The following is a 144,179-nucleotide window of genomic DNA, read 5'->3' on the forward strand; positions in this document are numbered from 1 at the left end:
AACTCTTACTGACTCCAGGTCCAATGCTCTCTCCATGTGTTGTTTCTTCAACCAGGTCTGAACACAAACAAAAATACTGAAGTAGATTTAGGACTCTTAGTAGACAGAGCACCAGCATTGGAGTTAGGAGGATAGGAGTTCAAATCCAGCCTTAGACATTTCCTAGCTGTGTGATCTAGGGTAAGTCACTTAACCCCAATTGCCCCACATCCAGGGCCATCTCCAGGCATCCTGCTCCATATCTGGCCACTGGACCTAGATGGCTCTGGAGGAAAAAGTGAGGCTGGGGATTTAGCACAGCTCCCCCTCACTCAAATCCAGTTCATATGCTTGTCATGGCATCACCTCCCTGAGGTCATGGTCTTCTTTAAGAAAGAAGGACAGGGGTGGCTAGGTGGCATAGTGGATAAAGCACCAACTTTGGAGTCAGGAGTACATGGGTTCAAATCCGGTCTCAAACACTTAATAATTACCTAGCTGTGTGGCCCTTGGGCAAGCCACTTAACCCCATTTGCCTTGCAAAAACATAAAAAAGAAGAAAGAAAGAAAGAAAGAAAGAAAGAAAGAAAGAAAGAAAGAAAGAAAGAAAGAAAGAAAGAAAGAAAGAAAGAAAGAAAGAAGGAAGGAAGGAAAGAAAGAAGGAAGGAAGGAAAGAAAGAAAGAAGGAAGGAAAGAAAGAAAGAAGGAAGGAAAGAAAGAAAGAAGGAAGGAAAGAAAGAAAGAAGGAAGGAAAGAAAGAAAGAAGGAAGGAAAGAAAGAAAGAAGGAAGGAAAGAAAGAAAGAAGGAAGGAAAGAAAGAAAGAAGGAAGGAAAGAAAGAAAGAAGGAAGGAAAGAAAGAAAGAAGGAAGGAAAGAAAGAAAGAAGGAAGGAAAGAAAGAAAGAAGGAAGGAAAGAAAGAAAGAAGGAAGGAAAGAAAGAAAGAAGGAAGGAAAGAAAGAAAGAAGGAAGGAAAGAAAGAAAGAAGGAAGGAAAGAAAGAAAGAAGGAAGGAAAGAAAGAAAGAAGGAAGGAAAGAAAGAAAGAAGGAAGGAAAGAAAGAAAGAAGGAAGGAAAGAAAGAAAGAAGGAAGGAAAGAAAGAAAGAAGGAAGGAAAGAAAGAAAGAAGGAAGGAAAGAAAGAAAGAAGGAAGGAAAGAAAGAAAGAAGGAAAGAAAGAAAGAAGGAAGGAAAGAAAGAAAGAAAGAAAGAAAGGACACACATCAGCATTTCCAGGAAAGGAAGGAAGGTTTGACTATATTTCCAATTTGCATTAATAGAGTATTTGCCAGTCATGGATCCCAGATCTCCAAGGTAGTTTCCTCACAACAATCTGGAGAGGTGGATTGTACAAGTATGATGATTCTACCTTAAGGTTCTATCTGTTGGATAGATAGAATTGCCTGGAATCACATGCTAAAATCAGAACTGAGTTCCAAATTGGAACTAGGTGGCTCAGTGGATGGAGTGTCAGGCCTCCAGTCAGGAAGTTCAAATGAGTTCAAATTCAGATTCAGATACTTACTTGACTGTGTGACCCTGAGAAAGTCACTTAGCCCTATTCACCTCAGTTTTCTCATCTGTAAAATGAACTAGATGAGGAGACAACAGATTACCTGGGTATTTCTGCTAAGAAAATCCCAAACAGTTTCATGACAAATCAGACACAACTGAAAACAACCAAATAACAAAAATGTAGACTAGACACCAAGGATATGTATGACACTGACCTTTCTCTTAAAGAACTTACTTTTTCATTTGATTCTTACCAAAGCAGTGGTTAAGGTGTAGAAACTGAACTTGTTTTAAGCAATGTGGTTTTCCTGACAATTTATTTGCAGAAAATTCCAAACTAGAATTCAGTTCTCCCAATACTCTCCTAATGCATTTCCCAATATATTACAATTACCTATCCTATAACGCACAACACATCCCTCTCTGCTGTAGAGTTCCTTTAGTTCTGGGGAATGACTCTACTTAGAGTCTCTTAAACAACTGGTATTTTCTTCATCTTTCCCAGGGAAGAAAGGAGTCAGGAATATTGGTTACAACCTCTGGAGGGCTGTCTAATGATCTGTCTTCCTAGGGAATAGCCCAATGTGCCTTATCCTAGAAAAATTCTAGTCTGAGGAGATTCTTTTGCTTCCCCAAACTCCACCTGAAGTTTCAAATTAATTTTATTTTACCTATTTAGTTATTTAATTTTATTTAATGTCTATTTTTGATTTTCTGTTCTAAACAACTGGGCAGTATAGCCATAGTCTTTGTCTCTAACTCACTAGGATGAATGACCTGTTTTCATGTATGGTTTCTGAGCTGAATATTTTTATTCCTGGACCTTGAGATGTATCTTTTAGATGTAAAGGTAAGGGGGGAGAACAGGAGGAGGAGGAGGAGGAGAGAGAGAGAGAGAGAGAGAGAGAGAGAGAGAGAGAGAGAGAGAGAGAGAGAGAGAGAGAGAGAGAAGAGGGAGAATTTTTTGTTGAAGTAATCACTTCCTTTGTGTTATGTGGCCTTGACTTTGAACCTCACCCAGACTGTGACCATATCTTTTAATGCTCAGAGCAAGTCCTTCTTGGAAATTCAGAGATGGTTCCACATGAAAACTTCCCTACCTTAAATAAAGAGAATTATTTTCCCTGATCCAGCCTGATGAAAGAAGGAAGCATTCAGAAATGTCGATTGTCTCCCAGTTCTGTTACTTTGCTAAACCAATCAATCCATATAAAAAGAACAGATTAAATTGACTGACCCTCATATATTTAATGATTGCTGCTATTTGACCAAGGCACATTTCTCAGGAAGCAGCCTGTCACAGGCTATCAATATTCTTTTAATCCCGTGTTAGTTATTGGTATGCTTTGTTTCTCTCCAAGATGGCCCACCTCAAGTGATCTCTCAGCTCACACAGAAAGAAAATGAGATGCTAAATGACTCCCCTCAACTATCAGATGATAGACTGTAATTCCTGTCCTATGGATTTTTCAACTGGTTCAGCTTCCTTATTCTTCCACTAAAAAGTAATACCCAAATCTGGTTTCCTAACACCTGAGGGTGTTTGAAGTTATCTTAAGATTGATCATGAAATTAAGGAGAAGATCCTCAAAGCCACATTCATTTGACTCTGCTTTAATGTACTCAATGATAATAATATTAATTACAAATATATAGGAGTTTAGAATTGAAAGGGACCTTAGTCAACATCTATTCTAACACTCAATTTGCAGATGGGAAAAACTGAGGTCTAGAGGAAAGAAATGAGTTGTCTAAGTTTGCTCAGTAATGAATGGCAGAGCAAGGACTAAAAGGACCATACCATCTGACCAAGACAAGTTAGAAGTTCAAAAGAGGATGCTCAGGACAATGAAGAGCTTTGGAATTAGACTATGTAAAAAGTAGTCAAAGAAACTGGGATTTTGACACTTAGCAGGGAATCAGTTGACTGTCTCCTGGTATTTGAAGGCCTGCCACATGGAAAAGGAATTTACCTTCCTCTTTTTTGGCCCCAAAAGGAAGAACCTGAAACATTGAGTTGCAGCTGCAGAGGGGCAGATTTTAGTTCCATGTAAGTGATACTTCCTCACAATTAGAACTATCCAAAAGTGGAATGGGATGTCTTGGGAAATGGTGGGCCCTCCTTCACTTAAAGTCATCAAGGAAAATTTGGATGGTCACTTTTTGTGTTGTAGAAGAAATTTTCAAATGAAATGTGGGCTGAATTAGATAGATTAGAGGAATATAGGTCCATCATACTATATACATAAAGCTGGAAAGGGACTTTATCTAGTCAAATCCTTTCTATTAAAGTCTAATCAGATCCTATAATTTTACAAATGAAGAAACTGAGGCCTAGGAAGGTTAAGTGATTTACCCAAGATCACCTAGATAGTAAGTGGCAATATTAGGATTTGAACTCAGGTCTTCATATTCCAAATACAGTATTTTTTTTTCATTAAATCTTGGCTTCTGAGGTCCCTTCCAATGTTGAAATTTTCAATTCTGGGACTCCAAACTCAGGGCTCTTTCTACTTGGTCTCAATGTCTCTCATATTATACTATTCATGTATGTAATAGCAAGTTAAAAATACCATGCAACATACTACTCTGGAAAAAATATAATGTACAGTGGAACTCTGAATGTGGCAAAGAAGTGGTCTGTTGATTGAACAATATAGCAAGGCATTATCGTATACACCTCAGGTTCCTGCTACAGATCCTTAAGTTCAGGAGTTCTGGACTGAAAAGGGCCAGGCCAATTTGGTATTAGCATTGAATTTTAAACTAATATGGTAAGACCTCAATGTATTGGGGTGGCCAAAGGACTGGCCCTGTTAAAAAATGGAGTAGAGTAATGCCTCTTTGCCAATCATTAGTAAGATCTGGTCAAAGAGAGGCCACTGCTTTTCCAGCCTGAGTGATATAGGGAGACCCAGGCTTTGAAAAAAATCAGTAAATGTACTTTTTATACTCATTCAAAGGAATAGTTCAGCATTGGTCATTCAGGTTAATTAGATGACCTGGATAATTAAAGACTAAGGAAAAGATTCTGTTTCCACCCCTCTTGTGAAATCTTTCTAAATGTCAGAACCCATTTTCTGGTTCTAGTGTAAACTGACTGTGGGGATGCATAATTTAATCCACCATGATCAAAACATATTTTCTGGGCTGTTTCAGGCTCTTTTATGAAATGATTTACATGGGATAAAGTACAGGCAAAATATGCAAGAGATTTATTAACTTCTAGTGATGCCTTGGTTATTACTTTTTATTTTTGGAGGCAAATCAGGGTTAAGTGACTTGTCTAAGTTCACATATCTACTAAGTGTCTGAGGCTAGATTTGAACTCAGTTCCTCCTGATTCCAAGACCAGTGCTCTGTCCACTGTAGCACTTAGTTGACCTAGTTGTTGTTTTTTACCAATAATCTCATGCTATTAACTTGATGTCACTGAATATTTGACATGTTCTAAAAAATACAGAGTGTGAACAAGTGATTTTAGGCAGATAAGAGTTCTTGCTAACTGAGATCTTACTGGATGACCACTGGGCAAATCTCCTCCCCTCTTCAGACCTTGATTTCATGGCTTCATGGGATTTTGAGTTGGAGGGGACTTTAGAGATTGTCTTGTCTAACCCTCTCATTTCAAAATGGAGAAACTGAGGTCCCAAGCCAGGAATATCTTTCCAAAGTCACCCAGGTAATAAGTGGAACTTCTGGAATTTGAACTCATGTCCTCTGTCTCCACCAGAATGCATGATGTTGTGGTTCAGGAGTACAATGAAGGGGACCCGACAAGATAATTGCCAAGGGATCCTTCTTCTGGCTCTATATCCTGAACTTTGATAGCTCTTGGAGCATCTTTTAAGTCATTTATCAGACAGTCTTGTGTTGTAACATTTGGACATTTGTTTTATTTCTTCCTTCTAAACTGTGGCCTCCCTGAAAGCAAGGACTATGAGTTATTCATTTTTTACATCCCCTTTCCACACTTCAACTTATTAGCACAAGCACAAGCACATAGTTAATCCTTCATATGTTTTTGTTCATGAAGAATCAGATTTCCTTCCTGGAAAGGACCTGAGATGAATGAATATGCCTCTTTCTACTACTAAGAGGAGGCAGATGAGATGGTGATTGGTGGTGGTGGTGGTGGTAGTAAGGAGGAGCTGGTTGAGGAGAAGACTGGACACACACACACACACACACATACACACACACACACACACATATATATATAAAATAGTATTGTATTGAAATCTGTAAGAGATTGGGAATCTGTTTTCCAAGGCAATATGACCCACTGATTGTATGAACTTGAGGTAGAGCCAGGGGCTTATCACAGTGTAGGGTACAAGAGTCATTAATTAATTAATGCTGATTGATTAATGACCATCTTCTAGCTCCATCTCAGAAACAACTTATTCCCTTTTTCTGGTGGTGGTGGTGTGGATTAATAATTGTTTTGAAAAAGACTACATCTGGCTACCCAACAGGCATTCCAGTAGGGTCCTAAGAACTTTTCTACCAAACTGTGATACTGGTTTTTCTAAAAAGCAAAATTTCCTAAAGAATAGTGATTATCTTTCACTTGTACCCCCTTTCAGTCCCTAGCATTATGCTGCATATATAATGGATTGGTCTACAAGCTATGTCTTGAATTGTACATCTTAAGGCTTGTGTCATAGCTCCCCCCCAGACTGGAATACATTCTCTTTTTGGCCTTGTCAGATTTCAAAATCCTCTTCCTTGTGGGTTTAGCTCCAATGTCTCTGAAGCTTTCCCTAATCCCACCAGTCAAAAATGTTCTTTTCCTCTTCAAATATTTTAAGAACATTTTATCTAGATCTCTATTTTTGTCCCATCATACCCACCTTATATATTATTCTTTTTTGTGTACAAATCACATCAGTTTTTCCTCCTTCCCCAAAAGAAAAATAATATCCTGGAGGACAAAGACTATACCTTAAAATTTTTTTTGTATTCCAGTGTATATAGTAGGCACCTAAACTTTCATTAAGTTTCTTAGCAAATATTTGCCAGATGTAATTGATTATACGTACCATTCATTTTTTAAATATTTTTCCCAATTTCATGTGAACACACTTAACATTCACTTCTTTTTTTAGAGTTTTGCAAGGCAAATGGGGTTAAGTGGCTTGCCCAAGGTCACACTGCTAGATAATTATTAAGTGTCTGAGACTGGATTTGAACCCAGGTACTCCTGACTCCAAGGCCTGTGCTTTATCCACTATGCCACCTAGCTGCCCCTTAACATTCACTTTAAAAAAAAAATTGAATTCCAATTTTTATCCCTTCCTATCACATAGCACCTCTTGCTGAGATGGTAAAAAATTTGATAAAGGCTATACATGTGCAACTACAAAACATATTTCCCTATAAGTCATGTTGTGAAAGAATACATAGACCAAAAGGAAAAAAAATGAAAAAGATGAAAAATAGTAAACTTCAATCTGTATTCAGACTCCATTAGTTCTTTCTCTGGAAGTGGATAGCATTTTTCATCATGAGTCCTTTGGAATTGTCTTGGATGATTGTATTGCTAAGAATAAGTCATTCACAGTTGATAATCATATAATTAAAAGTGCTGTTACTGTATACAATGTTCTCCTGGTTCTTCTCACTTTGCAGCAGTTCATGTAAGTCTTTCCAGTCATTCCGCTCATCATTTCTTTTAGCACAGTAATATTCCACTACAATCATATATTGTAACTTATTCAGCTATTCCTCAATTGATGGGCATCCCATTCATTTCGAATTCTTTGCCACCACAAGAAGAGCTGCAATAAATGGTTTTGTACAAATAGATTCTTTCTCCTTTTTTGTGATCTCTTTGATACCACCATTTATTAAAGAGCAATTCCAATAGCTCAATTTTCATAATGCTCTCTATTTTCTCTGTTTTTCTCTATCTCTGTCTGCCTCCGTACTTTTCTCTCTCTCTCTCTACCTTTCTTTTTTTTTTCCTCCCTCCCTCTCTTTTCTAAATGTGCAAATCTCATTTCCCCAACTAGACTATATGATCCTTGAGATTAGGGACCATGTCTTCCCTGTAGCACCAAATACAGAGCTGACCATATAATAAAACTTTGCTTGTTCAATAGATGAATTCCAGTCATGAGGAAGCAAATCCTTAAGCATGGACCTCATGTTGCCCTTGGCTGTTTTACTGAGGACTTTGCTTGTTACCTGGCTGAGAAATGACTTAGCAGGAAGATGAGTTTGTGACAGGCCCTGAAATTACCCCCTCTAACCAATGGGGCCTGACGTGGTTAGGGGATCCATTCATTGTGGAGCTGGCTTTCTGGGGTTTGGCTCCCCCAAAGGGGCCTTGTAGGCCAGACTTATTTTTAACTCAGTTCAGGCTCCTGGTTTGTAAACACATAGCATCAGAGTCTCAGTCACTGAAAAGGTGGAGCCAATTTAAGATTTTACTATTTTTATTGCTTTATTTCTCCCTGGCCTTCCATACATCACTTCTGTCTCTCCCCCGCTCCAGTGCATTCCTGTTCTGAGCACTTGATCTATGGTCTATAAGTAGACGTAATGAAATGCCAAGTTGCTTTAAAAAGAAAAACCACACACAACCAAAGATTTGGCCCACGTATCATCCAATAACAAACAATAATACTCTACTCGCCCTCTGCTGTGGCACAGAGACATAAAATTTCTTAAGTCTCCCTAGGGACTGAGCCTTAGAGATGGCTGATTCATAGCTTTGCCAATCAATTTTCTACCAACCCTGATTTATTTATTTTCTTTTTCCTTATATTTAACCACAAATAATGTTCAAAGAGTAACATTAATGGCACGAGTTAATAGCTACTCTTCCCTCCTTTGACAAGGATAGTCTGAACCAAGGGAAGAAAGGAGGAATGCACAGGTGAGGCTTGTTTACTTGGGCCTGGGAATAGCCCATTTACATACACTCTTTCTCAGCACATCTAGGAAGAAAAGAAGTAGTAATACAGGGGCCACCCTCAGTGAAAAGGTAAAGAAAGTCAATTTTTCTTTTAATAGTTCTTTTTTTCTATGTTACCTAACATGGAAACTCATTTTGGTGGAGGATGAGTCACCTACCCTGCCTGGGGTCTTAGTTTCTCCATATATATAAAAAAAAGTAGTTTTGATAATCCTTTCTAACATGAGTCTGAATCTTTAAAAATCTGTGATGTCCTCATTGGATACCACTTCTTCCATGAAGTCTTCCAGATCTTTTCCAACTCCTTCCAACAGAGGGCTCTTTTTCCCCCCTCTACCATGGTCTTTTATACCTCATTTACTTATATTTATGTCATAATCCTCTTTCTCTGTTAGATTATAAGATCCTCAAGGACATGTCATTTTTCATCTTGTATGATCTTGGATATGCCATATTTTCCCCTGGGTAAGTCAATAATCTTATCTGTAAAATAAGGGGGGCTGGATAGTGTGATACAAGGGAAATACCCTGGCCTTGGAGTCAAAGGACCAGAATTCAAATCTCACCTCTGAAAGTTTGAAACCTTGGTCAAATCATTTCATTTCCCTGGGTCTCAGGTTCCTTTATATAATAAGAAATCTTATTACTTCCATCTCCACATCTTTCACAAGCATGCCCTTCTCTCCACTCACATAACCACCATACTAGTTCAAGCCCTCACCACCTCTTGCTTGAATTATTTAATAGTCTCCTAACTAGTCTCCCTACTTCTAGTATCTCTCCATTTCAAATCATCACCCACATTTCCAACAGAGTAATTTCACTGAATTGTAGATCTGACCATGTCACTGTTCCCATTCATTGTTACTGTATAGTCATTTTATAATCATGTCTAACTCTAGAATCAAATATCAGTCCTTTGTTTCACATTTAAAGTTCTTCACGCTGGCTCCATACTACTTTTCAACATTCAGCATTCAACATTCTTACAACACTCAACATTTCTATGCACTTCCATGCAAACATATTGACTTTCCTGTTATTCCTCACAGAAGATCCCACCTTCCATTTCAGTCTTTCCCTTGGCTGGCCACCATGCTGTCTTGTCCTCCTTCCCTATCTCTATCTCTTAAAATCCTTAATTTCTTTAAGTTCCATCCATCTGTTTGAGACTTTTCCTGGTCCCCCTGCCCATGCCCCAGTTTCTAGTACTTTCTTCAAAATGACTGTATCTGACATATCTATATCAATATAAAGATCTATCAGAAGCCATCTATTCCTAGAGGTAAACCTGGGGAAATCATCTGGGAGGAGTAGCAATAAGACCAGATTGATGGACACATACATGTGCACATATGTGTGTATATGTATGTGTTTGTCTAGTCCTCTTAGAAGATATATTTCTTGTGGGCAGAGATTGTTTCAGTTAAACATTTGTTTCCCCAGATTGATTGGGGAGGAGGACTAAGGATTGGGAGGCAGGAGATAGGTCAGGTGGCCTCTTGAGGTCACTTTTGGCTCTACATCTGTGATTTTTATAGTTCTCTGATTTCTATAAAAATGACTTCCAAGATTCTTTCCTGTTCTAAACTTATGTGATACCCAGAGCTGAACAGAGTTTCTTATTCACAATAGGCATTTAATAAATGTCTGTTGAATCAAACAGTGTTTGTTGACTGGGAGAAGGCTACAGGGCTCCTACTATATAACATGTGTGCTTTAATAGCAGCCTTGTGGGAACAATGGTCCAGTCTTTTTTTGTAATCTCTATTTCACTAGCATTAATGGTTGAAATGTTTGAAAGTCAAATAGTAAGAAATGATGGTGTTGGGCCAAATGAATCAAGGGTTTGTCTGTCAATGTAGTATATATTGACCTTTTGACATTTCTTAGGTCACTATCTATAGCAGGAATTTTTAACCTGGAATCCATGAGCTTGCATGGGAAAAAGAAAATGACATCTTTATTTTTCATTAACCTTTAACTAAAATTTAGGCTTTTCTTTCATTATGATTTTAAAAAAAAATGGACCCTTCTCTCCCTAAAATGGGATCCCTAGACTTCACTAGATTGCCAAAGGGATGTGACACCTAAAAGGTCATGAACCCATGCTCTATAGGTCCATGTAGGAATTATCACATGTGGAAAGGACATCTCTTGTATTACTTTTGAAGATCTCCCCTTCTCTAATTCATGCTTACCCTAGATCAGATGTTCCTTTTTCCCTGATCTAGATCAATATATTGAACAAACTGATGTAGACATAAAGGAGAAAGAATGTAGATGATGCTGTATGAAGGCAATGTGCCCCAGTGTCATTTTCCTTGGGACCTTCTGTCACACCAGGACTGCAGAGAACAACTAGGCTGTGGTGTTTAGACTGATTGTCTTTACTTGTATCTATGCCTGTAGGTAGCTGGAGGTATTTAAGGTCCGAAATATTTAATTTCTTATGTATAATAGCAAGAATCAGTGAAGTGAATGGTTCGTGAGTTCCTGGTATTTTTTTTTCTTCTTTGTGTGTCTTCCAGATGGTTCATATATAAACTCTTCTTGAGTATGTGGGTCAGATCTATGTGACTGCAGAACCCAGAAGAAGGGAAGAAATCATGAAGATCTGTTCCAGATTTGACCTAAAGATGCCCATTGCCTTTACCCCTCCCCAGTTCCCAGAGTGACTGGTATCAAGATCACAACAACTTAAATTTAGAGTTGGAAGGGATTTCAGAGGTCATTTAGTGCATTTTTCCAGATGAGGAAATTGAGGACCAGAGAAAAGAAGAAGTTTGCCTAAGTTCACAGTGATAGTAAGTGCATGGATTTGGATTTGGATCCAGGTTCTCTGACTCCAAAGGGCAACTGGGTGGTGTGGTGGGTGGAGTACTGGGTCTGGAGTTAGGAAGACATCTTCCTGAGTTCAAATATGGTCTCAGTACTTACTAAATGTGTGACCCTGGATAAGTCAATTAACCCTATTTTCCTTAGTTTCTTTATCTGTAAGAGGTGTTAAAGAAGGAAATGGCAATCAAATAAACAAAATGGAACTTCAGCATCTTTGCCAAGAAAACCCTAAGTGGGCTCACAGAGTTGACATGACTGAAACAACAACAGCAACCTCTGATATAGTATTCTGTCAGAAAACCAATACCATTATGAAATAGAATGCTGGTACCTTTTATTCATACTTCAGTAACAAGATGAAAAAAGGAAATTTTTTTGGATGAGTTTTGTTACAAAGTGAGTCCTGATTTTAGTCACTGATCTGAGGTGGGAAAGGAAAAAAATCTTATGAAATAGTTTTATATTCATAGACCATTAGGCCTGGAAGAGATCTTAAAAGTCATTTGTCTAGATCTTCCTCTATGAGGTCACTTTCGATTTAAAAAAAACCCCAAAAAGTGCTCTGCTAGTTGTCAACTTTGAAAGTACCAACTACTAGATTATAACTGGGAAATATAAACTCAAGCCAGAATCACATCTGAAACTTTGTGCCTTTGATGAAATTCATCTAGGAGACACACTTAATTCTGTTCCTTTCAGGGAGTACTTTTCCAAAACTTAAAAAAAAAAAATGTGCTTTAAATTCTTTTCCTCCTTCCCATGCAAATAATGATGGTCATATAATCACCAAACAATGCAAATCCTAAACTCCAGACTGAACAAGTGAATTCCATCTCCTTCTAGGTGAAGATGCCAACCCCAGTGAGAAGCATGGGGAAATATATGAGTTTTTCACACAGTGATTTACCTTGCTGATCAAATGCATTCTGTGGATGGCATAGCATTACCATTGTGTGCCAGATAAGCAGACCTCTATTCCTGCCTCCTACCCCCCAGCAGGGGGAGAGAAAAAAAGCTTAATCATTAATAACACTAACTTGCATTTCTAGTGCCTTGAAAATGAGAATTTTGCCCTTTTTTCCCTGGGAGTAAATTGGGTCAGAGTGTTCCCAGAATTTACATTTCAATTAAAAAAACAATAATAACACATTGTGCTAATAGTGAATGATTCCTACTCAGGGAAAGATGATACCGCCGGCTACTTTGTTAATGAAAAGCCCCCTTCATTCAAACAGGCCACACATCAGTGGTAACAAATCTCCTGTCTTGTTCTGTTGTCTTCGGCTGGTTGAAATGTGTAGGATGGGGGGTGAGCCCATGCACTGTAAACACTCGACAGGGCGTTGTGAGAAAAGTTTCCCAAAGTCCCTGGCCTGTGTTTGAGTCCTGTTTCCTTGATCAGTCCTGCTTTGCTGAATTAAGGCGTTTGACCTTTTGCAAGTTGTGTTTTTTCCCCCTTCCCTTCAGGAACTTGCTGTTGCAATCAGAGACTTGCCCAAAGGTACAGTGCCCCCCCACACACACACAAACACTTGTAGATGAATTTAACATAAAATCCCCAATAGCTACCAACTGAGTAGTTAACAGACACTTCTGATCCAGGCTTTCCTTACAATCTGTTGAAATTATATTAGCTTTTTATTGAAAGTATGTGTGTGAAGGGGGGGATGATTATTTGCATATCAAGGGAGCTGGTACTATGAAGTTAACTATGATTTGTATTGAGTTGTATTTTTCCTTCTATTTCTGAAGGTTACTCCAAAAAGTTCCCTGGGTTGCTTTATTTCACTGAATATGTAATATGTAGAGACAATTACTGAGATCATTCAAAGAGGGAGAAAAATCAAAAAGTAGGGTATAGGGAGCATCAAGAATCTGGGAAGGCTTGGAGGTCCCAAGCTAACAACAAAGAAAAACTTCACTGTAGGAGCTCAGTTTTCCTATTTCTTAATTTTTCCTTTTGACTAACACTGAAAAGTTTTACCCACATTTCCATATTGTTCAAGAACAGAAACAGCAAAAACTCTACCCAGTTTTCAGCCATCAAACTTTATATGTAATTTTTAAAGTACAGATCAAATAGCACTATTCTAGAAGAGGCAAATGCAAAAACAGATGTGCCAACAACTCTAGGACACCATTTGGAAGACTAGGCTATCACAGTTTCAGATTAGGCTAAGGAAAGTTGCTGGAATCCTAATACACAATGGCTAAAGGTCCCTGTTTCTATTCAGATTGGACAGAATGAAGCTCTATTATGTGTTGCCTCAGAAAGGCCTGGGGCACATTAATTGAGTGCAGTGAATGTCAGGGATTGCCTTCCATTGTTTATTATTGGAAATCTTTTTGTCGCAGGAGTATTTTTTAATGAAAAGGAAGATCGGATAGTTTGACCAATTCAATAGTAAATCTACTCCCTGCACCATAACTACCACCTGTTGCAAAATTTGTAAAAAGAAGACCCCTGGTTATTTTGTCCCATTGGACCAATAATGTCAAGAACAATTTAAAAAAAAATTAAAGTGAAATAAGACAAATTCCTTTACGATAAAAGATGGGTAAGCTGATATTCTGTCCAGTGGAACTTGTACTAACAGATCATTCTAAACAACTACAAAAAATGTCCTTGAACATAAAATGCTTTCTGAATTATTCAATTCAACAAACACTGACTACGCATCTCCTCTGTGTCAAGGCACTATATCTGGCCATCAGGAATTGAAAGACAAGAAGAAACCACCCTTATTCTTGGGGAGCTTCCATTCTACTGGAAAGATGGGTTAGATTAGGGAGAGAGAGATACCATGTCTATACAAATAAGTAATTTCAGAGGGAGAGGTTTCTTCCTGGAGGTATCATTTACCTGAGCTGAACCTTGAAGAGTTTGAGCTTTTAAGGGACAGAGGTAAGCACTGAGGACTCGGGTATGGGGGGGTGGGGCAGGGAGTAGGTAACAGATCATCCAAAGGTATTGATTCCTGAAATGAAAGAACATGGTTGAGGAACAATAGGCAGGTGAGGTGGCAACATAGACTAAGGGAAGGTAGTATAGTTGGAAAAGATAGGCTGGAACCAAGTTCCAGAGTTTTAAATAGTTTTAAACTAGAGGCAATAAAAACCTGTTACTCAAACTGCTTGAGTCAACTGGTGACATGGTCAGACCTGTGACTTTGAAAGGCTATTTTTGGCAGTGGTGTCCCTAGCCCTTTTCCAGATGTGGACAAGGACATAGTAGATTCTAGAAATTGGTACCAGGATTCATTGCTTTACATACTTGCCACTTCTTCAGGCAAAAACACATTTGTTTCCAGGGTCATTTGACTCTGTCAGTACACTCTTCTAGTTGGTTGGGCAGTCCTGTAGTGTCTTGTAATTTATTGTATTTTAACTCCTAAAGCATTTCCCTCCTTCCCTCACCTCACCATCTCCCACATAATTTAATTATTTTTAAAACTTTTACATATGATAACAGTTACTATTTACCCCATTATGAAAAAATTGAGGTCTGGAGAACAGATCAAGCTGGTCCTCAAGATATGAAATAGAAAGACCAGGCTTAGGGCCATAGTCTAGACCATCAAGCTCTTTTCTTTCCTGCTACTCTACTACAAAAGTGGGCTTCATTCTAGATAGAAACAGTATCAGAGATTCCTCATTATAACAACTTTTTTCCCTTCTATTCCCCTATGTGGGAGAGTTGCCCCAAAAGTAGAAATCCGACAAGGGGCTTAATCAGTTATATTTGGAAAATCCTACCATTGCTATTAAGGTGAATTGATTCATTTTCAAATATAATGAAGAGAGATAATTCTTGCAGTAGCATGAGATTATGGCCAATGATTTCCTGAGGGTTATTTGCTTATTTAAGTGTACAGAGTAATGGACAGTGGAGGTGTCTGAAAATTGCCTGGCTATGTTCCCTTTTTTGCTTACCTGTCCCTCCTGGGTGTCATTACTCTCCTACACCTACTGCTTGGGCAATTTTGGTGATCCATCTCTGTTAAATTAAATCAATCAGCTCTTCAGCTGGATAATGGGACTGGTAGAAGACTGAAGACTTTCTGATTCTCAGTTGAAGTAAAAGGAGTCATGTCTTGAGACCACGGCTTGGAAGGGAGGATATTTGGTTTTATGCTATGTCCAGAAACTTGAGTTCTAGTCTTGGTTCTGTCAAAAACTACTTCTGTGACCTTGAATAGGTGACTTCCACTCTTGGGACCTCAGTTTTCTTATGTATGAGATAAAGGGAGTGGATTATATGATTTCTAAAGTCTCTTTCAGTTCTAAATCCTATAATCTAATCATCTAGTTCATTGTCCTCTAAATTTACTAAATGAAGAAACCAAGCCCCTAAGAAATTATATATATATTACCTAAGATCACACTGGTAATAAGTAACAGCCTGAATTAAAATCGAGGTATCCTGACTCAAAGACAAGTACTCTATCATTCTAAATAAGAAATTTTAGATCCCACTCTTTTCAAATAATACCCTTCTGTCTCTTTGTCCCCCTCTCCACTACTATCACCACCCCATTCTCAAGGTATCTATATAGTCTCTCTGGATAATTACTGAAGCAGGGGATGAAAGAGCAAGTAGAAGAAAAGCAGATGACTTTTAAAAGTTCAAACTAAAATTTTCTCTACTTTTCCATTTCTTCCTTTTGATAACAAGGCTGAAATTCCAAGGCAAAAGCTGAATTATGCAAAAAAAATACATATACTTATCTTTATGTAAATGCCTATCTGTTTATTTGCCACATTCCCTTAGTTGCCTAAAAGCTTCTTACAGATAGGAACTCATTTATGTGTTGTCTGTATACTCTTAGTGCCTCATAGCACATTATTTGGTATAATAACATTAGTTAGCATCTAAATTGTTGTTTATCCTTCTTTCTTGAAGAGGACTATGACATCAGGGATACCATGATATGCAAATGAATTGGATCTAAGTAGGGGTAATTGTGCAAAGTCACCAGTCTTAATCTCTCCTTCATCTGGGTCCAGTGACCAGAAATAGATCAGGACAACTGAAGATAGCCCTGGATGTAGTAGGAGACCTTGACCATTTTTAGACAAGGTCCCTTCAGGAATTAAGGCAAGGAAAGAAAGAAATAAAGCGAAGAATGGCCTCTTTAACCTAGTCTAAATGGGGGGAAAATCAATTTGGTCAAGAAAGACCCTTGGGGTTTCTGGTCAAAATAGAAACACTTGCTGTTTACATTTACTGAACCAATTAGGACTTAAACAATAATTTACATTGCAATTTAAAGTTGGCAAAACACTTCATAAATATTATTGATTCTAATAACAATACTGGAAGGCAGGTGTTATTAATTTTCCCTAGTGTACAAAAGAAGAACTGAGACTGAGAGGGTTTAAGTGACTTGTCCAGGGTCATACATTAGTAAATATCTAAGGTTGCATTTGAATTCAGGTCTTTCTGATTCTAGGTCCAGATCTCTATTAGATGTACCACATACACAACTGGAACTTAATAAATTCTTATTGGATTTTATTGAAGTATGACATTAAAATGATGATGAATAAAATAGAGTAAAAGAACCTAGACATTAACCACTTTCCCCCCAAACAACATATTATATTCAATAATGAAATCTCAAAGTTTTGAACTAACAACAATGGGGAGGAGAAATAAGTCTGAATTATTGACTAATTTAAAGCCTTCTGAAAGAAATGTCATTTTTTGGTCAAAGGATATGCAAAGGCAATTTACAGATGAGGAGATCAAAGCAATCCATAGTCATATGAAAAATTGCTTTAAATCATTACTGATTAAAGAAATACAAATTAAAGCTTCTCTGAGGTACCACCTTACACCTCTCAGACTGGTCAATATGACCAGAAAGAATAATGATCATTGTTGGAAGGGTTGTGGGAAATCTGGGACACTATTACACTGTTGGTGGAGCTGTGAACTCATCCAACCTTTCCTGGAGAGAAATTTGGAACTATGCCCAAAGGGCAGCAAAAAATGTGCATACCTTTTGATTCAGCAATACTATTACTGGGTTTATACCCTGAAGAGATGATGAAAAAAGGGTAAAAATATCACTTGTACAAAAATATTCATAGCAGCCCTGTTTATGGTGGCAAAGAATTGGAAATCAAGTAAATGTCCTGCAATTGGGGAATGACTAGCAAACTGTGGTATATGTATGTCATGAAACACTACTGTTCAATTAGAAACCAGAGGGATGGGAATTCATGGAAGACTGGAGGGATTTGCATGAACTGATGCTGAGTGAGATGAGCAGAACCAGAAAAACACTGTACACTCTTACAGCAATGTAGGTAGGGGTGATGATCAACCTTGATGGACTTGCTCATTCTATCAGTGCAACAATCAGGGACAATTTGGGGCTGTCTGCAATGGAGAATACCATCTGTATCCAGAGAAAGAACTGCAGCATTTGAACAAAAAACATGTCATTTTTATCACTTTGAAATACATCTATGAATTCATAGGATCATAGAACTGGAGTTGGAAGGGACCTTCCAAGCCCCTCATTTTGTAAAAAAGAAATAAGAGAACTGAGGTCCAGAGAGTAAAAAAAAAAAAAAAAAAAAGCAGTTTTTTCAAGCGCATAGTAGGCTTTCAAACACATAAGGCCATTTCTAAGATAGAATTTTGAGCTGGAAGTCCAAATTTCTCATTTTATAGAGGAGGAATTTGGAACCCAAGGAGAGCAACTGACTTTTCTGGGATCACGGCAGGAGTAATTATCAGGGTTATGATCCGAAATCAAATCATTGAATCCAAATTCATTTCTTGTGGTGCCAAATCTTAGGTCAACAATTTGTTATACTTGATAACCTTTGAGAGAACCACTTCATTACAAAAATAGGGTAAGTAACAGATGTTGACAATGAATTATGACTGTGAGTCATCTAGAAATGTTCATATGATGTTTGCTGTGTTTTGGTTTAAAAATTAGAGCACTATATAATGCATTTAAGAAGGTTTTCTATCTAAAATGGTTAAAATGCTTTGATGTTTAAAGGGAAAAGTAACATTTATCTGGAACATTCAGTTATGTATAATATAACTCATTTCTCAATGACAGATAAAACATATTCCTGAGTTCAACTATGGTCTCAGACACTTATTAGTTGTGTGACCCTGGACAAGTCATTTAATACTATTTGCTTCAGTTTCTTCATCTGTTAAATGATCCAGAGAAGGAAATGGCAAACACCCCTAATCTTTGACAAGATCACAAATAGCATCACAAAGAGACAGCTACAACTGAAATCACTGAACAATATCTGAATGTAAGATGTGATGTGCTAAGAACTAGGGATATAAAAATAGGTTTTATTATCCCTGCTTCCAAGGATATTACCTTTCAAACAGGAGAAGACAACACATAAAAATGGAAGTAAAAAAAGGAAGAGAGGGAAACAATATGGCATGGACATGACAAATGGTATGGAGGCCTGTTTCCAAGCAAAATAAAATGAATGCTTACCCCTTAGAGCCAGATATTCCACAATTTGAATACAAGGTTCTGAGGTGGGAAAGTGGTGATACCAGTCAGAATGGAGATAAAATCATATGGAGATGGCTGGGAAGTAGTTACCAAGTAAATTAAATAGGACTTTAGTTTTTTTCTAAATTTTATTTTATTTAAAGCAATGAGGTTAAGTGATTTGCTCAAGGTCACACAGCTAGGCAATTACTAAGTATCTGAGGCTGGGTTTGACTCCAGGGTAAGTGCTCTATCCACTGTACAACCTAGCTGCCCCTGAAATAGGACTTTAAAGGAGACAAAGTCAATAATTTAATTGACATAGGGAACTCCAAGATGTAGAAACTCTCTACTATTGCAAAAATGGCACCTTCTCTGTAGCTTCTAGATTTAGGGAGTTGCCTATGACATTGAGAAATTGTGACTAAGCAATATGTGTCAGAGGAGGAATATTTCTGTAATAGTAATTTTCAAAAATTCTGAAAAGTAAATAAAGGTACATTCAGAGTTTGAAAACACTGATATTTGAACTAGGCCATATACTTTCTTCCATCCCATCACTTCCTAATTTGTTTAGAATTATTAATTTGTTGATGAAAGGGGCCTCATTGGTGTTCTATTCAAGTCCTCATTTTACGGAGGAAGGAACTGAAACCCAGATGGGGAAAATGATTTGCTCAGGGTGAAATAAATAGTAAGATCATGATATTAACCCAAACAGTTAACCCATTTAGCTCTCTTTCCATAACAAAGGAAGACATTTAAAAGTTATTATTATTATTGTTATTATTATCATTATCATTTTTTTTTGCAAGGCAATGGTTAAATGGCTTGCCCAAGGTCACATGGCTAGGTAATTATTAAGTGTTTGAGGCTGGATTAAAACCTAGGTCCTCCTGACTCTAGGACTGGTGCTCTATCCACTGTGCCATCTAGCTGCCCCCTGACATGTAAAAATAATTGATTTATTTTGTTCTTCATTTATTTTTATTTATTTTTATTTTTGCAAGGCAATGGGATTAAGTGGCTTGGCCAAGGCCACACAGCTAGGTAATTATTAAGTGTCTGAGGCCAGATTTGAACTCAAGTACTCCTGACTCCAGGGCCATCCTAGTTGCCCCTTGTTCTTCATTTTTGAATAAAATCATCTACCATTCTCCACTCATAGGGCCTTTATTTGTGGCAAAAATAAGATAAATGGCGGGGGTAGTTAAGGGGGGGAAAAAAAGCAGTCCAGTCCAAGCAATGATGAACTTTCATCTTGTAAACTGACAAAGATTAAAGGAGATGGGAAAAGTCCATGTCAAAGAGATTGGGAAATTGTAGTTCTGATGCACTTTTGGTAGAGTGAATTGGCCTGAACATTCTGGAAAACTACTTGCTCTTATGCTACATATGTGATTAAAGCATCAATGCAGTTTGATTCAGAGATTCTACACTTAGGCATATACCCCAAGTAGGTCAGTGGTAAAAAATACATCAAAACACTTTAAGTCACACTTTTTAGTAGCAAAGAATTGGCAAATGATTTTCTCTTCCATTAGATTGTGAACTTTTAGAGGGTAGAAACTGTCTTTTGCCTCTTTTTGTATCCTCAGTGCTTAGCACAGTGTCATACTTTAGGTGCTCAATGGATGTTGGCTGATTGAAGGGTTTTTTGGTTAAACAAATTATAGTATGTGAATTTAATGAAATATTATTATACTATAAGAAATGATGAATAGGATGCGTTTGAAGATTCTTGGGAAGACATATGTAACTGATACAAAATAAAGACCAGGAAAACAATCACATGACTATAATAAAATTACATAATGGTAATGAAAGGAACAAAAACAAAGCAAAGAAACTGAATAGTGTGAATTTATATTTATCATACTTGTCCCCTATGAAAATACCTGAGAATACACCTTTCTCAATTTCCAATGGTGATAGAAGACGGAACACTATCTGACTTAGTTGATTCATCAGTTTTGCTAAACCAGTTTTTCTCCCTTATTTTAAACTCTTATTATAAGGAATGACCTTCAGGGAGGTACAGGATAGGGGATAAATCAAGAAATTAGGTGATTTATAAACAGGAATATCAACAATTTAAAAAAAAAATCTGTTCAGCAAAATCAAAACACATTAACAGAATCTGACAGCATAGAGGACTCTTTGTAAGCCTTTTATTACTGGAGGATCATAGTCCTAGAGATAGAAGGGCACTTTGAATTCATCTTGTCCAATTCTTCCTATGACAGATGACTAAACTGAGATTTCACATGGTACATGGTGAAGTGTGGTTTTGAACTCAGGTCCTGTAATCTCAAAGTTAGGACTTTTTCTACTGTACTAAGTGCTGTGTTCATCATCTAAAGAAAGCAAAATCTCATTTCTCCAGTTGACATTCTCTCCAACCAGTATCTCTGAACATTTTCAGGACAATAATGCCTGCTGACAACATAGAACAACAAACATTTATTATAACAGATGTCCGTGATGATAACGCTGAGACAATGCTCTATCCTGAAGGACTGTGAACCTCCGTTTGAGGCTGTACTAGGAAGTATGTTTATTGTACCCTGTCTGACAATTGACAATCCACATGTGGCTTGGGTTGGAACTTTATTAAATAGAATTTTAACCATGTATGCTTGAGAACAGTAAATTCCTGCTCCCTTGATTGGGGGGTCAGAGAGTCTGAAAGAATGAATTTTGCCCTATTTCTTTTGTTTCTTTTGAAAGAAATTGATTATAAGCAAAAAAAACTAGGGAAGAAAACTCAACAGTGAATTCAATATCTTCTCTAACTTATTTATAAATATTTATACATTTTGTAAAATCTAAAATCATAGTTTTGGGGAATTTTGTTGTTGTTTTATAGATTGTGAGCTAGAAGGGTTCTTAGAGAGATAAGGAAAGGGGTCCTGCTCAAGGTCACATAACTAGTGAATGACAGACAGGAAGAAAATTATCTTTTTCCAGTCCCATATTCTATCTTGGAACACAGACCTAATCTGAGACTCCAAAGGAACAGACCCAGAAAATTAAAAAAAAAAACAAATTCAGAGCTAACATTTCTGGATGCTAATAATGGCTATAGTTCTACTATGCTTAGACCTTGATAATGTGCAGAGTTTTTCTTGCATAACAGAGGATAGAACTTGATTTGGTTTCTGATTGTTTCTAAGGGGAGGGTAAAGAGAGGGGTCAGAGAAGAAAAATGAAGAAATTACAGTATATATTTTCAGTAATACTCTGAGATATTTGCTTTCTAATAATGTCTCAGCAAATATTCTCAATCTGGAGAATTGGAGTAGCTCCCAAGCCAAATGGAAATGGAAACAAAAAGGAAAAAAAAGGTACATGAAGAGAAAGTAGATTTCAGAGATAAATGGATGAAGGATAATTTCTGGCAAAGAATAATATTGCTGACTTGTGTGTCTGTGAAGCTGTGATTTGTTGGAAAGAATGCTAGACTTAGATTTAGGAGATCTAGATTCAAATATCAGTTTTGAGACTAAGTTGGTAACCTTAGGGAACTCACTTCATTTCCCAGCTCCTCAGTTTTTTCATCTGTAAAATGAGGATAAAAGACACAGTGTCATTTGACAAAGTAATTTGTCAGTTTTAAAGCACTATATAAATGTAAGCTATTGATATGTTATACAAGTGTTATTCTGCATGTACACATAATTATGTTACTCTTTCAGGACAACAGAATAATCATAAACAGGTCTACAGGATATAGAATTAATCTTTATATTCTCTTTGGTGTTTGTATAGAAGGAAGGCAGAATGTGAAATATACACAAATTAGAATTTACTGGTAGGGAGTAATGGGAACAAGAGGGATAAAGACAAAAGTCATTTAAGAAAATTTGACAAAGATGAGAACTCATAACCGATAATACCAGGGAAGGCTTCACAGAAGAGGTGATATCTTAACCAATCCTTGAGAAAGATACATATTCTGAAAGGGAGAGATGAGGAAAGAGTATATTCTAGGCACAGGTAAATTTATGTGCAAGAAGCTGCATGACAAGTTCAAGAAGCAGCAAATAATCCACTTTAGTTGAAAGTTGGAAAGCAGGGTAGGTGAAGAGGACCAAGGTGAAATAAACTTGGAAGAGAGGTTGAATCTAGCTCTAAAGGCCCTACAGTTTATTTCTCCAATTAGCAATAGGGAGCAGCTAAAGGTTTTTTGACAGGGTGGTAGTGGTGGGGAACTCCTTATACATTTTTATTCCTCAACTGAATTTTCAGCTTCTTGAATAATCTTCTATTTCTTCTCTATTTCCTAAAGATCTCTGGTGCACCATGGCTTATGAAAGGTGCTTTTTGAGATAGGCACTTTTCAAGTCTTTGTTATCTTAACTTTGCAGACAAATGGAATACCAGCATAATTCTCTATCCCTGAACATAAACCTGGTCTAAACTCCAGAGGAACAGGTCAAGAAAATTCAAAAGCAAATTCAGAGTTAACATTTCTGAATGCTAATAATGACCCATATTTTGCCCAGGTGTAGGTAAAGATGGCAGTAGCTAGAAATAGAGATTTCCCCCTAAGTTTTAGAACCACTGTCCCTTTAACTCTGCTCTCTCTCCCATTATTATTGCTAGTTCATTATATATCAAACACTTTGACTCTTGAGAAAGTAAAAAATATGTCCAATGCTCATCTTTTGTTCTGTATTGTCTATTAGTCCTAAATCTCCAAGAGAAAAAGTAGTATTCCTTACACACACACAGACACACAGACACACACACAGACACACACACAGACACACACACAGACACACACACACACACACACACACACACACACACACACACACATATTTTGTTTCTCCCAACATTGTTGAACCAACATTTGTTGAGGCAGAATCATCTTTCTGGTTCAAATCTGGCTTCAGATTTGCTAGCAATTGAACTTGGGTAAGTCACTTAACCCTATTTGCCTCAGTTTCCTCAAATTTTAAATAATTGGAGAAGGAAATGGTAAGTCATTCCTGTATCTTTGCCAAGTAAACCCCAATGAGTAACAAAGAGTCAGACATGACTGAAAAAAAAAACAAATGAACACCAATAATATAGCATTTATTGCTTAACAACTAGTTTGTTTCAGAGAAAACAAAATAGATGTCTCCTCCTGCTTCTCTTTCCCTCCCTTCTCTTCTCCTTTCTTTCTCCTTTAGGGCTTCTAATCTTAACCAGGAAGTCCAAGGGCCATTTACAAGCTTAATCCCAAGGCCAATTAGGCTGAAAGTTACAGCCAGCTCTATTTGCAACTTTGGTTTGTATTGTCAAACAGTGCAGAAACCTGACTACCTTTAGCCCTACTACAACTCACAATTTCCAAGCTTCAGGGATCCACCAGCCTCAACCTTCCTGATAGTACAGATCATAGACATGTATCACCATGTCCATTCTTTTACAGAAAACATTTTTGAGTTATGAGCCAAAGAAGAGTAAGAAATATGATCAAATAGAAAAGCTTTTATAATTCATGTTGTCTAAGCCTGATGTTGTATATTCAAGGTTTAGAGCTTAAGGGAACCTAGGAGATCTTTGGATCATAGAGAGAGTCATCAATTTTGAGCTGAAAGGGATTTTAGAAATGATTTGGTCCAATTGCCTCATTTTACTAATGAAAAAACTGAAATCCAGAAATATTAAATGACTTGCCCAAGGTCACTCCATGGTAAAGAATCAAGAGACTCAGCCTGGGTCCTCAGACTCTACATAGAATAGTCAGAGTCTGATTGTGCCATGTGTCTCATCTTGATATCTGTACAATGATTTGTACTATTGTACATAGTATCTGTCCCTGATACTTTACTATCTGTGAATTTGAACATATCCTCTTATCCTCCTGGAACCTTTAGTTTCTTCATTTATAAAGTGAGGAAATTGTACAGATGGTCTCTGAAGTCTCTTTCAGCTCTGAGTCCATGATCTTGTACTTCCAAATTCAATGTCCATTCAATTATACTAGACTGTCTCTTAGGCAGTTCCATCTAGATAGTGCTATAAATACCGAGGATAAGGAATTAGGTCTCAGTTTATCTGAGAAATTCCATGACTGACTATACATAAGCTTGGCTAGATGATGAAATCATATATTTAAAGATAGAAGGGATCTCCAGTTTGCTGATAGAACTCCCTTTCCCCACTTTACTGATGAGAAAACAAAGGGTTTGATAGGTTAAGGGACCAGAAAGATAGTAGCAATGGATAGAGTAGTGGGTCTGGAATTAATGAGAAATAAATTCAAACTCAGGCTTAGACCCTTACTAGTTCTATGACCTTGGACAAGTTATTTTACCTTTATCTTCCTGAACTGTGAAATATAGCTATAATAGCACTGTGATCATAGGATTGTGAGGATCAAATGAAAGTATATTTATAAAGCACTTAGCACTGAGTAGGTGCCTAAAAATATTCATTCCCTCCTTCTTCGTGGAGCTCAGGTTTACATAGGTAATCTGTTTCAGAGATGAGATTTGAACCCAGAATTTGTGATTCTAGAGCCAGAACTTTATTTCCTCCTCATCTTTATCAGTTCCCATATTATGTCTTTCCTTCAGCATGCATTTGTCTTCCTTAAAAAAAAAAAAGCTTCCCTTGACTTGAGATGAAGAAAGGAGGGAGGAAGCACTGCTCATTGAATCCCCATGGTTTGGTTGAATGAGTGAGTTTTCCTGCTGTGAGTTATTGGGTTTGTTTGTAGACCTACCACCTAAGTAGGCTAAGAATAGCTCCAGTTGGGCAAACAAATGCCTGATGGTCCAATAGTAGGAGATCTATTTCTCTGAGATTTATGAGGAAACAGAGAGAAGGGACTCAGAGCTTACTGATGTCCCCAGTGTCCATAAATCCTTGTGGTGGCCCCAGCTTGTGTGAACCGAAACCAAACAGGCGAGTTTGTACACCATGGAAATGGACCTGTCGTCTTCTTTTATTTATTTACTTGAGTTTTTTTTTTAAGTAATAAAAACCTTTCTCTGAAAATATTGGTCCCTTGTCGTGTGTGTAATTCAGCCTGGCTCCAGGTCTCAGACGCTAGCCATGCAGGGGACAAGAGTAGAACTGGAGAAGCAGGAGTTGCCTGGTTGGGGTAGGAGAGGAGAGGGAGGAGAAGAGGAAGTATGACTCAAGGGACTTACCACAGCCTAAACATATGAGGGTGCTGTTATTCAAAGAAGGGATTTGGGCTTTGATTTAGATTGTGTTATAGAAAAGGCATCTCTTTTTTTGACACAAAATGAGTTGTCCAGGAGTCCTGAAGATCTTCAATGCAAACCAGAACCCAGAGTGTGGAACAGGACAGAAGTCAATCAACAAGTAATTATGGAACTGGGGATTTGAGCATGAACTTAAAGGAAAGGTTATCTTTTGATGGGACATGGGGGATGGGGTAGGAGAAGGCATTCCCATCAGGAAAAATGGTTGTAGTCAAGACAGGGATGTTTGTTGTGAATTGACCTCAGAAGCCCCTTAAAGCTAAGAGGACCTGAAGACAGAAAGAAATACAATGGATCCCAATGGAGTCTCACAACCATTTTGTTCCATATCAATGAGACTAAGCTTCTTTCTTCCTGTATTTCTAACTGACTTCCCATACCACAGACACTCTCCCCACTTGACCCTCTGACTCCATCACTTGGTCATCTTCATTTCTTTCAAGTCCAGCAAAAGCCACCAACTCACCTTAACCCCTCCAAACTCCCCAAAATTCCCTGACAGACATTTCTGTTGTCTTAGGTACAACAGAATTGTAATCACCTGTATTTAAAACTAATGGATTTAAAATAACCTACAGGCTTCCACTTTAATGAGAGTTAGATTAATGAAAAAGGACCTTTTGCCTCAGATTGCATGACAACATTTTCAAATTACATTCCTGGAACAGAGAATTCACTGATTCAGAGTAATTGGATGCTGACTTGGGTTAATACGCACAATGTCCTTAAATGAAAATGTTCTATTGTAAGTGGAACTGTATGATACCTGAGGTATTCTCAATAGATTTGCCTGGACTCCGAGTTAATTATACCGCTTGCTATTTTTTGAATGAATTCAAGCATGAATTCTACACAGTAGAGATTGGGATAATTATATTCAATTCTGCTTGGTGCCCTGCTGAAAGAATTGACCTTTTAGATAAAACTAGTCTCTTGAGCAGGAAACCTGAAGAAAGTCTGCACAAAGCAAGCAGATGTAGGGGCATAGAAATCCTTAAGTAAGAGGAAAGAAATGAGGGTGGGGGCACAGGAGGAGGGAGAGAAGAGAACAGTTAAGTTTAAGCAATGGTGGCACAGTCAAAAAATTTTTTTTTTGATTGTGGAAAAAGTATTTCTGTTATGGTCCTCATTTTGGGCCCTCAAGACATAGAGATATAATTTAAAACCATTGATTTGACCAAATCTGTTTTCTCATCAGAAACAGTTCAGGGAAGCAGTACCATGAATAGATACAAAGCAGGTCTGGTTTAAGGGCCTGTTTAGGGACACCTGGTTTCAAGTCCCAAACTGAAATATACTGGCTTTGTCGCCCTTGGCAAGTCATGTAGCTACTCCTTAGCGCCCCTAGGCAACCATCAGGACAGTTATTGAATATGTGTTGGACAACTGTTGAAGAGCATTGTTTGAGGGAGTTTCCTCACCTGAAGTTCCCAGTGAAATCACAGATCCTTAACATTTTCTCTCCCTATCCCCCCCTCCCCCCCCAAAACCAAGTAAATACCATCCTAAAGAATTAGGAAACAAAATCATAACCATGACTACTCTCACACCAAAGACCCAGCTGTCAACTTCTTATTGAAATATTATACTATCTATACAAGCATTATATCTACACAGATGTCTTGCCTCACCAAAGATGGGCCAATGAGGAAGAGTTCACCAAAAGAAAATTAGGAGGAGAGAGGGGAGGAGGACAACAACAACAACGACAACCCTGAGGAACAGAGGATGTCTCCACTGATTCTTTTAAAAGAAAAGTCCTTTGAAGCATGAAGAGTTTCTTAGTTAAACCAATCACTTGTTAGCTGACCTGCCTTCATCTAATCAAAAGTGCTGGACATATAGGGACATCAGATATTCTTAGAGGAATGTTTCCATCCTCCAATTCACTTTTAAAAACATATAGAGAAAAATTTTAGAAGCTATCAAATGGCTTTTTAAAAAATAAGGGTAAGAACAAGCATTTTAACAATATTTTCATCTAACAAAAGCACTGGGCATTTGGAATGGCCAATTTTAAGTGTTTAACTGAAATTATTATTTCTTCTTGTTTCAATGTGTCCACATTGGCCTGACTCTCAAGTTTAAAGACAGTTGTAGAATTAAGATACCAAAATTATCTTTCATCACATTCATGTTGCTCTAAACTTAATGGATCTCAGAATCAGCCAGAAAGAGCTCAGCAGCTGTTTAGTCTAACCCATAGACAAAAAGGAATCTACTCTACAATGTTGATAAAAAGTGGTAACCTGGTATCCCTCTTGAAGACCTCTAGACTCACTACTTCCCAAAGAAATCTATTTTCCTTACTCATGACAACTCTACTAAAATACTGAGGTCAAACAAAACACCGATCATATTCTTAGAAGTTCTGGCCTGTGGTGGGGGTTTGAGGGGAATGAGTGCCAAATAATTGAACAGGCATTTTAATGGAATTGACTTGAATTTGGCATCTCAGTGACCCTTTTCTTTAGGTGTAGGAAATTGTAAGTTAACCAAGCACAATAGGTCTATTTTTCCTGAAGTCCGATGAAGAACACCAACAAAGCAATTTGGGAGTGAAGATTTCATTTTTCAGCCTTAGCCTGTGTCAATCTCCCCAGCCCATCCCCAACCCTTGTGATCACAGCAACACTTCTAAACTCCTCTGGGGACCTAAGCAAAGAGAAAGCTAGAGGTGAGGGCTTAATATGTTGTATCTCACAGAAAGCCTAAACCAGGCCACAATACATATCAGTTTATGAGGTTGTCATTCTCTTAATAGATGGGAGAAGTGATTCCCATAATCCTTTGGGGAATGGAAGGGGGGAAAATCTAGCGATTAATTCCATTTCACAGTTAATATAATTAGTCGGATTTATGTTCAGGGCCAACATTTGTGACTCAACTTTTTCAAAAGGTTCCAGTCCCTTAAATTTGTACATTATCTGCCACTGATATATCATTTATCTAGAGAATACAGTTGTCATTCACTTCATTTTAATTAGCTTATCGGATGCTAAATTATCTGCTAACATAAAATGTGGTTTTATACTGCAGATTACAAAAGGTTTTTCAGAAATTTAATACACCACTTTTAATTGGTGAAAAGTACCCTAAAGGATTCATAATTTTTTTTACTACCCTTGTATGCAGGCTTACCAGAGAGCTGCCGAGGATGGTTAGTCACAAATAGGATTTGGGTCAGTGAAATAGGCTATGATTTATTTGGTCTCAGCCAGATCTAGGAGGTATAGAGTAGTAAATAGAGCCATCAAAGGATTGTGTGTGAGTAGCGAGGCCAGTGAGTTGAAAATTGAATATCTTCTGGTTTTCATATCCCAGTTAGTCATTTTGATAGGCTAACTATGTATTTATTGCATATGGTTCAGAGTTTGCAGTGGGGACTAAGAATAGCCTGTATTCCGCTTTGTTTTTCAACCCATTAAATCCATCATCTTCTGGGTATATGGCCCTACCACACCTTCCTGCATACATTCTTGGCCTTATTTATGTCTGTGTTCAGCTGTACAGCTGTTGGGGCATTTGTTCAGCAATAGTAAATGGCTTCTTTTGATCCTTAGACTATGGAAGTGCAATTCACCGAGAGGTTATGTTCATAATAAATTGGCTGAATTATTGGGAACAACTTCAAGGATTTCTGCAGGCAGTGGGGCTCACGCGGTGTTTGGCTCAGCTGTTTTAACATTCTACAGGCAAAAGTTCATAAAAAAAATGCCAAATGCATAAAAAGTCAAGAGCCTTAAAAAGTAGAAGGGTAGGGGTAAAGAGGAGTTGTGATTAGTAAAATGAAGACTGCTAGCTCTCATTTTTCTATCCCTCTTCTTTCTTAGTTAGAGTCACAGAAAATGACTAGAGGAGAAGGAATTTGTATTTTTTGACCACCTGGAGACTCACGGAATGAATTTCATGCAACTGTAGTAGGATTTATTGTGTCTGGAGTGAGTGACTGCTTAAGCATTTTTGATCTGAACATGGATATTGACATGTTTCTCCTAACCCCAAACCTCTCCCCCAAACAACCGAGTGCCTGAAATTGCATCATTAGTATTTCCTTTGTATTAAGGGATTTATGTCCCTGTTAAAAGAACCATTGTTTTCTAAAGAATTTAGCCTGTGTATAGAGTGGTATGAGACATGAACATGACTACCTGTACCACCATCCCTTCTATCACCTAACTTTATTTTCTCTCTCTGATGACATTCTAACTTTTACCCATACCAGAATATCAGTGTACTCATATAGTTACAATTTAATCTCAGAATCCTAAGGGTAATGCTGATGTGGGGAAAGATATGCAGCCCTCATTGATGTGTTCCCCATGAAAACATATTAGCCAAGATGACCATTAACTCTTAATCATGAAACATTTACAAAGCAAGAATAGTCTATAACATAATAGTCCACACATACCTTGTCACAGTCTACCACCAATGAACAATCTTCAAATGCACATTAACCAATGTCCTTGGGGAAAGGTGAGATGCAAACTTATTTTAAAAAAAATAACAACTAGGGGCGGCTAGGTGGTGCAGTGGATAAAGCATGGGCCCTGGAATCAGGAGTACCTGGGTTCAAATCCAGTCTCAGACACTTAGTAATTACCTAGCTGTGTGGCCTTGGGCAAGTCACTTAACCCCATTTGCCTTGCAAAAACCTAAAAAAAAATAACAACTAAATGGGAAGAATATGAGTAGTGAAACCCATGTGCTCAGGGAAGCTTTGATGTCTTTGGTGTTATTGTGGAATAGTTTGTATCCAAAGTCAACTATTGGCTGTGGTATTCAGCCATTTGCCTTGTCTGGACTCTAATGCAGTATGACACCCTATTGGACTTTAGCTTTTTTAAAGCAGTATATAACAGTCTCATTTCCTTATTTTTCTGCCATTGTCTCTGCAATAATCTTGTTTCTTCAGTTGCTGAAATCCCTTGCCTCAAAGCAGGGTCTTGTGGGAAGTGATCCATCTCTCCCTTAGGATTAGAAATGAAGAACAATAATCCCATCAACCCTGCTATAGATAGGTAATAAATAATTGTCCCTCATTTCCCCAAAAGTTTTAATCTGGGTTTTCCAGATATTGACCTCAAAGACATCATGAAATTAGAGTGTTCAAAGCAGGTCTGAATCTCCTGGATAGCCCAGCAAGGAATAATAGAATAGGATCTGGTTCTATTTTGTTGTTTTGGGGGATCATGATTAAGAGGTCTGGCTGAGGCATTCATATTATGCTTCTACAGATGAAATTCTTGGATAGGTCCAAGACAGACCAGAATGCAAGCAGTCACCAGGAATGTTTTCATTAATCAGGGAAAAAAGTTGGAACTTTGAAGAAGATCAGATACTGTCATAGTTCCAACCATAAATGACACCAACTAGAAATCCTGTGGCATTATTCCCATGACCCACCAGGCAGCTTCCTGGAAAGTCTTTGGGTTCTGGGTGGGTGGGTAGGGGTTATACTGACAATCAGCCCATCCAGAGAAAGGATATAATGAAAAGCCTAACCCATACCAATGATTAGTCGATCCAGAGACAGGTTTGGATGTACCTTTTTGTCACAAATGTCACCAGATACCACGTACAGGCCCTTTGCCCACATTTTAATAGGTCAAGGTGCCTTACTGATATGAAAGAGGAAACCATAAGAATACTAAGAGAAATCCTATTTCCTATTAAAATCAGACCATAGGGTTCTGGAAAAGGCAAGAAAAAAGGATATCTTTGCACCACATAACACTGACTATAATAAACACAATGTACAAGTCATGCCACCATTAATTTGGTTGGCATGGCTGTCTTTGAAATCAGCAGACAACTATTATTATCATTACTATTAAAAATTATTTTTAAAATTAGGTTCCAGGAGCCAAGACACTTCAGTCAACTTTGCTTTCAGTCAGAATTTTTTTTTTGGATCCTTTCTTTTACGTTCTCTCAGTCCTTTATTCTGAGTTCCATTTTCTCTCAAAATTTTCTACTTTTCTACTTCAATTACTATTCTATGACGGGTTATTCTCTTAGAGGTTCTCTCTGAAGAACCAGTATTTCTGCCCCCTTTTCACAAATCAAATTGTCTAAATTGGCAAAAGCTAGATGATAACTTTTTTTAAAAATTTAATATATTATTGTTTTTCAATTATATACAATAGTAGTTTCTACCCATAATTTTCTGTAAGATTTTGAATTCTACAATCTTCCTACCACCATCCCTTTTCTCTCCAATTCCCCCACAGAATGCAGTCTGGTAATCTTTACATTGTTTGCATGCTATACATTGATTGAAATTGAATGTATTGGAAGAGAAATCATATCCTTAAGGAGAAAATAAAATATTAGAGATAGTAAAATTACATAAGACACTTTTTATAAAAAAAATTGAAAGTAAAAGACTTTGGTCTTTGTTTAAACTCCACAGTTCTGTCTCTGGGTACAGATGGTATTCGATGTTGCAGGTGCTCTAAAATTGTCCTTGATTATTGCTTTGATGAAATGAGCAAGTTCAATTAGATTGATCAACACCCCCTCATTGTTCTTCTGGTTCTGCTCATCTTCCTCATCATCAATTCATGCAAATCTTTTCAGGATTCTCTGAATTCCCATCCCTCTTGGTTGCTAATAGAACAATAATATTCCATAACATAAATATACCACAATTTGTTCAGCCATTCCCCAATTCTTGGCTACCACAAACAGGGCTGCTATGAATATTTTTGTACAAGTACTGTTTTTACCTTTTTTCATGATCTCTTCAGGGTATAGACTCAGTAGTGGTATTGCTGGATCAAAGGGTATGCATATTTTTTGCCTTTTGTGAATAATTCAAGATTGCCCTCCAGAAAGGTTGAATGAATTTGCAGCTCCACCAACAATGCATTAGTGTCCCAGATTTCCCACATCCCTTCCAACATTGAACATTGGTCTTTCTGGTCATATTGGCCAATCTGATAGGTTTCAGTTGGTACCTCAGAGCTGCTTTAATTTGCATTTCTCTAATCAGTAATGATTTAGAGCAATTTTTCATATGACTGGATAGCTTTGATTTCCTCAGAAGATGATAACTCTTAAGCAATTACAAACTATTAACACCTAAGCAATAGTTTATGGGATTAACTTTCAGAGAGCAGAGATCCTGATGGGAGAATCTTTTTATGAAATAGTATCCCTTGAACCAAACACAGCACTTGGAACAGCACTGATTTGATTTTATTTTTTATTGATACTTTATTTTATTTTTTCAATTACATGTTATGAAAGTTTTTCAAAATTCATCCACATGCATATGCATGTTTTTAAGTTACATAATTTCTTTCCACCCTTCCTTCCACACCTCCTGGTGAATATTATACAAACACATTTTTATTTAGTATGTTTACAGATTAGTTATTTTCTGTATGAGGAATTAGAATTAAGGGAAAAGAAAGAAAACCATGAGATAAGATAGAAAAACATGAGAGAAAAATTTAAAAAGTGAATGTGGTGTTCATTCATATTCTGTAAATTTTTTGTTTTGTTTTGTTTAATTTTGTTTTTCTTTCTCTAGATGTCACTAGCATTGTCCATAGCAGATCTTCTGGGGGTGTCCTAGCTCTCTGAACTGCTGAGAGTAGCTGCATTCATCAAGATTGATGAACTCATAATGTTGGACAACACTGATTTTAAATAAATGTTTATGAGTTGATTGTTAACATTAATATGATTATAAATATGAATTACAATGATCAACATCATTAATTATACATACTTTTTTACTGCTTCTACTACTACTACTACTACTACTACTACTACTACTACTACTACTACTACTACCACCACTACCACCAGTAATCTTGAGGCAGCTAGATGGTATAGTGAATAGTGGGACAAATGGAGTCAAAAGACTCATTTTCCTGAGTTCAAATTCAGCCTAAAATACTTACTAGCTATGTGACCCTAGGCAAGTCATTTAACCCTGTTGGCATCAGTTTTCTCATCTGTAAAATGCATTAGAGAAGAAAATGGCAAACAATTCCCATTCTTTGCCAAGAAAACCAAATGGGGCCAACAAAAAGTTGAATCTTACCAAAACAACTGAATAATAAGAACAAAACTGTTATGGTACTATCCCAAGTGCTAGAGTTGCTAAAAAAAAAAAGGAAAGGGAAGGAGGATTCCTCCTCTTAAAGAGCTCATTATTTAATTGGGGGAAACAATTAAATTTCTTATATTCAATGGTCTATGGACTATTATATAGGTCAGTAGAAAACTTGTTTCTGTAGTTGATCAAAAGTATTAGAAAGCAAAGTCATCCTCTTTAGACTCAGTTAAAATATAATCAAAATAAATCTAGTATCAGACAAGATTATTATTATCATTGCTGATAACAATAATAGAAATAATAATAATAATATTAATTATACTCCCCTTAAAACTCTATTCTGTTTTATTTATCCCTCATACACCATGGCATGAGCATAGTTCTGGGTTTCTGGGAGTATGGCAGCAGAAGGCTCAATATGATAGATCCTGCTACTCTAGAGATGCTTCAAATATGTAATCCAGTAGTATATTATCTGAGATTTGACCTAGCTGAGTGTGGGGATACTCATCACTAGAGTGTCAGATCCTAGATTCTGGGCATTTTGAAAAGAACAGTTCATAAAACCTATCTACTGAGGAGGGTGGGGAAGATTGGTGATATGCATATAGATATAGATGCTTTCAATGATGGAGTCATAGATCCATTAAAGTATAATGCTAATAATAAAAACAATGATAGTTTGAATTTATGCAATTGTTCATATTTTTCTCTACCTTATTTGATATTTTTTTGACTGAGTTTCCCTATCTCATCTGGGTTGAAAGTGCAGGGGCCACATTATTTTAAGGAATGGTCTCTTATTTGATCTTTATGGTACCTCTATAAAGAAGAGGTGGGAAATATTACCCCATTTTACAGAGGTGGAAATGGTAGTAAAGAAGGTGAAGTAATTTGCCTGAGGTCACATGGCTTGTTAGAGACAGAGTCAAGACTAAAGCCAAGGTTTATTGATTGGGTGCATTTTTTTCTTTTTAATTATTTATTTTTTATGTCTACTTAATCATCCACAAAGATGTAAATATACAGAAAAGAATGAGAAAGGGAAATATGTAAAACACTGCAAACTTTTGTTATATAGTTTTTTTAAAGATATATGTATTTACTTATAGATACATATAAAAGATATACAATTTAACAAGGTAGTAACAAAGTTGTTTATTTGTTTGCTTTTTCTAATAAATCAATCAGCACATATTTGCTGATCATCTTCTTTATGTAAGCCTTTCAAAACATCATGTACTCTCATTGGGCAAAGGTTCCCATAAAGAAGTTCAGTCAATTGTTTCTTCACTACTCAACACAAAAAGCTCAGCTCAGGGCTTCCCTACTGCTCTTTAGGCCATCTTTTCTTTTTATGTGCCTAAACTATGGACATTTTCTACTATCATACAATTAAATAAAGGACCCCTTGAATACATGATTTTTTTCACATTTTAAATCCAGAAATCTCCTCTCTCTCTCCATGGCCCATGGGTATTTGTTTTGTGATAAGGCAAGTCACATATATTATATAGTTCCCTAAGTAGATGAAAAAGCTTCTGCTGTATTTCTGAAACATAGCAAGTAGAAAGAAGGGTCTTTATTTTGCTTCAAACACCAACTCAAAGAGCAGATGCAGGTCAATACTTAGACAAGGAACTGTTCATTACCTATCCATTTTTTATTGGCATGACTCCCAAGTTAAATCCGCTGTTGTAATGGTAGGATCCTATGAATGGTGGAAAGTACTTTGACAAAAGTACTCAAATTTACACACACACACACACACACACATACACAGAAATTTTAAAATCTTATAATTGGGGCATCAAGATGATAGAGCACCAATTCTAGAATCAGGAAGCCTTGAGTTCAAATCCAGCCTCAAACACTTTACTAGCTGTGTGACCCCTGGGCAAGTCACTTAATTCATATTGCTTCAAAAGAAGAAGAAGAAGAAGAAGAAGAGGAGGAGGAGGAGGAGGAGGAAGAAGAAGAAGAAGAGGAGGAGGAGGAAGAAGAAGAAGAAGAGGAGGAGGAGGAGAAGGAAGGAAGAAGGAGGAAGGAAGAAGGAAGAAGGAAGAAGGAGGAAGGAAAAGAAGAAGAAGAAAGCTATATTATATACAAAGGAGTATAGTTGTCCTTTTGCTTGATTGAAGTACCAGAAAGGGAATGATGCAGTCAAGATGGAATAGAATATCATATTTAGAGAAGATGTATTTAGAGAAGTATGTAAGGTGACCAGCCACTCAAGTATAACATACAAGGTGAGAAAATGAGGAGTGTTTTTAATATTTTTTTAAATGAATATATATATTTTAAATGTCAAGAAATTTGATTCTCCATAGTACATTATTTTTGTTTGTAAGTTAAGGTGTATATGTCATAAGCAAAGGGTCAAATCCACCAGTGAATACACAAAGAAGCAGTTTTCAAATATGGTGTCTATGGAGGGTAGTAAGGTAATTGACCTGACTTGTACTTTGTTTGTGAGGAAGTCAATAATCAAGGAGAAGATCATATGAGAAGACTAGATATTAACCTCCAGGAAATGGGGAGACAAGAAGTTTAGGGAATGAAGAAGATGCCAGTACTTAGGAGTATGCTGGTAAAAATTTAGCATCTTGTTTTCCAGGAAAAGATGTCCCCAGTTTATAACTTTAATCTGAATTATTAATATTGTCTCCCTTATCTTCTTAAATCTGAAATCTCTAGACAATTAAAAAACAGTAACTATAGCCTTAATTTGTGACATTTACTGATTTCTGAGGTGAAAATGTTCGTTGAAAATTTTACAACAAGCTCTTGCAATATGGTTCTAGCGTGCTTCTACATACCCCTACCAGTACTAAAGTTAATTCCTTAATGTACAATTTTTCAAACCATTTTCCACAGTGCCTAGATATTTTTGCACAATATGTATTCCATGGGAGAATTTTTGTAATATTTTCTCCTCATGTATTGAATATTAAATTACCATGTGACAAGTATCCTTTCATAAATAATTTGTTGATATGGCTTGATGCTTTCTTTATTTTCCTACAAATTATTCCAACTTCTCTTTATTCCGATAGTTACCTATTCTGTAGCCTAAGGTATGAACATTTACAACTCTCTCAAAGAATTTCAATCTCAGATTGCTCTGGGGCTAAATTTGTTTGGGAAATTTTGCCTTTGTTTATTTTTCATTTTGTTTTTTTTGTCCAAGAAAAAGAATTTTAAAAACCCCATGTTTATATTCTTAACTCTACTACCAAGTAATGATGTGATCCTAGACAATCATTTCCTTTCACTAAGACTTTGTTCCTCCTCTAATATCAAGGGAAGGGCAGTATGATTGAGAGGAATTATGTTGAATCTGGAGTCAAAGGATCCAGATTGGATGCCTAGCTCTGCAGTCATACCTATATGACATTTGCTAAATCACTTTTCCTCTCTGAGTTTTGCTCCATCATTTATGAAATGAGACTTGAATTCAGCATTCTTTAAGGTCCTGAACAGTTCTAAATCCATGATCTCATGAGAGATAGAATAGAGGATCTCTAAGATCCCTTTTTTTCTTAGAGATCCATGGTTTTAGAAAGCAGAGGAAAATCTTGTGATACCATGGTAATGGCAGCATCAGGAAGTCCTGGTCATTTCTGACCTTACAATATCATTCTAGATAAAAAGTCAATTTAATAACGGCATAGGAGATAGGAAAACCCCAAAGGCTCTAATGGACTCATAAATTTGCCCAGGGAATTCAATCTGAACATTAGAAGGATTAGAAAAGAAAAGGAAAGGGAGATTAATATAGTGAAATAAATTAGGGAAGATTCTAATATTGGTTTCTTTTCTAAAAAAGGTAGGTGGTAGCTTTCTAGTTCTAATGTCTTCTGGATGTCCCACTCTTGAGTAAATTGATAAGGAAAAATAATTTCATGGGAGATTCCAACCTAGGTTTTCTTCTTTTCTTTGTGTGATTTCTTTGTGCTAAAAAGGAATTAGGGGGAAAAACCATATAGATGAAGAAAAGATGTGTTCTTATAAAAGCATTCATCACTCTACTTTTGAAATGCAGCTCTTTAAGACCAATGACTATTTAATTCTTTGTATTTGAGTCCCCAAGACCTCTCACAGTATTCGGCTTATATTTTATATTAGTTGATTGATTGATTGAAAAGAGATTTCCTTATTGTGCAGAAAGGCAGAAGGATGTGGAGTCAATGAAAGGTCGTGTTTGGGGTAAGGAATAGGACATTAGCCTACTTCATAAGCATATGTGAAAGTAAAGGGTACACATGATCTCAAATGGCAAATATTTTATGTGATTCCTAAACTTTATGAAAAAGTGTTATAATTTTTTCACTGGTAAACCAAGGATTTGGGACAAAATTATCTTTAAATTCCCTTCCAGACTGAATATTTTACATTCTGAATAGATCTAATATTTTATGTCCACCTCTCCCTTTTGCCATCCCTCACGTCAATACTCAGTTGAGGTACCACATCCTACATGAAATCTTTCCTGGTCTTGTAGTTGCTAGGGCTCTCACTTTTCCCCCCTAAATTACTTTATCTATATCTATCTTTGCAAATTTCTCTTTCTGTCTCTGTCTCTAGGTCAATCTCTCTGACTCTCTCTCCTCCAAAAACATGCTGAAGCAAAAAAATGAAAACTTGTTGAGGTCAGGACCTTTTTCATTTTTTTTTACCTTGTATCCCTGACACTTAGGAGAGAGCACCTTGCCCAAAGTAGGTACTTCCTTAATGACACTTTTTGAATGTAATATTTTTTAGAATGGCAAACTTTCCAAGCTCTAATATTGTACATTGTTTCCAGTTTTAACATTCTCTATTTCAAGGTCACTTCTATGTTCTAAGATCCTTCCCAGCTCTGACATTCTAAAGTCCTTTTTAGCTCTGATTCCTATAATTTTATGAATGTAACTTAACAGGGTGATCATTTGCTTGAGAGGACTAAGCAATCACTTGGGAATCACTTTCATAACTATATTTTTAAAAGGATAGCAAACATAGCATTATATTCTTGCCTTTTCTATTTGTTTGCTTTTTCTTTTCTTCATCCATCCTCCTTTTCCCCTTATAGAGGATGTGCAAATGAATCATTTTGTATGTGAGCTAATAGCTCTCCATTTGAACAGTTCCATAAAAATTTTCTGAAACCAAATCAAATGAAACCCAACCCATAAAATACAGGAGGAAAGTGCTCTTTGGACTTGAAAAGGTTATAGACTACTGCAGGGGTTGCTAGCGACATTCAATAGCTTTCGAAGCTGGGTTTTTAATTTAGTTTTTCTATTTACCCCTTAGAAGCTACTCACTGCTCAACTGCTAATGCATTTCCAACTGAAATTTTGTAAATTATATTGGGCAACATTCTCAGCGAGAATAGATTGTGCAAGCACTAGTAATGGCTTCCTGCTGCTGCCTCTGGCAATCTGGAGCTTTTTCAAAGTTGTGTGAGTGTGTGTGTGTGTGTGTGTGTGTGTGTGTGTGTGTGTGTGTGTGTGTGTTTGAGTGTGTATGTATGAGTGTGTATGTGAGCACCAGGCACTTACATCTTAAAGAAATCTTGTGTTATCTTTCTGACTACAGGAACAGATAAGTCTAGTTACTAACTCACCTCATTACCATTATCTCCCTGGAAGCTTGAGAGCCTTCATTCCTCCATCACCATTTCCTCAAGGTATCACCTGTTGTAGCCTTCATCCTTTCCCCTCTTGGAAGAGGGAAGGACCCTTGAGACCATTTCCCTTGCTCATCTCATCAGAACTTCTGTTGCTGCTTCTTTTTTCTGAATCATAAATCACAGAGTAGCAGAATTAGAAGGAATCTTAGAGATTATCTAATGCTCTTGTTTTCCAGATAAAGCCACTGAGACTATGGTTATAGAGAAATGAGTGACATAGTTACACAGGTTTAAAGTACATAAAAGAATCTGAGTTTTGAGCCAAGACTTCTGATTCCAAATCTATTACATTTAAATTACATTTTATCTTTTTCAGTGAACAAAGATCTATTTTCTTTCCCTCCTCCAACTGGGGGGAAAGAAAAAGAAAAACATAATCATTGTGACAAATATGCAGTTAAGCAAAACAGATTTCATGTTGGCTCTGTCCAAACTATCTATGTCTCAATCTACATGCTCTGCTCATCATATCCCCATCAGGGAGATAGGTCATACTAGAATTTTGTTCCCCATTAGGGAATAAGATATATTACAGAGCTTGAAGAAAAGGAATGACCTATTTATGGTGGGGCAATGAGAAGAGAAAATGGAAATAAGGTAATATGTTATTCTTTGTGTTAAGATTTTGTTCCCATGTTTCTCCCCAACTCTTCCAAACTTCCTCTGGAGATGGGGAGCAGGGAGCGGTGAGGAAGGGTCAGCACAGCTTTGAGCCCTGTGGGTGTGTGACCACAAAAAAAAAAAACACTGCCTCCTCCTTGGTATCTTTGAGCCCAGAGGAGTATAACAGAGTGTGGTTTGGGGGCTGACCACAAAAGAAACAGCCTCTCAAGCTGCACTTGGTCTGAACTTGAAGGGATGTGGTGGTGTAAACCTCTCTGTGGCCTCTTTCACTTTTCATCTCAGCTGTTTCCTGTAACTCCTTTGTGGAGCCCCTTCCAGGGAAAAAGGTAAAAGGGTGGGGGAAGTTGCTTGATTTTATGAATGTGGGCTCCTCCCTCCTTCCCTCCCTTCCTCCCTTCCTTCCTTCCTTCCTTCCTTCCTTCCTTCCTTCCTTCCCTCCATCATTATCTTTTGCCAGCAACAAGGGATTATAGGGGCAAAGACCAAATCATCTTTTGTACACACCTTTTACTGTCTAAATGAGTTAGGAAGTATTATTAAACATTGGGGCTTTTTCAGCTAGGGAAGAAGATTCAACTTTGACAATGTTTTAAGCCTTTCGAGATGATAGGGAAGGTTTCTTTGTCAGTCCTGACTGGCTACTCCCCAGAACTGAAACAAAACAGGATGGTATGTTAAACATTAGCTTTGACATAAGGGGATGTGAATTCAAATTCTAGCTCTGGCACTTTACTATTTGAATGACACTGCGTAAGTCCCTTTCTCTCTGAACTTCAGTTTCCTCTTTTCTAAAAATGGAAAAAGGAGTGTTGACCCATATGATTTCTTCTTCTTTTTTATTTTAGGTTTTTGCAAGGCAAGTGGGGTTAAGTGGCTTGCCCAAGGCCACACAGCTAGGTAATTATTAAGTGTCTGAGACCAGATTTGAACTCAGGTACTCCTGACTCCAGGGCTGGTGCCTTATACACTGTGCCACCTAGCCGGCCCCTGACCCATATGATTTCTAAAGTTTCTTCTAGCTCTAAATTACATGAATCCAAGTAATCTCATTTATCGGACTAGAAAAACAAGCATTATATGGTTATAAAACAAGTAAAGTTTGGAGCTAAAAAAATGTCCTAAAAAGCAGATTGGCATCTACAATGGCATTCACAATTAAAGTTTTATTAACCTCACTGGATATATACATACATACATACATACATACATACAGAATACAGTCAGTCAAGGCATATCCTCCAGCATGTGAATAGACAGACCTGTGAGGATATTTCTTCTCATTACAGAGTTCTTCCTCAGGTTCTTGGGATTTCTTTTATTGACTAGCCCAGGATTTGGAATTTTCCTTTGAGAAAATACCAGTTCAAAGAGCAGATTATTTCCAATACTTACACATAGAACTAAATATTACTAATACATCATTTGCTTCATACATCATTTGATCTACAAGTCAAATCTCCCTTATTATTACAGTTATTAGGCTTAGGTTTCGCCAGATACCATTGACTTTTCTTCTTTCTTACTGCTCCTTCCTTATCCTGTTTCCTTCAGAGGTTAAAGATGGGTTGCTAAGTAATCATTATGTATAAATTCATCCAGTGCTTACTAAGTTCCCACTATGTGCCCAATCCTGAGGTGGTAGGCATTCAAGTTGTACAGAGAGTCATGTTATCACTTTTGTTCTCAGAAAGCTAATGGTCCATCTGGAAAACTAAGGCATATAGTTACCTTAAGATTCCTTACCTATCTTTCTGGAATTTTGTAGAACCTAGAGTTCTATGTACCTGATGTAGTTTCCTAAATCTCTCTAGTGAGAAACTTGCTCACTTGAAGATAAGGTCACAATTCATTTATTAATGATAGTTTGGTTAGGAAGGGATCAATTTAGTCAAAACTAACAAGGAATAATGTGGGTTTGGGGGTTTCAGTTTTATTGTTGTTTTGCTTTATTTTTTTTGGAGGGGGAACAGATTTATCAAGAGGCTAATTCTTAGATAAGCTTGTGTTGGAGAAGGCCATTGAATTACATATGACTAGGGTAATTTCCCAGTGACTGATGCTGTGAACACAGGGACAATTTACTTGGGAGAAATCTCAGGCTGTCAGAGTAAGGAAATTAGAGAATACTGTGGTCTGGTAATGAAGTAGCATTTCAGAGACATCCTTATTTTCAATGTATGTATCATAATGTCTATGTATCTACTATCTATCTGTCTATATTTCTACCTACCATCTGTCTATGTTCCTTATGTCTATTTGTCTAACATTTATCTACCTACTGTCTCTCTGTATATTTGTATCTATTTTTGTAATCTTTCTAGTATCTACTATCTCTTTCTCTTTATAGTCTATGTATGTATGAATCTATGTAGCTATCTTTGTCATATACTTTTGGAGGTGGGGTTTGCAAGGCATTGGGGTTAAGTGACTTGCCCAAGGTCACATAGTTACATAAGTATTAAGTGTCTAAGACTGGACTTGAACTCAGGTTCTCCTGACTCTAGGGTCAGTGCTCTAGTCACTGCACCACCTAACTGCTCCTTGAAATATACTTTCAATATATACTGGCCTTCCTACTGGCTAGCACACTGGCCCTTTCCATTCCCTTTTCTCAGTACCTTTGTATGTGCAGAATCCTTTTTTTATTCTTCCTATTGGAATCCCTGAATCTCTTTAAGGTTCAGCTCAAGTCTCACCTACTCCAAGAAGTATTTCCTAATACTCCTACTTGTTAACATGCCTGCCTTCTAAATCACTACGGTTTATTTTTGGATATATCTTGTATTTATTTATCTGTGACTATTGGGTGCCCTCTCCTATTAAAATACATTGCAAACTCCTTGAGGTCAGAGATGTTTTCATTTTTGTTTTTCTATCCCTAGCACTGATCACAACACTAGTGTTACTGAATGCTCATTAATTGACTAATATAAGGATAACTAAAGAAAAGGGGGCATATTCAAGAGAGGTTGCAAACAGTGAAATTGAGAAGTCTAGACAGCAGTGTTTTGGGGTGAGGAATAAGGGGTTAGAGATAATGAAGAGACAAGGATGATTCCTAGGTTTTGATTCTGGGGGACAGGGAAGATGGTGATGAGCTCCATAGTAACAGGCAAGGGAGGGGGCAGTAAAGGTTTAGGGAGGAAAATAATGAATTCCATTTTAAATATGTTGAATTAAAGGTATCTTCTGGACATCCATTTTGAAATGTCTGAAAGGTGGTTGAAGGTGTGAAATTTGAGATTAGCAGAGTTTTGACAAAGAATTGTCAAAGAGGTAGGAATTAAACCTATGAGAGTTCACGAGATCACCAAGGGAAATAGTATAGAGAAGAGAAGAGAAAAGGGCAAAAATGCTCCTGAAACTAGGGAGTGAGAGGTCAAAGGGAAAAAACCTAAAGAACAACATCTCTAATTAATATCAATGCAGAACATTAAATAAATATAAGCAAAAGATCTACAGAAATATATTAAAAGATTATATAATATGACCAGGAAGAATTTATATCAGAAATGTAACAAAAGATACATAGAAAATTCTTGACAAAATACAAAATTTTTATTTTAAAATTCTAGAATATATAGGAATAAATATGTATTCTTTCTTTAAATGATTTTTTAAATTTAAGGCAATGGGGTTAACTGACTTGCCCAAGGTCACACAGTTAGGCAATTATTAAGTGTCTGGGGTCAAATTTGAACTCAGTCCTCCTGACTCCAGGACTGGTGCTCTATCCACCGCACTATCTAGCAGCCCCTACATTTTCTTAATATAATAAATAGCATTTATATAAAATTAAGAACTAGAATCATCTTTAATGGAGAATCAATAGGAGACTTTCTAAAAATAATAAAAATAACATATATATTATTTACTATGTGCTAAACCCTTTACAATTAATATCTTATTTGAGCCTCACCCTGTGAGAAGTCTGTTGTAACAGAGTAAAACAATTAACTTTGTTACCGAATAATTTAATTTAAATTTACATTGACCTTATCAAAAAGTGGCTACACCATTCTGCATCCAAAGCATCCTCCCAACAACTCTGTTTTTTTAATGAATAGAACTCTATTGTATCTTCCTAGCTTTCATCTCACTGAGGGGAAATTTATTTGTGACAAATATGCATAATCAAGCAAAACATACTTTTGCATAGACTGTGAACATATATAGATACACACATATAAATATATAAAAATTATGTGTACATATATATGTAATATCCCATCCTGGACCCTAAATCTGTCTCCACTTTTTCAGGTGGTAGAGAGTAGGCTACATTATTCATTCTTCCAATCATAGATGCTCATTATATTTATTACAGTTCTTACAGTTTTCAAGGTCACTTTTCTTTACAATATTTTTGTAATCACTCACATTTGCTGTTTATCTATTTTAGTATCTACCTGAAATTCAGCTCACCTGATTCAAGAAGCTGTAGTATGCATAGTAGCCACACCTCAGTAAAACTGTTTTGGCAGATGGGCTGATGGTCACCAACAGGTCTCAAACTGGTCATGAATTAAGTGGATGTCTCCCGCAAGCATGGGAAGATTCCTCCTGGCAGAGTGGGTGCATGAGAACAATTTGTTCCAATGGCCATGTGAAAGCAGCTAAAGCAGATTAGCTTGGGCAGGCATAGAAGACATCAAGATCATCCACTACATCCCAGGTCATTGCCAATCATCTTGACTTCTGTCCTGCCACTGGACTTTGATAACTCCGGAAGAAAAAGTGACACTGACAACTTTGTACAACTCTGCCTTACTTCAATTCACCAGCATGTCAAGGCATTACCCTAGATTTCATTAGTCTTCTTCAAATACAAAGAATGAACAGTAACATTGTTTTATTGTATAAATGATACTCCTGGCTCAATTCATTTCATTAAGTTTATAGAAGCTTTCAAAGCTGTTTGATTTTCTAATATTCATGTTGTATGTATTACAAATTATTCTTCTCATTCTGCTCATTTCTCTCTGTATCAATTTTTGTTTTTCTTTTTTTTAAATGATCTATTTCTTAGGGGGAGGCTAACTGGTGCAGCAGATAGAACACTGGCCCTGGAGTCAGGAGGATCTGAGTTCAAATACTAATTACCTAGCTGTGTGACCTTGGGAAAGTCACTTAATCCTATTGCCTTACAAAAACAAAAACAAAAATAAATAATATAAAATAATCATCTATTTCTTATTCTATTACAATTATATACCACAGTTTAATCAAATATTTTTCAACCAAAGGTCTAGCATAGACTTTACTTACCTATAAACTTTACCTACTCCAAAGTAGACACTCTCAGAACAATTTGGAACTGGTTTAAAAAAAGAGCACTATTGATCAGTGAAACATATTAGTGGCATACAAATACAAATAAATCTAGTATTCTAATAGATAATAAACACAATCAATATTTGACAAAATTTGGTAGGAAAATTTAACCAAAATTATTAGAAATTACTAATAATTTCAGTGCAGTAGCATGATATAAAAAAACTCAAAATATAACCAGCTTTTCTATACATTACCAATAAAACTCATGAAAAGTTGTTAGCTAGAGAGTTCTACTCAAAAGTTTTTCCAAATATAAAAAAATACTTGAGAGTTCTCATGCCAAAACACACTAAGGAATTATATGAAAACAACTACAAAATACTTTTCACGGAAATAAAGAGAAGTAATTAGAGAAGAATGAATTGCTCATTTTTGGTTCAACAAAAAAATATTACCTAAGTTAATATACTTATTTAGTGCCATACCAATCAGCCTACTAAATTATTACTTTATAAAAATGTTCAAAATTATAACAAAATTCATATGGAGGATTTAGTGCCATACCAATCAGCCTACTAAATTATTACTTTATAAAAATGTTCAAAATTATAACAAAATTCATATGGAGGAATAAAAGATCAAGAATCTTCAGAGAAATAATGAAAAAAAGTAGATAGGAAGAAGATCTAACAGTACTAGATCTCAAATTATGTTAATAATGTTGTTGCTATCATTCAGTCATTTCAGTTCTGTCTGACTCTTTCTGAGTCCATATGGGGTGTTCTTGGCAAAATTACTGGGATGGTTTGCTGTTTTTTTTCCATACCTATATTCACATGATGCTTTTGTGTCAAACACTGCATTAAGGCTTTACCATTTATCTCATTTGATCCTCACAACAACCCTAGCAGGAAGGTGTTTTTATAATCCTCATTTTCAGATGAGGAAACTGAGGCAAACCTAGGTTATAACTTGCCCAGGGTCACACAACTTTTTGGTGTCTGAGGTCAGACTTAAACTCAAGGCTTCCTGACTCTAGAATTGGCATTCCCTTCACTGTGCCATCTAGCCAGTTTGTAGCTGATGCTACAAAACAGTAATCATCAAAACTACTTGAAAATGAACACCTTAATCAGTGAAACTGTTGAAGCATACAAGATCTAGAAGCAAACAGTAACAGTGTTGTCTTGGATAAAGCCAAGAGTACAAACTACTGGGATAAGGTATCACAATTCTTGGGGAAACTAGATAGCAACCATAGAGAAATTTGACTTAAATCAACATTTTACAATATATAACACAATAAATTTTAAATGAAAAAATGATTAAAAGATAAAAGGTTATATAAATAATTTAGAGGAGAATTGAAGATCCTTTCATAACTGAAGGTAGGGGAAGATAGAGGAAGAAGATAGGAGATTAAAGGAACCATTTTGATTAAATTGAAAGTTTTACATGAACAAAAACATACATTTAGAATAAGAAGAAAATAGATAAAAGGAGAAGGGGTGGAGTTTTGCTGCAAATTTTCCCATTGGATTCCAGTATCCAAGATATAAAAGAGAATTGATACAAATATGTGAAAATAAAAATTATTTCCCAATAGATAATCAAAAATAAGTACTTCTCAAGAAAATAAATCTATTATAAACAGCCATCTGAAAACATAATTTGAATAACTAATAATAACAGAAACACTAATTTTAAAAATACTATGTTTTCTCCTCACACCCATCAGATTACTTGTGGACTCTATTCTAACAGATGGAATTGTGAATGGGTCCAACCATTCTGGAAATCAATTTGGAACCATTTCCCTCAAAAATCACTCAACAGTGCATACCCTTGGACCAAATAATACCTCTATGTGACCTAAAACCCAATGAGTTATGAACAAAGAAAGGACCTATATCCACAAAAGTATTCAAAATCTAGGTGGCACAGTAAATAGAGAACTGGACCTGGAGACAGTAAATAGTGTTCAAATGCAGCACTAGATATTTACTAGCTGTGTGACTCTGGGCAAGTCACTTGTCTTTTTGCTTCAGTTTCTTCATCTGTCAATTGGCCATAAAAATTGAACCTATGTCTCAGGATTATTGTAAGGATCAAATAGATTATAAAGCACCTTTGTAAAACAAGGTACTATATAAATATTATCATGGTAATACTTTTTGTTGCAGCAAAGAAATGGGGGGAAATAGGTGTTCATTAATTAAAGAAAAACATTATGATGTGTGAATTCTTTCTGTTTTCTCTGCTAAAGAGAATAATCTTTGGTTTGAAAATGGCAGAATAAAATGATTAATTGCGACCTAAATTCAAGACAAATAGAGAGATAGTAAGAAAGTGCCTAGCTATTATTAATGATTTCAAAGTCACTAGGCCTATAAGAGTGATATCTCAGGATGCTAAAAGAATGAATAAAATGATTTGTCACTGTGTGTGTGTGTGTGTGTGTGTGTGTGTGTGTGTGTGTGTATGTGTGTGTCTTTTCTGGTCTTTCAATTCTGCTCTTATTCTCTAAGAGTATTCAAAAGTCACTGATATGCCTGAACAAGTCAAGGTATGTAATTGTAATGGAATTCTATTGCACTAAAGGAAATCACAAACAGAACAATTTTTTAAAAAAAGCAACAATTTGATAAAACTTATCCTGAACTGATGCAAAGTGAAGTGAGAAGAACCAGGGGAGCATTGTATACAGTTACAATAATATTGTAAGATGATCAACTGTGAATAACTTAGCTATTCTCAGTAATACAATGATCCAATACAATTCCAAAGGACCCATAATGAAAATTACTGTCCACCTCCAGAGAAAGAACTAATGAGTCTAAAGGCAGATTGAGGCATACCACTTTTCACTTTAATTTTTCATGCATTTTTTGGCCTATGTTTTATTTTAACTACATGACTAATATGGAAATCAAATGATTTGCACTTGTATCAAATTGCTTACCACCTTAGGGAAGGGGGAATATAGTGAGGGAAGGAGAGAGAATTTAGAACTCAAACACTTTAAAAATCAAGGCAAAAATTGTTTTTGCATGTAATTAAAGATAATAAAATATTATTTAAAAAATTTACAACTTAGAGGAGGAAAAAAGAGTAGACAATAGTTTTAATAAAAATTAGAATACGAAAAATCCACAAATGTCAATAATAAATTAATTGTACTTAATGCAATAAGAGAAGTAAAGAATCTAGGGTTCTGGAGGCTATTGTCTCACTAGGAAGGACTAAGAAGAATTGAAAAGAAATCAGAGGAAGTCAACCAAGTTGGTGAAGAACCCTGAGATCTTATTATATCAGGATCCATTGAAGGAACTGGAAATGTTTAGCCTGGAAGAGAGACAATCTAGTGAGGAAATGATAACTGTCTTTGAGGATTTGAAGAGTTCTTATTTTAGAAAATGGATTAACTTGGTTATGTTTGTCCCAGGGTGCAGAATCAGGAGGAATTGATAGAAGCTACAGATTTTGGCTCCCTGTAAGGAAATATTCTCTAACAATTAAGTTACCCCCAAATGCTATAGGCTGCATCAGGAGAGAGTTTACCATGCTAAAGGTTTTCAAATGAAGCCTGGATGACCATATGATAGGGAGGTTTTAGATATAATTTTTTTTTAGGAGTAAGTTGAATTAGATGGCTTCTTAGGGTCCTTCAAACTCTGAGATTCTGTTCTACTTTGCACATTTTTCTTTGTCTTCCTCTGAAGCCTCATTTGGAAGGAATATAAACCATATAATCATATAATTTCCCATTAATGCCCATTTTGTGCTTCCAAACTAGGGCTATATTTCCTAGGATTCTAGTTTCATTCTGACCTGTTAATTAGACAACACTATATGTGGCTTATTTGGTTGTCCCACTGCCTCATCCATTGTATCTTGGAGTAGAATCATAGACTGATAGATTTAGAGCTAGAACATATCTGAGTAGAAGTCATCTAGTCTAAACCCCCATTTTACAGATGAGGTAGCTGGGATCCAGGAAGGTCTTAAGTCACAGAAGTAATAAATGGCAGAGTCCAAATGTTCTGTTCTGTTGATTGTCCTTCATTTTTAAAGATCATGACATCAGGGAAGTGATGCCCTGACAAGCACATGAACTGGATTTGAGTGAGGGGTTGCTGTGCTAATTCACCAGCCTCATTTTCTCCTCCAGAGCCATCTGGTTCCAGGGGCCAGATATGAACCAGGATGACTGGAGATGTCCCTGGATGGGAGGCAGTCAAGGTTAGGTGACTTGCCCAAGGTTACACAGCTAGTAAGTGTCAAGTGTCTGAGGTCAGATTTGAACTTGGGTTCTCTTGACTCCAGAATCAGTGCTCCATCCACTGAACCACTTGCAGTCCCTGGCAGTGATAGTACATCAGAAGTAGGGAACCTTTTTTCTGCCAAGAGTCATTTAAAAAATCATTCACCTGCTATATTTGGTCAAACACTTAATTCTCCCCTAAAAAACCTATAGACTTTCAGAATTTCAAGCCCCACCTGCAATTGCCATGGCATTGTTGTGAGCCTTTTGCAGCCAGCAGGCTAAATATTTCCCACCCCTGTAGTACATGAGCCAGTTGGGATGTTTCTAAATGACAGGTCAGCCTTTCATACTAGAGCTATTTAAAAAAACTCAATCCTCTTGGCACCTTGAGGCATTTAATAACTCTTTATTGAATTGAATCCTTCCAGACATTTCTCTTTACAATCTTTACTCTTCTCTTTTCTTCCCCTTCTATATCTAAACAGTTTATAACTTTCAATTGTTGCTCTGACTCTTTGTAACCCAGTCTGGGGTTTTATTGGCAAGATATTGGAATATTGGCAAGATACTGGAATTTCCTTCTTCAGCACATTTTACAGATGAGGGAACTGAGGCAAACAAGGTTAGGTGCCCAGGGTCACCCAGCTGATTAATGTCTGAAGCCTGATTTGAACTCAGGATGATGAGTCTTCCTGGATCAAGGTCTGGCACTTTATCAATTACCTAGTTACCCTAGCAAATCTAATAGATTCTACTATACAACATCTTTCATATTCTTTTATTTCTATTCACAGCACTACCACCTTAGAACCTCATTACCTCTAGTTTAGATTATTATAATAAAGTCCTATTGTTCTCCCTGCTTTCCATCTTGTTCTTTTCCATCTAACATAGCTGTAAAACAATTCTTAACTATATCATTCTTCTCCTCAAGAAGTTTTGCTATTATTTATTATAGATTAGGATATTATAGGATAAAATACAATACTTATATGTTATATATGTAATATATGAAAATATATAATAAAACAAAAACTTATCACAATATCATCCACAGTTCTTCATAATTGATCTCTAACCTATTTTTTCAGATTTAATGCACATCATTCTCCTTCAGACATAATATGTTCTAGCCACACTGACTTATTTGCAGTTCCCCAAACTCAGCATTCGTATGTATGTGTGTGTGTGTGTGTGTCTGTGTCTGTGTCTGTGTCTGTGTTAGAAGCTATTCCCAAAGTCTAGGATGAACTCCTGTACCTCTTAGAATCCATGGATGCCTTAAAAACTCTTCTCAGCTGTCGTTTCTTGCAGGAGGTTTCTCTTGATCCCCTTATTTACTGTTCTATTCTTTTTCATGTTATATTATACTTAAAATTCCTGTACTTCCAATAGAATCTAAACTCCTTGATGGCAGGACTTTTGTCTATATATGCTTAATGCAATACCATGTAATGATAGATGCTTAATAAAAAAGTTCTGGAGAAATGTTAATATGCCTAGTATATTGAGGAGATACTTGGAGAGTTTTTGACTATATCTCTAGTTGGAAAGGTTGGTGGTGAAATCCATTGAGGGTTGGGCTTTGGAGTAGGGAATTCTCATCTTTCTGAATTCAAATCTGATCTCAGCCACTAGCATTGTGACCCTTGGCAAGTCACTTAACCCTATTTGCCTCAATTTATTCATCTGTAAAATGGACTGGGAAGGAAGTGGCAAACCAATGTAGTATCTTTGCCAAGAAAATCTCAGTGGGGTCACAAAGAGTCAGATATGACTGAAAATGATGGAACTAGTTGGATAATCCAATGTGTTGAAGGGAATCATAAAAGAATTTTTTTCTGAGCTATTTGATTATTCAACTCTAGGGAGAGAAATTCCAGTGATCCAAGTCCTTAACACCTACTAGAATAGTTCACAATATTGAGAATTTATTTATAATTAATTTCTCTATGAAAATGGAAATTGGTTTTCCCTTTACTTTTCTTTAATTTTCCCCTTTAGTATGCTTTATCTCATTTCTACCCCCCCCTTTCTGCCTGGGTTGGGACAAGTTCTTTGTAAGTACTATATAAGTATTTTATAGGTATTATAAGCACTTACTGAGTGGCCTCTGATAAGTTTTATAAAATGTTTTCATTTGGCATCATTTTATATTTGAGGATGACTGAGCTCTCTTGGTCAAGAGCTGTGTGATGTGTTTAAAGGGCAGCTAGATGGCACAGTGGATAGAGAGCTGACCCTGGGATCAGAAGGATGAGAGTTCACATCTGGCCTTAGACACTTGAAACTTGCTAGCTATCATTTCACTCTGCCTCACATCCAGGACCATCTCCAGTCATCCTGATTATATCTGGTCACTGGTCCCAGATAGCTATAGAGGAGAAAGTGAGGCTGGTGACTTAGCACAGCCCCCCCCCCCCCAAAAAAAATCCAATTCATGTTATGACATCACCTCACTAATGTCAGGGCCTTCTTGGAGAACCAAGGACACACAAGAAAAACAACCAAAGAAATGTGTCGTGAAGATCTGTGTAGACTCATGAGCACTTGTAGGACAAACCTTGAGTCTCTTCTGGATTCCAGGAATGGGAGCGTGGACAAATGTTTAGAAAGCTTCCTGGACAATTTGCTGAGGACAGCAAATATTTGACTGAAGGAAGAGTACAGTGGAGGTTGAATTGGTTCATAGCAAGTATCCCAAGGGGTGTGCCCCCAAAGCTCCTCTGGGAAATGCTCAGCTCTCCAGGGATTTAGTGACTCAGCATCAGTGAGGCTGGAGATGATGAACTTCCTGGCTTCCATCCAGATGGTGACTCCTTGCTGAAGGTCATGGGAGCTTTGAAATAATGAAGCAATCCTCTCATGGGCTGCCAAGGCAGAGGAGCAGATGAGTCAGTTTGTCCCTTGAAAGGAAAGAAAGCTTCCAGTTTGGTTTCTCTTACCAGGATTCTTCCATCTAGGAAGCAGCATCCTGTCTCTACACTTGCCTCTTGGGAAGATGGCAGAATAGGTCATGTCCTTTTTCCACTGCACAATGACTGATCACACATAGAGCATGGTCTTAACTAACAAAGTTTAGATGTGGGCCATTAGCAGTATTTTCTACCCCTTTTCTAAGTAGGTGGGCTAACATTAATTTTAAGGTGGATGAGTCAGGGTTCAGAGATGACCTCATCATGAATTTGAGTTATCTTGAGGACTTGGGACCAATGAATGGAGTAGACTAGCAGTGGGGAAAACTTCTTCAACAAAGAGAGTGAAATGAAAAATAAATTAAAAAGAAATAAAAAAGAAATTTTTTAAAAAATGGTCCAAACTTTTCAATTTACTAGAAGATATATATTAGGAGTTGTTTGCATAGTACACAGTCAAGGTGAAATATAAAAGGCTTAATTAACAAACTGCTATATGTTCTTATGAGATTTGAGTGCTAGTCTCCAATCTGATAACAATATTTCTAAGTCACTGAATAGTTTTTTAAACTTGGCACTGTGAATCTTTTATTTTAATGTTCCTTTTGTGAATAAACTACCTGTCCCATATTTTATTCATATTGTACACTGAGTTCCTTTTTACTCTTCTCTTTGAGAGTACTTCAGCATGAAACCAAAAAACTAAACTTTGTCATTTTTTTCACCATAGCAAGGGTCAGTATTTAACAAGCCAAAGAGTGTGAGAAAAGGGAGCCAATATTCTCATTAGTGGCTGTGATTTTCCAGGATTGAATCCAGTTGGACTGTCTGCCTGGGTCCACAGGAGAGGGGTCTATTATTGGAGAAGGAAGTGACATGGGGCTCCAGCCCCCTGCAGTAGGCCCAGCAGTAATTTCTTAATATTAGAGCAACATATGTGCATGTCTACAAAAGTGTAGACACATATATAAAAATAAGATCATTATTTCATAGTTGAAGAGAACACTGATAATTATCTGCTTAATTTTTACAGATGAGGAAACTGAGGTCTAGAGAGGGGAGAATGGTCCCACAGATTATAGCAGAGTCAATATTTCAGCTCAGGCCTTTTGATTTTTAACTGGGTGCTTTTTTCATGGATTCTATTCACACACTTGCAATTAATTTAACTTCCTCTTAGGTAGGGGGGGGGGGGGTTAGGCAGCTGGATAGAACATGAGACCCGGAGTCAGGAAGACCTAAGTTCAAAGCTGACCTTAGTCACCTAACAGCTATATGACCCTCTGCAAGCCACTTAGCCCTGTTTGCCTCAGTTTCCTCATCTGTACAATGAACTGGAAAAGGAAATGGCAAACCACTGCAATATCTTTGCCAAGAAAATCCCAAAGGGGGCCACAGATAGTCGGCACAACTGAACCACAAGAATAGGTAAGGATACTGCTCATCGATGTTTGTAAAGGATAGGGATAAGGATTAGACCTTTAATTTTATTACTCGGAACTCTCTGAAGAGGAAACACTCTACCAATGTAAACCTCCCCTTTCTAAGAAACTTAATAACCTGGGGCACAAAGCATACAGATTCAGGGTGTGTCAGAGTCGAGACTTCAACTCAGATCTTCCCGGCTTCAAGTCTGCCTTTCTGTCCCCTTTATTTTACCCTGAGGGCAAACATGTCACCCCCAGAGATATGAGGTCTACAATAATTGAGTGCTTGAACCAGATTAAAATGTACTTGGGAAATGTTTAACAAAATAAATAAAAATACAATTAAATATAGAAAATATATTTTAAACCTAAACATGTGGCCTGCAGGGATCCTCATTTAGTGACCTTCATTTGACTTTATTTTGCCACCAATGCCCTTTATGATACTGCCCCTGTACATGAAGCAAGTTCAAATCTTCTTGACAAGTTTGGAAGTTGTGGCAATTTTCTCACAAAGTTAACCTGCACCAGAATTTCCTTTTCTTCCAGTTTGACTAGTCTGTTGAGCTATTTATTTGGGACAATGAACACATCAGCCTGATGACTTCAACGGGAGAAGTTTTGCTGACAATTCAAGTTAAAAATTCAGCTTTATTTTTGAGCAAATCCCTTGTGAAGGCGAAATGAAGGGGAACTTTTCAAACTCCTTAATAGCTTCTCTGAGCCTGACTCTGAGCCCTGGCTAAGGTGTTGGAAGCACACACAAGCATTTGGCAGGTAAAGTTACACCCAACAGGGAGGCCACGTATAATCAAGTGCTAATTGTGTGGTGTAGACTATAAATATGAAAAAGGCGTCTGGAGAGGGAGAGGTTTCTGGGGGCTGTGATTAGGAAAGGATTCATGGAGAAGGCTGTTCATCTGAGCTCTGAAAACTGAAAATCTGTAGCAATAGAGACAATGGAGAAGTTGTTTACTTTTTGGAGGTAAAGAAAAATGAGTTGCAGGAACGGTCATCTCAATATCTAATAGCCACAGGTTAGAGTTTGAAGAAGCAGAGGGCAGAGGACTGTACTAAGATGCGAAATCCAGGGCTTAGCACAATGTTCAACAGATAGGCTAGGTTTAATAAATGTTTGTTGAGTGAATGAATGAATAAATGAATGAATGGATGAAGGAATGAATGTATGAGTGATTGGATATTGAAAGTGGAAGAAAATCTATGCCTAAAATATTTGTGTGTCACTGCCCTAGTTTTTGCCTAATAAAGGGTATACTGTTCTTAGGGATTCTTTTTGACTTTAGGCAAGCCACAGCTAAAAACAAACTTTTCGTGGAGAGATACAGACTCATTCAGCGGTAGGCCAATCTTGGAGTCAGGAGGACCTGGGTTCAAATTCTACCTCTGATACACATTTGTTTGTGACTTCATTGGGCAAGGCCTTTAAGCTATTGTACAATGTAGCATTATGTGGTACAGTGGATAGAGTGCTGGCCCTGTCTGGGACTCATCTTCCTGAGTCCAAATATGGCCTTAGAAACCAGCTGTATGACTCTAGTCAAGTCACTTAACTGTTTGCCTCAGTTTCCTCATCTGCCAAATAAGTTGGAGAACGAAATACCAAACTATTCTAGCATCTTTACCAAGAAAACCATGAAAAGTCTGAAACAACTGAATAACATAAGTCAGTGATGAAGTATTGATCTATACTAACAGAGGAAATAGCCATACTATAGCGATTCTTCTTACAGAGGAAATCATAACTGAGGAGGATCTCAGCTCCACTCCTCTCCCTTACCAAAACCCTGAATATCTCATTGAGAAGGGGGCAGAGGAATTCTTTTATAGAAGTAAGAAATCTACCAATCACATAAAGATCTTCTTTACAGACGCTTACTGCCCAGCACAGAATTCTGATAAGGTCATACATTTAAGAAATCTGATTGCAGGAAGAAGGAAGGAATGGACAAATTTTTGGAGAGCTTACATAGTCATATACAAAAGAATAAGGAATTGCATATAGAAAGGGGTCAGATAGAAAACCTTGAACTCCAGGAACAAGACTGGTGTGTGAGAAAATAGAGCAACTGGCCAAATGGACCTGGGATATAGAGGAAATTGTCCAAGTGGAAATGCTGAGAGAGATGGAAAAATGGGAAGAACCAAGGGAAAGAAAGCCGGAATCCAGAGAGAAGGGGTGTCGAGTACAGTCTAGAGACATGTTAGCTGAACTTTTTATGGAAAGGAAAGAAAACACAACAGACTTGTGAATGAGCCCACAGTTTTGCATAAAAATAAAACTGAAATTAAAAACCTGCTTTTGGATTGGTAGGAAATATAAAATGTGAGGCCGTATATCGTGGCGCGCTGCTCTGAAAACAGTCCTAAATACCTGCAGTGTCAGCGTGATAAATCACTCGACTGAATGCGTCAGAGAAGACATTACTTTCTAAGGATAATATTTTCATGACCCATTGGTTCATCTATTTAGGGGTGTTATTTTTGGAATAATTGCCGATATTAGAATCACAAGAGCATCATTTAAATATTTTGCTTAAAACTTTTGGTGAAAAACTCCCATGTTCCCTATCCTCCAGTGGACAGTGCAGACATTTTAAGGCAAGAGAAAACTGTTTCAGATTTCCTTTTCATGGCTCAGTAGTCAGTTATGAATACAGGGTAATATTTTTCCTTGCAGGTAAGCATTAATTTGGGGGGTTGTTTTTAAGTCATACAAAAGTCTCAGGAAGTAGCCTATTGTTCATAGTTATAAGGTAGAGGCAATTTAGTAATGACATTCTTATTAAAGGGTTGATGAATGAAATGTAATAATGAAGTTTCTTTTGTTCTTGCCTATGGGGCCCACAATTGTTAATCTATAACTTGCCGTATAGATTCAAACTTATTAATCATTTCAAAGAAAAATTCTATTTAATGATTGAAAATGAAAATGAGATCTCAATGAAATGAAGTGTCAATCTAGCCACATTTTTCTCCACCTGATACAAACAGGCTTACTCTTTCTTGAGTTTCTTTCCTGGAGAGGGTGGATGAGGATGCTGAGGTGAGGAGGCAGGGGAGATTCAGAATGGCTGGAATGAGTCATTTCATTGGAGAAAGCTCATTGGTTGACACCGTTGCCTCTTCTATGAAAACCAAGGTTAGAAAACTGAGAAAAACTTTGAGATTTGGAAATATTTATATTTTTATTAATCATTTTCTTCTGGTTCTTTGCTTTTTCAATGCAACAAGTATCTCAACACTCCAATCCCATCTTCTTCTGTAGATTCAGGAAAAGGATGCTACATGCCAACATCCTCTGAGAAGCAGGAAGGCAGACTCAAAGGTACAGCACCAAGACATCACAAGGGTAGAGTTTTCAGAGTTTTCAGAGAAGGAAAACCAGATATGATCTTCTTCAAACTACAATTGTGTTCTAGGGTTAAACTTAAGACTATCTTGCAAGTTACCTTGCTATATTGCAAAGAATTTTGGAGGCAAAGCCCCTAGGTCCAAGCCTTTGACCCAACACCACACTTTTTCTGATCTTGGCCAATTCAATTAACTTCTCTGGACTTCAGTTGCCTCATTTTTAAAATATGAAATTTGTGCTAAGTGGTTTTCAGCTAACCATGTTGAACTTAACATTTCCCCAAGTTACTCAAGATCCTTTTTACTAGAGCAAAATACTCATCTGTCCAAGGACATGCTACCCAGGATATATTGTCTTGACTGGACTTCATGTCTCTCATTTCTGAGAGAGAGAGAGAGAGAGAGAGAGAGAGAGAGAGAGAGAGAGAGAGAGAGAGAGAGAGACTTTTAGGTTAATCCTTGAAATCAGAATAATGAGAGGTGACCTTTGGAATTTAGCAATCTCTCTAAAAGTAGAGGTCTATCCAGACTCTGACCCTTACCTTCCTCACCCCAGGTCCTTCTTCAGATGGAAGTAGAAGAGAGTCTTATTTCCTCAGGCCTCTAATTCCTGATCCTTAGGAATGGATCACTGGAGGTCTATCAATGCCTCCACTGTTTGGAGAGAGAATGTGAGCCCCCTTGCCAACTCTACCACGGGCAACAGGTGGGCAAAAGTAAGGGACCATACCTCCAATCACAGTCCATGTCTAGAGATTTGTGTTCCTTCACTCTTCTTTGCTTTCCCTATTCTCCATTCTCCTTATCCCAGGCAGCTCCCTGGGTGAGCCAGACCCTGGTAGAAGGTAAGACCTCCCCACACAGCCCCTGCTCAACCTCTACCTCAGGGTCTCTGGGGCTAGGAAAACTGGCACTGCTGCTTATACCTCATCAACGGCTCCCACCAGCTGGAGAAACAGTACTTGAGCAGTGACAGTTTTAAAGGGGAAGTGTCCTGTGGAGTAAGGCAGAATTTTTTTTTTTAAATGTGGTTAGGACAAGTTGGAATAGCAAGGGGTGTCTGATTTTTCAATTAGTCTTCCTGATTCTTTTCCTTTCTCCTTCTCTCCCAATAATCTGGCAAGAAATACACAACAAGAACTTATATCCCATTCTCCTTTAAGATGTGATGACTAAGACTTCTAATAATGCCTGCAATTCTGGGTAGGGATGTTGTTTACACATTTTCAAACAATGCTATCTTGGACTTCCACAGCATTTTCCCCCTTGGAATCAAACATCTTGAAGTGCTTTACCGAGCATATAATTACATCCTAGTAGCCAAATGAGTTTGGGTAGGGGAGCTGGCAGCCATTGGGTTCTTATGGGGGGACTGAGGTGACTAAACTAAATCCTACGTGTGGGGAGGGACTGCTCCAGAGTGAGCTTCTGGCATGTGTAGATTTGGGAAATCTTAGATGAGAAGTTTCTCCTCTGCAAGTGTGTTCAACATGCACACCCACCCCAATCACAAACCTTTCCTGACATCCCTAAAGAATAACAAATAAGCAGGGGGTAGCATGGTCATTTCTTTCTGGGAGCCTCACCACCACCACCACCACCATTCCACCACCACTCTCCACCAAATGAATCTGGCAACTCTTCTATTGGATTATTTTTCTGCCCTTAGGGGAGTATCTGTAGAGTATATTTGGACTTCAGTGAAAGCACTTCTTTTTCACACTAGTTTTGTTTCCACTAAGTGACAGCCAAAGGATGTTTAAATCAAATGTCTGGCATTCACTGGGCAGCTCAATTCAGCATTTCAGTTTTAGGTTCCCCATTTCTTCACTCCCCTGCAAGAGGCCAAATAGTGAATAAACTCATAGAGCTTCAGATCTCGATGGGACCTTGGAGATATCTGCTAGACTAATAAACACTTAACTGCATCAGGGGAGCTGTCTATTCAAATCAAGTGAGAAGTGAATCTCTTTGTATATTGAATAGGAAAGGAATAGTCTGAATCTGTGCTTTCATTGCTACTCAGAATTCCAGAAGAGGAAACTTCCTTTACCAAGGCAGGTGGGCACCTAAACTGCATTTGTGTCTTTCTAGATGCTAGATTTTCTATCCACTCCACCATGTTGCCTCTCTCTATAGTAAATAGTCACTTGTTTGATTCTCTTCATTATGCCTGTATATCATTTTATATCTTTTTTTCATGTTTTAAAGAAAGACAATTATATATTTATATATGATATGCATATATCTCTGTATATATAGATATCTAGGCATATATATGCATATATAGATAAAGATAGTAGTCACATCTCTCTCTACATTATATATATATATATATATATATATATGCAGGAAAGGTGAGTGTTCTGCAGACTTTATGAGAGAAATGAGCCTCTCGTCAAGTTTTTCCTTTAAATTTTTTTTTTGCCATAAGCTTTCTCCTTGAACAAATAAAAACATCTTCTCTGTGTCTCCTCAGTTTCTTCATCTGAAAAATAAGAGTTAGTGGAAAGAGAAATGAACGTGGAATCTTGGGAGTTGAGTTCTACTTCAGCTCTACTACTTCCTACCTGGGTAGATTTAATCTAGGCCTCAGATTCCTTATTGATAAAATGTGAGAGTTTGGCTTAATGGTTCTCTATTTCTAGGATTCTACATCTAGGTGATTGATCCCTAAGCTTCCTTTGAGTTCTGGCAACCTGAGTCTTGAATTTTGAATTTTGAATTCCCAGTTTCCAGGTCCACCAGAATGAAAAAAAAAACAGCGTGTCTATTGATATGTTGGTATTTTCCTTCTTTTCTCCTTAAGTTTAACCTAATGGAGTCTGCTCTGAAATGAGTCCAGTGATCTGAAACTTAGCGCTGGCCTTAGTACCTGTTAACTATATGATTTGGGGCAGGTGACTATTCTGCAATTTCCTCATCTGTTAAACTGGAATAATAATCACTGTCCTATCTCTTTTCTTTTGTGGTTGTAAGGTTAAATAGATGAAATATAAAGACTGAAAGAGCTTTTTTCCCCATTTTTTTCCAGTGGTTATCATGGCATCTCTTTAGACTAGTAACTGAAATGAGAGTCATGTCACATCATTGTTAAAGGGTCTTCGTTCTCTTGTCATTTTGGTTTGGTTTTTCTCTGCTTCATGATTTCTTGCCATGATGCTACTTTAGACAGCTAGGTGGCACAGTGGAGAGCTTGAAGTCAGGAACCTGACTTCCAATTTGGCTTAGAGACTTACTGGTTGTATGATTCTGGGTATATCACTCAATCAAAATTCTGATAATTTTTTATTAGAAATCCCCCACCTTACTCTCCTTCCTTCCTTATGTACTTGGTTCATACTTTTTTCCCTTCTTAACTCCTGCCCTCATATAAGGAGAGTTCAACATACATATTGACACTCTCTCAAACACTTGATGCCTTAACCTATTCACTTTTTATGAACCGCTCCTCCCCTCTATGTCAGTCGCATGCAAAGATGGTCATAGTCTTGTTCATCCACCTAGATGTTCAAGAATTCTGAAATCCCCTTTTCCAACCATAATTTGTTGGCATTTCCATATCTCCCTCTGTGTTCCCTTATAAAGCTATAGTCTTCATTTGTACTGTGCCCTTCAATCTCTTGAGCCCTCAATTCTCTCCCAGACTAGCTCCCCTGCATTAGCCAGTCTCTTCTCTTTTCTCCATCTTGATCCCTTGGTGAACCAATTCAATATCTCACTGTCCTTCTCTGTTGAATGCCTCTCTTATCATATTGAATAATACAGCTAGCTAAGCCTCAACCTGGGATTACTCCCATCATTTGCCACCCACACACAAGTTGTTGAAAAATGATGGAGAAAAATCACATAGTCATTCTTGACTGGGTTAACTATAAATTTGTTATACAATCTTAACTAGGATCTCATTGTTGCTAGACAATCATGCTATACCTCTCTTGTCAACTCATTTTCCCATCTTCCTTAGGGGCTCTTCCAAACCATTTCTTCTTTCTTCAAATTTCCAAAGGTTCCCCATGCTCACAGACTCTTAGCTGAGAAATTTGCCTCACATTTATAGGGAAAATGGGAGTAATTAGCTGTGAACACTCTCTTCTCCTCTCTTCCTCATCTCTTATCACTCAGATACATTCACCACTATCTCTTCCTTCCTCTGTTTCACACAAAGAGGTGGCCCTGCTCCTTAATAAGGTTAACTCCTCTACTTGCCCTAATGATCCCATTCCATCCCATCTCCAACAGACTCCCCCCCTTCTTCCCCACTCTTTCATTTATTTTCAATTTCTCTCTATCTACTACTGGTTCATTCCCTACTGCCTACAAGTAGATTCATGTCTCCTCCATCCTGAAAAAAAAATCCTCATTTCATACTTCAATTCCTGTTAAATATTATCTTATATCTGTTCTACAACTTCATAGCTAAACTCTTTGCTTGGGATTCAAAACCCTTCATTACTTAGCCTGTTCCTACATTCACAAAGGTTTTTTGTTTTGTTTTGTTTTGTTTTTTTATTTCTGTTTTTATCCCCAATACATCCTCTTTGATCCAGTGACACTGACCTCCTGGTTGTTTCATGAACAAGGTATTTCATCTCTTGCCTTTGGGAATTTTCTCTGGCTGTCCCCCATGCCTAGAATGTTCTTCTTTCTCAGTTTTATTTACTGACCTCCCTATCTTCCTTTAATTCTCAACTAAAATCTCCTCTTTAACTAGAAACCTTCACAACCATTTTTAATTTTAGTGGTTTCTATTCATTATTTCCTATTTGTCATATATATATATATATATATATATATATCTTGTTTTGCATATATTTGCTTTCATGTTGTCTCCCTCACTAGTTTGTAAACTCCTTGAAAACAGGGACTTGTCTGTTGCCTCTTTTTTTTCAGCATTTAACATAGGGTCCAGTATATCACAGACACTTAATAAATGTTGATTGATTGATTGACTTAACTTCTATTTGCCTCATATTCCTCAACTGTAAAATGAAAATAATAATATTACGTATGTCTAAGGTTTTAAGTATCAAATGAAGTAATATTTGCAAAGAATACTGCCTGGCATATATAATATGCTTAATAAATGTACAAAGGAGCTTAATAAATATACAAAATAACTAATATTGCAAGATGATCAACTGTGAATGGCAACTATTCTCACTAATACAGTTATCCAAGACAATTCAAAAGAACTCATAATGAAAAATTTTTTCCACCTCCTGAGAAAGAACTGATGAAGTCTGAATAAGATCAAAGCATACTTTTTAAACCTTCTTTATTGTTGTTGGGTTTTTTGGTCTGTGTAATCTTTTGCATCATGGCTAATACTGAAATAAGTTTTGCATGACTGCACATGTATAAACTATATCAAATTGCTTACCTTCTCAATGAAAGAGGAGGGAATAAAGGAAGGGAGATAATTTGGAACTCAAAATTTTAAAAATGAATGAGAATTTTTTTATGTGTAATTGAGGAAAAAATATAATAAGAAGGATAAATGCTCATTTTCTTCTTTCCTTTTGGATTCTTTGTGCATTGGAAAATAGCCTGTAGTTGCTTACTCCAAAGGTATATTTATTGTGAAAGGCTTTAACATGATGAAAATGAGGGGAAAATCTCTTTATTAGCATGATCTCTTCAAAGTCAACAATCGTAGGGGTCTGGACATGTGTGTGTGTGTGTGTGTGTGTGTGTGTGTGTGTGTGTGTGTGTGTGGATAGATAGATAGATAGATAGATAGATAGCAGGTGATCTTCAGTAACTGGGGACTCAGACTAGATGTAAATTGACAATACAACAGAATTCAGAGAAAAGTGATTCCTTCTCCAAGAAACTTTTTCTAATTTTCATCCCTCCCCAACCCTTCCTATCCCATAAGTCTTGACTTTTCCTCTTGGAGCTCCCCTCCCCAATCCCATAACCCTTTGTTTTGAATCTCTCCCTTTAATGTTAATCATACAATTCTGAGCATAAAATGTCCTGTATGATGTTGTTGTGCTTTATCTTTGTATTAGAGAATGAGCTACATGAGGGCAGGAATAAATTTATTTCTCTGTTAGCTCAGTGCTCTTTATTAAGCAGGTACTTAATAAATGTTGGTGGAAATACACTTGCACATTTGATTTTCTGTGTGTGATTCAAAGCTATGATGAAATATGATAGTGAACTTGTAAGTACTTGGAAACATAATTGATGTTGGAGGAGGGCAGCTTGCTTCTTATTATCACTCAACTATTATTTTTGACAATAAAATTTAGAATAGATCACATTTCAATGGTACTTTACAGTTTGCAAATGTTTACTTTAGGATGTGATCATGATAAGTCATTTCTCTATTGCACTTTATGTTTCATAAAGCTCATCTTATTTGATATTCACAATAGCCCTCTGAGTTAGACACTATAGGTGATTTTATTCACATCTGTTCTGGGCTAGGTTTTTAGACTAGTTCTTAAGGAGTTTTGATTCTACACTGGGACAAAATGAGTTACTCTTACCTTCAATAGTTAATAAAAAGAAATTTATTTTATCATAGCAGCAGAAGGCTATTCAACAGGATGGGCATTGTGAACACCCGGAGTTGATCGAGTTGAGTAAAATTCCCTTGTCTGAGTTACCCATTTGGATCCACCAGCCAAACCTTCAGGGGTCCCTTTACGTCCTTGTGGCTGCTTTGAATTCAGGGGATGAAAAAAAGTAATGCTAACCATCTGAGTCTTTAGTTTCCAGAGCCAACCAAAACTTGAGGAAGGTCTTCATATCTTTTGCAGGCAAAACTGCTCTATTTTGTAAGGGAGAAGGAGTTACAATATTACATCTACCACACCATGAGATGTGTGACAAATGAGGAAACTGAGGCCTTTCAGTCTATCAGGCCAACATCAAAGGGAGAGTTGAAACACAAACCCAAGGCTCTTGTCTCCAAGTGCAGTGTTTTTACTGTTAAATAATGCTAGTAAAATAACAAATGGAAGCAAATTTACATATATGCTTGTTAGAACATCTACACATAGAATGTCTATCTATCATGACCTAATTAGTTCTTCATCCTCCATTTTCAAAGAGAACAAGTGACATAATAAGGTAATATCTTGACTTATTCTTTCTTCCAGAATCATCAAAGTCCAGTGATAGAACAAAAGTCAGGATTCAATGGGTAACCTTGTTGTCTTTGATATCTGATCAAGCTCTAGGCACTCCATGGTGTCTGCTTCATCCACCTTCCTTGTTTGTAGCAAATTATTTTCATCTACTCATTCTAACAGAGGAAGTCTTTGGGTCATGACCAGTATCTTTAATTTTTATCTGTTATCAATACCATATCTATATCTATGTATCTATTTGTATTTGGACCTGTGATTTTATCAGTGTAGGTAGGATACTTCCACTGAGGAACACCCTTACTTTATTTATCTGGATCATCTCCTATCATGTCACTTCTAGTCCTAGAGAGATGCTTAGAACAGAGTCAGTATATGTCAGAGATGGAATCTGAACCCAGGTTATCCTAACTCCAAAGTCAACCCTCTCTCTAGTATACATCTTAATAATAATATTTCAATGATATGATTATTAGATGACACTTCTTTCCAGATTCCCTTCTTCTTGACCCTAGCTCTCTGATCCTTGGTCTATAATCTTGGGAAGGGAAAAATGGTGAAAGGCAGCTGGCTTTGATTGCATCTAAGTAACAAATTGCTTATTTTCATATAAGTATTTGGAATCACATTTTTTTCAATTCTAAAATCACTTTTCATCTCTCCAATTTCCCTCCATTTAAGTCTGGCTGCTTTGAATCATATTAATATTGCTGTGTGTGAAAGTATTGCATTTAAGTGATGCTATAAAGTCAGACCATTATGCTGCATGTGTGTGGTGCTGGGAATTTTAGCCTTTGAGATCCGTAATTATGTATATTTCACTGCCTTTCAAATGCATATTTGTCATGGAGAGAGATTATAGTTATGTAATACCAGTTATTTTTGATAGGGTAAAATGTATTTTATAGACTTACTCAGTCTCATTCAACTAGAGCAAACCATGGTCGTTTCTGCTTCATCTTTGTGGCTCCTGACTACCAAAGAAACCAATTCAATGAATCAATTTGTGATCATTAGGTCTGAAAGTTGCCTGCAAGTAAGTGAAAAGTGAAAGAGAGAGAAGGAACACCCTGCCTTTTCGAGAAGTGGGTAGGTCATACAGGGTGTTTATACAACAATCCAGTACAACATAACTTTTAAGTGACTGCCTTGTGAGAGGCTGGGGACAATGCTTAGGTCATTCACAGTTCCTGTCCTCCAGAAGTATACAATCTAGTAGTAGAATAAGATATAAAAATACAAATTACTATATTACACATTTGTGAGTTGCCAAAGTGCTATAGAGATCTGAGGGTGAAGCTTATTATCAATTATGGTAATGGTTTTTAATAAGAAATATGCATCTATGTTCATTTTCTCTTTGCCTGCTCAGAGAGTGGAAACCCCTAGCTTCAATGGCAATAGATTCTGTAACAACCCCAAATGTCTTGGTTATTTAAATTTTGGGGATCTTGAAGCTCTAATCATATCAGCCCTGAAAAGCTGACCCTACCACCCAAAGTAAATATACAAGTCTGTTCACAAAGGAGAAAAATGTAATATTGGTATACTATCAGCTCATGTATCATCAGGGAATTATTAGCTCAGAGGGGTAAACATATTACCCTAATACAAGTTGAACTACGAAGCTTGTAAACTATAGGGTGAAATATTCAATAATGAATTTTAAAATCTTTCAAAAATGACTTGAATATAATCAAAATAGAGCATTGGTTCTAAAGACCCACTTCTTTTAAAAACTTTTTTATTGGTGTGTTGTTTTAAAATTATAAACATTTACAGACTGCGCTAAATTCATGAGAAATCTCTTAAATAGTTAAGTAGAACTAATAATACTGACTTCATCTGAAAGTGCATGCAACATTCCACATTTGTAGTACTGCCTCCCCACCTCTCTCTTTAAATTTTTTTTCAATCAGCAAAAACCCACCTTCTTTCCCTTCAACTTCCTCCACCAATGAAAAGAAAGAAAAATAAAACTCGTGCTACAAATGTATATAATATAGACAAGTAAAACAAATTCCCACAGTTATAAGGCCTAATTCTTAATAAAACATTACCTTTCTTCAATACAAAGAAGAAAAGATTTGTAGTCAGAAGAAATGGGTAAAAATCCTGGCTCAGCCACTTCCCTTACTACATGTGTAACCTTGGATAAGTTATTTAATTTGAACGAACTTCAGTTTTCTCAGCTATAAAGTGAGGGAGTTGAACTCAATGATGTCAAAGGTCCCTTCCATCTTTAAATCTATGGTTCAATTATTCTATGACACATGAGCAAAACTACATGTTGGTATCACTTCATGAGCCTTGGTGAGAGTGGTCTGCTGTAAATGAATGTTCTTTTTGCTCAGAGAAAGATGAAACTAATATATTTGGGTAAGCACAATTGTCCTTTCATAATGCAATGTCCTTGGACTTGACAGATCTTTTAAATCAAATTTAGTTTAATCATCATATTCTCTCACTTGTGTCTATGACTCTCACATTGGTTCAGAGTGCTTGTTGCCCCACCTAATCTTCATGGCTACCCTTCGATATAATGATGGCCAACTATTAGTCCTGTTTGACAAATTGAGAAAATTGAGGCATGGCAGAGGTCAAATGACTTGTGTAGTTCTTAAGATGAATTGGCAGCAAAGTTGCTGGCATTATAACACAAATTTACTGTGTTCTTAAAAGCAATCTATATCTGGTGGGTTAAAGTACTTCAAAGGGAATTAGATAGTGAAGTGGATAGAGCACCAGGCCTGGAATCATGAAAATTCATCCATCTCCATGAGTTAAAAATCTAGCCTAAGACATTTACTAGCTGTGTGACCCTGCAAAAGTCATTTAACTCTATTGGTATCAGTTTCCTTATCTGTAAAAATGATCTGGAAAAGGAAATGTCAAACCACTCCAGTAACTTTGTTAAGAAAACTCCAGGTGGAATCACAAAGAATTGGACACTAATGAAACAAATGAGCAACAACAACAAGTTCCACAATACGTACTTGATTTCAAGTTTGCAAACTGTTTCCTTAATTCCCCTCTCTTGTTCACTTGACATATCCAAAGTCTGTAATTTCTTTCTCTGTAACAGCTCCCCTAGACATCTATTTCTCTCCACTCATACAACCATCTCTCTGATTCTGGCCCGCATCTCCTCTTGCCTAATCTCTTACAATTGCCTTCTACTTAGTCCCCTTGCCTCTGGGTTTCTCACCTCTCTACTCTAGTCTCTATATAGTTATTACAGTGATTTTTCTGAAACATAAATCTCCCTACTCCCTCCTCAATAAAATTCACTGGCTCCTGGATCAAATGTAGAGTTCTTTGTTAGGCATTTAAGTCTCAACATAATCTGGTCCCTTCATACCTCCCCAGGCTTTTTTTTTAGGTTTTTGCAAGGCAAATGAAGTTAAGTGGCTTGCCCAAGGCCACACAGCTAGGTAATTATTAAATGTCTGAGACCGGATTTGAACCCAGGTACTCCTGACTCCAGGGCTGGTGCTTTATCCACCTAGCTGCCCCCTCCCCGGTCTTCTTAACACTTTATGCCCTCCACTCTACTTACTATACTGGCTTACTTGCTGTTTCTTATATATGCTACTTTAGCTTCCATTTTCATGTCTTTTTTATTAGCTGTTCCCCAAACCTGAAACTCTTTCTCCCAACTTTTGACTCTTAACATTGCTGATTTCCTTTAAGATCCAGTTAAAATATCAGTTTTTCCCAGAAGTTTTATCTCTCTGTGAAGAGATGCTCCCCTCCCCCTCCTCCCTCCCCCCTCCCATGCTCCCCCCACAGTTTGACCCCCACCTCATCCCTCACCCTTAAGTATTAATGTCTTCTTTTGTAAGATAACTTTTTATCTTCTTTTTAATCATCTTGTATATTCTGATTCATATATGCTTTTTCCCCTCATAGAATGCAAACTCCTTGAGGGAAGGAATTGTCTTTTTTTTGTATCTTCTGTGATTGACTTGGAACATACCAAGTGCTTAATAAATGTTTGTTGATTGATTAATTTTGTGAATGATTATAGGAAGCCTCTGAGATATAATAATTTTATTATTTAATTTTCTTTGTGGGATGTTGAATATTGCTATTTGTTCTTTATTCTACAAGTGGAGCATGACATCAGGATGTGATGCTATGATCAAGTGATTGAATTTGAGTGAGGGGGTGACTCCCAGAGCCATTTGGTTCCCATGGTCAGATATGTATCAGGAGGACTGAAGGTGGTTCTGGATGCAATGGGAGGCCTGGCAGTGAAATTGAAGTGTTGAATAAAGATAGAGATCATTACTATATTCCTCTTCTTTTAACATTCTCTCCTGCTTCTTATAACCAGCTTGCCCTTACCTTAGTTCTTTTATTTCCCCCTAATTCTCTTGATGGAGGACAAAGTTAGCATTCAGATTTCATAATTCCTAGAAATTCTTAAATGGGTTCCTCTTTAAATGAGAAGAGATTTCTGTAAAATAAACTGTGACTCTTTTTCTCAAAATTAATTTCTCCAAAGTTCAATCATATCAGTCAAACAACTATTTATTAAGAACTTAGCAATAGGGGAAGCTAGGTGGCATAGTGGATAAAGCATTGGCCTTGGAGTCAGGAGTACCTGGGTTCAAATCCGGGCTCTGACACTTAAAAATTACCTAGCTGTGTGGCCTTTGGCGAGCCACTTAACCCCATTTGCCTTGCAAAAACCTAAAAAAGCAAACAAACAAACAAGAACTAACTAATAACTGACATATATAGCACTTGACATATATTATCCCATTTAATCCTCATAAGAATCCTACAGATAGGTACTGCACATGTTATTATACCTATCTTTCAGATAAGATAAATGAAGCTCAGATCAAATGACTTGCCCAAAGTTATATAGTTAGCAAGTGCTAGAGAAAGGATTCAATCCTTATTCTCTCCTGATTCCAAGTCTAAAACTTTTACACTATTTTACAGAACCCTATGAAGAAACTAGTTAAGAAAAGTTAACTATCTTTCCCAGGATCCTACATATGACAAGCATCTATAAGGTAGGATTTGAATTCAGGGCTTCCGGACTCTACATCCAGGACTTGGCTACTATACCATACCCCACCTAGCTCCCAGGGCACTCTTGGGATGGAATTCCAGTTTCCAGGTCCTCTAGAACATTGAGAACTGAATGTTTATCTAAAAACAGAATACAAGAATGAATATTCTAATTTGATTGAACCATTCATGAGGACTAATCCTACCTACTCTCAGTTCAGAAACAAACCCACCAATCAATTTAAACCTGCTAGTTCTCTGAAACTCTAAAAGATCCTCTGAAATGCCTTATGTCGTCAATGAGAACTTGGAAAGAATATGGCTTATACTAATGATGAATGACAATATGATGAATTATAATGAATAATAATGTTATTATTATATAAATGATGAATGTTGAATTAAGCATATATATATACATATATATATATATATATATATATATTATGTTGAGAGATATTCCCAATAACAGAAATTGAACCCTAAAGGGTCCATTAAATTCAAAGAAAAGTTGCTTCTTGGAAATATTGGATTGGGCTCCTACTGATCACTCTCATTTGGGGATATGCCATCCAGTAAATTTCTGTTTCATGGAGCCTTCCAAAATATCCTGGTCATTTTTCACCCTGTGCCTGGTTCACCATCTAAACTGCTACCTCCTAAAGATCACTCCAGGAAAGATCTTAGCCACTAAGCTATGAGCTCCCTGGGAACAAGTAAGCTTCCCTTTACCTTCCCCTCCCTAACTCCTTTTCCACCTCTGTCTCTGAGGACTGTCATTAATTAACACAACCATTGCCTCAGGAAGCTCTGTGCCAATACTTGCCTCATTGTTCCATTTACCCTAAAGGGTCATGCCATTTATTGGGCACCTGAGTTAAGGACTTCTCCCATAGACACCAAGATCATCCTAGTCTAATAAGGGTTCAAGTAGTGAAATGGATGGAGAGTCAGGAAGACCAGAAGGGAACATTTCTTCATCCAGGAGTTTACTAGACCTTTTTAGCAATTACTGCTAGCCTCTTTTATAAATAATATTTCATATGATCCACATAAATGCTCTTTGAGTGGGATGCCATTTTTTACTCACATTTTATAGATGAAGAAACTGAGATTAAGTGACCTGCCCAGAGACTTACAGCTACCTATTCTAGGTACATATTCTAAGACCTTTTTCTCAGCTGAGTGTCAACTAATCCCTCCTAAGGTATCATCCCTTACTGGTGATTTCATTATAATAAAATCAAAGTTTCATTAGATGGACACCCAGAGAATTTTATTATTATTTATAAACCAAACCAATTTACTTTTATTCATTAAGTTAAAAGTATTTGAGCTTTTTAAAAAAAAATAACAATCAAACTTTATTTTTTAAACTGTCAACTTTACAAATGAAACATCACTTTTTTTTGAGATATTAGAATACTTGGCCATTATCTAGCACATACTCCATATTTAGATTTATGGATTTATGGATTATGGACTATTCATGGATTATAGATTTCCAAGACTGGAATGGTAGTATTGTATGTGACAGGGAAGAAGATTCTTTTAAGAAGACCTTTTCTGTTTTCTATAACCCTTTCTTGTTGGCAATCACACCTTTTTTGTTAAGGCTGACCTTGAGAATCACCATACAAAAAACTCTTTTCCTAAGATTTGATCTGGTGGTTAAATTGAGTTGAATTGTGATTTGGAGCTCATTTCTATGATCATATCCCACATATAATTCCCCCTCCCTCATGATATAGGATGCTTATTTAGATCCTACCTTGCTTTAAAGATCTTAGGACCCTCAATCTTAGATGGTTTTATAATCTTCCAGGTTATAAAAGAAAAAGAAAAACCTACTACCAGTACCTCCATTTGGTTAATTCCAAGGCTTCTCCTCCTTCTAGAACAGTTGTTGAGGTCATAAATGAATGAAATACAGATGCTTACATTATTCATGAGTCCTCAGGACCATAATCCTGCTGGGCAAAGATTTTAAGCAGCAGGTCCCTCAGCAGACTGTGTCTCACAGAGGAGGCAGAATAAAAGGCAAGGTTAGAAGCCTATAAGATGGGTAAACAAACCCATACATTTGCTATGAAAAAAAGAGAGAGAAAAGAAATATTGATTATGTGGCATTGAAGTGCCTGGGGCTTGAGCAGACATTCAAAATCGGACACATTGTTCAAGATCAATAATAGGTTTTATGCTTCCAACCTAAAAAAGTCCCAGTGCCATGTAATTTAAAAACAGACAGCTCCTAGTATATCTCAGGAACATCTGGCAAGTTTTCCTTATGCACCTCTGACACATCTGCTCAGTTCTCAGCTCACTTCCTTTTTGCCAGAAGACAGTAGAGAAATGAAAAGATTGGGGGGGGGGCAAGAATCTAGAATTAGCTATCCTTGATATTATTGCTTTAAATGACAATATTGTGGAGGTTGCTAAATGAATGCATTTGGACAGCTCTCAGGGAGAGGATGATATTTGAAAAAAAAAAAAAGGAAAGAAGACAGGGAGATGGTGATCCTAGGTCTTTAAAAAGAAAGATATTTGAGAACAAGAAAAATATTTAACCAGTCATCTTGATTTAATGAATACCCTCTTTGGAGAGAAATATGGGCAAAGCAGTGGGAAAGGGTCAAAAGAGCGATTGATTTGGACCTGAGTTCAAATTTCAGCTCTACCTGTTGTGAGTTAAGGCAGGCCACTGAATGTTCCTTGTATAGAGTTCCCCTTCTGTAAAATGAGGGGGTTGTATTCAATAATCTCAAAGATCCTTCTAGCTCTCAATTCTATCATCCTATCAGATGATCTTTGAAGGGTCACTGGAGGCAAAGAAGTTACTTTTCTTTTTCACATAAATCAGCAAGCAGCCTGAGAAAGTGTTGCAGTTTGCATTAGGCTTTTGAGACTGTTCCAATGTATTATGATTTTGGTCAAATAAAAATCAATTGAATGGAATCAGGATGGGCTTTAATTCTCTCCCTGAAAATAAAGTTCTGGTGAAAACTTCCCAGTGAACACAGACTTGTTGATTCTCACGACAATACTCCCAGTCAAACCTTATCTCTTTACCCTTCAGAATTCTCATCATGGCCTTATAGTTGGATGAGTTTCAGGTTTTCCAGGGCAGCCTGGTTCCCGTTATTCCTTCAAAGTGAAACTCTCTCCTTTTCTATATTTACTTCGTTTATGAGTGCATGTGCATTTATTTGACGGAGTTTGTACAGAGTCCTTCCTTCAGTTTTGGGGCAGGATAAAACAGCTAATCTGTTTTGACATGCTATCTAAATGGCACTCGGATCAGTATACGGAAGAACTCATCCATAAGTCATTTCTTTTATACACATGTACTGGGGTGTCCAAGAAAAAGAGTTATATTGGCTGCAAGAGTTTGAATAATAATGGTCATTAATATGGCGAATTGAGGTTCGCCACATTCATTCCACATATCAAATCCTCTTTCAATGAGATCAGTTCCATCAGCTGTCAGATTCTATTAAATATATCCCCCAGACCTACTGACCAGCTGACAGTAGAGAAACTCAAAACCATACACCCACTATTAGCATTATAAAATGTGAAATCAGCTGGAAGGAATGATAACAGAACTGAAAACAGAGGAGATGAAAATCTGTAATGCTCTTGTGTCCTCCTAAATAGAAGCTCGAAGAGTTAAAACACCCCCATAAAATACCGAGGTGAAAAACAAAGCTTGTCACATTGTTTTCTTCATAACATATAATGGTTCTTTTACCTTTTGTTAATCCAAGATTTGCATAAATGTTTCATGAGGTTAATACAATGCATAAACCGAACCGTTTATTAGGCAACATCTGTGCTGTTTTCTCAGATAATGCAGTGTGGCTTCCAAGTCACTGAAATATAACCTATCGTAAGGTTGGGGTTGTTAAGATACTTGTTGTGCAGGGACTGTGATCATATTTTGAATTTTTAGCAGATGTTACAGTCTTAGGAGAGAATTCCTGAATGAGACGGGCAGGGATGCCAGCTTGCTCCCCAGAAACAGGCTGGCATGGGCTCCTTGTTACAAATGAAGGAGACTTCTTTCAGGTCCATTTGGGACTCATTCCTTAGCCAGGAACCCATTCTCCCTGCAGACAGCAAAGTAAACTGTTTACAAATATGCAGTGTTCTTTGTGGCCTATTGTGTGTTTACCCATCCTATCTTTTTCATCTTGGGACTTAGAAGGTTCAAGTTCATTTGCTGTGGAGTCCATTTATTATTGGGGATTTGGGGGAATTGAAGCCATATTTATGGCCTACAGTGGAGAAAAGGATGAGACATCAGCCCCGTGCTCTGTGAAACTCCAATTTTATTATGATTTTTGACTCCATATGGGACTCTTTAAGGCAAAAAAAAAAGTTATGAGACCAATAATTTTTAATGAAAGTTGGCTTAGCTCGGAAGCAGGTCAGGAAGATAAAACAGCAGCTCTTGCTCGATCTGGAACCACAGGGTTTTCTTTTTCCTGGCAGGGATGAAAGCAAACGTAGTTTCAATTAGAGAAGACCTTAATGGAGATATGGTTTATATTATTGATTCTGGGCAAGCAGAGATTTGGGCATTGTCTGCTTCACCACATGTCACTGAATGAGTTGAGGGAGCCAATGCTCTTTGCTTCCTAATTGGCATTTTTCTCCATCTTAAGTGTGGGAACCCACCTGAACAAGCTTTCTTGGGTTGGATATTGACATAAACTTTCTGTGCAATCTCTGTTGCAAATTATCATCTCTATAATCCCTTTGGGTTGGTGGTAGGGGCATAATGGGGCAATAATGGAAAATAATAGTATTAGTTCCTTACTGTGGCATCATATGTCTGACTTGCTGAAGTGCTTTACTAAAGAGAATCTCCTTTGAACTGAGTCAAAACTCTGTGAGTGGTTAAGTGAGATGTCCAAGCCAAAATAATGCAATATAGACAGAAATTGGATGGGAATTCAGGTGTGACTTTAATGCTTACACCTGGATTTCAAATGACACTTTTTATATAAAGTCTTTAGCTTCTAACACCTCCCCCAACCCCAACCAACAAAAAAATTATCATGTCTATTTTGGATCTATTTTATGATTCTCTTGAGTTTTGCTTCTTAAATTATTTGTAAATATACATATTCATTTGCTTTGTTAATATATATTTTGGGAGTATATAATTTATGCTTATTTGTTTAATTTCCTATCATCTGTTCAACATAATATTCTTTGAAGGTAGGGTCCTTTTTAGTTTTTGACTTTATACATAGCACTTAGCACAGTACCTGATTCAGATTATATATGCCTGTTAATTGACTTGTGATTCATCTAAGTCCATTTTTTCTGCTAATCTTTTCAATATCTTAATTTTCACATGTTAAAATGAATCAAGAAAGCCTGAGAAAAAAGGTAATGATGCTTAATCATAGGATCCAAATAGGAAGAGAGTTTGAGAGTTGGTCCTCCTTCCCTTATGATCTTACCTAAATTCCCTTGAACAGAAGAAAAGCTAATTTCTTTTTTAAAAACATATTATCTATATATATCAGTGGTCTTCCTGGGAAATCTATTAAAAGTGTATAGCAACCCACTCTTTCAGAACATCCTCTTTTAAATCCTTCATGCTAAGACTAATAACATCCCATTTTACACATCCCCTCTTGCTCTGTTCTCTGTAGAGTTGGAAAACAAAGATCTTCTTCAATGCTTACCTCAAAATAAGGAATTATTGTTTATTTTTTTTAAAGGAGAGGGTAGAAAATGAAGGGATTGGGTGCAAGTGGTCAATAGTATTTCTTGGAATCATATCAATGCCTATGAAGGCAAAGGATTCTTGTCTACAAAAACTCATTCTATGGCTTAATGTCTATCCAAACTTGGACTCTCTCATCTCTCTTTCTCTGTCTCTGTTGCTTTCTGTCTCTGTCTCTCTGTCTCTCTCTCTCTCTCTCTGTCTCTCTCTCTCTCTCTCTCCATCTCTCTCTCTCTTTTGCTCACCTAGTGTTTCTATCCTTTATCATAAATTTTAGGGAAGTTTAGGAAAGGCAAGCATTTATCAGAGAAGAAAGATGACAATTCAAATATTTGAAATTCAGTTCATTTCTGAGGCTGAGTGGCAATTCTGCCATATAAACATATACTCCCTCGTGCTATTTGCAGAGTCCAAGTGGTAAATCATCATTTTGTAAGAAATGTGCTCAATCTGGGAAGAAAAAGACTTATAATTATGTTGTTTATAATGAATTCTGAAGGAAACAAAGAATTTAAGAAGCAAAACTCTGGAGACAGCCAGAGAGCCAAACCCTTTCTGATCATCTGAGCTGCCTCTAAGAAGATGCATAGCTGATCAAACATTTGTATTTATCATATGAGGCTGTCCTGGCTTCTGATAATTCGGCAAGGGAGCTGTGAAAACTCAGGAGCCCAGGCAAACACAGCTCGACTTTTATTAGATAAATTACACACTCCTCTCTACCTCTCTTGGCATCAATAATATCAACTTTTGGACAAATTGTTCTCTCTGGGGTATGGGTTCTGAGGCACAGGACTAATCTTCATCCTTTGAAGTGCCTAGAGGATTAAAGGCATGTGTCAATAACTGGGGCCTCTGACCTTTCCTGGAAGGGGGTATCAGAGGGTACCATTGTGGTTTCTGTGGAACAGCAGAGGATGGCAAGTTAAGAAAAGATGACAAAATTCTATGGGGTTCATGGGCATCCGCTTATCCCTTCTGTGTGTGGGACAAGTGCAGGGCCTGCCAGGTATCAGAGAGTACAAAATTATTATCTGAAAATTCTGGAAGCAGAATTATGATTATAATTATATTATCATTATAAAAGATGTTGTTTAGCTCTTATTGCTGAAATACATCTTTTATAATCATAGGGACCCTCAATTGGTTGATTAATAATTGTATTCTGATTTTTAAGAATTAACAGTTATAAAAGATTGTGCTGAAATTTCTGTTCTTGTTTATGTGCATGGAAATATTTTAGTGACATATAGAATGATATGGACCAAATTTTTATTTAATTCTTCAAAACTGATTTTTTAAAATCTGTTAGCACATCTATATAGGAGCAAAGACAGAGCTGGAAAGCCAAAAGGGGCCATCTAGTCTAACCCCTTTTTGTTACAGATGAGGAAACTGAGGCCTAAGGAAGTGACTCATCCAAGGACACACAGATAGTAAATATGAAAGGAAGACTTTAAATCAATGTAGTTTCCACTGGATTTTCCTTTTCTTTAAGTATTTATAATAACTAAGAGTCTGGCTATAATATTGTAGTTCTTCAACAGGGGGCATGAACAAACATTTGGATGTTCTAAATCAAAATGGAAGCCTTTAGCATCCTAATTTATTAATTCTGTTTTTTTAAATGAGTATAGCAAAAATGGGAGCCATGACTTTATATCAATCATAAAGTATGTATAAAAGGAGGTCATGATAAGAAATAAACTGAAGTTTCTTATAAACTTTCAGATCATAACATTTAGATTTGGAAGGGACTTTTGAGAAAATCTAATTTAACTCATTCCATTTACAAATGAAGAACCTGAGGATTCAATAGGGAAAATGACTTGACTAAGATCATATAGGTAGTAAGAGCTAAGATAGTATATAGGTAGTATAAAGAGCTAAGACTGGAACCTAGGTCCTCTGATCCCAAAGTCATTGTTCTTGCTGCTAAACCACACTGACTTTCAGAAAAATAACACAAAGAAACCAAGAGTAGGGAACATAACTCCAAATTCACCTTATAATGAGCCTGTGTAGTAACAATACAGTGAGATATAACTATGGAAGATTTCCCAGATGAGATTCTCTACAGCTCTCACAAAGGTCCATGGCTAATTGATTCTCCTTGAAAAACCTGTATTGTCTCATCTGGGAATATTGGGAACAGATTTGATTTCACTGGAGTTGAGGAAGTTATAACATGCTTTTGCTATCTACCTGTAACCCTAATCCTGACCATTGAGAAGGCAAAAGGACTTCATCATGTGAGGGGGGAAGAATGACTTTAATAAGATTTAAACATGCAGGAAAATGAGACTGATTCAATTTTTTCAGGCCTATGTGAATTCTAAGAATTTGTCTGGCCTATCCATTGGTGCAAAGAAATTTGTACAATCCTGAACAGTCCAATATACCTTGTCCAAAGATAGGAGTCTCAATGTGGAAGCTAGGTTCACCCACAGCCAAACTGTGAAATTGTTGAGGTGGATCTTCAGAATCCCCCTCTCCCCACTGGTGATGACCCCTGATCCATTCTTCTTCCCTGTGGTCCTTTTCCAGATGTGTTGTTCAATCTTGATGTTGTCCTTAAAACACGGTGGCCTTAAAACATGACTAGGTGTCAAATAATTCTCTAAGTGTGTGATATCTTTAGATCTCATTAGTCTCTCCTTGATTACTCATCTACCCTATATGATCTGCATCTTATTTGATATTATCCTATGTTATCTGTACTTATCCTATTTAAGTTTTTTCTCCTATGATTTCAAACATGTAGAAAACTACTGGCATGACTTTACATCAGTCATTGGTAGGCTTAAGAAGTTGTCTGGGGTACAGAGAGATAAATGAATGGCCCATGCTTACACAACTAGCATCTTCCAGAGACAGGTTTGAATTGAACCTTTCTTAACTCCAAGATTATCCCTCTCTATTAGTCACTTTGTTTTGATTAGCATTTTGTTATAGCAGGATGTCTGCCATGTTCTAAAATCCTTCCCAGTCAACTCCTTGTTTCATATGAATGTGGATACCTTCCCTCTGCATATGAGTCTCTGGAGAACAGAGACCATGGCCCGCTCTTCCTTTGTTTCTTACATAGTGCCTAGTAAAGTGTGCTCAAAGGATGTTCGATTCCAAGCCTTGAGGCTGCCATAGATGTTAACACCTCTGTTATCTAAGGAACTCAGAGCATCAGTTGTCTAGTTGGTAGATGGCTATGCAAGTTTAAGATAGCAGCGGGGCAGGGAGGAATTACTGACATTATCTGCAGCACTTTAGATAATTGGATATTTCCATGCTACTGTCTGAAGTCCTGTGGCTTAAAGTAAGATTTTAATAAATGTTGGCTTCACAGATGACAGTCATCATGCTTTGGGGTCCTAATTTAACCCTTCTAGCTGAGGCTGAGCAGAATCCCCAAACTGTTCTACTAAAAATATTGTTTTAAATCTATTTTATAAATGATTTTTTAAAAAAACCATATGGAAAGGAATTTAATCCAATAACTTCAATCTTTCTCCTCTCATTTCTGGATGTTTTACAACTATTTTACAACAAATAGTCCACTTGGGTGATGATTTTTTAAATTTATTTTTTATTTGTTTTATTTGTTTTTATTTATTTTGTTTTGCTAAACGTGAATGAGAAAAACAAGTATGTAACAAGTCTTTTGCTACAAACTCTGACCTCAGCTGAGTTGTGACTTTTCCATGATAGTGAGTTAATCATGTCTCCCAGTGCTTTTATACAATTAAACCATATTGGGAAGAGATGACATTTCCCTCCCTTGCAAGATATATACATTATATATGCATATTCACATATATATTATATGTATGACATCTACTTGATATATAACAGAAATATATATGATGCACATACATTTGTATATATATATATATATAATATAAATGTATATATACAAATATATGGGGGGAGAGAGAGAAAATAACAGGAGTTTTGGTGGGGGTTTTCAACTTTTATTCTTCCCCCCTTGGAGATTTGAATAAAGTCTATTATTGTGTCATAGAATTATTTTGTAATTTCTTTTCCTTGTCTCTTGCATATGGTTTTTATTTCACTCCTTTTTCCTTTTCACCTACATTCATTCATAAATATCTATACTAACTGTTAGTTTGAAAAGTTTAACACATTCCTTTGAAAGAGATGGTACAATGGATAGAGCACAGCCCTGGAGTCAGGAGGAGCTGAGTTCAAATCCAACCTTAATAATTACCTAGCCTAGTGAACTTGGCAAGTCACTTAACCCCATTGCCTTGAAAAAAGCCCCCTCCCCCCCAAAAAAGAAAGAAAGTAAGAAAGATGTTTTACATATCTAAAGGCAGCTTAAATGACACACTGGAATGGACTTTCAATTTAGAGTTAAGAAGACCTGAGTTCAAATTCAGCCTCAGACTTTTACAAGCTATGTGACCCTCAGCAAGTCACTTAATCAATGATTGCCTCAGTATCCTGAATTATAAAATGGACAGTGAGGATCAAACCAATTAATTACAAAGTGTTTATTGCTTTACAAGTGCCTAGCATTTCACAGACATTATTTAAATCCCCTCCTTGAAATCCTGCCCTTAAACTCCTTGAGGATAAAGATTGTTCCATTTGCAGTCTTTGAATTTCCAGTACCCCATACCAGAGGTTGGCACAATGCAACTTAATACCTCCTCATTTATTGAATCTTTTCCTTTAAGAGCAGAAGTTATCTCCTCCACTGCTCCCTCATCTAAAAAGACGCTAGTCTTCTAACCATGTGAAAATTCTTTGCAAATACAATTCAATTTTGAGAACAGCAGTCACTTGAAGGAGAGAGAGAGAGCAGGCTTCAAAGTCAGGAGGACTTGGGGCGGCTAGGTGGCGCAGTGAATAGAGCACCGGCCTTGGAGTCAGGAGTACCTGGGTTCAAATCCAACCTCAGACACTTAATGATTACCTAGCTGTGTGTGGACTTGGGCAAGCCACTTAACCCCATTGCCTTGGGGAAAAAAAAAAACCTAAAAAAAAAAAGTCAGGAGGACTTGTGTTCAAGCCCTCCCTTTGTCATCTATGATCCTGGCCAAATCACTTCTTCTCTGCATTCTTGGCAACTCTAAAATTATGATGCAAAGAAGGTGTCAAACTGCATTGGTAGAGGAGCTTTCCTCATCTGGGAGTTTCCAGATATCAGTGAAATCATAGGTCCAGTCCCTATCCCCCAGCTCTATATTTGTTAATATAGTTATTTGTTAATATAGTCAATATATTTGTTAATATAGTTATTTAATTAATTAATATTGATTAATTAATAAAATTAATAATGAAATAATAATGAAATTAATTAATTAATTGATATATTTGTTAATATAGTTATTATAACTAACACCTTACTGTGTTAATGAAAAATTATAGTCTCTATCACCAAGGTGCTTATAATTTTCCTCAGGGGTGAGGGTGGAGGGGGAGAAGGGTGGTGAATAGAACTTGACAGGTACCCAAAGATGTCTATTATAAGCTAGGATGTGAAGGTACAGCCAAGACAAATTCCACCCAAAAAATGTGAGGGGTTTTGGGAAAGAGATAACCCTTGAGCTGGGCTTTGAAGGAAAGCAAAGGAGCATCTAGATGGTGCAGTAGATAGAGCACTAGCCCTGAGTCAGGAGGACCTTGGACAAGTTACTTAACCCTAATTGCCCCACATCCATGGCCATCTCTAGTCATTCTCATTCATATTTTATCCTGGACCCAGATGGTTCTGGAGAAGAAAGTGAGGTCGGTGACTTAGCAAAGCCCCCCTCACTCAAATCTAATTCATGTGCTTGTCATGGCATCATCTCCTTAATGTTGTGGTCTCCTTCAAGAATGAAGAACAAGCATCAGGTTTCCATAGCCTCTAGCATGGGAACCTTTATGCAAAAATTCATTTCTAAATTCTGATCTCACCTGAAATACTATTTTCTGATGAACTTAGGGAAAGGGGAAAGGGAAGGAAAGGGGATTCTGGGTTCAGTTTAAAAGGCTTAACCTCTGTAGGGGAAGCCCAACTTTTAATATGCCTTAAACTTAAAGCTGTAGTCTATGCATGCAAAACCACTCTGACATTTATCACCACCAAACTAATGTGCTCTTCCCAACATGATGGATTTCACTTTGGGGCTTCTGACTTTGCCTTGCTAATTGCTTGACAGCATTTTCTTTGTTAAGCTTCATTTGTGATCATCACACTTTTGTTGAACAGACAGTAGAAATATTCAGGAGCAGAGGACCTGAATACATCCAGAAGAAGAGTTATCCTTATCTTTCATAATGAGACCTTTTGGGGTATTATTCGGGACACTTACATATCGTCATTGTTAGGAGCCCCCAAAGCATTCCAGACCCTGAAAGCATTCTTTGCCCCGTAGAGCATGGTTTCATGGGGGGAAGCAATCATAAAGATGTAACTTTGCATTGGAGAAACACTTGAAACTCAGTGTCTCAGCTCTGGTGGACCAGGGGAAAAGGAAAGGGAGGGGTTGAAGAAAGGCAGAATCACCTGGCTGGCATCTGTTGAAAGTCAATGTCTAGGTGGCACAGTGGATGGAGCACCAGCCCTGAATTCAAATTCAGCTTCAAACACTTAATTACTTAGCTGTGTGATCTTGGGCAAGTCGCTTAATATCACTGCCTTGCAAAAAAAAAAAGTCAATGTCTGGAGACTTTAGGCAGAGAGCCAACCATTAGCAGGACCCTCACCCAAGCAATGAGTAAGGTTTGCTTCTCCAGGAGCCTGGCTGTAAGATGACACTTGGGGCTCCCTGGATAGAATTGATCGTATTGAACACAAACTGGGTTTTGTGAGTGGTAAGGGGAGACTGTGCAATAAATAGGCGGGGGAGGGGCAGATTGGTTTTCCTGGGCAGAGACAGGTAGAGTGGGTAATAGAGGAAGACTCACCCCACTTTATGGAGTTCCCCCCACCCATCTCATTCCTCACTAACAGTTAAGAGAAAGTTCTTATCAATCCTTGAATTAAATGGTGTCAGAGTCACATACCACAAGATGACTGAGCCCAGTCCCGCTCGTCTAGCCAAGAACAGGCCATTCATTGTTAAGGGGCAGCAAGGTGTAGTTCAGAATGGGGGATTCAGAAAAAGCTCAATTATGGGATTTTTAATGTATAGAAACTGTATCTCTCATGTTGGTCTAGGGTGGGGAGTGTGGGAAGTTGAAGTGAAGCAACAGAGATTCTGTGGCTGAAAGAAGAGTAAGCAGGTTCATTTTAATTGCTCACAACCCTGCTTTCCAAAATATGATACCTTTTAGGATTCTTTTCAGCTGGGGTACATTCCTCATAGAAGATTCCAAAGAATCTGCTAAAGTGCTCATGGATTCCTCTCTAAAAGGAATGTATGGATTCTCAAGGGACTCTCTTCTGTATCTAAAATTCTATATCTCCTTAACTTTCCAGTTTTTTTTTGTAGCATTTCTGTATTTTAAAGGAAGATCTCAAAAGAAGACAATTTAGATGATCATAGGCAGGGGAACATAAATGTCCCTTTGAGAGGAATCTAGCCTTTTGGTATATTTGTGTACACTGCTTCTGTGGGTGGTGTTGCCACAACTACTGAGGACCCAGAAAATGAAGTTCTTGACTCCAAAGTCCTTGGCACACAACATGAGAAACTGAAATTATTGTATCAGTGGAAATAATATTAAAAGAATGTAATACTATCTCTTTTGCTGCAGCAGCCTAAGAACTATCTAACTTGTGTTTCCCTCATTAGAATGTAAGCTCTTTGAGAGCAGGGGCTATTTTTTCTTTTCTATTTGTATCCCCTGCCTTCTATAGTAATAACTTAATGCCTGCTTTGGATTGGTATAGCAATGGATAGCATAGAGGACTTTGAGTCAGGAAAACCTGAGTCCAAATATAGCTTTAGATGTTTGCTAGTTCTATAATCTCTGTCTCAGTTTTTTCCAAATGTAAAATATCTCACAAAGTTGTTTTGAGGACAAAATAAGTTAATATTGTGAAATGTTTAGCAATTAGCACATAGTAGGCCCTTAATTCCTTTCACTTTTTAAATTTAATTTTTTTATTTAAGGCAATGGGGTTAAGTGACTTGCCCAAGGTCATACAGCTAGGCAATTAAGTGTCTGAGGCTGGATTTGAACTCAAAGTCCTCCTGACTCCAGGTCCGATGCTCTATCCGCTGAGCCACCTAGCCGTCCAAGGCTAACTGATATTGAAAATTTGCTCATGGGCTTTCAGCATTGGAATGGGCCCAACCTAGTTTGTATAGCATAGCACCTTGGACTGTTCATTTTTCTGGGACATATTCTCCATCTCTCCATTCACCTCTCCAGAATTACTTGGAAGATAAAACTAGCATTCTTTTTAGGGGACCCTGTCAAACTTCTATGAGCATTTCTTTGCTACCTGATGACCATTCATTAAACTCTTCCAGGCAATTAGAAAAAGTCCTATAAACTCCTTAGTCTTTTCTGATCTTTCTTCTGAGAGGAAGCCCAGAGTCATCCTGATTTCTATTTCTGCAAACTCCTGAGTGTTTGAAAAGGCCTGTGCTAAGGAAATGTAAGGTCTTCTCTTGTCTAACAAGGATTTAATCTTAATAGCTATGATCCTCAGGTCCTCCTGTGGGCAAGGCTCATGGTTCCACAAATACTTATTAAACTTACTATACCAGAGCAATAGTTGGATTCATCTTTGGTGGAACCTAATATGAGTCATTCTTTTTAAAAATATTTTATTTATTTATTTTTCCAACTATATAAAATGGAAGTTTTCAACAATCATTTTTTAAGGGTTGTTTTTTGCAAGGCAAATGGAGTTAAGTGGCTTGCCCAAAGCCACACAGCTAGGTAATTATTAAGTGTCTGAGGCCAAATTTGAACTCAGGTACTCCTGACTCCAGGGCCAGTGCTCTATCCACTGCACCACCTAGCCACCCTCTCAACAATCATTTTTATAAGGTTTTGAGTTTTACATTTTACTCCTTCCTTCCCTTCCCTCTCCCCTAACATAAAGCAATCTAATTATAAGCTATACATGTATAACCATACTAAACATAGATCCAAATTAGTCATTTTGTGAAAGAAGAATCAAATCTAAATTTAAAAAAAAATAGAAAAATAATACCTAAGAAAAGTTTTAAAAATGGAAGATATTAAGCATTGGTCTACAATTAAACTCCACAAATCCTTCTCTGTATATGGATGTACTTTTTCATCACAAGTCTTTTAGAATTTTCTTTGATTGTTGTGTAGCTGAAATGAACAAGTCCATCACAGTTGATCATCACCCAAGATTACTGTTAGTGTGTAAAATGTTCTTCTGGTTTACAAAAGTCATTCTTGATTTTCCCAGTCTGTTTAATAGGAAGACCCAGCTTCAGAGAAAGGTGAACCAAGTAATTTAGAAAGACTCCAGATTCACCTTCTAGCAATCCATGACATTCTTCTACTCTGATCCAACCAATCAACTCTATAAGAAGCTGGAAAGTAAATGTGAATAAATACTCAAGCTCAGACACAGGGAAGAAGGGAGCCTCACTATAGAATAAAATCTCATGTAGCTATGAGCAACACATGGAATGACAACTACTTTTTGCTCATACAGCTAGCTAATTAAACCCTTAATATTAATGGGTTGACTTATTATTAACTATAATTGTGTGATTAAAAAAAGTTCCATGGGCCAGCACTTCCAGCCTTTCATATGAACTTAGTATATGGATGGGGAACCTCTAGTCTGCTGGCAGTAATAGTCTGGCATTGCCAAGGTAATCACAGGAGAAACTTAAAATTCAATAAATCTAGTCGTTTTTTTAGAGGTGAATTAATTAAATGTTTGACCAAGTGACCATAAATGATGTTATAAATATCCAAATAGCCCTTGGCAGGAAAAAAAGGTTCCCCATCCCTGCTTTAAGGGAAACCCCACTTCCAGCTTTTTTCAGTGTTTTTCACTAGATTCAATTCCACTTCCACTTCCATTCCCCAATTCTCAACTAGTGTTGTTCCTGTCTGACTCTAGGAGTTTCTTCCAAAAGTCTCAAGATTTTGTTAACAACATAAAAAAATCATGAATTCTGATTTTCAATTTGTGGGCAATATTTTTTATTTAATTTTCTGAGGGAAGAACCCATAGAATTACACTAACCCATCTCCTTAGAAAATATATATACACACATAAATGCATACATATTTCAGCACCTATTATATTGTATTCAACTGTGAAAGTATGGCATTTGATCTACTGGAATGTTTGGAAGAATTTTAGAGTTGGAAGGGACCTCAAGTATGTCTAGTCATATTTCTACTTGAATGAGAATCTATAAACTACCAGATAGATGATTTTCTATCTTTTGTTTAAAGATCTCAAGTGAGGTAGAATCCACTACCTCTCTTTAGGTAACCTATTTCTGTTAGGGGACAACTCCAATTGATAAGAATAGACTTATTTTTGTTGTTTTTTAGGTTTTTGCAAGGCAAATGGGGTTAAGTGGCTTGCCCAAGGCCACACAGCTAGGTAATTATTAAGTGTCTGAGACCGGATTTGAACCCAGGTACTCCTAACTCCAAGGCCGGTGCTTTATCCACTATGCCACCTAGCCGCCCCAAGATTTGTTTTTGTAGTAGTAGTTGCTGCTGTTTTTGATTTCAAGCCCAAAAATACATCTCAGTGCTCATAATTCTGTTCTCTAGGATCAAGCAGAATAATTAAAGATAAAATAATAATAGTAGTAGTTTATAGTAGTGGTAACTTATATAGTGTCTAAAGTTTGCAAAGCATTTTTTATTGCTTTTCAGACAGGTTTTTCAACCATGTTCAACTCTTTCTGACCTTATTTGGTTTTGGTTTTGTTGGGTTTTGGTTTTTTTTGACAAAGATACTGGGGTGGTTCGTCATTTCCTTCTCCAACTCATTTTACAAATGAGGAACTGAGATAAACAGGGTTGAGTGACTTGCCCAGGGTCACACACAGTTGATCACTGAAATTGAATTTAACAAATATTATCTTATTTGACCCTCAAAACAACACTGAGATTCAGGTGCTCTTATATCCTCATTTTAGAGATAAGGAAACTGAAGTACAAGTGGTTTTAGTGACTTACCCAGGATCTCACAAAGCTAGTCAATTCTTCCTGACTCCAGATCCAGGACTTTTATTCATTGCACTGCAAAAAACAAGGTCAAGCCATAATTGACTTAAATACATAGTAATCCTTCAAATTCTTGAAGAGAAATACCTGAAGAAAGGTTTGGGGTGGCTATGAGTGGGTAAATAGCATATTCCTTCACTGGGATTGGGTCCTTTAGACTAGCCCTTCTAGGTCAGAAAAGAGGATTCTCAGAGGAATTTCAATTTCTTTCCAGGAGAGGGAAAAACATTCTTCAGTTTGAGAATGAAAAAGGTCAGATAGTTCCACTGTAGTCCACCCTGGTCAGACTATTTCTAGAGTTTAGTGGTCAGTTCTTCATATCAGAGACCCATTCAGGGAACAGTAAGTAGACCACTGAAAAGATGCCTTGGGAGCATGACATGAAAGAACAAAGAATATTTAATCTGGATTAGTGATGACATGATTGACATCTTCTAACGTTTGAAGGGATGTCATGTGAAAGAAAAGAAATTTGTTTTCTTTGCCCCAGGCAAAGGGGCAAGTGGTCAATGAGTGGAAAACTTTCCTAATGGAGCTATCCAAAAGTTGAATGGGATATCTCAGAAAGTGTAGTGAGTTCCTTATAACTAATGTCTTACTACTTATTTGACAGGGGTGTTATAAAAGAGATTCATACTCCAGATTGGTTGGATTATATGATAGCTGAGGTCCCTTCCACTTGAAGAATACATGGATGTTCTTTAAGTTCCTTCCTCTTGGAGTCTGGGTCCCTTGGCCTCCATCAAAGGTTATTTTTATGGTGGGAATTAGACATATAAGACCCAGAAAACATACTTCCTGGTTCCATCTGTCAGAAGAATTTAGAACCAGAGATCAATGACACTACTCTTGAAGAACTCAAGACCCATTTCTTCAAAGGAAATGGGGGGCACATTAAGATGAGGAGAGTGGTTCCCTATCAAGATGAGGTCAGATGGTCTGGTACACAGCCATTCTACATTTTCATGGTTCAGAAGAAAGAACAATGGATTTGGAGCCAAAAGAATCAATCAATAAACATTTAGTAAATGCCAACTATGTGCACTAAGTGCTGGGGATATAGAGCAAGGCAAAAAGCAGTTGCTCTCCTCAAGGTACTTAAAATAGTGTGGAAGAGCATATAATCTAATGGACTTGGGTTTAAATTTTATCTCTATCACCCACTATCTCTGTAACTTTAGTCATTTATCCTCCATTAATCTCAGTTTCCTCTGGTATAAAAAAGAAGCAGCTGAACGAGAAGACCTCTGTGATCCCCTTCAATTATAAATCTGAAACCACATGAAATGATGTTCATTGTAGTTCTCAGCTAGTAGAGTGAAAATGATGCTGGAATTGGAATCAGAGGACCTGGGTTCAAATTTGGTTCTTCTGTTTGCTACCTGTTTGACTTAGGACAAGTCACTTCTCTGTGGGTCTCAATTTCTGCAACTATAAGTGAAGGGACTAGGTTACCTACAAGATCCCTTCAAGCCCTTGATCTAAGAACTTATGGTCCTAACCTCTCATATAGCTCATATATGCCTCATTCTGAATGATTTCTTCTCTCATAGAATTTCAGAGTAACATATACACATATACATACACACATACATTTATCATGCAGTATTCTGTATAGTAGTTATCTATGTTTATTTCATCCCAATATTGTATTGAGAATGAGACATGATACTTGTCATGCTCACAATGAGAATAAAATACTTGCCATATAAAAATGTTGTATATTTCTCTTAAGAGCTTAATTAGTATAGAATAAATGAATGAAGGTTTCATTCATTTGACTTAGAAACCACTTTGGTCCATTTCTCTTGACCATTAATAATAATTAACAGGTCATACTTATATACCTTAAGGCCAATAATTTTCCCTATTTTAACATTTCCTAACTGATTATTGTCCAATATTTCTCCATAAATTCATATCCAGTTAGACTTTGTATATTGATGTGATTATGTCAGGTCAGTATACATTACCCTATAACCTTTGTCATACTTATATTTTACAGAGAATTAAGATTTGCTTCACCTTTTTAAATTCTCATTCCCTCTCCCAAGATATCTTAGAAATTTTCTGGCATCTAGGTCAGATATTAGATTTGTTGTTATCCCTAAAAACAATAGTGATAATGTTAATGAGGGTGATGGTGGTGGTGGTGGAGATGGTGAAAACTGACATTTCTATGTTGTTTGTAATTTCCAAAGAATTTTCATATTTATGTGACATAGTATAAGGAATGTGGGAAAAGTGCTGGACTTAGAGTCAGACAATCTGTATCCAAGACCTATCTCTGACATTTACTGGTGGTGCAACCATAGCAATTCATTGTTACCTCTTTGAGTCTGTTTTCTTATCTGTAAAATGGAGGTAGTAATCAAATCATAGATTTAGGTTTCAAGATGGTTTTTACAGAATATCTAATCCAATCTCCTCATTTTATGGATGGGAAAAATGAAGGCCTTGAAAAGACAAGGGACTTGTTCAAGTTCACATAAATAGAAAATTGAAGGATTGGGGTTTACAGGTCCTCATGTTCCAAATCCAAGACTCTGGAGTTTAAAACACAGAAGAAAGTGTTGGCACAAGAAAGTAGGAAATCCTATTTTTTTAATTTTTTTATATTTATTAAAGATTTTATTTATGTTGAGTTTTACAATTCCCCCCACACTCTTACTTCCCTCCCCCATCCCCCCCACAGAAAGCAATTTGTCAATCTTTACATTGTTTCCATGCATTGATCCAAATTGAGTATGATGAAAGAGAAATCATATCCTTAAGGAAGAAACAAAATGTATAAGAGATAACAAGACCAGACAATAAGATATCAGGTTTTTTTTCCTAAATTAAAGGGAATAGTCCTTGAACTTTGTTCAAACTCCAAGGTTCTTTATCTGGATATAGATGGTATTCTCCATTGCAGATGGCCCAAAATTGTCCCTAATTGTTGCACTGATAGAATGAGCAAGGTCATCAAGGTTGATCATCACCCCCATGTTGCTATTAGGGTGTACAGTGGGAAATCCTATTTCTTTGAGAGGAAAAGAGCATGCAATCATTGACCATTGGCTAAGGATCTTTGGGCAACTGCCCCCTGTGACTTCACCCTCTAACATCCACAGTTCCTGTCCTCTAATTGAAAGATCACATTTGCTTTGGGAGCTGGAAGTGGACTAGGAAAATGCTTAGAGATAGGAAATCAACTCTCTCTGTGTATATATGTGTGTGTATGTAGGAGATTGTTAAACAATTCTAGAAAGCAGAACAAAAGATGTGTTAAAGATGCTCACTATTACATTCCCAGAAAATAAGAGGACTAGGGTCAGAATTGATTTGGATTTAGAAAAGATCACCATTCACACACAAAAGACTAATATATAAACCTGTTAAACATAAATGTACATATACAACATTCACTAGACTCTTCGCTGCTGAGAGGAGGGAAGTAGCAGGGGAGGGTGGAAGAGAATAATGTAACATAGATATGCAAGTGGATGAATGTAGAAAAACTTTCATAACAAGTAATTGGAAAAAATATAATAAAATATCAAACAAAAAAAAGACCACCATCTTTTGACCCATTTACTCTATCTGATCCATTTCTTTCTACTGTGAAACCTATTAAGTTTTCAGGCAGCTAAACTGGAACTTTAAATAAGAATCCCTGCCTTAAGAGAAAAGGGTTGGAATAGATACAATCTCCAAAGTTGTCCAGTACAATTTGCCCATTTCCATATAAAGATGCCCATTTCTCATCCCAAATATATAGAGAACTGAGTCAAATGTATAAGAATGTGAGTCATTCACCAATTGATAAATGGTCAAAGGATATGACTAGGCAGTTTTTGGAAGAAGAAATCAAAGCCATATATGGTCATATGAAAAAAATCCTCTAAATCATTATCTTTTTTTGTTTTGTCTTTTGCAAGGCAGTGGGGTTAAGCAACTTGACCAAGATCACACACCAAATCATTATTGATTAAAGAAATTCAAATTAAAGCAACTCCAAGGTACCATCTCATACCTATCAGTTTGGCTAAAATGGATGGAAGGGATATGGATAAATGTGGACTCTAATACAATTTGTTGCAATTGTGAATTCATCCAACTGCCTTGCAGAAAAATGTGTAATTATGCTAGGGGTAGGTAGGTGGCACAATGGATAGAGTACTGGCCTTGGAGTCCAGAAGGACAAGAGTTCAAATCCAGTCTTAGATACCTGACACTAGCTGTGTGAATTTGGGCAAGTCACTTAACCCTGGTGGCCTTGCATCCAGGACTATCTCCAGTTATCCTAATTCAGATATGACCACTGGATTCAGATGGCTCTGGAGGAGAAAGTGAGGCTGGTGACTAGCATAGATTGTATGTTGTTTGTACTTAGCTAAGAATTTTCTCATTTATGTGATATAGCATAATGAATGTGGGAAAAGTACTGGATTTGGAGTCAGGCAATTTGTATCCAAGACCCATCTCTGACATTTACTGGTGGTGTAATAATATGCATTCATTTTCACCTCTTTGAGCCTGTTTTCTTATCTGTAAAATGGAGGTAGTAATCAAATCATAGATTTGATTCACATGCTTGTCATGGTATCACCTCCCTGATGCCATGGTCTTCCTCAAGAATGAAAGACAAATATCATCGTCATGCACAAAGAGTTATAAAACATTTGACCCAGCAATACCACTGTTAAGTCTGTTTCCCAAGGTGATAAGGGAAAAAAATGAAAACCTCTCTTTGTTGTAACAAAGCAGCTCTCATTGATGTAACAAAAAACTGGAAAGTTAGGGGATGTTCATCAACTGAATAAGCTGTGGTATATGATTATAATAGAATATTACTAGGCTGCAAGAAATGATGAGCAAGTTGGTTTTAGAAAAAACATGGAAAGATTGGCATGAAAAAATGCAGAGTAATGAATAAAACCAAGAGAAGGTCACATACAGTAACAATACTGTTGGAAGAGTAACTGTGAATGACTAAGCTAGAGTAATCTGATCATTCAAATAAACTAGGATGGACTTATGAAAGAAAATGCTATTCATCTCCAGAAAAAGAGCAAATATATGGAAGCATGAATTATCTAGTTCCACAAACATATCCATCTTAAGTGTTGGCCTTCACTAATGTGGTGTTGGGAAGGGGAAAAAGAGAGACAGCTTGGAACTCAAAATGTAATAGATGAATAAACAGATAGCTAGATAGCTAGATGGATAGATGGATGGATGGATGAAAGCAGTAGGTCTAGCCTAAGGTAGAGTGTATAAAAAAGAATAATGTATGAGAAGATTTGAAAGGTAGGAAGATGGAGATTATGATGAGTTGTCAAATGGGGGTTAATATTTGATTTTAGAAGGATTGGGGAGCCACTGTAATTTATTGCATAAAAGGGCAGCATGACCAGAGCCCATGCTTTAGGTTTGGGGCTTTCTTTGAGCAGATATTTTCTCTTGAACTTTTTTTTAAGGGAAAATCCAAACTATGCACTATAGATTTGGGGAGTTTGAAGCTAAGCAGCATTTGATTACACAGAGAATTTGTGGTCCGTCTCCTCTCATCAACTCTCTCCTCCTGGTGCCATAGTACGTCATTATGGCAGAGCTCTTCTTGCCAGGCTTACAGGGCATATTTCAGATGCTGACACTTTGAAGTATGTGCTCTCTTAAGGCTTAACAATGTCAAGCTTCATAACACAAGAACTAGTTAGCTTACTTCCTACTTTAAATTGCTTGTAATTTGAAACATGCAAACATTTCCACTTTATCAAGCTCGGCTACTAAACATATTATTGCCACGACCTGCATGTTTTATAGCCTCTGTAGAGCTAGGGAGCTGAGCTTGATTAAAATAGACTGGGAAAAGACTAACTCATTATGGAGTCTTTGAGGCTCCAGAATGAAGGATCTCCATTTATTCCACAAGCTGAGACAACCTCCAGGAGGAGAGTTCTGATGAAATCAGAGACTGAGGCAGGGGCTATGGCTATCTTGCCATGGGCTAGTGAGATTTCCTGGCTGGCATGAGAGAGGATATTACAGAACTGCTGTGAGAACATTTCTTTGGGTGGGAAATACTTCCCATTCCATTCCGTGGCACACACAGAAATAGGATGCATTCCCTGGAGCAGTGAAGTTGGGTGAAGGCAAGTATGTGGAGACACTGTAGAAAGTAGCTATAGAGTCAGATTTCAATCCTTGGACAAATTACTTTGTCCCTCTAGATCTCAATTTTCTCATCTATAAAATAAAGAGCTTGGACCAGATGGCTTCTGAGGTTCCTCACCATCCCCCAACTTAAGATCTATAACCCTGTGGCTCTTTGGGTGGGTTCAGGGAAGCCAAACTTTCAAAAAACCTGATCTGTGACAAAGCTTAACTTGCCAAAGAGAGAAACTAAGGAGTGTTGTTTTTTATTCATTTATAAAAGCATGGGGCTTTTAAAACTTGATTTGACTTATAAAGATTCAATTTACACACCCCCTTTTGAGGCCTACTATAGTTTTTCACAACTACTTCATGCAGCTGTATTTGCTCTTTCCTGAATAGTCAGAATGGTGTGATAGAAAGGGCCTTGGATAAGAAGTCAGAAAATCTACATTCAAATTCTGTTTCTGCTTCCTAACTGCCCATGTGATTTTGGACAAATTGCTTGTCCTCCTCAGACCTCAGTTTCCTGATCTGTAAAATGAGGGAATTCTACTAATTGACCTCCAAGTCCCAACTGACTTTCCCAGGTCTATAACCTCATGCTGAGCACTGCATGCATAATATTTATAGAAAACTCTTACAATTTTAGAGTACACTTTTTAACTTTTCAAAGTGCTTTCACTTGAACCTGGCAATAACACAGGAAAGTCAGCAAGGCAGGCTGTGTTCTTTCCATTTGACAAATGGGACTGAAGTTGGAAGAGAGGAAGTGGCCTTTCCCTGCCCCCCCACCCCATCCCCATCTCCATCACTAAAATCACACTCCTACCTAATGGCATGACTAGAACTAGGATCCAACTATTCTGACTTCCAGTCTTTGTTGTTTTTAAGGTTGTTTTAAAGAGATGACAGACTTCTCAGCATGTTTATTGTGCAATGGACTTATATAAGTTACTTCTTGGAGAATTATAGGGATGTGTTATTTAGACTAGTGTTCCTTTGAGTGTTCCAGAGTTCTTGGTAGTCTTTGGAGACATTGAAGACCTCCCAGATTCCAATCTGCAAAGAGCAATATAGTAATGAGTATTAACTTTGGAATCAGAGGGCCTGGCTTCTAATCCCAGCTCAGATACATAGCAACTTTTGGACCTTCTGTGAGTCACTTACCCTCTGTTTCTTTATCTGTAAAATGAATTAAATAATTTCTAAGACCTTCTATATAAGAAGTTTCAGTGGCTATTTCCTCAAGGATTTAATACAGATTTCTCAGGCACTTAAAGTCCTTCACTATCTTAGCTTCTACCTGACTTCCCAGACTGATTTTGCATTATCTTTGGTCATACTTTTTTAGTCACACTGTTCTTCTTAGTGCTCTCAAAATATGATGCTTCTTTTAGCCTCCATGTTTTCTCAAAGCTGTTTTGTATTCCCAAAATGGTCCTCCTCTTACCTCTACCCAGGGGTATACTGGTAAATGTTTGACAATTGATTTTCAAAAAAGAAAAAAACAAACAAACCATAGATTTTTAAAGTTGAATTTATGCTATTAACGTTTTTTCCATATCTTTCTTAAGTTTAGAAATTCAGGGGACAGCTAGGTGGTGTAGTGGATAGAGCAATGGCTCTGGCACCAGGAGGACCTGAGTTCAGATCTGAACTCAGACACTTTACTAATTGCCTAGCTGTGTGACCTTGGACAAGTCATTTAACACTATTGACATAAATTAAATAAAATTAAAGTCTAGAAAGTCAATAAAACAATATTAAACTCTGATTTCTACTATTTGTCAATTTCCAAGCTGTGAAAACTCACACTAAAAATTTAACAATACAGGGAGTTGGCTCCAGAACACCCCTGGCTCTACCTCTTAGTAGTCCTAGCTCCCTGCAAGGTCCATTAAGTTTGGTGTTATTCAGGAGCCCCCAATATTAGCATTTCTTGTCCCCAACTTCTTGAAATTACCTTGTGTTTAGTTTGCATTTGTAGTGAAAGCCCTGGTTGGCTAGGCTCAAAGAGTATCTGATTATTCTCCAGTCTTATTTCTTAGGATAACCCTGATGGTATTATCCCCCCAAAACCCCACTAGGATCCCTGCCTGTGTGCTCCCCAATAATATCAAGTCACATAATTTCTATCAATCATCAATTGACTAATTGATATCAGTTAATTTTTCAAAAGGAATATTTACCAAAAGGGTATATAGCAAGAACCAAAGTATAGCACCCTTGTACCCCAGGTTTGGAACACACTCTCCCATATGTATGTATAGAGTGCAGAGAAAAATGATCTTAAGCTTAGAGAACTCGTGTCAAAGTTGTGACTCACAGTGCCTGATTGATTCAAAAGTTCATTTCTTCCTTCCCATAGTCCTTGTAAAGTTCCCCTGGGTATAGATTTCTGATGGACTTCTTTCAAAGTCCTCAATTAGCCATGTCCTCAGTATGTTCAGCTTGTCCTCAGCTCCTGATGCAGGTATTTCCGTCACCACTGCTGGAGCAGGATACTGGTAGGACTCTGATGGGAAGTCCAGAGCTTTCAACTTTTTCAAGTTCCTCAGGGTCACTCACTAGGTGTTAGAAAGTGAAAGTGAGGAACAGGAAGAAAAGATAGGGACTCTTTGTTCACCTTCCTAGTGATTCCTAAGGGTAGCTATGTGACACAGTGAATAGAGCACTGGCCTTGGAGACAGAAGGATGAGAGTTTGAATCCAACCTCAAACACTTACTAGCTGTGTGACCTTTGATAAGTCACTTAACCCAATTATATCTGGCCACTGGATCCAGATGATTCTGGAGGAGAAAGTGAGGCTGGTGACTTAGCACAGCACCCCCTCATTCAAATCCAATTCATGTGCTTGTCATGTCATCACTTCCCTGATGTCATGGTCTTCTTTGAGAATGAAGGACAAAAAACATTATTAGTGATTCCCTCTCAGGGATTCAATACAGCTGTCCTCCCATTAGTCTGACTTGCTATTGAAATCCCAACTTACAAATTGATTTTTTTTAACCAACACTTTATAGGGATTACTGATTCTGTTCAACCTACCACTTATTCTTCCCCTCCTCTTCCTTCTCTGCTCCTCTCCAAATAGAAATTTTATTACTTTCTAGTTATATTTCCACTAAATAATATTAAACTTTTTATTCTTAAAAAGTATCCAATCACTGTCTTACTTTAACATTTTAAAAAATTATTTTTAAAGCTCTGATATATTTTTGGAGGGGTTTAATTATATTTTTCTTTGAAATAGAATTTCCATTAATAACTAGCAGAAATGCCTATTTAATTAGAAATATTATAAATTATTTGCATAGATTTTATTTGCAAGATAAAATGAGAAAAGCACTAATTGTTCTGCTTGTGAATCTTCATTTGTTTTCATCCCATGACTCAAAAGGATTTCATTTCTCCTTTGAATACATTTTTTATACATAGCATAGGCCTTTGATTAGTTGATTAAACAGAGATGTTTAGCCTTCGTTCACACCTCACCTTTGATTCAATACAAAGTGAGGGGGGTCTCTAATCATTGAGGTAGGAATATAGAACACCCTCCCTTACATACATACACATATATGCAGATACAAATATGTTCATTTTAATATTTATTTACCTGATTAGATGTCTCCCTCCCTGGCACTCATATATAATCTCCTTGAGGGCAGGGTTTGGGGGATTTTTTTGGTTTTGGGTTGTTTTTCTTTAATCTCTATATCTTGAGTACCTAGCTCAGTAGCCTGGTAGCTACTTAATAAATGTTTGTTGAATTGAATCCCTTGAGTTCTAAATCCTATAATGATGCCATTCATCAAATACACCCATCTCATTCTGTGCTTCTCTAGTAGGGAAATAAATTCATTGGGGATGTGCATGAGATTCAATTACTCAGTTTCACAAAGAAATTTCTCAGCCCTTTATTTAGGGCTCTTCAACCTGCCAAACTTAGACTGTCTCTTCAATCCAGGCTCATTCCCTGACTCCCTCAAATGCCAAGCTCTTTTCTATCTCTCTGTGGCTTTCTTTCATACTTTGCCCCAAGACTTTGGTGCCTCTCCCTTAATCTTGAAATCCTGTTGTCTCCTAAGGTCCTGATAAACCCTACAGACTTCCTGAGGCCTCTCACAGCCTGTCCAGTCTATGTGGCTCTCTCTTATTGATCATTCATCTTCTATGCTACACAATCTAACATGTAAATGCATCTTATATTATTATTACTGGGGAAAGGGAGCATTAGAAGCATGGGAATTGGACTTACTCACAACTTTGTGATGTTTAGTGAGTGAGAGAGTTTACCATTGTCCCAAGGATGGTTTGTTGAGAGTTTCCTCATGTGATATAGTAGGAGGAAGACTGGATCAGGAGTCAGGAGACCTGTATTTTAGCCCTGACTTTGTCATTGACCAATTGCATTATTTTAGATAACTCGCATCAGCATTTTGGGCCATGTTTTTTTTTTCATCTACAAAATGAGGATGGTGACAGCATGGCATAGGAGACAGAGGGTAGCCTTAGAGTTAAGTTGATCTAGTTCAAGTACTGCTTCTGGCATAAGCTGAACAAATCACTAAACCTCTCAGTTCCCCAGGCAATTATATAAGATGCAGTGCAGATGCTGGTATGCATGGTGAGAGGGAGTATTCTCACCAGAAGAGGGGGGCAGGAAAAAAAGGAAAGAAAGAAAAAGGAAGGGAGGGGGAAAGAAAATAAAAAAGGAGAGAGAAAGGGAGGAAGAAAGAAAGAAAGAAAGAAAGAAAGAAAGAAAGAAAGAAAGAAAGAAAGAAAGAAAGAAAGAAAGAATGGGAGAGAGAGGAAAAAAGAATGGAAAAGAAGAGAGAAAGGAAAGAATGGGAAGAGGAGAGAAAAAGAGAAAGAGAAGGAAAAAGAAAGGAAGAGAGAATGGGAGGAAAAAAGAGAGGAAGAAAAATAGAGAAAAGAGAATGAAAGAAAGAGAAAGAAAGAGAAAGGCAGAGAAAGGGAGAAAGAAGTAAAGAGAGAGAAGAAAAAGAAAAGAAACAAAGAAGGGAGAAAGAAAAAAAGAAGGAAGGAAGGAAATGTGTTGCAAGCGCTGGGGAATATACAAGTAGAAAAGCAGGATACTACTATTCTTAAGCACCTCACACTAAGTAGGGAAGACAAAACACATAGCTATATGATCAGTGGGAAGGCCTAGGAAATCTTAAGATCAGAAAATCTTAGATTTAGAGCTGTTCTAACCTTCATTTAAAAGATGGGAAACCATGGCCCAGTGAGGTGACCAAGGACAGAGAGACAGTGACAGAACTGAGATTCAAATGCAGGTCCAGGAACTCTGAATCTATCACTCCTTCAACTAAACTATAGTAAAATAAAAGTTTAACTATGATATATACATACCTATATATAGGTATGTATGCATGATTGGAGCTCTAAAATTTGCATATAAACTGAATAGGTCTAAATAGACCAAGCATTTGAACATTTTAATTTAGAAGCTTCCTTAAATAATCATACCTGATCACAAGGTTTCTGAATTTCCAGTAAGGTGAAGTATCATGGGTCAATCTAAAGGCTCAAAAACAATTATCTAATCCTCAGTGACCTCTAGGGTATTTGAAAGAATTGGATGGTAAACTGGGGGGGGGGGGGGGGGTAGGGTGCAATCACAGGTTAAATGGAAGTTCTCTGGGGGTCTTCAGGGTATATCTAAAGGGCAGATGGAAGACCTGATTGTCTTCCATTTTGTCAGAAGAATCATGGCTGGTGACTCTCAATCCAAACAGTGTGAGAAGTAATGTCTTCTCCCAATGAAATCAGTCTTCTCAAAAACTAATAAACAAGCAAATACAGCATAATTCTTTACCCCAGTCCCAAAATTCACAGTTTTCCTGACAATAAGAAATAAAAATAAAGCTAATTACCTTTTTCTTCTCCCCTCCCTTTTTCCCAACTTGTTCCTGCTCTAAACATCAATATTTCCATTTAAATTAAATTCCATTCCACAAATATTTATGGACTTATTATATGTAGTTACTCAGGATTTCAACTTGAGAATCATCCTTGAGTTCTACCTCTCCCTTACCTCTGCATATTCAATTACTTAATGTCTTTAGTGATTCTAACTTCATGACATTTCTTTATTCTTTTCTTTCAGGACCACCGGACTAGTTGAGAACCATATTACCTATTTTCTATTTTAAAGACATAGATTCTCACTTAGCCTTCCTGCTTCTAGGGTGGTACTATGGATAGAATGCTGAGCCTTGAGTTAGGAAGACCTGAATTCAAATCCAGCCTCAGAAACTTTTTTTCTCAGCTGTAAAATTGGGGTGGGGGGCAGCATTAATAATAATAATAAAGCACTTTGCCCAATGGTTGGAATATAATAGGAACTTAATAAATGCTCACTTTCATCCTCTTTTCAGATGCTTACTTAGCAAATCCATCAACTAATTGTATTGATTATAAATTGTAGTACAATTGTCAATCTGTATTGCTAGTTTTTTCTCTCCAAATTCCTTATTGTAATGACTAGTCTAGGCCAAATACATTTTTACACACACTAATTTTTATATTACTTTTTCAGGTATGGTTATATAAAGGTTATATAAAGGTCACTAAATATGATAAATGATGGTGATAACAATTTCTTGACCAAAAAATAATTCAATGGCTCCCTATTTTCTTTAAGATAAAATTCAGACACCTTTGCATATATTTTAAGAATCAATCATAAACTATTTTTTTACCTGCCATTGAAGGTTTATTTCATATCATCCTTTTTTTTCTTTTGTTTTTGCAAGGCAAAGAGGTTAAGTAACTTGCCCAAGGTCACACACTAATTAATTATTAAACGTCTGAGACTGGTTTTGTACTCGGGTCCTCTTAACTTCAGGGCCAATGTTCTAGCTACTGTGCCACTTAGCTGCCCCCTTATGGCATATCTTCCTTTTTATAAGCTCTACAGTCAAACCAAATTGACTTGCCTTGATGATCTCTGTTCAGTACATTCCCTTCTGCTACATTTTTCAGGCAAGTCTGATTCTACTTGGAATTTTCCTTGACAAAGATACTAAAGTAGTTTTCCATTTCCTTCTCCAGCTCATTTTACAGATAAGGAAAGTGAGGCAAAGAGTGACTTTTCTAGGGTCACATAGTAAGTGTCTGAGACTGAATTTGAATTAAGTCTTCATCATCAATGAAGATATGTGAGATATTAAAATATGAGGTAGTATTATGATTATCCTTTTGTGGGTTGTTTCCCTGTTTTGTTGCAAGCTCCTTGAGGGCAGGGACTGTCTTTATTAATTGTATCCCCAGCATTTAGCACTGTGCCTGTATGGTAGACACTTGTTTTTCTGTCATCTCCAACTCTTTTTGATTTCCTTTAGGGTTTTCTTGGTGAAGATACTAGAGTTGTATGCCTCATCTGACTTAACCAAGGTCATATAGATAGTACTTGTGCCTGAGACTGAATTTGAACTCAAGTCTTTGAAATTCCAGACCTCTCTATCTACTGCAGTAGCTAGCTACCCTTTCGTAGGTGTTTATTAGATAGATGTTTTGGGATTCTTGGATTGGAATATCCTTCTTAGTTAATGTGCTCACTCAGCATATGTTGGTGGTAGTGGGAGTGGGGGAGAGGGTAGGAGGGAAGGATGAGGTTACATGTCATTTTCTCTCTCTTTGCTCCTTATCACAGACTGTATTCCACCAGGCCTTGATAAAATATTTGACTACCATTTATGGAGCTCAGGTTAAATTTTGGAGAAAAGAACCAACACTAGCATTTTGACATTTTTTTTCTGGGTCATCTTATCATCTTGGTGTGAATTATGTAATTACCACTGTCCCGGGGTGTTTGGGGTGGGAGGGAGAGATTGGTCTGAAGTAGGGGAGGGGAGGTCAGAAAGGTGTTAACAAGCTATAAATGACCTTCCTTCTGCCTGCTCAGGCATAAGTAATGTTCTGAAATTGCCTACAGTCAAAACTGCCAATTCAGAGCTGATTGCAATGAATCAGGCCTCCCTATACCAAGTACCATGATCAATTTCTCATTTCGCTGAATAAATAAGCCAGGAGATAGGGAACTGTCTCTGACCCTCTGTTAACCTTTTGCCTCATTATTCATATCAAACCTATGACATGCATGTAAGAAATCTCTGGTTCAATTTTAGCTAATTATTTGTTAGGACTGAAGGGTCTGTGAAGTGTTACTGATGGTACAAGCGTCCAGGGACCTTACATGGACTAATGAAAATAAGCCCAAGGAAGTGAGCCAGCCCCCATGCTTTTGTCTGACTCTCTTCACAACACCAAATAGTGGCATCTTCCTTTTTTTTTTTCCACCAGACTGTTAATCCTTGTTGGAGCATGCTCAAGCTGATCATGTCCACTCTGAGATGTGAAATGCCATGAGAATTTATTACATCTTTGACTATTGTTAACTTAACATCTTTTTATCATACTTAGCTCCAATCACTGCCACAGATCAATTCCCCCATTTGAATAAATTGTGTTTTTTCTCTTGTACTTATCCATTTAGTGTCCAGAGTGCTTTTTAAACAAAAAAAAAATAATTTCACTTAATTGGCTCATCTTTAGTTTTGCAGAAGCCATTGAAATTGGCAGAAATATGATAGTGTAGGTCACCAGCAATGAATCCCACATGAGGGTTTTGACTGAAGGCTTTGGGACCTTGTGGGATTTGCAATGATTATCTCTGAGGTGTTCTGGGAAGAGTCTTCCCCACCACCACCACCACCACTCTCCAGGAGTGGTGGTTTTTGAGCGTGCCTCCTCAGGAAGGAATCTCCTAGCTCCCTAGTTGAGCTTCTTATATCTTCCTACATTACCTGGAGAGTCTGCCTAGTGAAAAACCAACAGTCCTCCCCTTTACAGTTTCTGCTTATCCTCTAATGATAGACCTTGATTCCATTGAACTGAAGTAATCTCCTGAACTCACCCTAAGGAGGATTCTTTTAAAGGGTGGTCTCTGTTTTCCATTTGTTGTTGTTTTCAGAGGACAAAGGAAGGGAATTGTAGGTGAACTTATGCAATACTATTACTGTAACACCTACTGCTGCTGCTGCAGCTAGGAATCCTTTCACGTATTTGATACTTTAGCAGGAAAGCCAACCCCCAGCCTACAGGTCACATGGTGCCCTCAAAGTCCTTTCATGTGGCATTATTACATTTTATTATCTTATTGGGTTATATTGCAGTCATAAATGAATATTAAATTCTATATGCAGACCTTGACAAGTTTTTGTTAGGTCATTTGGACCAGAAAAGCTAAAAAGTTGGACAGTCATGCTTTATAGCATGTCAAAGCATTTTCACAAACACTATTTCTTTGATTTATCTTCACTGTCAATAAACACTTATCAGGTGCTTCCTTAGTCATAGGTACAGTGCTAAGCCCTGGGGATACAAGAGAAAGTGAAAGACTATCCCTGCCCTCAAGGAGCTCACAGTCTAGGAAGCAACAGCATGCAAAGAACTATATACAAACAAGATCCTTTGAAGTAATCCCTGGAGGAATGATAGAATTAAGATGGACCAGGAAAGGCTTTCTATAGAAAATGAGATTTTAGTAGAGACTTGAAAGGAACCAGGGACCCCCGGGGTGGAAATAGGAAGGCAGATCAGTCCAGGAATGGAGCAAGAGCCTGCAAAAATGTTCAGAGACAGACAATGAAGTATCTTGCTCAAGGAGCAGAGAGGTTAATGTAATTGATAGTAGAGTACCCAAAGCCTTAAAGGGGTGGCGAAAAGGAAGCAAGGTTGGTGGGGGGGGGGGCAGATTATGTAAAGTTTTTAGTGCTAGAGGGTATTATATTTTATCCTGGGTGTGAATAGAATCAGAGGAGCAATTTTCTCACTCAATGATTTTAATAATATAAAGAAAGATACCCAGAAGTGGAGCAGGGAGTAAACAAAGGTCTTCTGATTCCTAGACAAGAGCTGTTTTCACCATTCCATATTCCTTAGCTACTGGTGATATGGTCTTTAGAGTTTAAGACATGAATTCAAATTCCTGCTCTGTCATTCATTACTTTTGTGATTTGACTCACACCTTCTCACAGACCCTAATCCTCCCCTCCTCGCCCCCACCCCAGTCCTTCCATCCTTCTAGGTGGAGAGAATGAGGGAGACAGTGAACATTTTCAAGCTCCTCCTTGATCCCCTCCCCATTTAAGGAGGGGCAACCAGGGAATTCTCCTCATCCCCCCCCCCCCCCCCCCCCCCCCCCGTTACTTTCCTGAACTTCATCATCACTAGAAGCTCATCATTCTGTAAGATGAAATCATCTAGAAACTTTCACCTACTCAGATCATTTTTCAACTTAGCTCCAAGATTTCATTATGCCTCTGGGCAAAGGAAATCCCAACTCCCTATCCACTCACTACACCCTACCTCCTTTCAGAGTCTTTTTATGTGTTTTGTTCCCCCCCCCCACTAGATCGTGAACTCCATAAGAGCAGGGGCCACAATATCTTATGCCTTTCTTGGTACAGACAAACCTCATTTTATTGCATTTTGCTTTATTATATTTTGCAGATAATGCATTTTTTACAAATTGTAGGTTTGTGACAACCTTGAGTGGAGCAAGTCACTTGGCACCATTTTTCCCCCAAAAGGATGTGCCCACATCATTTCTCTGTGACTCATTTTGGAAATTCCTGCTATATTTCAAAGTTTATTATTATTATTATTATTATTATTATTATTATTATTATTATTATGTCTTCTACGGAGATCTATGATCAGTGATCTTTGATGTTTGTACTTTATACTTGTTTTGGAGTGCCACAAAAAGCACCCATATACTTAATAAATGTTTCATGTGTTCTGCCATCCTGCTGTTCCAGTCTCTCTCCCTCTCCTTCAGCCTCCCTATTACCTGACACAAGACAATATTGAATTAGGCCAATTTATAATCCTACAATTGCATTTAAGTGTTCAAGGGAAGGAGGAGTCAATTAATGGGGTAAACTTCATTGGTATCTTAGTTTAAGAAACTTCCACAGTCATTCCAACCTTAAGCAACCATCACCCTTGATCAGTCAGCAGTCACCAACATGAAAGCAAGACCCTTGACCAGTCAAAAGATTACAATTCAGTGAAAGCTCAAATAATGGTTAGCATTTGTTAGCAATAAAGTATTTCTAAATTGAACTATGTTGTTGTTTTTTAGACATAATGCTATTGCATACTTAATAGATAACAGTTTAGTCTAAACCTAACTTTTATATGAACCAGAAAACCAACACATTCACGTGACTTATTTTATTGCAGTGGTCTGGAACTGAACCTGCAGTAAATCCTAGGTATAACTGTATCTCCAGGACTTGGTACAGTGCTTGCCTGGCCTAGAGTAGGCATTTACTAAATATTTATTGACTCTGACTATTTGGCAAGTCACTTAACCTGTCCTAATCTCCCTTTCTCCATCTGTAAAGAGAGAGGTTTGGAATAGATTATCTCTAAATTTTCTTTCAGCTCTTAGTCTCTGTTTCTATGAGATTCCTGCTCTTAAAGAACTCAGGCAGCTAGGTAGAACAGTAGGTAGAGCACTGGACTTGGAATCAGAAAGATTCATCTTCCAACCTCAGACACTTATTAGCTGTGTGACCATGGGCAAGTCACTTAATTCTGTTTGCCTTAGTTTTCTCATCTGATAAAAGAACTGGAGAAGAAAATGGCAATGCACTCCAGTATATTTGCCAAGAAAATCCCAATGGTGCCACAAAGACTCAGACATGACTGAAATGATTCAGCAGCAAAAGAATTTATCCTATGGTTTGCGAAAGATAATGTATAGTCCATGAAATTATTCCTTGCTACTTAGTATTAGTTAATCCATTTGAATGAGTTCAAAATACCAACTTAAGGATGATGTTAATGTATAATATTTCATGAGTAAAAGGCCTGGAGGTGTCAATGGACTGGAAGCTCAATAAGATTCAAAAGTATTATGGAAGTCACAAAAGCTAAGAAACTTGATGGTCCTAGTCCTCTGCTTTAGTCAGAGCAACCCTGCAGATTTCTCTTTAGTTCTGGGTCTAAAGGAGGATGTAGCTAAACTGTATCACATAAGCCATAATATCACAAAATCTCACTCAGAAGAGAGCTCATAGATTTTAGTTCAACTGATACCTAAAAAATAATAAATTCTACAACATGCCTGACAGGTGATCATCCAATCTTTGTGAGTGGACCTTTTATGAGGCAAAATCTATCACCTTGAGGCTCTTTCACTTTGTGATAGCCCTAATCATTAATAACTTTCCTCATGTATTCATGATATTCATTATTTCTCTGGTGTGTTCAGTCATTTTAGTCATGTCCAACTCTGCATGACCTCATTTGAGGTTTTCTTGGTAAAGATACTGGAGTGGTTTGCCATTTCCTTCTCTAGCTCATCTATTAGATGAGAAAACTGAGGCAGTTAAGTGACTTGCCCAAGGTCATTCAGGTAGTAAGTTCAATGTGGTCATATTTGAAGTCAGAAAGATGAGTCTTTCTGACTCCAGGTTTGGTGCTTCTATCCACTGCACTACCTAGCTGCCCAATTATTATTTCTGACAGCACAATAATTAATCCATTATCTTCATGCATCACAGTTTGCTTACCATTCCCCACTCATTGGACTTCAGTTTTGTTCCTAGTTCTTTGATACTGAAAAAAAGAGTTGCTATGGATGTTTTGGCATAAATTGATCCTTTCTTTTTGTTAATGATCTCCTTGCGATTTACGAGTCATAGTGGGTCTCTGGGACAATTTAAACATTTTATTTTCATAATTCCAAATTGCTTTTCAGGATGTCTGTATGAATACAGCACAATGCATTTGTGTGCTAGACTTCCTTCAAGACTCAACACAAAGCTTACCTGTTACAGGAGGTATTCCTGCTCCCCCAATTGCTAATGCCTTCTTTTCACATTGCAATAGTTAATAATAATAATAATAATAATAATAATAATAATAATAATAATAATAGCTAGCATTTATGTAGTGTTTTTAATGACTGCAAAGCATTTTTCAAATTATTATCTCATTTTATCCTCACAATAAAGGAACAGAAAGATTAAATGACTTTCCCAGGACTACAGACCAAGTAAATGTGTGAAACTGGATTTGAATTCAAGACTTCCACCTCCTTGATATATATCTTATATGTGCCTGTTTTTTTTAACACGTCCTCTCCTCCTACCCTCCCTTAGAATATGTATTCCTTGAAGATAGGAACAGCCTTTTCTTTGAAGTTTCAATGCTTAACACAGTTAGGTTGCACACAGTAATTGCTTAACATTACCAACAACCAATTGTTGATTGATTTTATAATTCCTCTAGCCATTAACTATTCTTATCATTTCTCATCTTTGCCAATTTTCTATATGTAATATGAAACTTCATGATTGAACTATTGTTCAGTCATTTTAAACATTTGTAACTACTCTTCATGACTCCATTTGTGGTTACTGGAGTAATTTGCCATTTCTATTTCCATTTTGTTCTAAAATTTTTCCAGGAACCAAAGAAGTCAGGTTAACTGGACTTTAGGTTGTAGACTAGGCCCTCTTCCTTTCAGTGAGAATAGGGACAATGTTTGCTTTTCTCCAGTTCTGAAGCACCTTGTTCATTCTCTAAGATCTTTTGAAGATCAATCATAGTGGTTTAGCAATCACTGACAGTCTCTTCAGGACTCAGCTATCAAGTTCATTTGGGTGACTTCACTTTATCAAAGGCAACTAGGTGCTCTCTCACTGTCTCCTTCCTTGTACTGGGAACTAACTCCCAATGAGATATTATTTTTCTGTACTCTTCACTTCAAAACATCATTGTCTTAAGCAGAGAAAAAATAAAACCAAGTAAGAACTGAGAATTTCTGATTTCTTATAAGGTATCACCCTCTCACTCTGAGCAACTATATTATCTCTGTTTTGATCTTCATATTTTCTCCAATATAGTATAAAAACAAAGTCATTGTTTATTTTTTTCTTTAGTGCATCTTATATCTCCTTCAGCTCATTCTAAGCTATTCATACCTGATACTTATTCTCATAGTAGTAGCAAGGTTTTTGCAATTATGTTTCTTGTGTTTATTCTCTGTTCTCCTACCTTGCTTCCATATTCCTTTGATGTCTTTTAAAACTCTAACTTGGTTGATGGTACATTCCCTTTGGCCTTTTCAGACAATTTTTAGCCCTCCCTTCTAATTAACATTTTCTTCAGATTGTCATTTTATTAAAGTTTAATTCATGCCTTTTGTTTTTAATGCATGGATATATTCAAACATAACCTTTTCCTCCTCTACCAGTGAGCCTTAAACCCTTTTAACAAACAATAGCAATTAAGCAAAACCACCAATACATCTACTACTTCTGACAGTAAATACAGTATTAAATACAACAATCCTCCACTTTTTCATGAAATAAAGTAAATACATTGACTTGATCTCCTTCAAGGCCATATTTGGACATAATAATTATACAGTATTTACTTTCATTTTATTGTTTGTTTTCATTTCCATTATGGGTGCCAATTGTATATAGTGATTCTTCATCTGTTCATGTTAGTCTTCCCATGTTTCTCTAAAAACCTCATACTTATAATGTCTTATGGGGCAATGATATTCTATCATATCATATACCAAAATTTATTTATTACTTTCCCAATTAATGAGCATTCACTTTGTCCAATTCTTTGCTACCACCAGTATTGCTATCAATACCTGAGTGTATATGAGGCCTTTCTTTTAAGCCTTTACTTCCTCAGGTTATATGTCCAGCAAGGGGATCTCTGAGTCAAAATGTATAAACAGGTTAGTTTTTTTCCAAAACTCCAAGTTATTTTCTATAAAATTAGCCTAATTCAGAATTTCACCAACAATTTATATTAGTGTGTCCATCTTTTCATGACTCTTCTAATATTGATTATTTTCCTATTTTGTCATCTTTTTTAATTTGTAGTGGGTGAGGTAAGATCTCAGAATTATTTCAAATTGCTTATTTTATTTTTGGTGATTTGAAGTAATTTTTCATAATTTTATTAATAATTTTCAAATCTTTTGAGAAGCATTCATATCCTTCATCCACTTGTCTAGATTCTCACATCTGCTCCTTTATTAAATCTATTGCAAAATGTTGTTTTGGTTGAACTATATGAAGAAAATCTGGCCTCATAAAGTTGTGTAGATAGAAAAGAAAGGGATATTTTAATAAGTAAATATTATATTAACATCATTATAAAAATAATTTTGGCCTCAAGAAGCCCCTGAAACAGACTCTGGGAACCTAACACTTTGTAAACCACAGTACTAGTGGAGAGAATTTTTTTGATGTTCTCCAGAAAGGAAGTAAATAGATAGATAGATAGATAGATAGATAGATAGATAGATAGATTGATATTTTTATTGGTGAGAAGGGTTGCTGTTATAGATGAAATAAAACCTGTTAAATTTATCATTTGGTCAACATGAGAACTGGAAGGAAAGCTGAGAGTATTTGTTGGGAAGCAAAAGAAAAAAAATAAAGCCAGATGGTGACATTCCCATGGACTTCTTTTGTTAGATTCATAAACCAAGGAGATTCCATAAGATAAAACTTGCAATTTTATTTATACTTTATACATTAGTGTCTAAGCCTATGAACTTCATTTTGGTTCTTTTTTCTTTTTTTTTAGTTTTTTGTCTCCTGTGTATTTCTGGACATTTCTACTTATATTTTTCTCATGATATAGTTACTCTGTATGGTATCTGTTATTTTATGTGTTGTTCTCCTTTTTTGTTTAAAAGCATTTTAAATTGGATTTTTCTAACTATGAAAATTTTACCTGTCTTATTAAATATGATCTATTCCTAGTCAAGAACCTATGATTTCTCTATTTTAAGCCATTTCCTAGAAATCTCAAACTTGTTCTCAGATTCCATCTCCTCCTATGATGCTAGGGTGAGTTGTTTCTAACTTATCTTGCCTGAAACCAGTTCTCCATGTCACTTTTTAGCCATTTCTAAATCACATTGCCATGTGTTTACTCTCCCCTCTTCCTACCCACCACACTTTCTAGCTTCTTTTTTTATATATTGTCCTCCCACATTAAGAAGTAAGCTCCTTGAGGTCAGATTATCAGTACACTGTTATTATCAATGCACAATTCCTATCTGAGGACCAGCCTATCTAAGAGTGAAAAAAGGCTCATTGTCAGAAGATTGACCACCAGGTGATGAATTTTGGGTCACCATAACTTAGAAATGCAGCCTCTTCCTCTCAGGATGGTCTTTACATTCATCTTTCCTACCATAATTTGTCAAGTTCCTTTGATCCCAGAGGATGTAGTACAAAGTTGCTTGCTATCTTCTTGATAATAAGTGAAACCATGTCATTAAAGAACTTTCTTGATAGTGAACTGAGTTTGAATTATCAATTCCAGATAGGGACTTGTTCTATTTCCTTTCCTTTCCTTCAATTCAATCACTTATTAAGTGCTTAATATCTTTAATGCATATGTGGTGGGAAGGGGGGAGCATAAAACGTCAAGATAAAGATGTAAACAATACCCACTAACAGTATTCTGGATTTGGAATAAGAAATTCATATCTACTTGGGGGTTGTTATGACATTGGGTCAGTCACCAATCCTCTATGAGCTTGTTTCTTTCACTGGAAAATTAACATGTTTTATCTCTAAAATCCTTTGCAGGTCTAAAATTCTATATATCTGTTCTCTTCATTTTAATCCAAGGCAATCTTTGTTGTTATTGTTGTTATGTGTTTCACCCTGCCATCTCCTGTCTTCTGTTTCCTCTTAAATGGGATAACATTTTCTAGGGTTTTTGCCCCTTGTGAATACTCAGGCCTTGAGCCAGTCCTCCCCCTTAATCCTCCACCTTTCCCCTGTCAAATACGAGGGGCTCCTAATAGGAATGGGGATGGAAGCTAGGCCCCAGAAGGCACCGCAGTAATGAAGTTAGCAGAAAGACAGATGATGGCGCTTCTCTCTATATTTAAGCTGGCCCATGGTCAGCTCTGGCCCTGGGGCCAGGGTTTGGTGACCAGCATCTCAATGGCTATTTTCTGTGACAATTTCCATGTCTGAGCTCATTCATCAATTTCTATTCAGCAGAATCAGTTTTTGGAAAACTTGCAAAGGTTACTGAATCCAGGGGGAAGAGAGCCACCATGAGATATAAGGCAGACTTTTCCAGGCATAGTATGAAAATCCCCAATTCCCTTGCTTCTCCCGTCCAAGTCTCACTTTTTCCATGACCTTATCAATTGCTGATAGGAATAATTCAGGCCTTTGAGGGAGATGATAGAATTAGGAAAACAGAACCAGGGCCATATTACCATATGGAAAAGGGCTCTTTTTCTACCATGACCTCATGGGGTTCTGCCAGGGTCCCTGCTTCCTGGTTGTGTCTGGGTTCCAACACAGAGTGAAATGGAGAAGTTCAAAGACAGACAGGAAATAGTAAATGATAGAGGACTGAACCTACAAATAAGTAAGAGGATCTTTAATCTGTAAAAACAGCACCAAGTGAGGGGATAGCATTGGGGTTGGGTCTGCCCCAGAGAGTCATGTGGCAAATACACAAAGCCTATACATTGTAGCATACAATGGAAAAGAGACTAGACAAAGAAGTCAAAAGAAGTAGGCTCTAGTCTATCAGTGACTGAGAAAAAAATCTAACCTCATTGAACCTCAGTTTGCTCAGATATAAAATGGGGGTAATAATGTCTGCATAGTTTCATAGGGTTGTAGTAATAATTCAATTAGAAAATGAATGTGAAAGTTTTGAAAACTGGAATGTACTTGAGATGTTTCAATAGTATTGTCATTATTACATGGTATTATATTGTTCCATTTGGTTAGGAGGCTTTTCTCAGCAACCGGACTGGAAGTTCCTTGAGGCAGGATTCATGGCATGGAGTTTACTATAGATTCTCAAAAGCTAACTCAGTAGAACACAAGCTGAAATGAATTCAGCAATGTACCATGTGACTGTTATCAGCCTGGCTAATCAATCAAGAAATACTTCTCAAGCACTAAATTCCCCATACCTGGAAGTCTCTCTCTCCTCACCTCCACCAGTTAGAATATCTTGTTTTCTGCTAGATCCAGCTCATGGGCCATCTCCCAGGAGACGCCCTTCTGGTCCCCCAGGCTCTCTCTGTTCACTACTTATGTGACTTTGGACAAGTCCCCCTCTTGGACTTAGTTTCCTCATTCTAAAATTCCTTCCAGCTCTATGATCCTGTTGTCCTATCAGATACCTCTCTGTTGTGCTGGATTCCTCCAGGAAAATATAAATTTCTTAAGGACAGAAATTCTATTTTGTTTTTGTCTTTGTAATCCCTATAGCTAGCATAATTCCTTTCATTTTGCCTTCAGGGAAATTACTTTTTTAAAATTTATTGTAGTTATTGCAGCTTATTTCATTATTATTTAGTCTGAAATTGTTCTTATTTTTTAGGAATCTTTTTTTCAGGGAGTAGCTTAGAAATTCTTTAAGATAGGAATTATTATTTTCTTGGTACTTAGTCAAAAAGTGGATGCATGTAGAAAATACTAAACAAATGAAACTGAAATGATTTGAATCAGTAAGGGGAAGGACCATGAAAACCCAATCATCAACCTACATAGCTACATAAATATAAGTCAATGCTATTTATTAGGTCAGTGGTTCTCAAACTTTTTGATCTTAGGACCCATCTGTATTCTTAAAAATTATTGAGGATCTCAAAGTGCTTTTATTTATAAAATAAATGTGTGTGTGTACATTAGAAATTTTAGATTTTAGATTTAAATTTAGATTTAAAAAGTTAAATTTTAGATTTTAGATTAAAATTTTTAGATTTAAATTAGATTTTTAAAATAAATTTATCAATTCATTTAAAATAGCATTAGTAAACCTACTATATGTCAACATAAATATTGTACTTTTATGAAAAATTACTATATTTTACAAATCAAACAAAAATTAATGAAAAGAGTGGCATTCTTTTTCACATTTTTGGCTAATCTCTTTAACATCTGGTTTCAGAAGACGTATGTTTTCTCTTATCTGCTCCTTCATTCAATCATTTTGGTTGAAATAGATGAAGAAAATTTTATATCTTACAAATATGTATTTAGAAAAAAATTTAATTGGCAGATAATATCTTAGTATTATTATGAAAATAGTTTTGACTTTGCAGACTTCTTGAAAGGATCATGCATACCCCTAGGAATGTGAGGCCCATACCTTGAGAACCACTGAAATAGATTATAAGCTCCATAAGGAAAGGATCCATATCTATCTTAAACTGTGAATCTTTTCCAGTGTCTAGTCCAGTGCTCTACAATTCAGTTCACTCAACATTTATAATGCCTATCATTTTTAAGACACTATGCTAAGTCCTAAGGATAGAAATAAGAAAAAAAGATAGTCCCAGCCCTCAAAGAGCTTACCATCAAATAGGGAAGACAATATGCAAAAGGAAAGCTGAAAAATGGAGAGGGGGAACCAGAAGGTATCTGGGATCATGATGTTCCATGGAAGCAAATCAATCAAATCTGCTAATGAAAAATGAAGAGTTAACTGGAAAGTTCTGATCTGAGTCCGCATAAAGGAGAGGTCTGAGAGGAGCTTATGGCTCCCAATTTCAGCTCACCCATCAGAGAGGAAAGGCAACTGAGGGAACTGAGAAGGTATTGAATATTGAAAACTAAAATTGATCTACACATAGATTAGGTTTAATAAATTTTTTTGGATGATGAAGAACATGAAACAAAATAGAAGTAGCTTCTTTGACCTTCTACTTATGATAATCCTAGATTTTTCAATAAGAGCAATCTATCTACTCTATCCTATAATTACTGCTTCCCCATCTACTCATAATATGCAGGAGGATTTTGAAGATGTAAAAGGGGCTAAAGCACTAAAATACTATAATTACTGCTTCTCCATCTACTCATAATATGTAAGAGGATTTTGAAGATGTAAAAGGGGCTAAAGACACTAAAATATTGTGGATATAGGGTATGCCTCTTAATCAGGAATAACTGCATTCAAGCCCTACTTCCGGTACCTACTGTCTATATGACTATGGACCAGTCCTTTAATATCTCAATGAGTTAGACAATGAAGTCTGTAAGTTGCATAGAAGGCACTAACCTGCACTGGGAAAGGATTTTCATTCCCTAGGAGAGGGAATTGTATACCTTTGTGAATGGAATCATAGGTCTAGGTCATATCTCCTAAAGTAAGCTCACATGTTTGTATCTTAGCTGGATGGATCTCAGGGTAAGAGGTAGCCTGGGGTTAGTCCTCTAGAAATGGTGCTCATTCAAGAACCTCTGAGGGACCAGCAAAGGCCCGGCTAGCCACCACCATGGAATAGAAATGAGGAATGTTTTAATGTTGGCAAAATTGCTTTTAATGGCTTCAGTATGAAAGAGGAAAATTATTCTTGTTTTGATTTTCTCTTGGTTAAATTTTCTTTCAACCTCCACTTCCCCACCCCATACAATGGTGATTATTTCCCCCAATCTGTTGTGAGTAATTATTAACTGCCAGTGGTAACATCCAGACAAGTTACCACCTTCATGGAGGCATTCAGCCAAGGGCTGGGGATACTCTGTGGGCCAGACCAGTGATGAGGGAGAGAATGTGCCAACCTCAGCATATATTCTCTGCCCCCTAACATCCCCTCCCCATGACTGCCATATGTGTGTGTTGAGGTTCAGTATTTCAGTTGGCATGCCTCTTCTGAGTGTGTGAACACACACATGTGTGAGTGCATAGGTATAGATATTTACACATGCATTTTGGTCCAGCGGAAAGAAAGAACCTTGGACTAGGAATCAGAAGATCTGTTTTTTCTTCCTTGTTTACCATTCCCTTGCTACTGTGACCTCAAATAAATCCCTTCAACTCCATGAACCTCAATTTTCCCATCCATCAAAGGGGAGAACTAAAAACTCACTATGAATAAAATGAGGAGCAAATTTGATAATGGATATGAAACTTTCTGAAAGATTAACAGCACCGAGTGACACTCCCTTGACCTTCCCAAACTTCTTTCTAGAAAACTATCTTATTCCTCCTCCTCATCAAAGTCTTTTCTACTAATTGCTATCTGGAGAAAATATCACCATTTAGGAATTCTATGAAGAAAATTCTCCTTTAGGAGTAGTGAATCCGAGAACTTCACACAGAGATATAGTCCAAATGTGGACCTTTGATTCTCTCTGATAAGTAGATAAATAAAAAAGCTTGTATGTACAGACCATTATAGCAGGTGTTGTGGAGGATAAATACGTGAAGAAAATCCCTTCTCTTCTCTAATTCATAGCAGGGAAAATAGTAGCAGGGGAACAAGATATACATACATAAGGACAAAAAATTATCTTTCTTTATATTCCAAGTACTTAGCAACTGAGTTCCACAGAGGATAGACTTCTAGACCTGTATCAGGAAGACTTGAGTTCAAATTTAGCCTCAGACATTTCCTAACTCTGTGATTCTGGGCAAAACACTTAACCCTCACCTGTCTTAATTTCTTCATCAGTAAAATTTACCTCTCAGGATTGTTATAAGATAATTTCAAGCTTTAAGGTACTATGCAAATGCTAGCTACTGGCCTATTGTGTGGCACATGATAAGTACTGAATAATTGCATGTTAACTGAAATGAAATAGGTAATATGACCATAGAAATTAGAAATGAAAGGGAGTTACTTCAGAGTCCATTTTGTTAAAACTGTTAATTTTTCAGATGAAGAATTTGAGGGCCGGGGGGATCAAATGAAATTAATTAACAATATAATGCAATATTTGATCTGCCAAATGAGAAATACAGTCTAAATAATATTCAGAGAAGGGAGAGATCTCTATAAGCTAAGAGTGGTAGGAAAGACAACTATGAAGTAATGGCAAGAGCACTGGATTTGAAAATACAAAACCTGCATTCAATTCCTAGTTTTGCTCTTGCTGATTAGTGACCTTTTCTGTCAAAGGAGGAATAGGAATGACCTGACTTCTAAGTCCTTTTTTGTTCAAATACCTTTATCCCAATATTCCTAGAGAAGAGAAACTTGGTCTGAATTTTTTGTGAAATGGGTAAAATTTTGCCATTCAGAGGGTACAGAGAAAATCATTTGGGGGCAAGAGTAGGGATGGGAAGCTCTGGTATGCTACACAGAACCAAGAATAGGCAGTATGTGGGTCTGGCAAGTAAGTCTATTCTCTTTCCAGGAGAATTTTCCAGGTTAGTAGGTTGGTGGGATGGGTGGGAGGAAGGGAATAATGTTGATGACACTTAGTATCTGGGCATTGCCCATACAAGGTCCCTGCCCACTAGTAGCTGCCTGAGAGTCAGGAGCCTCTCTGAAGGTTCCAGAATATTTCTGATGAGTAGTGGATATCTGGTCAGCTTGTTAGAAACTAGCATTTGAACCTGAGGCTCTCCTTCTTTGAAAGCTAATGGGGTAATATTAGTGATACTTGAATGTAAGGCCTTTGAAGGTTTCATGGAGAACAAAATTCCTGGCAAATCTTCCTTCAGATAGGACACTTCTCAGCAAGGAAAGGGCAGCCCAAAAGAGAGAATCTGGAGTAGAGATGGGAGGAGGATGTGCATTACCCCTTCAGAAGGTATGAACTAGTGTTAACCAGGCTTTCAGAAGAGGAGGCTGGAAAAGGGAGGGAGGTAAACAAGAGTCAAAGACAACAAAGACCAAGCCAAAGAGATGTCACACCCCAAGGAGGCAGAGAGGGTAATAGAAGATCTGCTGAAACAAAGGGAAGAAGGAGGAGGAGGAGGAGGACAGCTGAACATTCTTGCTGAGGACTCTTCTCTCCAAATGAGGACACTGAGAAGGTTAAGGGCGGGATTCTCCGGCTTTCTTCTCCTCCTCCTCCACCTCCTCCTCCTCCCTCTCTCCTGCAGCTTGGGATTCCCTCCCTTCTCTACTCTCCCCACTAAGTTTTTCAGTCAGCTCTAGGAATGATGTTTTCTTCCTCCTCAGCTACCTCAGGTGCCCCCAGTTCATTTGGAGTCATAGGTACTTAGGGTATAAAAAATTTTGAAAAATAAGCGGATAAGGGATTAGACTTTTGATTTCCAATGTCAATGGAAATTCCAGGTGAGGAAATCTCACTCTCCCCATATAGGTTAGTACTTTTAGTAATTTATCATCTTAAGGAGTACTGAAAGATTAATGCCTCAGGATTATACAGTGCTTATGTCACTTTCCTGCTCTGCACCTCAGTTTTCTTATCTGTAAAATGAAGAGATAGAATTAATTAGAATTAATAGAATTAATTCCTGGTGTTTTAGTTCTAAAATCTAAAGTCATAAGTAACAAAGGCAGGACTAGAATCCAGGTTTTCTGACCAACTTTCTACCCACGTTGCTAAATTGCCTCTAGACAAAAAAAATAAGCAAAACAAAAAAATACTTGTATGATATGATACCACCTGTAAGTAAGCATGCTTTTGAAAAACGATTAAGGTTTTTAAACATTTAAGTGAAAGAAGAGAATTTGATGAGAATATCAAGAATTTGAAGGGTTGTCATTTGGAAGAGGGGCCTAGACTTGCTCTACTTAACCTAAGAGGGGAGAACTAGAACCCACTGGTAGAAGTTATAGAGTGACAATTTTAGGTCATTATAGAATGATCTGAAGAACATCCTAATTATGGACACCGTCTGAAATGAAAGCATCATTCCTAGAAAACATCATTCCTAGAGCTGATGGACCTGTTACTGGAAACATTCAAAAAATAAATCAGACACTCCATTCTGGGGATAGACACACACACATACACACACACACACACACACACACACACACACACACACATACACACAAACACAACTAACAAACCCTGTCCTCAAGGAAATTACATTCTACTGATGGAGATGACCTCATACATATATTTATATTAATATAAATCTATATACATGTATATACATACACGAATATAAGTACATATATAAACAATAAATTCAAAATGAGCATAAATAGAATCTGGATGTTCACTTCCTAGAAATTCTGTAGAATGGATTCCTGCTTTGGATGGGATATTGGACTAAAAGCATTCTGGGACCCTTTCACAAATCTCTCTTATTCTGTGTAGTCCAGGAGTACATAATTAGAGCTAGGGAATGGGAACATGGTGTTATAGAAAAACACTGAATTGGGAATCAGAAGGTCCAGACTGGATTCCTTTGTTGCCTTTGACTCTCATTTGCTGTCACTGCATGACTGTAGGCCAGTCACTTTCCCACTCAAGGTCTCTGTTTCCATATCTGTAAAATGAAATGATAGGACTAAATATTCTTCCTAGTGCTTTCCAGTTCTAGATCTTGTGGTCATATAAGTTACAGAGGCAGATTTCAGTTTGATATGAGAAAAACCTTCTTAACAATTAACTACCTCAAAGTGCAATGGAATATCTTGGGATGTGGCAAGTTTTTTCATTTTTTTTTTGTTACCAGAAATCTATAAGTCCAGGATAGACAGATACTTAATGGTAAAGATAGAAGGAATTTCTGCTCAGATATAGACTGAACTGGTTGACTTCCAACTGTGAGATTCTATAATTATGTATCTACCCCTTCAAATCTTCAGATTCAGAGAAAATCAACAATAAGGCATCAAGTGATTCCTGACCAGAACGACTCTTGTTCCAGAGTTTTCTGTACCACAATTCATCTCCTGACTCTCTCCTTGGCTAGAATAAAATAGCAATTCCCTCTGGATAACATACTGAGAGGACAAGAAATGGTCACTGTCGTATGAAGGCTTCATAGTAACCCTGACCTGACTTTCTTCCTTTTTATTGTTCTGCTTAAGCCAAAAGACTTACTGCCTTTATGGAATCATCCTCTACTCTGAGCCTAGTCACATCACGAGTCTTTGGGGGGGCATGAATTAAAGCTGTAGGTGGTGTTCCTAGGGAGTAAATAGACAATGTATGCAATTGACAGCAACACCATTTACAAAGCAGTTTTCTCAGCAACAACTGACGCGTGGGAAAATAAACTGGGATGAGTTTAGGTCTTAGAAACCAAGTGTTGCTGGGAGATCTGAGCATGGGATGAGAGAAGAGTGGAACTAACACAACACTTGAAAAGTTCTTGGATCTTTAGCAAGTCACATGGCCTCTGTAAGATACAATTTCCTCATATATGTAGATAATTAAACATCTAGGACCCAACTTACAGAACTGTTGTTAAGATCAAATGAGGGGCAGAGTGTGGAATAGTGGAAAGAGAAATGATTCCAGAACCCAAATCTACCATTACCTCTTAATATGTATGGCTTGAATTCCATCACTTATTGTCCATGTTACCTTAGGTAAGTCATTTATCCTTTCAGAACTTCAGTTTCCTCATTTATAAAATGATTAAAAGATAAAGTAAATTATCCCTGTTTTCTTTCCTCAATAAATTTACTGTCAATGATGTATAAAGTGAGAAAGATTAAAAGGATTATATTATACTGTATTATATTATGTTATGTTACATTGTTAGGTTAGATTTCATTATATATGTTTTGTTATATTACATATTATATCATATGTTATATGTTACAGTATTATATTTCATTATATTATATTATACTACATTGTAATCTATCATACTATAGTATTTTTATATTATATTATTATTTTATACTATATAGTTTCTTATTTTTTCTCATACTGCAAAGGGAAGCACTGTCAAATTGGACACAGTTTGGATAGGCATATGGCTTGTGACTCTGGCAAAGTTAGTTTCTAAAGTAAAGTCACAAGCCCTGCTTGGGGGAAAGAAAGTGTGGGTGCTGCTGACAGCTAGGAAGTCACAGTTTATCTCTGTAGATTTGGATTGTAGAATATCCCTTTTTGCCAGACTTGGAACCTTCCTGACTGACTGCAAGGATGCTGGGTTCTAGATTCTAAATCTCAACTAACTGGTGTTGGCTCCTTAAGGGGCCCTGGCTTGTTTTGCTTTGAGGAAATGATGTGTTGAGTGCTGATGCAAAGGCCTCCAATAAATGATTGGCACAGCTCTTCTGTACATCAAACAGCTCTTAAATAATAATATTTTGATGAGTTAAGTGTAAATGAATGGGAAACACATGGATTAAATTTCCATGAAATGCATATGGATATAAAAATGAAAGGAAAGGGGCTTGGGAAGCACATGCTGGGATTTATTTTACCTAAAGCGGCTCCCCCTCCAGACTCCAAATCATTTGAGATACTTGATGTAGTCCAAGAAGGGCTGTCTTTTCCCAGCCCTCTACAAGACCCTCCAATGTGGGAGGAGGGAGAAGGTCTTCTGATGGAAGACATGCAGAAACCACATGTAGGTATCAGCATTAGCCCCAGCTTGTTCCCTCTGCCCTGTTGGAACACTTCTGGGGTGGAAGAGAGAACGTGGTGCTTGTTCACAGTTAGGTCTTTGGAATGGCTGATAACCCAACAGCCAAAACAGGCCCTGGGTTCTGCTCATCCAGGGAACCCCAGAGATGATTGTGTGATGCATCTGAAAAAAAAATGTAAACTAAATAATGTTTAATTGACAGAGCAGATTGTTTACTTTCAAATAATTGCACTAAATTGCAGTGCTTAAAAAGTACTTAGTCTTTGCTGCTTACATCTCTCAGCCTATTACAGTGCAGAGGGAGTAATGGGGGTGGGGGAGGGGTGCAACCATCTAGTAATAGGCAGATGGAGAAATCAACTGTAATAAAGACAATCCCCTCCTTCCCCAACATACAGAAATGGTTAGACCACTAACTTTACCTGCACACCATATGTTTATTATGGACAGCTTTGATAGCTGAAGGTTCACCTCCCTTTCCCCGAGGATCATAGTTTGACTCTTTGAGTTCTCTTCAAGGTCAATTTGTGTCATACTAGTGTTATCAGTATCTTATTTGTTCACATCACAATAAACTGGTGTTTCTGTTCCCAAAACATCCATCCTGGGACTAATTCCCATTGGGAAGTATGTGCTGGGTTTTATTTTTCACCTAAAGCATCTCCTCCCCAGACCCCAAATCACTTGAGATATTTGATGTATTTCAAGAAGGGCTGTCTTTTCTCAGTCTCTTACAAGACCCTCCAATGTGGAATGAGTACTAGATCTACATATTAGAACTAGATACACAACAGAGAAGGTTACCCCCAAGAAGAAGAAATCATGGCCCATTGATGGTCCTGAAAAACCAATGAAAAGAGCAAAATTTAATAGCATGTGACTCCCCATTTTAGATTTTATGTTTTGTCTTCCTTTATTAGATTATAAGCTCCTTGAGGGTAGGAGCTATGTTTGGTTTTATTTGTTTTTTGCATCCTTAGAATTTAGCATGGAGATGATAATGAATGCTTGTTTACTGACTAAAAATCAACACTCCACTCTCATTCATCCACAAGATAAATAAAGACATTGGCCTTTTCTCTGTCTTCATCCCCTTGACCTCTCCGTAGCATTAGACATTGGTAATGTCATATTAAAATCTGCCAGTGGAGATCAATGATACCATATCATATGAATAATTTCCTTACTTTGACCACTCCTTCCTTTACCCTGGAACCTGCCTGCTCTCCTGACTGGTGACTTCCTAGCCTTGTCTTTCATTTCTGGAAGTACCCCATCTTTTTCATGTCTCTGCTGACTTGATTAATTCTCTGGACTTTCTTGCTTCTTCACCAACTCTTCTGCCAATAAGATATAAACTCCTTGAAGATAGCAACTGTCTTGTACCTTTATATCTGTATCTCTTCTACTTAACATTATGCCTGGCACAAAGTAAGCACTTTTAAAATAATCTCTCCATCCTTCTCTCTCCTTGACTTACTCTTCTCTCTCAATTACCTTAGTCTGTATTTCTATGTTTGTATGTCTATCTCTCCCCTGCCTTCCTCTCTTTATGCATGTCAGTGTCAGTGTCTGTGTCTGTCTCTGTCTCTCTTCTCTTCCCTTTCTTCCTTCCATATTCTCTTCCCTCCACTCCCCTCCCTTCTCTCCTCTTCAAGTATTTTTTCTACTTTCATTGCCAACATCTTGGTCCAGAATCAGACTTCCTTTAACCCAAAGTCAAAGGAGCAATTATGAAATTTAACCAAGTTTTGGTGTTCTAGCTAGGGGGAATAGTGGACAGAGTATGAGTCTGGAGTCAGGAAGACCTGAGATTAAATCCAGCCTCTGATATGTAGTATCTTTGTCACCCTGGGCAACTCACTTTATCACTTTCTGCCCCAGTTAGCTCATCCAGAAAGTGGGGATAATAGTAACACCTGCCTTCCAGGGTTGTTATGAGGATCAAATGACAGATTTGTGAATACCTTGTTTCTTTGTATCCATGGCACCCAACACAGTGCCTTGCACATTTAGCCAATAACAGATGTATAATAAATACTTATTCAGTTGAATTAATGCTAACATGTCATTTTCCCTCCCTTCCTCCCTTCCTCCCTTTTCTTGGCCTACTTTGACTTCATTATCCTACCCCTAAGATCATTCCTTATCTTCTTTCTTCTAAGGTCAATGGGTACTACGCCAATAGTTTCTTTAGATGTTATCTCCATAGACCATGAAGAATAGAGCTAAGACAACATGATATAAAATAAAGAATGCTGAATTTTGAGTTGGAGGAATATTTGAAATCTCAACTCTGCTACATCTGTGTGACCTTGGGCAAATCACTTATAATCCCCCTGGACCTCAGTTTCTTCACCTGTCAAGTGAAAATTTGAACTAGCAGGCCTGTAAGATCCCTTTCCATTCCAAAATATATTTTATGAATACTTGGTATCATATGTAATCTGGATAGCTCAAAACAAGTAAACCTTGTTCTTTCCCCAAATGGGAAATCTAGAAGACTTTTCTTTTTTTTTCTAATCTGAATGACTGAGCAATAGAAATTAATGTTCAAAGAGAACTTATGGATGGATCATCTAAGAAGTGAATTATTTATGAATCCCTTGAAAGGAAATAGAGAACTTATCAAAGCATGAATTCAATTGAAAAAAGCATTTATTATACACCTGTTTAATGGATAAATGTGCAAGGCACTATGCTGGGTGCCATGGGTACAAAGAGATGACACAGGTCCCACTCTCCAGAAACTTAGAGTTTAATGGAGGTAAGGTTGAGGGTGGAATATGTCAGTGTGATATGAGAGAGAAGATAAATTCTAAGGCATCATCTAAGCATAATCTTGGGATATGAGGAGGGGAAACATTTTCATTTAGGGAAAGGAGAGTACAAAAAAGGAGGAATTTATAAAAGTATAAAAAGTGTTAAATGTTGGGGAAGAATTCATAAGAAAACAGTGATTTGGCCTCAAAAGAAGGGAAATAATTCAACTGACAATGGAAAATCATTCAAATCTTTAATAAGGCATTAGCTTAGAACTTTTATTAAAATTCAAACTCCTTTAAAGGAGACAGAATAACTACCCTCACGAGTATTATTTTGTCATGCAGAGGATTTATGAATACTTGTTGACCATAAGAGATAAAAGAGCATGTATTCAGCATTATAAGGTTTACAGTAGAGTCTCTGGTCTCCATTCAACTTTTCTTTGTTGAACAACTGGTGATTGTTGATAAAGCCAGAATCCTATGAAAACTTGAGGGGGAAAAGATAACTCACATTTATAAAACTCTTTAATATTTTCAAAGACAGTTGAGACAATGTATTAAATTGAGAACAAGTCTTAGAGTCAGAGACTTAGTTCATAATTCTGCCTTTCAAGCCTGCTAGCTTTGTGACCCTGGGCTTGTTATTTGATTTTTCAATGTCTATGGCAATTCTTTAAGATTATATGTTTTAGAGCAGGTGATACTCTGCATCAGTTAAGAATTTTCTCAATAGGAGTTGACTATGCTACTGAAATCACAAGTGAGGTCTTTTTTTTTCTGTTTTTTTTTTTTTGAGCAACAAAGCTTACCTAAACCCCAAGAACCAGGACATTTAGTCATGTCTCTATCTAGCCAGTGGCATCTCTACCACTCCCACTCCAGACATCCTAAAAAGAGATAATAAATTGACAATGATATTGTGGTGAGAATTATTTTTTAAAGATTGAAAATATACTTTTTTGTTGTCAGTATCACTATTATCACTAGCATTATCTAAGAACACTGGATTTGGAGTCAAAGAACCTGGGATTAGGTCCTATGACATTTACTGTCTAACTTTGGGCAAGTTATTTAATGTCTCTGGCCCTCATCTTCCTCATCTCATAAAATAAAGAGGTTGAACTAATACTTTCAGTTCTATGTTCCTTTGGAATCCATGTGATGCTGGACAAATAATTTATTTGAACCTTAGTTCCCTCATCTAAATGAAGGAATAGCCAGACATTCAAGCTGGTCCCTATATTGCCTTCTTTTTTTTAAGTTAGATAATCTTAAAAATTTTAATCTTTTATCTTTACCAATTATAAATAAAAACCATTTTGACCTTCATTTCTTATGATACTGAGTCCCAAATTCTTTTCCATCCTCAAGCAATTTGATATTGCACATTCAATCAAGCAAAACATTTCAAAACTCGTCATGTAAAAGAAAACATGAGAAAAAAGAAAGAGAAAGGGTTTTGTTAAAGTATGCTTTGATCTGTATTCAGATTCTATCAGTTCTTTCTTTAGAGGTTGATCTCATTTTTCATCATAGGTCCTTCGGAATTGTCTAACATCTTTGTATTCCTGCGAATAGCTAAGTAATTCACAATTGATCATCATAAAATATAACTTTTATTGTGCACAATGCTCTTCTGATTCTGCTCACTTCACTTTGCATCAGTTCATGTAAATCTTTCCATGTTTTCCTGAAATCATCTTCTTCATCATTTATTATAGCATAGTATTATTCCATCCCCATAACTTACCACAATTTGTTTGGGAATTTCCCCAAATATTAAGCATCCCCTAACTTTCTGCCTACAATAATTTCTAAAACTCTGAGGTGAGACACCAGCACCTCATTAGCTTTCTCTGGGTTCCTATCCCTCCTGACCTCCACCTTACCTAACTGGAAAAATCTAATACTGACTGCTTGAGCTACTTTCCAACCACTGCACCATATTGACTTACATGAATTCACTTTTGTAAGCTGGTATCATACATGATGGAAAATAGTCAAGAAAGAGAAGGCAGGAATGCTGAAGGCAAACTATTTTACTGAGACCTGGTTGTATATGTCTTCAACTTTGTTCAGGCAAAAAACAAACCATAAAAAGCAAATAATACAGTTCAATCCAACAATTACTAATCACTTTCTGTGCATCAAGCATTGTCGCAGATTCTGGGATTTGTATAGTGATGGATAAAAATACGAACTTTTTCAAGATATCCCTCCAGGGTCTACCATGCTAAATGATAGCATGTTCTTAGACAAGTAATTTTTCTTTCGAAGCCTCAATTTCCTTATCTTTCTAATTAGAGAATTAGATGGCATTATTTTTAAAGCTTAAATTGCAATGATCCTCTGATTCTAGACGCTGCAAGAGCTAACCTAAAAAATTAATTTACATTAGGTATTGATAGCTCATAGGTTGACTGATTCCTTTATTCAATTCAAAAACATATTTTTATATGTCCTTCAATGCTTTCATCCAAAGGAGGTATGAATGATGAGAATTTCAATGACCAAGAGGGAAATGAGAGAGATATTTGTGGCCAAGAGAGTGTCAGATTTTCAGATAGTTATTCAAATATGGGTGACCACAAATCTTTTCTGCAGACAACCAGTTTTGCCAAAATCATAGGTTGCCTTTTCCTGACCCACATTCCTATATTTTGCCCTTTGATGGGAAATATAAAGCTCAAGATAATTTTTTTTAAAAATTTCCTGAATTTCTTAGTCTACCTGCTGTCCTTGCCATAAATAGTCGTATCTTTTCAGGCATGGGAGTAAAGCTGATCCAGTTAGTCAACAAACATATAAGCACCTACTATATGACAACCATTGTACTAAGCACTGGGGATATAAAGAATGCCTGTGTAGATCATAGAATGTAGGTTTTTAGAATAGACCTCAAAGAGAGCACCATGGCATTGCCCAATGGAAAGAATGCTATGATGAAGTCAGATGATGTGGGTTCAGATCCTGACCCTACCACTGGTTATAACATTGCCACTTCTCATCTTGAAGCCTCAGTTTTCTCATGTATAAATGAAGAGGTTGAGTTAAGTGATCTCCAAGATCCCTTTGGATTAGAATTTGGCATCCTATGAACAAGTCCTACCCTCTCATTCCATAGATCAGAAAACATAAACCTAGAGAGAGGAAGGAACATACTCAAATTCAATTATTAATGACTACATGATTATTTCTACCAGGGTCATATTGAAGCCAGCTTAAATCACCTGAAAAGAGTAATGGTGAAATTTTCAATGTAATTGAAATCACCAAATAGAAGTAGTCCAATGGATAGAGCACTGGGTCTGGAGTCAAGAAGACCTGAGTTCAAATCCAGCCTCAGACACTTCCTGGCTATGTAACTCTGGACTTAACCTTGCTTGTCTCAGTTTCCTCATCTGCCAAAGGAGCTAAAGAAGGAAATGACAAATCCTCTAGTATCTTTGCCAAGAAAACCTAAATGGGGTAATGACAAGTCAGACACCTCTAAAATGACAGAACAATAAAATTACCAAATGCTACAAACCAGGACTTTATTTATTGTTTTGTTGATTGCCTAGAATTAAGAAAGTGGTAGAGAGAATATTAACAATGGAACTACATTTAAAATCATGCTGTGTGTACAAATTTGGGAGAGACAGAAAGGGGAGAAACAATTGCTAAATATTTACCAGCACATACCTGATTCCAACCTGAGTCTCTTGAACTTCACCAGACTGATGATCTTTGAAAAAAAAGATTTTACTTTTGTAGTTTTGTCTCTGTATTTTGAAGGTGGGACTGGGATTGTGGGTGATAGGGAAGCACACGATGGGATTCTAATTCCTAGGCTTTCTAACTCACAAGACATTTCATAATGTCTCTAGTTCTCATATCTTCTTAATTTTCTCTCCCATCAAAGGATAGTACAGTAATGAAGTTTTTGTTTTTAAGGAGAAACAATGTTCTTGTCAGATAATTTTTACCTCTTTATTGTGAGGAAGACTGATTATAACCTCCTTTCTTTCCACTTGCTTCCTTCCAAAAGCAAGAGCCCCAACTAAAATCCAAGTTAAGTTGCTTGAAGAATAATAATTCTCCCACTAGATTCTGATCTTTTTTCTTTCTTGGAAGAGGAAAGAGCAGACAGAAATCTGAAGATCTGGATTCAAAGCCTAGTCCTGCCATTTGTTACGAGTATGACTTTAGGAAATCTCTTAACCACACTGGGTTTGATTGTTCACCTGTAAAGATGAAAGAATTGGACTAAATGGTCATTAAAGTCCTTTCCATCTCTACATGTATTAAGCAATTCTATGACATTTTGTTTCCCTCTTTAGTCTTTCTTCATTTAGTTCTTGTTTTCCCATATAACCAATGTGTCCTGAAAAAGTGCAGAAAGATAATATCATTTTCTCAAGGAAATTCACATGGGAAACAAAAATAATCAAGTTTCTAAAGTTTAGTCATAAGTAGAAACAGTGATCCTTGTTGTCTGCCTTTCGCCATCAGACACATGGTAAGGCTTACATAATATAAACTCATGTGTGTGTGTGTGTGTGTGTGTGTGTGTGTGTGTGTGCATGTACTGTGCATAACTGATTTCCAGAGTAGGAATTCTCTATTCATCAGTTTCATCCTGGGTGAGGAAATAACATTCTTGTTCTTAGGGCACCAAAATTTAAAGCCTTAACCCAGCCAAACAACAAAGGATGTTAATAAGCCCTCTTGATCTGCCAGCGTCTGCATTACCTGAGTTTCCCCTAAAAGCACAAATGAGGGCAATCGCCAGCTTCTAAATATAGGTATTTGTGGGAGTCTGTTGGCAGGAACAAGAAAGGTTTGCTTCAGTGCTGTGGTTTGCCTTGAAACCCAGTCAAGCCCCAACTTCTAAACACAAAGCAGCTGTTTTGCCCAGTCTCCAAGCCTGGATGTTTCATATTGATAGCTGTTTCTTCTCTCTCTCTCTCTCTCTCTCTCTCTCTCTCTCTCTCTCTCTCTCTCTCTCTCCTTTTTCTTTTCTTCTTTCTTTTTGTGTACATTACTAAAGTGGCACAGGGTGAATGAAATTGGGTTTGCTGCAGGTCCAAAGAGAGCATTATCTGCTACAGACAATCAGGGATTTTTGGACGATCTATATGCAAATTGTACTGGGCATACCTTCCCCTAAGCCCCAATGTTTACAGAAGAAAGGAAAAAATAGAAATTGATCTATGAAGCTGGTACAGGGGGTGGGTCAGGCAGGGCAAAGTATTTTGTTGCGGCCCTTTCAGGCACATGAAATGCCAGCTGATCTCTATCTGGGCCCAAACGGGGGTATCTTTAAAGAAAATCTCATGTTCCACACTCTGAGCCAGTTTCGTACTTTCCTATCCTGGGCAAAGAGTTCCATCATTGAATCTGCCCTGATCAGGTAACATCCCTGGTACCATAGCAAGCATTCCAATCTCACCTCACCACCTAATTTTTTTTTTTAGCCCTTTCTGGGGAGGTATGGTTCTGTCCCCAATCCTGGCTTGCTATACCAGGGTGTCACATTTCAGACTGTGGCCCCAATCATGTTGGGGTTTTTCTTGAAATGACCATTTCTGAGGGACCCTAAATCCTTTATGCATGGGTGTTGGGAAGTATGTATCCCCACTAGTGTAGGTACAGATATCCATATGTATGCATCTTATTCAGAAATTTCACAGCAATAAATCAAGCTGTTTGACAATTCCACATAAGAAAGGGAACATGGGACTTCACAGTGACCGGTGCCTTTTAGCTGAGGTCTATAAAAATAAAGACTGGCTTCAACAGCCTGAACTTTGGCAGGCATTGAGCCTGGACTTCATGCCTCTCAGTACAGTATTTGGCCTTCTTGGACTTCCACATCTCTAAAATGGCTGCAAAGATGAAGATCCTTTTGTGGCCGTGTTAGAGGTGTCAGGGGCCATCTGTGTATAAGGCCTAGTGCCTGAATCTGTGCAATGTTTGGGTCCTGGGCCAAGCTATAATGTGACTTTCCTTGTGTGGTGGTCTGGGAAGGGAGGGCTTAGGATGGGGGGCGGGGGTGTCCAATCATGTGGCTGGTAAACTTGGCAGGAATCTTTCTGTTTTCTTAGCACAGAGAGCCCAGGAGCTCTTGGAAACCAATTTTCAAATCCCTCTCTACTCCAATGTGTCCCTTACCTCCCTTCTCTTCCTTCATTCCCTCCCTAACCGCCAACTCTGACCCTTCCCGCTTAGTAGCAGGAGACAGGCCAAGGATGTGAATAGCAATGAAGACATTCTCTGAAATGACATTTTCTGATGGCTGAATGCTGGCAGGCGAAATCTTGGGGAAGTGGTACATTTTTCTCATCCATCCCCCAAGCATCCTAAATATGTTCCCTCCTGGACAGAAAAACCACAGTAATGTCCCCCTTTCCCTCCTCCCACTTCCCATCCCCCTTTTTCTCCACATCCCCCAACTGGGATCTGGGAGAAGAGCAACATCAACCCAAGCCCTAGCAGCATTGAAGCTGCCTAGGATGGAACACTGGGACAGTCTGATGCTCAGTGGGGGTTTAAGCCCTCCTTGGTAATCTGCCCAGAAATCAGGTCTTGCCAGGCTCTCTTTGATTGCTAAAGGCATTTTTTAAGATCTTTTAAGATCTTTAAGATCTTTTAAGACTTTTTTCCACATCAATATAGACTAACCTATTCTCCTATCATTGAAAACATGAGTTCTATACATACATACATACATATATATATTTATACAATATACAAATGCATATGTGTCTATACATGTGTATGTGTGCATTCATATGTGTATATACTTGTCTACATGCACATATATATATACATATATATATATATATATATATATATAAAATATCTCTAAGGAGCTTACAGTATAGGGAGAGAGAATGGACAAGCATGAATGTTAAACAATAATCCAAGGTCAGGAGAGTTCACGCAAGCTATAGCTCCTATTTCTATGGAAACTGAAGTGGATCTATTGCTGAGCTCAGGAACTGAGTGGCAGGGACTTAAATCATTTGGTGACTATACTAAGTCTGGTAAAAGTACCAGAAGAGGCCACTAGGCTGCCTAGGAAGGGGTGAAACAACCCGGATCAGAAACAGAGCAGGTCATAGTTTTTGTGCTCATTAGTAGTTGGGTTACCTGTATGTGACTATACCTATGTACCTTGGATGAGATGGGGGATATCCAGTCTCAGTTAAAATTCGACTATAATCAAGAGTCTGTGACTTCCTCGTCCTGCTTTTATGGAAGTATTGGTGAACAGTGACATGAGCTCCCAGAGGAAGCAACAAGAGCAGATTGGCTCTGTAGCTCATCTGTAGCAAGGCAGCACTGAGGCATTTTAAGATTGAGAGCTGGCAGCTGACCTCAGATCCCACACTTCCCACAGTTCCATAAACAGTGAGTCCTGGAGCAGGCTGAGAAGGGAGAAATGAGTGCCTTTTGACAATAGTTGACAAGACTTCTTGGTGGAGGTGGGACTCAATCTAGATTTTGAAAATTAGGTTGTGGCTAAGAAGGGGTATGCTGGAGCCTGCTCAAACCAGTTTGCTGAATTTTCACTATGAGAACTTATACTTTAGAAATCAGCAAATGCTACAAATAAGTAATGTTGATTGTCTAGAGCTGAGGTGTCCAATAGCCAGCCAGCAATGCTCCTGACAACAGCCAGAACTAGATTAAAATGCAATTGAGAAATTTTTTTAAATCCAATCTGAAGTCTGCCAAAGAACAAATGTGACTGATGGAATTTGAATCTAGGGTCTTTGCACACATCTATAAATTATACCATAACAATGGGTTATATAAAATCTTCATTTTTGGTCCCTGGATACAACAGCTTCTCCCAACAAGCCTTCACTGAGAGTTACTTGCAAGATATCCATTGACATGCTCTCTCCTTTAGCTTTTCTAGTCCTATGTTGGAAAGTGTTGATGAGCAGTGACATGGGGTACCAAGACCAAGAAACAACAGCAGAGAGGCTCCATAGCTCATCCGCCCATGGTTAATGGAAAAGGAAGCATTGAAGCACCCCAAAATTAAGAGCTAGGAGCTGAATTCAGAGATAATTTCCCCAGAGTATTCTGGGTCCAGAATTCACCTGCACACATGTCTGCTAGACTCAAGGGTGGGGAAGAGGAGGGAGGCAGAGAAAGGTAGGAAGGAGCTCTGAGGTCAGGCCAGTCTGGGAGATTGAAAAAGGAAAGCAATGTGCCTTTATAAGCGAAGGCTGGTTTGGTGTGGGAGGAAATGACCTTCTTGGATAGCAATGTGGTGAGCTAAAGGAGACATATATTCAAAGTAGAGGGAATAAGGAAATTATAGTAAAACAAAATCTAATGCCTCAGGAGGTTAATGAGAGAGTTTTGAAGTTTCCACCCAGCTTTTCTGTGTTGGTATTTGGGGCCCAAAGAAGGCTTTGAATATTCACAGGGCCATGTGGCCTTATTCCAAATATTTGACATCAATGATGACTATTCTAGACCTCACAACACCCCCGACCCCTTGCTCTATGCCCATCAGTCAGGAAACACTGGGTTTGAACAGAGCTGATCAGGAAAAGACATATTCACCTCCTACTTACTCTCCTAGTCCCCTTCTACAAATTTATAATTGAAAGGGATAGATGACTCTCTATTTCTTTGTGAAGGGGATGCGGAACCAACCTTTGCAAAAGTGTATTTGTGGGCATGTTCACTGTGTGTATATGTGTAGGAGAGAAACAAACATACACCTGAGTATATGTGTATATACACACACGTGTGTGTAAAATGTAGAAACATGTATACATATAAACATATAGGTGGATATATGTACAAAAGAGATTATAAAATAATTCAGTGGAGGGGGAGGTGTAAGCAGCTGGGCATGATGAAGAACTGTCATATAGATAGGGATATTTGAGCTTTAAAAGACATTAAGGATTCTAAGAAGTGGGGATGAGAAGAGAGTGTGTTGAGAATATAGCCCATTGCAAAGTCATGGAGATGGGGGTGGAATATTATGTATGAGGATGCTCTATCTGAGGGCATCTAGGTAGCACTGTGGATAGAGCACCAGCCCAGGAGTCAGGAAGACCTGAGCTCAAATCCAGCCTCAGACACTTGGCACTTCCTAGCTGGGTGACCTGGGGCAAGTCACCTAACCCTTATTGCCTCACACCCAGGACCATCTCCAGCCACCCTGATCCAACTCTTGCCACTGGACCCAGATGGCTCTGGAGAAGAAAGTGATGCTGCAATTACTACATGCTGGTCATTGTGCTAACTTTAATTCTCTACATTTATCCTCACAACAACCCTATAAGGCAGGTGCTATTAATATTCCCTCTTTATAGTTGAGGAAACTGAGGGAGATGGAAGTAAAGTGTCTTGCCTGGGGTCACAAAACTAGTAAGTGTTTGAGGCTGTGTTTGAACTCGGATCTTGCTGAATTCAGGTGCAGCATTACATTTACTGCATCACAGAAAGACAAACCTAGGAAAATCATATAGTTAGCTGTGCAAATGATGAATTGAAGTACTTCCTTTGGCCACACAGACTACACACCTTTCCACAACTTATGGTGGTGCAGTGGAGAGAGAGAGTGGATTCAGGAAGTTTGGGCTTCCAATTCTGCCTCAGTCACTTACTAGCTCCATGACCTCGTACAAGTCTCAGCCTCCCTCGGCCTCAGTTTTCTCAACTGTAAAATGGGAACAACAATAGCACTGACATTACAGAATCATTGTGAGGATCAAATGAGAAAGTATGTAAAGTGTTTTGCATTATATAAATTAAAGCACTGTATAAATTCTAGTTATTATTCTCTTGCATGATTCTTGTATGTATTCTCCCATAAGCCTTCCACAGCAGATCCTCCCATAATGCTGGGAATCTTCTTCCAGGTCTCTCAGCATCATAAAGTTGCCTTGAAACAACAAAATTGACCACGGGGAAAACCCTTCATTCAAGCATTATCATTTCCTCCATTGTGAGGGCAGCTGTGTTACCCTCTGTGGTCCTGAAATCTCTTCTGCAGGTTATCTCTATAGCACTATCAGCCCTGTGGATATTTAAGGCTTGAAAAAGAGGACAGACACACCAAATCCTTTTTCTGTCATCCCAGCTCCTCACTTTTTCACTATAAATTATGTTTATGATTGGTTCTGCCCCAGCTCTGCAATTATTAGGTTCCCTGTGTCTAAAGGTTTCGGCAATTACAAATCAGTGATGGCCCTCCAATGATTGAGAGGGATGGCCTCTGATAGTGGCCTCAGTTCAGCTTCCGGGCAGCAACCCAGGGTCCACAATGCTTCTAGACATTTCAATTAGCCCCCACATAGCCTCTGAGTCGGCAGATCATCCTGGACTGGCTGTTAAGATTTTATGAGACTTCTCCCTCATATCACACTTCTTCAGAGATACCCATAAATCAGAATGGCCATCCCCCATAGTTTCTCTCCCCTGAAGATTCTGCTCAGCAGAAAGATATGACTATTAATAAAGTGTATATTTGACTTATAAGTTAGAGCAATACCTCGAAAGATGCATTTGGCTGGAAGTCAGAAACAGGTTCAAGACCCAGTTTGGACACTTGCTAGTTGTGTGACCCTGAGCAAATTATTTCATTTGAAAGAGTCTTAAGTTCTTCACCTAGAAAACAGAGAGATTGATACTTATATTACCTATTGGGATGTCTAGAGGAAAATGCTCAACACACTTGTAAAGGATTGTGGAGATGGGAGTTGTCCTTGTTGCAATCTTCTGTCCTCTGTTGTCTGACACTCTCTTTTCTCTTGGTGTCCTTGATGCAAATTTCTGGGATTAAATTTCCCAAGCAACTTCCCTCTACCTTGCCCCAGTTATGACCAAGAACTTGTTTTTTTCCTATGTAGTAGAAGGAACACTGAACCTGGGTCACAAGCCCTGAATTCTAATCCTTAACTTTCATTTATGACCTGCATAACCTTGGCTATGGTATTTAACTTCTTTGGAGGTAATTTCCTCATCTGCAAAATGAGCATGTCCTCTCTAGTTTTAAGTCATTGATCATATGATAATATGATAATTATACACAAATACTAAAAATAAAAGTTGATCTTATAGTGGTCCAAGATCTCCCAGTATGGAATTTCATCCACATATTTAAGTCACAATCCATCTATTTCTAGATAATCACAGCTAGGTCACTCAGTGGTTAGAGTCCTGAGCCTGGAATCAGATAGCCCTGAGTTCAAATCTCATCTTAGATACTTCCTATGTGACCCAGGACAAATCACTTACCTCAGTTTTCTCAACTGTAAAATGAGAATAATAATAGCAAGGTTGTTATGATGCTTGCATAGTGACTGAAGCATAGTAGAAGCCATTATTAATATTAGTGGAATATTAATATATTAGTATCAATATAAATATGTTAACTATTTGCATCATTATTATTATGATTATGAAGTCATAAGTTCTAGAAAGTTAGTTGCCTGAGGTATACAGAAGTTAAATAATTAGTCAGAAGTAGAAGAGGCTTTATTAGAATCTTAGTCTTTTTGACTCCAAGGCCAGCATTCTGTTCAAGACTTCTCCCTGCTTCTACTAATTCTCTAATAATTTCATTGCCATAGTCTCCAATGAGAAGACTTCCTTTGTCAAGGTATCTACCAGTCAAATTCTAGATTTAGAGAATTGTTTGGAACACTAAAAATTTAATTGACTTTTCCAGGGTGATATACCCACATAGAACAGAGGCAAGACCTTGAACCCAGAGCTTCCTGATTCTGAGACCAACTATTTATTCATTCCTCCATGTTGCCTCTCTAATAAAATTACTCTAAAAATGACAGATTAATTATGAATATTAATAATACTTAACCTACCCTAGATACTTAGAAGAATTGATCTTCCATCATCTCACTCTCTACATGCATATACACCTAGATATACATAATCACATATATGTTCACACACATATACATCCACATACAAATTGTATCTGTATCCATACACACACACACACACACACACACACACACACACACACACACACACTTCATATACATTGTCTCTCCCTATTTGAAGATAAGATCCTTAAAAGAAAGAATTAATTTTTTTCTTTCTATTCTCAGTGCTAAACCTAGTGTGTAGCACATAGAATACCCTTAATAAGGCAGCTCATGGTGCCCTGTAGAGAGCGATGGGCCTGGAGTCAAGAAGACCTGAATTCAAATTCAGTTTCATAACTTATTAGCTGTGTGACTCTGGATAAGTAACTTAATCTCTGTTTGCCTCAGTTTCCTCATTTGTAAATAGGGGTAATAACAATATTTACTATCTATAGAGTTGCCATGAGGAACAAATCAAATGAGATATTTATAAAGCCGTTAGCACAGAGCCTGTAATACAGAGCAGGTGGTCTATAAATTGCTTATTCCTTTCCTCTCTAATAAGTCAAGTTAATATATGTTTATCAAGACAAATAGTACTAAATGCAGTGGAAACACAAATCAAGGCAGAAAGATAATCCCTGCCCTCAGGGAGCCTGCATTCTAACCAAGAATACAGAAAGGGAGAGGAAGGAGAGGGAAGAAAATCTGGAGAGGCAGCAATGGGACCTCAAGAGAGAGAACAAAGTGGGACTAGCTCCAAGCACTTTCCTTAAAAAGAGATTCAGGGAGGAAAATTTTGCTGATCAATTGATTGACTGTAAGGATTTTCTCTAAGTCAATCAATGTACTAGAAAAGGGATGTGGCTCAGGGTTAGGAAGACCTGGATTTAAGATCTGCTTCTGATCATACTCTCTGGTGACCAGATACATAATAATCATTTAAGAATTACTTATTGATTGATTGGGTGACCTTGAGCAAGTCACTTAACCTTAGTTGAGGACATGGCTATCTCCTAGTAGCCTTTCTCTAAGTCTCTAAGATTATAAGGGGTAGACTAGGTAGTAATCTGTATTGGTAAAGGGTATTTCTGTTTCATTAGTTCCATAAGGAATCCTGCCCCCAAATTTCATTAAAAACAACCTAAAACATATTGAATATTCCTGCTTGAGAGGTTGGGGACAGAGTTGATCCAGAAGCAAGTAGCAGTCACACTAGGCCAACATCTCAAGAAGACTTTCCCATGACTTCCCAGTTTTTCCCCAAGCACAGACCAGTCCAGGCTGAAGAACAAAGCAATTTAAAATCTCTGTTTGCCCTGACCCTCTTTGAGCCTGTCCCCAGTATCAGGAGCAGCCCCCTGGGGAAGAGGTTGGCAAGAGGGCCTGCAGGCTGTTGTAGTGAACACAGAAGAAAGGGTCCCCATTGGGCTGGGTCATAAAAGGCACTCAGGAGAAAATGAAAGAGAAAACCTGAAGAGCTGGAGAGCTATAAATAGCTTTGGAGATCATGAATATTACATTAGGGGTGTTGGTGACAGCTTAAGTATATTTCCATAAGGTTCCATTATATTTACGTATTAGTTAATGGATACTTAAAATATTATGTTACTGTAATGCTCATGTTTTATTAGCAAACTATCACACAAATGAAAGTTGCTAAGTGTGATGGAAAAGAGGGTTTGCAATTGGATTTCTATATTATCACACTGAATTTCTGATTCCTGATTTCCCCACCCACCCACCCACCCACCTCCTGAGTCAATGTGATTCTTTTCCTCCAGAAGCATATGATCTCAGCCTGCTTCCTAAGGAGGTGTGAGAAGGACCCTGAGAGACCAAGGAAGTGGGGGACAGGGGAAAGAGCAGGGGAGGACAAGCAAGGGTCGACTCTGTGCTTTGCCCTGAGTCACTTATAATAGAATTCCAATGTCTGCTGGTACCTTATGTGGGGAAAGGGATGGAGAGCAAGTGTGTGTGTGTGTGTGTGTGTGTGTGTGTCCTAACCTTTCTTAAATATCCCAGCCTCTGGGACATGGTTGTATTAATTTGGAGACATAGTTTGCTAATTTGACCTAAACCTGAACTTCTCCCACTCAGGAAGATCTAAATTAAAATCCACCCTCTGAGATTTCCTAGCTGAGTGGTCCTAGACAAGTCATTTAACCTATGTCTGCCTCAGTTTCTTCTGTGAAATGGGGGCTGGGGGGGTCATGTTGTCACCTACCTTACTGGATTATTGTAAGGATCAAATGAGATAATATTTGATAAAACACTTAGCAGAGTATCTGAAACATAAGTACTTAATAAATATTTGTTCCTTTTCCCTTTCCTTCCTACTACCCCCCCCCCCCACCAGATCCCAGTACTCCCCCCCCTTCCTAACTCTGGCACCAAGGTCACAGTATCCTTTATGGAGCTAGAGGTGGCCATAAATTTGGTAGCTTTTGAGATGGATTTATTGTGTGATCCAGGGCAAGTCCTTCTGGACTGTGACAACCTTTCCCTCTGGTACCATAAAATAGGAATATCCTTCTAGTCCCTTGAGGTGGGGGTCAAGCAGATGAACCTTAAGAAAGAAGGCACTGAGGATGGAGAGGGTCTTCACCTCCCCCTGTTCTGCCTCATCACCGCCACTACCACTACCACATCATTTATCATCATCTTCATCATTAGTATCAGCATTTATCATCTCAGAATTCAGGAGATTCTGGTTCTTGTCCCATTTCCTCCCTCAGCTAAATCATATTGTCTTCTAGCTGTGAGGCCTTGAGAAAGTTGCTTTCCTTCAGTTATTTCAGTGATATCTGATTCTTCATGACCCCATTTGGGTTTTTTAAAACAAAGATACTGGAGTATTTTGTCATTTCTTTTTCCAGCTCATTTTACAGATGAGGAAACTGAGGCAAACAGGGGTAAGTGACTTGCCTGTGTCACATAGCTAATAAGAGTCTGAAGCTGGATTTGAACTCAGGAAGCCTCATTTTATTCCTTTGTAAAATGAAGGAGTTGAACCAGATGGTCCCTCCCACTCTGGCCAGGATTTAGTGGGAAAAGCATGAGCCTAAGGCAGAAGAACACTTGCTATAACCATAGAATGTTATGCACATCACTTTCCCTCTGTGAATCTCATTATTCCTGTTTAATAGATTAGGGAATGACTTGCCTTGTCTACTTCACAGGCCTTTCATAGGGATCAAATATAATCATAAAATTGCAGTGTTAAACTCTTAAAAGTCTCATGTGTGAATCCTCACACACAAACAACCCCTGAGGTTTAGATCCTGAGACAGGGTCCAGGACAAGGAAGAATCATTGCAGCTCCATCTCCTGCAGGACACAGCATGATTCACAGAGCCCAGGTTTATTCTGTGGACAGATGCATGACCCCCTTAAATGACTGGGGACTGGGGAAAATTTGCAAAGAAATGAGAGCCCTAAGGATGCCCCCCCCCCAATGAGGGGACTCTTGATTTGAGTTGGATGTTAGATGAGATGATTTCTTAGATTTCTCTAACTCTCAGGTTGGTGAGGCAGACTACTACAGTGGATAGATGGCTGGCAATGGAGTCAGGAAGATCTACTGGGCACATACAAGTCAGGTCCAAGTAAGCAAGTCTCTAGTTCTCAAGATCCCTGAGTAACCCTCTAAGGTTATAAGAAATTGTGTTATTGTTATTTTTATACACACACATATACATACATATATTTGTATGCTGTTTAGTCAGTCATCTGACTCTGTGCTCCATTTCAGATTTTGTTTGGTGTTTTTTTTAGTTTTTTGCAAGACAATGGGGTTAAGTGACTTGCCCAAGGCCACACAGCTAGGTAATTAATTGTCTGAGGCCAGATTTGAACTCAGGTACTTACTCCAGGGTCAGTGCTCTATCCACTGTGCCTCATTTGAAATTTTCATGGTAGAATTACTGATATACTTACTATTTCCTTCTCCAGCTATTTACAGATGAGAAAACTGAGGCAAGCAGGTTTAAGTGACTTGCCCAGGGTTTTGCAGGTAGTACATATTTGAGGCCAAATTCAAGCTTATGTCTTCCTCCAGGCCTGGTGCTCTATTCATTGTGCCACCTAAGATGAATGTATGTGTGTATATATATATATATATATATATATATATATATATATATATGTCTGTATGGGGAATTTCCACACAGAAACTTTTCTCATACATATGAAAAGACAGGTGAAGAAGGAGAAGGGAGGGAAGAAAGAGGAAAGGAAGAAAAAAATATTAATTAACCATATATAACTTTGCATTAGATTCTGTAAAAAAAGTTGCATATCCTCTCCCCATGAATCTTAGACCTCCCGAATCTTACAAATTAAATAGGTGAGAAGGAATTCAACTTCAGGAAGTGATTTATAACTAAAAGCACACATTATAAAGAATAACATCAAGGAAAGTTTCTAGGATTCCTAGTATTTATAAAACCATAGGCAGCTAGGTAGCACAGTGGATAGAGTGCTGACCTGAAGTCAGAAAGACTGAGTTCAAACCCAATCCTGAATTCAGATACTTAACTAGCTGTATGACCCTGGGCAAGTCACTTAGCTCTATTTTCATCAGTTCCTTATCTGTAGAATGAGCTGAAGAAGGAAATGACAAACCACTCAGCATCAGTAAACTCCAAATGTCACCAGTGATGAATCACAAAAATTTATAAAACCAATGTTTCATAGAATAAGCGGCTCCCTGAAGATAGAAGAACTTATGGCTAGACAGGGTTAAAGGCAGAGTTGGCTGAAATTCCAAAAGATCTCCCCAGAAAAGCAAATGGAAAAGGATGACAGAATCATATTGTCATATGAAACAGAGCCTGAAGGACCCTTAGAGATCATTTGCTCTAATTCTGGACATCCATCCTTAAGCTCCCAGAGGCCTTCACCTTTCTGCCCCTCTTACTTTATCCCCACACTGTATTTACTTTTATGAGTGTGTGCTATCTCCCCTCTCTACCTCTCCTTCCCCTAGATATAGTAAACTCCTTAAAGGCATTCATTCATTCAACAGGAATTTATTAAGAGCCTAGTATATGCCAGGCAACCTAACAACTATAATGGGGCCTCATGTCTCTAAATAGAGTAAAGGCAGACTGAATGTCCTATGGTGGTCCCAGTCTCAGAGAACATTAGGATTAGACCTAGAATCATAGCATAGAATTTCCTGCCTGAAAGAAGCCTTGAAACATAGAATATTCCAAGTGATGAATGCTGAAGAACATCTAATTCAATTTTGTATCATGGAGGAGAAAACTGAGGCTCTATTGAGTGAATGAATTTTGTAAATAACACAGTGGCTTTGAGAAGCATATCAGGAGCTTCCAGTATCCTCTACTGTATCAACCCCAAATGAGATCTGACAGGAATCCTTGGAACTGGAGCTTTCCACAAACCAATTGTTGTTTCTCAAACCAGAGGTCACCCAACCCAAACTCACTCTTCCTGTATTGAGGGAGAAATAGCAGAACCATCCAGGTATAGACCAACTCACTGTCACAAATGCTTATAATCTATATTCCCAGTCATATGAGTGACAAGATGGTGGACTAGATACTTTTTCTGATCCCCACCACTTTTCAAACCTCTCCAAAACAGAAATTATGTATCAAAAACAAAGCAACTTCAACCATTTCCATGATGTGAGATACTTAGAATCCAAAGAAGGATTAAAAAATGTCATGAACTAATTGATACTCATTAACTCACTACCCTCCCTCATCTCCCAGGATTTACTGGCTTGACTGGTAGATTTAAAAACCCAGGACACCACTAATCCCAAGGGCAGGAGCTCAGTAGCCAGGTGGGGCCAGTTCTGTCCACTCCAAAGTCACTTACAAAAGAGAACTAGTGAATTGCTCTGTATAAGAAGATCTGAGATGCTTTGTAATCCCCCAAAGAAACCTCCATCTTCAGAGGGGAGGGAATCAGAACCTAAGAAGAAAAAAGAAAAAGTAAAAATGTCTAAAGTTATCAAAGATCATAGGAGGAAGAAAACTCAGAGACTTTTAAATATAATAAGCAGATAAATAAATAGGAAAAAAAGAAACAGTAGAAAGAAATATGCAACAGAAGGAAAAACCAAATCTAGTAAAGGAGCTCAGATATCTGAATAAATTCTGAAAAAATAAAGGAAAATAATCTACTACTCAATAAACCAGAGGATGCTGTGAAATGTGAGGAGAATATGGAACCACAATATGATGTCTTTGAGTGGTTTAAAAAAAGAAATTGGAACTGTGAGAGCAGAATTTATAGACTGCACAGCAAAATAATGTACAGAATTAGGAAAACTAGAATCTGCAATTATAAGTCTCACCAAATAAACAAAAGATAGAATAATAGATTGGGAATGCAAACATACAGAAATGAAGGACAATCTTGAAGAAGAGAACCAGAAAAAAATAGTAACATTAGAAGAAAAAATATTCACTCTTCAATGAAAATAGAACATGCAAAGACAACCTAAGAATTATAAGTTTCCCAGAACAAGACAACAGGGCAAAAGAGACTCAACACCATACATCAGGAAATAACAGAAGAGAACTAACCAGAATTTCTCAGCATGGAAAATGAAATATCAATTGAAAAAATTCATAGATCGGGGCGGCTAGGTGGCGTAGTGGATAAAGCACCGGCCCTGGAGTCAGAGCACCTGAGTTCAAATCCGGTCTCAGACACTTAATAGTTACTTAGCTGTGTGGCCTTGGGCAAGCCACTTAACCCCGTTTGCCTTGCATAAACCTAAAAAAAAAAACAACATAGATCATCTCCAGAAAGAAAACTCAAAAAATTCACACAGTTGTTAAATTCAATAATTCAATTTAGAAACAAGTTTTTCAAATCACTAGGAGAAAAGGAAAGATACAAAGGAATATATATACATATATATTAAATATATTTATATATGATATATACATAAATGTACATATATCATATGTACCTATATCATTGCCATATACATATATCATATACAAAGGAAAAGACCTGGAAATAACACAAAACTTTGCTTTGCTTACCAGAAAATGTAAAATGGAAAGGAATAATGTATTCCAAAGGGCAATCGAACTTAGGATGCAGCCCACAGTGATCTACCTTGCAAATCTGAGCTTAACTATAAATTTTTTGTTTGTTTTTGCAAGGCAATGAGGTTAAATGCCTTGCCCAAGGCCACACACCTAGGTAATTATTAAGTGTCGAGTCAAATTTGAACTCAGGTCTTACTGATTCCATGGCCAGTACTCTATCCACTGCGTCACTGAGCTGCCCCAACTATAATTCTTTTTAAAAAATCTGTTCAATAACAGATTTGCTGAAAACTTTTCGACAGCAAACCAGAACTGAAGAGATTATTTGCTTCTCAAACATTCCAAACAATAGAATTACAAGGAGTGAACAGATGCAGCAGCCAGGGATAGCAATAGCAAAAGAGGAACAGCAGAGAGACCAGTAAGAAACTTTTTTTTAAATAAATGTACACAAGGAGACAAGATTGAAGGCAGAAGTCTGGTGGAGTGAAGAGGTAGGCCTGTGCCTTATGTGATCCACTGATGAATGCTCCTGTGGATGAAGAAGATGAAACTCTTTTGGTTTGTAAAGGGAATTGAGGACCTTTAAGTTGGGTGTTGTTTGGGGACTTTGTTGCTTAAAAACCACTCATCTTACTTCAGGAGGTAGGGAATTCTATCTCCTGGAGAAAATTGGCTACTAGAGGAATTGAAAGGCATGGATTCAAGGGGGAGATTTGGGGATAAAAGAAGGAAAAAAAGATCACAGGAAAGGGGATGTCATGGTGGATACCATAATCAGAGACCTGGTGGGGGAGGAACTCTATCATGGGATAGTAATTCTTTGACATTCACAATATTTGTTATTGTTCTGGGAATGAATCACAATGAAAAAGAAGAATCCAGAGGGGCAGATATCTTAGAAGTATTTATTGAGAATAGAGATAATATAATTATTGGGGTCAAGAATCAGAGAATGAAGGTCTAGAGTTGAAAGAGAGTATGGATAATGAAAAAGGTGATTGAAATTCTATCTAGAAAGGAGCACAAAAAATGAAATTACTTTAAAAAATGAAATTAAAAAATAAACCTAATGAACAGGACTAGCTGAAGGAGAGGAGAGGAAGGAAACACATCATTAAAACTTAGAAGGAAAAAGTGGGAAAGAATTATATAACCAGATAAAAGCAGACATGAAGAAATTAAAATGGAAAACCTCAAAGGCAAAGAGAGTATCAAACAAAGAGAGGGGATTCGGAGTAAAGAGGAAAGAACTAGTGGAAATAGGACCACCTTAAAAAAGATTAAGGGGAAGCAACTAAAAGAACATAGCTTTGCTCTTATAGCAGAAGGGGGGGGGGGATCATAGCTAGAAAAAAAATCAATATTACACAGATGGAGGAAAATATAAACTTAATTCTTATAATTTTAAATGTGAATGGATTAAACAATCTAATAAAACAATGAAGAAGTGACAGATTGGATAAGAAAATAAAATCTACAATCTGTTATTTACAAGAAACACATTTAAAAAACAAAAGACACAAAATAAACCTGAAGGGATGGAAAAATCTATTATTCATCAAGTGAATCCAAAAAAGCAGAATTTTCAATCATGCTCTACAGTACAAAAACAAAAAATAAAAAGGGGAGGGATTTAAACAAAGACATTACATCATGCTGAAAAGAACCAGGGACAACAAATCAATATATAAATATAAAGGAAGAAATGGAAGTGATCAAATTGTGGGGAAAGTTGAGTTAAAAGACTTATGGCTTCTTCTAAATGGGACTGTAAAAGAATATACATATTTCTCAGAACTATGTGAAATTTTTACAAATGTTGAGCATGTACTAGAGTAAAAAACTTACAGATGTAAAAAGGCAGAATTCTTGAAAGTATACATTGTCTTTTTGTAATTTTTTTATAATAATTATAATCACATGAACCTATCCTCAATTGGATTATAAGCTCCGTGAGGGAAGAAACCATGCTGTTCCTTTATTTTTCTCATAATACCTACCAAACACAGGCCTTGTGCAGGAGTGAAGAGTAAAGATGATGGTGATGATGATGATGAAGGAGGAGGAGAGGAGGAGGAAGAGAAGAATTGTCCAAAGTCACAGAGTTAGTGAACTTGAATTCAAACCCAAGGATTTCCATCATGGTCAAAAGTTCTTTCTACATGTATATCAATGTAGTTAGTGTTCCTCTGAGCCAGTATTTTATAGTAAAGAAAAACATTGAATTTTGAGTCCAGAGAGTCCTGGATTTGAATGCTGCTTCTGATATGCACTTAGTAGTGCTATCTTGTGCAAGTTACTTCTCTGAGCTGCAGTTTCCTCATCTGCAAATTGGGATTAAGAATCTGTAGTACTTAATATTACAGAATGGTTGTAAAGACCCCTAAAGCACCATATAAATGTTAATTTATTACTGTTATAATCATTTTTGCTACCTTTGTTGCTGTTCTCAAGTCACATCCATTCAAGCAAAAAAGCTGGCCTGAAATATTCCAAAAGAGGTGAGCAGCAGGTGGAGGATTGGAGAAGCAGAGACGACAACCCTCAATCTGACAAAAGCTTGTTCTTTCTGTCGTTGAATGCCAATTAGTAGCATGGATGGTAAAGCTGAATAAGACCTTAGTGATTATGCAGAAAAGGGGTTTTTAACCTGGAATCCATTAATTAATTTTTTAAACATTTCAATCATTATTTCACTATAATTCTTTTCCTTTGTAATCCCGGATGTTATTTTAGGCATTTAAAAATATCATTCTGAGAAGGGCATGGGTTTCCCCAAGTGGCTAAATTGCCCATCCACAACACCCCAAGAATTTAGAATCCCTACTCTATATCAATCCTCTCCTTTTACAGAGGAAGAAATCAAGGCCAAGAGAGATTCTGTGGCTTGCCCAGAGTAACACCTGTGATAAGTAGCTGAGCTGGGTTTTGAACCCATTCTGTAACTCTAAATTCCTCTCTTGTGTCATCTAGTTTGCAGGTCTGGTACTAACACATGGGCTTGTGAGCCCCTTCCCTGAAATAAATGCTTGCTACACCCACCCTCTCAGCAGTTCCGGAGGCGCAGGGAGCCGGCCAGCCGCCTGTCACCGGGACTAAGTCCGAGTCCCCTCCGTGGCCACAGCGCTGAGTGTACCTGGTCTGGAGGTGCCGGCAGCTGCATTAGCCGCCTGATTGAGTTATGACAGCTCCTCGCGCCTGATGGGGAAGCCGGGCAGGGAGGTCTGGCCGGGCCGGCAGACAAATGATGATAAAGTGCTCACTTTAAAGCACAATCTCCATAATATTTCATGCTCAGTGCACGGTGTAAAGGCAGCCCTCACAGCGAGGCTAACTGCTCTATCAATTGACTTGATTCACTGCTGCAGCTACTCCCAGTC

The sequence above is a fragment of the Macrotis lagotis genome, chromosome 1 (genome assembly GCF_037893015.1).
Source record: "Macrotis lagotis isolate mMagLag1 chromosome 1, bilby.v1.9.chrom.fasta, whole genome shotgun sequence".
NCBI classification, from domain to species: domain Eukaryota; kingdom Metazoa; phylum Chordata; class Mammalia; order Peramelemorphia; family Peramelidae; genus Macrotis; species Macrotis lagotis.